At 42.9% G+C, this 144,179-nt stretch overlaps 2 protein-coding genes across 5 annotated transcripts; one reads left to right on the forward strand and one right to left on the reverse strand.

The window, feature by feature from the left end:
* Positions 1–11,185: 11,185 nt before the first annotated feature.
* On the reverse strand, positions 11,186–94,842 carry LOC109889960 (striatin-like). 4 transcript variants are annotated; one of them, XM_020481848.2, is made up of 18 exons: positions 94,465–94,842; positions 52,259–52,362; positions 46,312–46,388; positions 42,689–42,770; positions 29,671–29,841; positions 29,220–29,355; positions 26,630–26,789; positions 23,889–23,999; positions 21,938–22,081; positions 21,516–21,652; positions 18,969–19,144; positions 18,469–18,516; positions 18,099–18,220; positions 17,626–17,793; positions 15,895–16,035; positions 15,326–15,427; positions 15,083–15,169; positions 11,186–14,790 (listed from the first exon to the last, which is right to left on the reverse strand). In XM_020481848.2, exons 1-18 carry the CDS (start codon positions 94,684–94,686, stop codon positions 14,621–14,623), a joined length of 2,358 nt encoding a protein of 785 aa, XP_020337437.1. In that variant the 5' UTR covers positions 94,687–94,842; the 3' UTR covers positions 11,186–14,620. The 4 variants fall into 4 exon arrangements, with proteins under 4 accessions (XP_020337437.1, XP_020337418.1, XP_020337447.1 ...); XM_020481829.2 differs by having other exon boundaries at positions 46,300–46,388; positions 94,465–94,834; XM_020481858.2 differs by lacking the exon at positions 23,889–23,999 and having other exon boundaries at positions 46,300–46,388; positions 94,465–94,835.
* A 767-nt stretch (positions 94,843–95,609) lies between these two features.
* LOC109895888 (microtubule-associated proteins 1A/1B light chain 3C-like) lies at positions 95,610–96,955 on the forward strand. Its single transcript, XM_020490002.2, has 4 exons — positions 95,610–95,743; positions 95,826–95,881; positions 95,971–96,077; positions 96,339–96,955. The coding sequence occupies exons 1-4, from the start codon at positions 95,683–95,685 to the stop codon at positions 96,541–96,543; spliced, it is 429 nt and encodes a 142-aa protein (XP_020345591.1). The 5' UTR covers positions 95,610–95,682; the 3' UTR covers positions 96,544–96,955.
* Positions 96,956–144,179: the final 47,224 nt, after the last annotated feature.

Raw genomic sequence — 144,179 nt, forward strand, 5'->3', positions numbered from 1 at the left:
TTATCTTGGCAAAGGATAAATGCTCAGGAACAGGGATGTAAACAAATTTGTGCTCAACATTTTTGTGCGTATGGAACATTTCTAGGATATTTTAACTCAGCTCATGGAACATGGGACCAACACTTTAAACGTTGTGTTTATATTTTTGCTCAGTGCTTGATACCTTTGGAGGTAGGTTCTGGCAGCCAAAACAGCCAAATACTCCCATCAAAACGTGAATCGATTTTAAATTGCGATACGGTTCTAGAAACATAAAACCATTTACTTTCATACCACATATAAATGCAAAATAAACAGTATCTGTACACTGTTTTAACCTGGCTTTATCACAGTTGCACCCGATAGTATTTTTCAGCGACAACACATTTCTGGCGTTACACACAGGTGTTTGGCGCATGCTAGATAGCTAATTCCGCCTGTCTTCCGTAATCACGCGCTGTAACATGTACAGTATGACCGTGTGGGAACAGTAACTCTAACCCTATAAAGGTGGGTGTCAATGTATCCCTTTTTGTTATTTTTTAAAAATTATTTCTCGCAGGTATGAAAGATAAGGTCCTTCTGTTTCCAAAACCTTATCGCAAGTGATGCGTGTTAACAAAACAGGAGACACCTTCGTCCAGTGACTCTTACGTGTAATGAAATTGAACTGAGAGTCATGATCAACGTCTAGCAGGACAAGTGTGGACTTGAGCAGCCCTGTGAAAGCATAGCCTACTGTCAGTGCTTTCCCTGCTTTCCCTTTTTAAAGGAACACCCACATATAATAAGGCTGCTGTTAGGCCTGTGTTAACTCATTGGATAAAGTAAACATTCCAGTGTGCTTTTGAATCTGGTGAACTCATCATGCTGATTTCCAGCGTGATCTGCTTATGGAAAAGATATAGGTCTACATGACTTGACAGAGAAACATTAACTCTTACGTCTTTACGCTGACAAAGGAATGATGTTCTATACCTATTTTATTTTATTCTTCTTCTTTATTTATTCAGGGAAAACCCATTGAGGCCAGGGTCTTATTCCCAACGGTGCCTTGATTACAACAATACAACGGCCAATACAATGTAAAACAAAACAGCAATCAATACAAAACACAACATTTACGAAAGACTGCTGCTAGGTCCTCAATGAACACCCTAAACTGCCCGAGAGGCACAACATCTAATTGTAATGAGTTCTGCAAAAAACTAAAAGTGGATTTACCTAATTCAGTGGAGACCCAAGAAACCTCAAGAGTTAACCAACCCCTGTGAACGGGTTTGGTAACACGTGTTTTTATACTTCAACAACGAAGTTAGATAAATCAGAAGCTTGTGTAGTAGAGCTATATAGTGTAGGGTAAATCTAGGATCGTATTGGTCTTTAGGACACTTGCAAAGACCTACAGGAACCAGGGCAGCAGATACAGTACATGGCTGTGTGGCTGTGCCTGATGTCACATGGACCGTTCACCTTGCCTCTGCATGAACATGCTGGATCTCATTCACAGTCTCCCTGGCATTCCACAGCAGTAGAACCGTACATAAACATACATCTTTAGCAAAATAGCTCCCTGCTTCCAAGATACTGCTTGTCACTGCCGTGACGTACGTATCTGCCACCTAGAATAACAGCCAGTGTTATCAACAATCTGTGTCCTTATCCTCCATTGGACATGAATATATAGGATGGATGCTAAAGTGTATAGTCCGGCTGTGCTCATACATTTTAACAAACTCCCCCAAACCAGGGTATAAATAAAGTTGTTTTTTTGAGTGCTGAAAAAACGGTGGGCTGAAAGGCCACCAATATATATTATTTTCTAACGCTCACAGGGTGCCCATATTCATATCAATGCTTATGGGTGTGGCCACACAACTGGCCACCTCTGTCATCTGAACCCTGTTGACCCACTAGACTGTTCCTGCTTTCTGTGATTCCTCAGATTGGTAAATAAGAGTGGTCATTACTGCAATTCTTCAAAACTTTCCAATTGTGTACACACACAATGTACATAAACCTGCATAGACTTTATGCCATAATTCAATAGAATGAAAGACTTCAGTCCTCCTCAGGTCTTCAGGGATTCTTTATCCTGATATTGGAGCATGCTGTAGTGTCTGCAACAAACAGTTTACTAGTCTAGACGAAGGTTAAATTAAGATTGTTTCTTTGGGGATATTACATCACTGGCGTCGTGAGTCGTCGTGACATGTTCTTTCTCCAACTGTGCCCACATGTAGATTCAACTGAAGAGGTTCCAAACAGCTTTGGATCAGTTTCAACTCTGCAGTGGTGATGTACAGGACAGTCCTCAGCTCTGTTTGTGTCTGTAGGTGTCCTTCAAGAAATCACATTACCCTTTTAATCTCCACCATCACCATTCATTACAGATTACAGGACCACACACAGAAGCTTTGAACCGAATGCGGCCGGTTGAATTGAATTTAGCCTGATCTGTTGGGGGTTCAGTGGGAGTTGAGGCAGGGGATCAACCTGTTTAACTTCTATTAGAGAGAGGAAAAATAGGGCTTATATTGAAGGATTGTACAGTAACCAGCTGTTACTTTGCATTTTAGGTGAAGCGCCTCTGCCACCTTGGCTATAAATCAACATATTTCACACACAGCATATGATTATAATGGAATTTGCCTTAAAACTCAGTGACAACAGCAGTAATGTGTACATTGGATTTATTTCCAACACATGTAAATAGTCATTGTACATGTTCATTATGGCGCTAAAACCTCCACGTGCATAACTCAAGTTTACTCACAAATATTCCATTGACATTGGTAGATTAAACTGAAATTGCATCCAACTCTCTATGGCTTGTTTTAAAAAATTGCAATATTTTGGTAATTATTTCATTTTCAAAGAACTGAAAGTGAGAGGTTGTAATCTGAATAAAGGGAAAAAGACATTCTTGAACATAGGGTGAGACATTCTTACTAATCTGCTAGACAACAAGTTTGGATTTAAGTCTAACATTTGCATGACTGACACCTTTAGTGCGAGGTATAATGCTTTAATATTTAAGAATTTCAGCCCTCCAAATTCACATTCATTATTTTAATTGGCCCGTTTAATTTTGTCTGGCTTGCCGTTCCAAATAAAATGACATATTTTTTGCTCATATAATTTAAAAAGCAGGTCGCTACGTGTAGGCCATTAGACCATTAGCAAATAGGTCAACTGGTTCTTCATGGTGATATTTCCACAAATAGACAGGCATTTTCCTTTCCATGGTAGCAAGATCTTATCTATTTTTGCTGACTTTATATTAAAATGTATTGTAGTGAGATCATTGCTTTCTTTCAGGATATGTATACTGAGTATCAGAGGTGGGACCAATTCATTGTTTTACAAGTAAGTCTTAGCACTCAAGTCCCAAGTCAAGACAGGTAAGTCCGAGTCAAGTCTCAAGTCAAGAGCGTCAAGTGCCAAGTCAAGTCTCAAATCCTAAACTTTGAGTTTCGAGTCCTAAACAAGTCATAATGTGCTCTTTACCAAATGTAATATAATTTTATATTTTTAACAATAGTAATAGTTAGTATATTACATTTACACAAATCATGAATACTTTCAAAAATATCTATATATTTAATCCTTTCAAATTAACTTTATATTTCCATGGAAATACATGGGTAGCCATGAGAAAGACAACCCCCCCCCCCCCTCGTCTATCGAGGATCGCCATGGGGCACAATCGGGCGATGTAGTCTTGTACACACACACACACATACTCTCTCTCTCTCTCTGTCTGTGGTTGCAGTAGGCTAACATATGTCAATGGTTTAAGGAACAGCAGGCAGGATTTAGGCTACCAACTACCTAGCCAGTTGTAGCTCAATCTTGGGTGCAATGATCACGTTCCCGCACTGACTGACTGTGTGGAGGCTCATTGATTTAACGTTACGTTAGCCTACATGATACACTAGTAAAGTAATAAAATATATAGCTGTCAGCTATATTAGCCACAACTTACTTTTTGCAGCTTCAAATGTCGAACAAAGTTGGAAATTGTTGTGCATCTATCTGTAATTTCCTTCCAGCATGTTTTGCGAATTGCAATCTGTTTTTTGTTGATACAGCATAGTATTTATATCCGAAAGTAATAATTTGGGGTATCATCTTTCCAAGGGCTCCATCTGAATTCACCCGCCGAAGTTCCTCTGCACTGCCACGCACAACTTTTCCTCAGCTGGCACAATTTGATTGGCTGCTGTCCGATTCAAACTGTAATCCGTTAAATGAAGAGTTGATGCGCTGCACACTTTTTTTAATAGCATCATTTTTTATATTTGGGCTTGGGGAGGGTATCAAGTCAGGTCGGAGTCATAAGGCTCAAGCCCAAGTTAAGTGACGAGTCATTGGTGGGCGGCAGGGTAGCCTAGTGGTTAGAGCGTTGGACTAAGGTTGCAAAGTTCAAACCCCCGAGCTGACAAGGTACAAATCTGTCGTTCTGCCCCTGAACAGGCAGTTAACCCACTGTTCCTAGGCCGTCATTGAAAATAAGAATTTGTTCTTAACTGACTTGCCTAGTTAAATAAAAATAAATAAATTGGTGTTAAAGTCAAAGTCGAGTTGCAAGTCATCATATTTGTGACTCGAGTCCAAGTCATGTAACTCGTGTCCACACTTCTACAGAGTATGTCCACATCACTGTCATACCATTTTATTGGTAACCTACTCGGTAATGTTAAAGTTGTATTTACCATAATTTGGATGTAATCCAGAGAGGTTAGAAAAAGTATCTAGCTATTCTATAAATCTGTGGAGGGATCCAAATTGTGGATTTAAAAGAAAACAAGAATCATCAGCATACAATGACACCTTTGTTTTTAAGCCCTGGGTTTCTAACCCATTGACATTATTGTTGAATCTAGATATGCCGATAGTGGACAACCTTGTTCTACTCCTCTTGACAGTTTAACACTTTTTGAGAAGTAGACATTTTTTTTGTATTTTACTACCTAGGGTTACTGTACATAACTTTAACATATTTTATAAAAGATTTTCCAATATACAGTATTGGAATAGAGTACATTACCAGTCAAAAGTTTTAGAACAGCTACTCATTCAAGGGTTTTTCTTTATTTTACTATTTTCTACACTGTAGAATAACAGTGAAGACATCAAATCTATGAAATAACACATATGGAATCATGTAGTAACCAAAAAAGTGGAAAACAAAGGAAAATATATTTGAGATTCTTCAAATAGCAACCCTTTGCCTTGATGACAGCTTTGCACTCTTGGCATTCTCTCAACCAGCTTCATGAGGTAGTCACCTGGAATACATTTCAATTAACAGATTGTTAAAAGTTAATTTGTGGAATTGATTTATTTCTTAATGTGTTAGAGCCAATCAGTTGTGTTGTGACAAGATAGGAGGGTATACAGAAGATGGTCTTTTACCAAATAGGGCTAAGTCCAAATTATGACAAGAACAGCTCAAATAAGCAAAGAGAAATGACAGTCCATCGTCACTTTAAGAGATGAAGGTCAGTCAATATGGAAAATTTAAGGAACTTTGAAAGTTTCTTCAAGTGCAGTCGTAAAAACAATCAAGCGCTATGATGAAACTGGCACTCATGAGGACCTCCACAGGAATGGCAGACTCAGAATTACCTCTGCTGCAGAGGATAAGTTCATTAGAGGTACCAGCCTCAGAAATTGCAGCAAAAATAAATGCTTCACAGAGTTCAAGTAACAGACTCGTCTCAACATCAACTGTTCAGAGGAGACCATGTGAATCAGGCCTTCAAATTTGTCTTTTGGTCTGGAGTCCAAATTTGAGATTTTTGGTTCCAACCGCCGTGTCTTTGTGAGACGCGGTGTGGGTGAACGGATGATCTCCGCATGTATATTTCCCACCATAAAGCATGGAGGTGGTGGTGTTAGGGTGTGGGGGTGCTTTGCTGGTGACACTGTCTGTGATTTATTTAGTATTCAAGGCACACTTAACCAGCATGATTATCACAGCATGCTGCAACGATACGCCATCCCATCTGGTTTGGGCTTAGTGGGACTATCATTTGTTTTTCAACAGGACAATCAATCGTACTTAATCAAACGCCTTTTCAAAGTCAGCTGTGAGTACCAGCCCTGGTTTCCCAGATCTTTCATTGTGTTCAGTACTTGTCTTATATTATCTCCACTGTATTGTCCATGTAAAAAACCTTTCTGATTAGGATGAATAATATCCAACAATATATTTTAAATTCTTTGCGCTTTGCATTTAAAAAATAAATAAAATTGCATCACAACACTGCAGTATAAGGGGCCTCCAGTTTTTGAAATGGACTTGATCTTTATATTTACCACTTGGATCCTGTTTCAGTAATAAGGAAATCAGACCTGGTTGAGTATCTGATAATCTACCATTTTAATAGGAGTGGTTAAAACATACCAATAACGGTCCTCTGAGTATATCAAAAAGGTTTAGTATACCTCCACCGGTATGCCATCCAGCCCTGGAGTTTTCCCAGACTTAAATGCTTTAAATGCATCAAGAAGTTCCTCCTCTGTAATGTAGCCTTCACATGAGTCTTTCTGTACAGCTGGTCATTTTACATTCTTCTTCTTATTTTTTTTATCCATACAATTAACTTCAGTTAGTGGAGATAGAGGAGACAAACAAAAACATATGCTTAAAGTACTTTGCCTCTTCTTTCAAAACATTGTTTGGTGAATCATGGATGACTCCATCAGTTCCATCAAATTTCAGTAAATTATTTTTGGTTGCATTTCTATGTTGAAGAAAAACATATATATTTGACGCATTTTTCCCCATTTCCATCCAGTTCGTATTATTGTTTATAATAGATTACACTTGATCTTTCTTGAATAGGTCCCTCAATTTCTTTTTTTCTTCTTCATCTAAATCATTCTGTGTAGGGTCGTTTTTATTGCTTTCTGTTTGTCCTTCCATTTCCTTTGTTAATATGGACTCTTTTGACCGAAATTGCTTTGTTTTAGAGATGAGTACCTGAAATACCCAGCTTCGCACAACTGAACTCGATTACAGTGCTGCAATCACCATAATTACTACAGTATTAGGCTGCAGGTATAAGTCATAGTGGCATCTATAGAGGAAAATAGAGAGAGAAATGTTAAGTATCTCAAAAAATTATTTGTTCCCCCACCCACTGTGCTGATTACAAACAGTATTTTGGACTTTAAATGGATATATATATATATATATATATAACTAGCCACTGTTATAAATACAGTTTTAACATATTACCTTTATGAGGTATAAGAAAGAGAAGCGGAGTCTGATGGGCGAAAGGTAAACAAAATACTGGGATAGAGGACAGAACGGGCGGTTACTATACTGGTTGGAGAAAGGAGGACAGGAAAAGAACAGAATAAGATGGGGCAGAAGAAAGATTGAAAGAGGTAGTGCTAGTTGGCAGATGGGCACCCTATTCCTTACATAACCTTAGTGCACTGCTTTTGACCATGTGCACCAAATGTGCACCATGTAGTGAATAGGGTGCCTTTTGGGAAGCACACCAGGCCACTCATCCATCTCCTAGGCTTTGATTGGGTGTCAACATGTCAAAGCTAACTGAAAATGGACTAAGGTGAGGTGCTGCCATGTAGTCAACAAACCACTCGTCATCTGTACAGCACTACTCTCCTTAGGGCTGTCAAACAGACTTAAAACAGAGCCCTATGGGTCCTGGTCAATAATAGAGCACTACATAGGGATTAGTGTGCCATTTGGAACACACACCAGGCCCCCTCCTTCACCATCATGCTTAATGAGCATCCTAAGAGAGACATTTTTGACAGATGGGAGTGATGGATATTGATGGAGAGAGAGAGGGGAGAGGGGGAGAGATAATACATGATGTTGTCAGACTTAACTGCGCTGCCTCCCTTTTCCCCCCTCAACTAGAAGAGGACAAGAGAAATGTCAGAACAAGATATTTGATATGGTCATTAGGACATGCGTTCATGCAAACAAAGCAACTCACAGAACTTTGGTCCCATGTAGCTCAGTTGGTAGAGCATGGTGCTTGCAATGCCAGGGTTGTGGGTTTGATTCCCACGGGGGACCAGTATGAAAAATGTATGTACTCACTACTGTAAGTCGCTCAGGATAAGGGGGTGTGCTAAGTTAATTAAATGTATCTATTAACACTGACAGTGACCCATTACTTCAATAACACCCTGGTGTTGCCAGCACCATGGTCTAACACACTCAGCCATCTTGCAATGTAAGAGATATTTGAATTGATTCATTACAATAGCTAGGCATTATTAACTCGGTTCAAATACAGTACAGGTGTGTTCTTGTGTTTTTCCCAGTGATAGTTTGGACTGAAGGTCCATCTCAACCCCAGGGATCTTAAAATCAGGCTCCCGAGTGGTTTACTTTTGCCAGGCACTGCATTTCAGTGCTTGAGGTGTCACTACGGACACCCTGGTTCGAATCCAGGATGCATCACAACCGGACGTGATTTGGAGTCCCATAGGGCGGCGCACAATTGGCCCAGCGCCGTCCGGGTTTGGCCAGTGTAGGCCGTCAATGTAAATAAGAATTTGTTCTAAACAGACTTGCCTAGTTAAATAAAGAAATATAAATATAAGGACCTGTGTAGAGCATATCATCCAAAAAAGGGGGTCATTCCAATGTGGGTGAGTTGCCACACACAGGATTTTAAATGACTTATTTGACAATTAAAAACGTATATAAAGCTACTCCAGCCAGAGGAACAATACACACATAAAAATATAAACTTGATAAAGCCTTAAGGCTTATTTCCATTGTGTGCAACAGGATGGCAGGCAGGCAGGCAAGGTTGACACTCATTGCAACTTAGAAAAACAACATGAATAGTATGGTTTGGGTGGGATGGGTTTCCAGGGATTAGACACAATACGTCTCTTGCAAGAATGATTTAAGATTTGTGTAATCCTACAGACTTTGTTTACTTTGTGAAACAAAGATGATTGACTTCCCCGAGAAACCTTTGATTAAATAGCAGGCTTAATCTAAACAAAGAGGCTTCCATCGTCTGCATCTATTTAAAAAAACACATGATTATCTCCATCGAAATTGCTTGAAAAATGACAAAAGAAAATGTACATAAAATTGTATTGTAGATCTACTTAAAATTCATATAGTACACATATACTCATTAAAATCCATGAGTGACACCAAGCCGGGAGCCGGGGGAGTTAAATAGTCTTCAAGCTCATTCCACCAGGGAGCCGGGGGAGTTGAATTGTCTTCAAGCTCATCCCTTCACAGTACTGTGTTTACATTTCTTTGTTGCCTCTCCAACACTCCCTGCTGTTTTAGTTAATGACTGAAATAAGATTCCCTCCAGGATATGCAGCCGCATTAAACAGAGAAAAGTGAGGAAAAAGACTTGGCTCTCTGGTGGTGCTTGCCGTGCGGTAGCAGAGAGAACAGTCTATGACTAAGGTGACTGGAGTCTTTGACAAATGTTAGGGCCTTCCTCTGACATGCCTAGTATATAGGTCCCGGATGGCAGGAAGCTTGGCCCAGAGACGTACTGGGCTGTACGTACTACCCTCTGTAGCGCCTTACGGTCAGATGCCGAGCAGTTGCCATACCAGGCCGTGATGCAACCGGTCATGATGCTCTCAATGGTGCAGCTGTAGAAAATTGAGGACCTGGGGACCCATGAGGTTGTTGTCTCTGACCTCGTCTCTATAGGCTGGTCTCATCGTTATCGGTGATCAGGCCGACCACTGTTGTGTCGTCATTGTGTATTGGTCAATTTTCCAATCTTTTTGATGAGGAATCTTTCAGAAACACACTTTAACTGACAACCTCAGTCTTCTCCCTTCCTCAGGTGGTGTCGGGCCGGCGTCTTCTTCTCCCTGCCCTTTGCCAGTTGGTTCTCCTTACTCTCCCCCGTACGGCCCCTGATGGAACACGTGTTCCATGCCCCGCCTGGTGTGTAGCCGCACCTGCCACAAATGCCCATGACCTCATCTTCCTAATGGATGGCTCCTGCAGTATGGACACCGCCCACTTCGCCACCCTACTCAAGTTTGTCGGCAATGTTACGTCGACGTTCGACATCTCCACCATGGACACACGTGGCGCTAGTGCAGTACACAAATGAGCAGAGGTTGGAGATATGCCTTGGGGAATATGGTGGAAAGAAGGAGCTGTTGGATGCCATTTTGGGGATAAGCTACTGGAGCGGGGGGACCAGCACAGGGGTGGCCATTGCGTTCACCACCCGGGAAGTTTCCAGCCAACCTAACAGGAGTAAGCAGGTCATAGTAGTTATCACTGACGGCGTTCATATGAAAATACACCTCTCCTTCATTTTTTACGTACCATTTGGGTGACTTGAGTGAATGAAAGCAAGGTTTCACTTTCCACATTATTGCTTTCATCCATTTAATCACCAGAGACAACCTTGATGGAGAAAGGGTTCATTTGAATTGAAATATTTGAATAGAGCAAGGAACTGATATATGGTATGTGTATTGTGTGTCTGTGTAAACAGGTATAAGTGCCTACTCCATTGGTATTGCTTGGACTTCCCAGGAGCAGCTAGAAGACATAGCCAGTGAGCCAGTCAAGGAGCACTCGTACTTCATGGAGGACTTTGATGACCTCCATAAGCTGGTGCCCACTATCGTACACAACATCTGTCAAGAGTTCAACTCACAGGCCCAAAACTGAACCCTTAAGTAGAACACACCAAAACGACGGTCAGCTGAGCGTACAACAGAGTGCCTCTGACCAGAATATCAGGTCGCATTATCTGGTCATTTTCCAACGATCCTACATGTTAAATTGGCAAAGAAAACAGGTACTGCTCAATATGACCCCACGGCGGAAGTAATTGATGTAACGGCCTACTACTTCGCTTGGCTGACCACCGTTCTGGTGTGTGTGGTCTCTTACACACTGGGAGAAGTACTACATTGTCAACAAATGGTACTTACGTACAGCTCTATATGTATTTAAATAATATACAACATAAAACATGTTTTGAAAAGTATTATTGTTTGGACTTTTGAATGGTATAAACATTGCTATTGGATTACAATTAATATGGGGTTACTTAAAGTATTAAATCAAATACAAATATATTTTCCTATAGGTAGGTATACACTTGAAATGGAAAATGTGTGAATGTTGAAGCAATGAAAGGCATTATTCTAAAGGTGGGAAACAAATACTACATTACCAGTATGATATACAACATATTCCTTTATTGTTGTTATTGATAAATCTGTCACTCTCCCATCTGAGAAAAAATACAATACATCATGAAAAAAAGAATAAACTATAATGACAATAATTATATGTACTGTATGTACAGTCCAATTAGCATATTTATCAAATTCACATCTTAAAAGAATTCTCTATACAACTGGAGGTTAAAAGGGGAATTACTTTTGATTTACAACAGGCAAACTTGGCTTCGCCCAATGCTTTGTGTTTTGTTTTCCCATTGGTTATTAATAGGTTCTTTATTTTGTGTGATCTCTTTTCATACACTTTGTAGTGCTTGTAAGCAACACCCCCTGCTGCTCAGAATGGACAAGTGAATTTTAGACGCATATCTATGAGTCACCATTTAGACTAGAGCACTCTGCTTTTACACTGCCTATAACAACACGATAATTCTTTGTTCAAATCCTAGTTCTTGTCTGACTCCTGGTTCTGGAGGACCACTGTTTGCTTGGTTATTATTATTCCAATTGAGGACCGTATGCAGTCTTGATGGACAAACAGCGAACTAACAGGTCTCAAAAACGACAGCTCAATCAAACTAGTATCTAAAGTGGTTCTCCATGACCAAAAACACACACAAAAAGAAACACTAGCTTATGGTCAAACCCTCACTATTCTGTCATTCAAATGGACATAAAGCCCATTAAAAGACATGAAATGTGAGCCAGCCTGGTGAAATATGCTTCTTCCACATTGTGAGCAGCAGGGGACCATATACTAACTCCTCTTTTGTTCAACTACAGTGTTGTGATGAGACTACTGTACGTTTACCACGACAAGCGCACCCATACATACTGACTCCATTTCACATCACCATGTTTAGCCACTCAATATACTGTGTTAATAAATATCTTTTTTTTTATATATACTTTAAAACTGTACATGTTTTCTGTTCGCTCCCTTACATTGTCTAAAATTACCTGACACCAAAGAAAAATAAAAAGGAAAAAAATATCTTTGTACAACACAAGCACACCGAATTCCCCATTGATCCATCCTCGTCATTCAACAGTCCTTATTTTAGAGACCAAAGCATTTGGTAGATAGCGAAATTCTAATCTCTCACATGTTCAACTGCAGATGAGACAATTTTGAGAATAAATGACAAAAATCTTTCTTGTTTTGTAGTGCTCACAACCAAAGGCATACAACTTGTGATAAGACCGGCAAATCTCAAACCATTCCACTACAAAAGAAACAAAGTACACAAATCCCAAGGAATAACTCCTAAATGTTCAAGTAAAACAGAAAATATTCTTTAAAAAAATATTTACCTGTATTTAACAAGGATTGACCTTTTTCACCAACCATGTAGAGTAAATAAAAAACTAGTAATTGCTCAAAATAATTTGACAAAATTATATTTTCAAACAGTTATTACCTAAAGCATTTACCCTGCTTTCTGACCAGAGCTGGTCATATCGCCTAAACACAGGAGCGTAGCTTGTGTGCAGTTGAGTACTGAGAGACCTCAGTTCTGCTGTCAAAAATGGGAGCCAAGGGGCTAACTCAGCACAGGGGCAAGCAGGATATCTATGAAGAAACTATCTTAGCAATCATAGCCAACTTAGCATTAGCAAAATATCTAACTTAGCATTCTAAGATGAAAGAGCCAACTTAACGGTCGCAGCAAACTTTACATGTGCAGGCTCTCTTTGAAGCATCTTGTCGTTGTAAGACAATACTTGGTTGATTCTTTTGGCTTAAATGACACGGAGGCATAAATAAATACACAGCTCAAAAAAACAAAACAAAAAAAATCTAATGAAAAAATTGTTTCACTGCAAGCCATTTTTCAGTGCAGTTTGTCAGGTTGCTCAACTATAAATACACGATAAAGCAGCATGTATTCAAATGAGGTCAAACCACAACATTGATCAATCAATTCCATTAAATTGTGAAACAAAGTTTGAGTAATTAATCTACCGCTAGCAAAGTGTCAAAGGACAGATCTTGTTAAGAGTTAACGCTTCTACTTATGTTGGTACAGTATATTACAATGTTGTTGTCCTATTTATGTAAAGAATGGAACATCCAAACAACAAAAGAGGCACTCCTTGTACCTAGGCGAGCTGAAGCTGGAGCATAAAAGCATTTACAATTGAATTGGAAACTAAATGAAGTTGAAGGATGTGGCCTGGTTAAGTCAGTGTTTTGGCTGTGTACAGGTAATTTGGATTTGAACACTGATTCAACACCGAAGCAAAGCAAGCTGGAATACAAGGATGGCTTACTCACTTAGGTGACAGATTCATATGGGCTAATATGTAGGAATTCTGTTAGCAAAGTTTCATCAAACAACTCAATTATTTTCATGGGGTTGGCTTTTCAAGAGGGTGCAAAGCAAGAGTATGGACAATAGGCACTACTTAAAAAGCTACATTTTTACTTGTTTTAGAGATGAATTAATGGAGTCATTTCCAATTCGTTGTGATTACATACAAAACCACATGGACATATACAAAAGGCTATAATAAATCACACACCAAGGAAATGCAGGCTCATGGCCTTTACTTCAACTTCAAACTGACTTTCAGGTTTCTTTAAACTTATTTACCATTTTTCTTATTCAGGGGGACTCGAGTTCTGCACGCTACTGTATATTTCAGTGGATTGGAGGGCATTGTGGATCTCAACTCACTCGTTCAATAATTTAAACAGTACTGTGACTATTGACCACTAGCCATATATATGCTGTGTACATCTGATGCAAATATAATTATTTTTAAACTCAGTTTTATGGATCAAATTGAATAGACAATCTCCAGTACTATGTTGGACAATAAATTATAACTTGTTGTTGAACACCCTGCCCACTCCTACTTTGCACACAAACTGTAAAATAACGTTGTCTGCAAGACTGACGAAAAAGGCACATTTTCATGAAATCTTTGAAAACGATGACATTGAAGACACAGGCAGTCTTAGGGGTGCCTGGGGAGGGAGGGGGGGGGGGGGCAGAATACGAGTATTGTGTTTCTGTTAGTTAGGAAACGAACGCAATGTTTCTAAACGAGAGTACAGGTCTTGAGAATTTCCTGGATATCCGCTTGGTCTTTGTGATGTTTGACCACATCTCCTTCTGGTTTGGCTGTAGCACCCAGGCCCGCCCGGGTGGAAGGATAGTAGAGTAGCCCTCTTTCTCTCAAAACTCTCACGTTCACCCCTTTCAGCCTTCAAACCATCAGGTGTCTAACCATCCCTCTCGACTGCCACTGGTCAAGACTCAGACACCAGTGGCTAGTTACCCATCCACCTCACTACATTTCCTTCCACACTGCCTTTGAGTTGGGCTCCAACTCCCATCTCTCCCTTCAGTTACAACACAACTCCGCCCCTTTTTGATGGTCCTTCGAGCCGGACGCAGCTGTTAGCCATTGGGATTTGCGGTCATACGAAGACCTTGGCGAGCGCGTCGGCCCCGGCGCTGCCGATGTAGCACTTGGTGGGGTGGAACGCCACGTCGTGGATGGCCTCGTCCGACTTCTTGCGGTGCGCTGTGAATTCCTGGATGCACGTCTTGCTCTCCATGTTCCACAGGCGGATGGAGCAGTCGTGGCCTAACAGGGCGGAGGATGGAGAACAAAAATATAAAGAAACAGGAACAAAAATATAAAGAAATAGGGAGGTAGAGTGAGAGAGGACAAAAGAGAGCTAGAGGGAAACGTTACAATTCTAAAACTGCCTTTTAGTGAAAGTTACCACAAGAAAGATCGAAGGGGGCTTCCGTTTCTGTGCTCAGATATTTGCCACACGTATCTCCAGTTATGCAAGGAACAATATTGCTGTAATTACATAAAACGCTAACGAACATAAACACTAGTACTTCCCCGTTTCCAGATAAATACTTACTGCCAGACATCAGGTACAAGCCGTTGGGATCCACAGCTAAACTGGTGACTGCGTCCAGGTGGGCTACCATGGAGTGAATACATTTCCCTGTAATAGGAACCCGGGATGAGTACAAAAATCACTGTCCTCAATGTTGTATTTATACCAACTGTTATAAGTACACTTTATATTGTGACAAAATGTGTTTGTCTTACTATGTATACATTTGGAATGCCGGTTCAAAATGACAGCCTTCTAGCTCACCCGTGTTGTTGTCGAAGAACTGGATGTGTCGGTCCTCCTGGGCCGTGATGGTGATGGGCAGAGTGGGGTGACTCAGCACCTTGTTGATCTTGCACGGGGCTTCTGTGTGACAAGACATGGAACTCAATTGAACATTGCCCGATTAACCTTTCTCATTTACATTTAGTCATTTGTCAGAACAACAGGGTAAATGGGAGTTATAACTCGAGACAAACTGATTCTAAAGTAGGGTGTAGAAAGGAAAAGCCACAGAGCTATAACATACTTGGTGGGCACTAGGGTTATATTGCCTGTATTGACGTATATTGACTGTACTGATATACCAGCTGCTATAGCCTATTGCTAATAAAACAAATAAATAGCTAGGGAAGCTTTCTGAAGAGAGCACACCAACAAAATAAAAGTATGACTTTTAATGCACAAACAAACATTTATGTTGTGACAAGAGGGGTAAAGGGCGTTGACAGGGAGAGCGCAAGAATAGGCAGTGAGCGCATAGTGCACTCAATTAGTCTCTTTTGAGTTACAAATCTATACAGTCACTGTGTAGAAATGGCAGCGGAGCTTACCGGGTTCTCCGGTCTGGTCCAGCTTGAGGATCAGCTGCCGCGTCTCCATGTTGAAGAGTCCGATCTCCCCCGTGCTGAACGACGTCACCATGTGGGCCGGCTCACTGCACACCAGGTCTACTGACGTGGGGACGCCCAGTTCTGAAACCGACAGAGTTGGAAAGGTTATGAGCTAATCTTAGAGCAGGAGTTATGTTGAAGGGGGCAGGATTTGAGTGTGGTGATCATAGAAATAGAATGCCATTCTATACATCTATTTCCATGGTGGTGACCTGGTCCTAGGTCAGACCTTTTTATGGGGCTGATAGTGTCCTGAATTGAGCTAATTCTAGATCAGTTTCGCTCTGAATCAGACAGAGGTAGAGAGGTTAGGGTTTGGCTGTGGGGACCTGGCTGGTCCTAGGTCAGACCTCTTTTTGGGGCACGTAGAGTTCTGAATTGACTCAGAGGTTCCCAAACTGTTTTGACCCGCAACCCCACCATGTAAAAAAAGTTATGTAATCAACATTGGGACTATGACAGTCTATTACAAAATCAGTCATATAATTTAAAAATATATATATATATTATTATTATTTTGAATTTGACCCCTTTTTCTCTCCAATTTCGTGGTATCCAATTGTTTTAGTAGCTACTATCTTGTCTCCTCGCTACAACTCCCGTACGGGCTCAGGAGAGACGAAGGTTGAAAGTCATGCGTCCTCTGATACATAACCCAACCAAGCCGCACTGCTTCTTAACACAGCGCGCATCCAACCCGGAAGCCAGCCGCACCAATGTGTCGGAGGAAACACGGTGCACCTGGCAACCTTGGTTTTAGCGCGTACTGTGCCCGGCCCGCCACAGGAGTTGCTGGTGTGCGATGAGACAAGGATATCCCTACCGGCCAAGCCCTTCCTAACCCGGACGACACTAGGCCAATTGTGCGTCGCCCCACTGACCTGCCGGTCGCGGCCGGTTATGACAGAGCCTGGGCGCGAACCCAGGGTCTCTGGTGGCACAGCTGGCGCTGCAGTACAGCGCCCTTAACCACTGTGCCACCCAGGAGGCCCAGTCATATTATTATTGACAGTTTTTCAATCTGAAGACAGTATGATTTGAAGTGACTGAAATGCATCAGAAAGGCATTGGGAAGTTCAGACGATCAGCAGGCGATAATATTGTATGACTTTCTGTGTAGAAAAGAACATAATTGATGATGTTATATCCCCCCCCCAGTCTGATTTAGTGCCTGGTCTTGTCAATTCTGTTCTAATGCCTTGTGGGCATAGTAGCATAAACCATTCAAAAAAAGGACACATTTGTAGGAAGAAAACAGAAACCACTCTGATTCTTACAACCGCATCTATCGGCTACCTTCTATGAACCAAGCGTCAATTTTCTCTCGCAAACCCATTTAGTTTTTTCATCGGGCATGGTGTCGCGACCCCTAGTTTGGGAAACCCCGGAGTAACTCTTTATGGAGCGGATTCAAGGTCATTGTATAGTGTACAATTGCAAATATATTTTATAAGCTGATCCCAGAGCAGTGGTTATGTGGGACAGTCTGTGTAAGAGGGTCAATTAGGTGCTTTGTAAGCTGATTCTAGAGCAGGCACTGTGGAACATTAGGTGAAAATGTGTAAGGCATCTGTTTTATGAATTGATCCTAGGGCAGTGTTTGTATGGGGCAGCCAAAGTAAGTCTATTGGGGGATCATTTCGTCGATCTGATCTGCGTTCAGCTATTCACCTCCTTTCTCGTTGAAGACGGCAAGTGCGGGGGAGGTGTTGGCAGCGTTCCACAGGCGCACAGTGCCGTCCCCGGAGCAGGAGAGCAGGCGCTGGTGGGCCGAGCTGTAAACCACTCCCCACACTGAGTCAGTGTGACCAAGCAGTGCCCCCCGCAGCACCGAGGGCTCTATGGCAGGAAAGAGAGGGAGAGTTAGGAGGGAGAGGGAAAGAGATGAGGGAGAGATGCAGATTTAAGAGATGGGGAGAGTTAAGAGGGAGGGGAAAAGGAGAGAGGGAAATTATAGAGAACGAAAGATCATGTGGAGACAGGGGAAAAAAAAAAAAGAGTTGGATAAAGAGAGAAGAGTGAAAGAGGATGAAAGGAGTGTCAGGTGGAAAGAGTCAAGCGATCAGTGAAGAGATGAAGAGAATATGAAACAAGAGAAATGTGCTAATAATCAGAGGTGTATCTAAGGCATCTTGGGGGTGTACCATATGAGTCATAGGGGTCGATATTGGGGTTGGGGGTGTTCCAGCTCTGAATGGTTCCATCCACCCCCCCACTGAAGCACTGCTCCCCTGTAGAGCTCATGGTCACACACAACACCGCACCCCTACAGAACACAGGAAAACTCATCTCATTATTAACTACAACTTGTTTTGGCGAAGACAAAACACAACATCTCACTCCTACAGGAGAAAGTGGCAATACCTGTCATTATAAAATTCAACCATTTTTCTTTCACTTATGCAAAGATAAAAGTTAATTTGCTTGAACAAATGATTCATGTATACAAGAGTATCGGTCCAGCTGTCCATTTATAAAAAGGTTGGGTTATAGTGGATAAGGAAGGTTACTCACCGATGGGCCCGGAATGTATAGATGGGCTCCACATCTAAGGCAGCACACCTAGGAAGACAGACAGGGGATATAACTACCTTTGATGTACATATTCAACAAACATACGCTAAGTAGAACAAAATGGCCCATTACAGCCATCAGAAATGCATAAGCAGAAAAAGGCATGCTTTAGCTATCGATTGTCTTTTCGCAATAGTGCTCTTAACAATTCCAAATGACTCTTACCCCATTGAAAGTGACCAAGTTACCCACGTTCACTACTTAGGTACCTGCTTAAAAGCATCATTGTCTTTGACTGGCAGCTGGGTCGTATTCATTAGTGCACACCGAGAGTTTCTACTGTGTATCGCTCTTATCTTGGTAAGGTCGTCATTGTAAAGAGAATGTGTTCTCAATTACTTACCTGGTTAAATAAAGGCAAACATTTGAATAGTTTTGGGTCTAGTAAATACAACCCAGGTGTTTGACTGACAACAGTGTAGGCCTATGTGAGCTCTTACTTCTTTGCGGGGGCGGTCTTCTGGAGGTTCCACAGTTTGAGGGTGTGGTCCTCGGAGGCAGTGACCAAGACGGGCTCCACGGGGTGGAAGGCCAGGCCCCGGATGGAGTCAAAGTGGCTCCGCAGCGTGAACTTGGGGCTCCATGTCTTCCGCAGCGCATCCTGGCTGTTGGTCACCTGAGTTAAAATGACAAAGAGTTTCAATATCAAATGGAGATATGCAACAAAATGCAAGTTATGCCCACAGATGTCCCCCTTCTGACCACCCTTCTGACCACCTCCTCCCTTTGCTCAAGCCATGTGGTTCCCTCTTGATTGTCTCTCCATCTGTTTGAGGCAACAACTCCGGCTGAAAATCACAGTCCAGACCTACCGTCTGACAGCTGTTATTTGCTTGTTTTTTGTTTAGCTTTTTCAAGCAAGCACTTATTATTAGGATTCAATCCTAAGTGCTGTATAATAATGTTTCAGAAGGTATAGCAAGCTAGGGAGTCACTATTTTTTACTTATTTATTTCAATTTACAAAAAGTAACTTACGTGGTCACGCCAGACAAAAAAAAAAGAAGGGTTGTTCCTGTTTGCAATGCAAGTTCAGTGGCGCTATGCTCTTCACCGAGTCTGCTAAATATGTCTGCAATGTGCCTCTTGTGCTTGACCCCAGTCACTGCTTATCCTTTTAATTTCCTGCTTGTTAGAGCTGCAACATCTTAGTATGAAAGTTACCATACAAACGTTAATGTTATCTAACGCACACAAATCCATTCCTATTTTGAGATGAGTGTGTCCATCATATAAATATAATTCTAACACTAAGGTCTCCTCCCACACTGGGTCCAACTGAGCAATATGACACTCAGTCTCTTCGACCACAACCTCAATCTGTATGCTAGCTCTCCACAGCAATACAACCGCAGTTCACTTCACATTCAATTGATCTGGAGTGTGTATGTGCACGTATGTGCCTGTGTCTCTGTGTGCCTGAGTGTGAGTGTGTGTGTGTCAATAAAAGTCAAAGTCAAAGCCCATGCTAATCAGACTAGCCTGTTTAAATATTGACTTTCTACTTAGTGTTCTAGTTTAGAAGCTCAAAGTCTCTAAATCTAGCCAATCAATTTATATTTTTCTACATGGAAATGTGAAGCAGTAGATATTGGGACCTAAGTGCTGAAAGAGTTGTCCATGGGGCTCCACAGGCTTTAGGTCATGTAGATAAATAGTTAATTTACCTGGGTGCGAACACGCCATATTTATATATACAGCAGAAAATGTCATTTGTGAATGCTGCTGCCCGCTGTTTGGTGGTGGTGCCCTTTGATCTGATTAGCTGAATGTTGTACTGTCTGTCAAAAGATTGCCAAGTCCGTGCCACCTGTTTTCCTTCATTTTGTTATGATTGCGGTGGTCATCACAACCTCTCCCTCAAAGTGATCAAGATAAAGGAGATGATTGTGGTCTACAGGAAAAGGAGGACCGAGCACGCCACCATTCTCATCTACGGGGCTGTAGTGGAACAGATTGAGAGCTTCAAGTTCCTTGGTGTCGACATCACCAACAAACAAGCAAACATGGTCCAGACACACCAAGACAGTCGTGAAGAGGGAATGACAAAACCTATTCTCCGACAAGAGACTGAAAATATTTGGCATGGGTTCTCAGATGCTCAAAAGGTTCAACAGCTGCACAATCGAAAGCATCTGACTGGTTGCATCACTGCTTGGTATGGCAACTGCTCGGCCTCCGACCGCAAGGCACTACAAAGGGTGGTGCGTACGGCCCAGTATGTCACCAAGCTTCCTGCCATCCAGGACCTCTATACCAGGCGGTGTCAGAAGAAGGCCCTAAAATTGTCAAAGACTCCAGCCACGCTAGTAATAGACTGTTCTCTCTGCTACTGCAGGGCAAGCGGTACACAAGCACCAAGTCTAGGTCCAAGAGGCTTCTAAACAGCTTCTACCCCCAAGCCATAAGACTCCTGAACATCAAATCAAATGGCTACCCAGACTATTTGCATTGCCCCCCCCACCCCCACTTTTACTCTGCTGCTACTCTGTTTATTATCTATGCATAGTCACTTTAATAACTCTACCTACATGTACATTTTACCTGAATTACCTCGACTAACCAGTGCCCCTGCACATGGACTTTGTACCGGTAACCCCCTGTATATAACCTCGCTATTGTTATTTTACTGCTGTTCTTTAATTATTTGTTACTTTAATTTCAGATTTTTTTTAAAGGTATTTTCTAAAAACTGCATTGTTGTAAGTATTTGGCGCATGTGACAAATAAAATTTGATATGTAAATAAAATTCCCTTTGGGACAATAAAGTGTTGTTTATGTCATAATAAAGGTTTTCATTACTTTTTTCATTCACTGCTAGCTGCCTTGCCATTGCATCTGGCAGTGGTTGGTGCCCAGTGTAAGGAAGGACTAACGCAACTCAAATTGTAGACCAGGCTGTCGGCTTTCTTGGCCACGCCCCCCTTACTCCCCCTCACCCTCTCATCCTTCCTTATCCTCCCTTCCCTGCAGATGTAGGTACTCACGTCGTAGGCCAGGCTGTCTGCCTCATTGGCCACAGTGAGGCCCGCCAGCTCGCCCAGGCCCAGCTCGCTCTCCGCCGCCTCGTCCGGCCCCATAATGAACGACTTCCCTGACGTGGGCGGAAACGTCATGGCCTCCACTGGGATGGATGGACGGACAGTGAGATAGATGGACAGACCAGACAAAATAGGCAGATGGACAGAGCCAGACAAACAAATTAGACAGATACCAGAAAAGTAGGGAAAAATTAACAGACGGACAAACAGAAGTCAAAAACACTAAACGACTGCTACTGGTATTTGGGCCTATTAGATATTGTTGTGTAAAATTGTCAATAATTTTTTTTACAGTCAATTGTGTATATTTGGAAATTGTGCACTCTGTAAATTCAAACCCTTTGGGGACAATTAAGCTCTCGTCTTACCTTCCTCGGGGTGGCCCACTTCGTGCTCGTTGAGCCTGGGGACGCTGGGCCGGGACGGCGGTGTCACGGGGGGCTGCATGGAGGGGAGGTCCTCGGCGTCTCGCAGGTTGGCCAGCATATCCTGCAGTTTGGACCGGTTAGGCCCTGGGAGGAGGAGGAAGATGAGAAGAGGATCATGGAGAAGGAGTAGAGACAGAGAAGGAAAGGAGAGGGAGGAAGGAAGGAGGAGGAAGAGGAGAAGTAGCAGTATACAGAGAGGATCAGGAAGGAAAAGAGTCAAAGAAAGAAAGGAGAGGGATAAGGAAGACGAGAAGAGGAGAATGGAAGGTCATCTTCTTAGAGTAGAAGGGCACACAATCCTCATCTTAAACATCTTTGGGCAGGGGTCACTGGCTCTTTGGAGTTACTGGGTGCACAGGGTTTTGTACCAGCCCAGCACTACTAATCAGTTTAAAATAATACACATTTTTCAGTCTGAACCATAATTAGTTGAATCAGGTGCATTAGTGCTGGTCTGGAACAAAAGACTGCACTCCAAGTAGCTCGGAGTTGGAGACCCATGCTGGAATGCTGATTGAAAAAAAATCAAAAATCAAAAAGTGATGCAGAGAATGGACAAGATAACAGGGCCCGTATTCATAAAGCATCACAAAGTAGCATTGCTGATTAAGGATCAGTTTAGCTTTTTAGATAATCATTTATATGATTTTATGGACAGGGGGAACCTGATCCTAGCTCAGCGCTGCTACTCAGGGGCGGCAGATAGCCTCGTGGCTAGAATGTTGGGCCAGTAACTGAAATGTTGCTAGATCGAATCCCCGAGCTGACAAGGTAAAAATCTGTTGTTCTGCCCCTGAACAAGGCAGTTACTCCACTGTTCCTAGCCCGCCATTGAAAATAAGAATTAGTGCTTAACTGACTTGCCTAGTTAAATAAAATATACTTAAAAAAATATATTTGTATTTATTTAAATACTCAGAAACTTTATAAGATTGAAGCCACAAATAAGCAGATTGAAGAGCAGATCCATGGCTTATGCTTGGCGAAAGACGACTTCGTAGCTTGAACATAGAAATAACTCAAAGAACAACAAAAGCTGGGAGGAAAGGAGAGCGTTAAGTCACTGACACAGGCATACTTTCAGAGAAAATAAGAAGTTGGAATGTTTGAAAAATACAGAGACAGAAAAAAGGAACCAGCACACATACAAAGACACAGGTGTAGCTGATAACCTATGGCATAATAAAGACAGGTACAAACACGACGAAGCGGGATGGAATGTCTCAAGTGTAGGATGGTGCAACCATAGACATAGAATTACTAGAAGGGGCACACCCATTCAAGACAATGAGGCCATAATGGGTAAGCCATTTCACTCATACTGAGTGTACCCGCGAGGGTGCAGTCAAATTGCTGTGGTCTGATGGGCTATGCCCTTTTTAGTAATTATATTTCTATGGACGCAACTTAAAACAGCAATGAGTAAGGTCGATACAGCGAGAGGGTTAAGAATGCAGCACGGTGCACTTTTCTTTTAGTGAATGTGGTTATAGTGATTGATCACTTGCAAGAGTGATCAAATTGTCCTGCGCGGTTCTGAGCACTGTGAGGAGAGGCAGTGACTGCAATCCCATTAAAATGTTAACATACAAACATGTACGCGCGGAACCACACACAGAGGCACAGACACAAACATGGAGAAGGTGGTACTAGATGGCCGAAATAGAGCGCCAAAACGAAGCGATGGGAGGAATAGTGTATCTAACGTGCTTAACGTGTCTGTTAAATATAATGTTTGCATGTTATAGTTGACCTCAGAGAGAGAGAGAGAGAGAGAGAGAGAGAGAGAGAGAGAGAGAGAGAGAGAGAGAGAGAGAGAGAAGCTCTTATCACCAGGACAAGGAGAAAGAAAGCAATGGCGAGAAAGAAAGGGGAGGCCTGACAGACTTACTCTTCACCCCCTTTTTGCCCTTGCGCTCCTTCCTGTACTGCTCCTTGAGTTGGGCTATGAGGCCCTGGTCCACGTCCCAGGCCTCGGGCATGGGGCACTGCTCTTCCTTCTCTACACCCGAAGGAAGGGGTAGGGGGAAGGGGGGGGGCAGAAACCGAGAAGCCGGTCAGTGTCCAGAACTTTCTATTGAACCAGACCAAACGAAACTCAAATCCAAAGTGTTATGAAATTAAAAGGTGGTTCAAGTGAAGATGGCCTCTTTAATCCTAATATATGTATATATAGCCTGTAAAATGTATTGCAGAGACACTTGCCTACAACCCCCCCCCCCCAAGTGTATTAACCCTATTGGAGCAGTGGTTAGCGAGTTTGCCTACGGGCAGGGAGATCTGTGTTTGAGACCGGCAATGTATTATTGCATTATTGCCATTTGCTGCAGTATGTAAAAAAGTGTGTGAGGGAAATTCTTCCTGTAATACTCCCCCACCCCACCCCACCACCGAGAGCCCCAAGTTTATGTTTTCTACAGGCCTTCGGGCCTCTCTCAAATCACATATAGGGGGTGGTGATGTCAACACATAGGGATCAGTCAGAAAGAGAATCGGTAAAATTCTCCTCATATGACAACAGACAGGGATGGAACAGGAGAGTAGAGTCATGCCTGAGGGTTACCATCGCTGCGCCACTCAATATGGAAACACAAATGCACAAAACTGCCATTAAACAAAGGATTCGGGGGGGGGGGTTGTAGTAAAGAGCCAGATTGGCTTCCGACAAAAAAAAATACAGCTGACATCAAATGCTGAATTTGATAGCCGGCAGCAATCCTGATTTTTTTTGCGTTAATGTATTCAAACATTTTCATGTCAAAGAAAGCTGTGTCCAGCCAAATAAGGTGACAACAAAGCATATGGTGAACAGCCGTCATGCCTCACTCAGTCTCTGCAAGGCTTTGTCCTTTGTGCCGCACCGTCAACAACAGCATTACATGCTAATGTTAAGACAATGCAAATAACATTCAATGCACCCCCCCCCCCCCCCCCAAAATGCAACGCCATTCAACAATACTCCATCATGTTTTGAAATGTTCTATATATCAAAAGCAGCAACCATGTAGGTTTTATAATGTGAGCTGGCTAAAGAACTAAAAACACAACATATAATGTATTTCAACCAAAAATGTCAAATTATGTGGGGGATTTCAGATGCAGGCATGATCATACATGGTCCATAGGGCTCAGATCAAAAATAGTGCACCATATAGAGAATAGGGTGCCATTAGGACATACCCTCTTCTTCTTTTGCACCCCAGTATCTCTACTTGCAAATCATCATCTGCATAACTATCACTCCAGTATTAATGCTAATTTGTAATTATTTTCCCCTCTATGGCCTATTTATTGCCTACCTCCCTACTCCTCTACATTTGCACACACTGTAATAGATCTTTCTCATTTTCTTTTCTGTTGTGTTATTGACTGTACGTTTGTTTCTGTGTAACTCGGTGTTGTTGTTTGTCGCACTGCTTTGCTTTTTGGCTAGGTCGCAGTTGTAAATGAGAACTTGTTCTCAACTGGCCTACCTGGTTAAATAAAGGTGAAAAATATATATATATATCTGTAGTGGCAGTGTGTGGGATCAAGCGGAGGAGATGAACACTTGAGAGCACAGAGCTGCTGATGACAACTCTGTTTCATAACTGATCAGCGAAGCGCCTCGCTGCCGCTTGACCTTTTAATTACCATCCATCCATCTAGCCGTCCTTTGCTGTGTGTTCAGCTTATCGCTTCAATTATGGTTAACAGAGGAAAAATGCAAACAACTCAGTTTCGCATGCAAGCTGACCTAATTATCCCAATAACAAAAGAATAGTCTTTCAAAAAAAGATTTTGTCACCATTATTTACATGAACTACTATTGAATTATAGTATTTATAAAAATAACTGGATTGTCAACATCTAGTCAGTGGGTCAATGCATCACAGACAATTGGTCATTTGTTGTGGCTGTGTTCTAATGTCTACACTAGCATATTACTTAGTAATTACTATGAACATAGTATGCATATTGGAAGATCGCCTATGCCTTCAACTGGATCCCTCTGGCTTCCTCTGTCACACAACCAGCGACGCCACATCATCTGTTCCTCTTTGGCTGTGCAACTCAACTGACTGCTCCCTGACCTGTGACAAGCGGACTCACTGATTGTGTGGGAATGCCATTGGTCATTGAGTGGAGATAAACACAAGGCATTGCTAGGTGATGGGAGTGAAGGGGCTCCCTGTTAGCTAAAGGGGATAATGGAGCCACAGTAGCCAGGTGGCCAGCTGTGTCTTTGTGTGAAGACTAGGACAGAGAATACAGGGTTCTGTGTGAGTGGGCGATTGAGGGATGGGTAGGTCCCCTCAGTGGGGACTGTTCTGTGGAGCTAGAGCAGGAAACCGAGTTACACTCAATGTTCTCTTGACCCAACTGTCCCTGCTATGGCCCACTCGTCCTCCCTTTGGTCTACTGTCCTCTTTCCATGGCCCTCCTGTCCCTTTTGTGCTCTCGTGTCCTGAGAATAAATGCAGGTCCCCACTTACTTGCACACTATAGTCCTACTATGGCCAACATTTCCCCTTCACTGTTGACTAGGCCTACTAATAGACCCACTGCCCCCAATAAGTTACTTTGGCCCACATGTAAACGTTACCATTCTAGTTTGAGTGTTCATCAAACAACCAACCAAGCCCCCCTCACCCCAGTCTCCTCTGTCTTCGGCACTCCGGACATCGGGCGAGCCGTCCATCTCATCTGGGCTGGCCAGGAAGTCAAAGCCCTTCAGGGCATCCTCCGTGTCCTGGTCGTCACTCATGTCCGAGGATGAGGAGGGGGACGAAGACGTCTTCTTCCTCACCATCTGTGGAAGACAGAGAGGGTTGAAGAGACGGAGAGGGGGTCTGATTGACTGAATGAGTTGAGTGAAAGTGTAGGTCTGAATGAGTAGGGTGTCCAATCAAAAACGAAGGAAATTGCATTGCATAAACTAGGCTGGATTCTGAGCAAGAATTAAGGCTACAGGCTACCTAACAAGCTCACTTTCCCGTTGAACTTGTCATCATATTTCTTCAATCCGCAGGACAAAAAAACAATATATACAGTTGAAGTCGGAAGTTTACATACACCTTAGCCAAATACATGTAAACACTGTTTCACAATTCCTGACATTAAATCCTAGTAAAAATTCCCTGACTTAGGTCAGTTAGGATCACCACTTTATTTTAAGAATGTGAAATGTCAGAATAATAGTAGAGATAATGATTTATTTCAGCTTTTATTTCTTTCATCACATTCCCAGTGAGTCTGAAGTTTACATACACTCAATTAGTATTTGTTAGCATTGCCTTTAAATTGTTTAACTTGGGTCAAATGTTTTGGGTATCCTTCCACAAACTTCCCACAATAAATTGGGTGAATTTTGGCCCATTCCTCCTGACAGAGCTGGTGTAACTGAGTCAGGTTTGTATGCCTCCTTGCTCGCACACGCTTTTTCAGATCTGCCCACACATTTTCTATGGGATTGAGGTCAGGGCTTTGTGATGGCCACTCCAATACCTTGACTTTTTTGTCCTTTTGTTGCCATTTTGCCACAATTTTGGAAGTATGCTTGTCCATTTGGAAGACCCATTTGCGACCAAGCTTTAACTTCCTGACTCATGTCTTAAGATGTTACTTCAATATATCCACATAATTTTCCAGCCTCATGATGCCATCCATTTTGTGAAGTGCACCAGTCCCACCTGCAGCAAAGCACCCCCACAACATGATGCTACCACAACCGTGCTTCACGGTTGGGATGTTGTTCTTCAGCTTGCAAGCATCCCCCTTTTTCTCCAAACATAATGATGGTCATTATGACCAAACAGTTCTATTTTTGTTTCATCAGACCAGAGGACATTTCTACAAAATGTCCCCATGTGCAGTTGCAAACCGTAGTCTGGCTTTTTTATGGCTGTTTTGGAGCAGTGGCTTCTTCCTTGCTGGGCAGCCTTTCAGGTTATGGCGATAGAAGACTTGTTTTACTGTGGATATAGATACTTTTGTACCCGTTTCCACCAGCATCTTCACAAGATCCTTTGCTGTTGTTCTGGGATTGATTTGCACTTTTCGCACCAAAGTATGTTCATCTCCAGGAGACAGAAAGCATCTCCTTCCTGAGCGGTGTGACGGCTGCGTGGTCCCATGGTGTTTATACTTGCATACTATTGTTTGTGCAGATGAACATGGTACCTTCAGGCATTTGGAAATTGCTCGCAAGGATAAACTAGACTTGTGGAGGTCTACAATTTTTTTTCCAGAGGTCTTAGCTGATTTCTTTTGATTTTCCCATGATGTCAAGCAAAGATGCACTGAGTTTGAAGGTAGGCCTTGAAATACATCCACAGGTACCTCCAGTTGACTCAAATTATGTAAATTAGCCTATCAGAAGCATCTAAAGCCATGAAAAATGACTTGTGTCATGCACAAAGTAGATGTTCTAACCGACTTACCAAAATTATAGTTTGTTAACAAGAAATGTGTTGTGTGGTTGAAAATCTAGTGTTAATGACTCCAACCTAAGTGTATTTAAACTGTAGGTAAGATGTATATCGATTTTGAGACATGACATGTAGTATTTTCATATTGTAATATACGCTTTCGTATTCATTTAAAATTCCTGTTCCTGTTTAAAGATTTCTCACAAAAACTAGCTTCTCTGAAATGTCAATGGAGCTTATACCAAGCCTTTTCTTTTAAAAGCCTTTTACATTTAATTCAGCTCCTGTCATGGTAACTTTGCTTTTTGTAACCCACAGAAAGAACTTAGGAAATGACGACCACAAAATGTAAAATCCTCAAAAGTTAAGAGAAACCTGCACCACTATGTCAACACTGATTGGTGCTTATTATCGGATGTATTCGGATACGAATACAAACTTTTTGAATAGAATGTTAATATGTTAGAGGAAGACCCACTGAATGATTCAGAACATTAATCATATTTGTCTTGGTAAAATGTATTTCGCAACATAAGTGAAATTGTATCACTTAATTTCATCACCACTCTAGAATGAAATACAAGGAATGAGCCAACATGGCTTGTGACTGCTACTGGTTCTCCTTGACTGTTATTGCTGCCTGTCGCTAATTCAATAGGGTTCCAGCTGTTACTCGATTGTTGTAGCCATTGCTAATGATATCGCTAATGGCTAATTAGAATTGCCCCACGAAGAAGCCCAAGTCACATCATGAATGTGTGTGTGTGTGTGTGTGTGCATATGTATAAGAGTGTTTGTGTGTCCTTGCTTACAGTGGCCAAGTTCATAATGGTCTTGTCCCTCCCTTCGCTGTCTTCATCGTCCTCCTCGTCGCTAAACTCGGCGGCGGCGCTTTCTATGAACTTGAAGGCCTCAAGGACTGTGGCCGAGTCTGACATGTCAGGTTTACTGATGGAGAGAACAGAGAGAAAGTGAGACAGATGTTAGTGAGAACACAAAAACAATGCAGGACTTCTACACTTGCAGTTTCTTACTGGATTTCCTTGAAGAATGCTAGTTATCCATTAGTGATAGCATTAGCAATGGCTACGTCAATAGCATTAGCTACAACAATAGTATTAGCTACATCAGTAATAGCTACAACAACAGCATTAGCAATAGATATAACAATAGCATTAGCATTAGTGATAGAAATACATTTAGGCCAACTACAACAACAGCATTTAGCAATAACAACAGCAATAGTCATTAGCAGTTGCTCACCTGATCATGCCGCTGTCCTTCAGCAAAGATGGCTCAGTGCCGTTCACCATGGGTTCCGGTTTCCTGTCCGACGGCCTCTCTCCGGAGTCTCCAGCCAGGCCCAGCAGTGCTCTGACCCTCTGGGACTTCACATCCAAGATGGTGTCCGTGTAGCCCACCTCCTGAAGGTACCTGGTGGAGTGGAGAAAGTAAGGCCCGACTGAATGTTACGGGAGAGATTGGCTAATAATTTGGAGATTTTGTGCGTAGAGGGATAACTGTCTTTAAGCACTGATCTAGGACCAGCTCTAAATCCTAAGTGCAACTTCCATCTACTCTAGTTTTCACATAACATTGCAGAAGCGACATGACTATATTATATATTAGTCATATTTTTACAACTGCTTATGATATATGGTGTGTCACGCTAATCACTGTGAATTAGGTTTCAAAACAGACGATGAGAGTCAAGATTAAAGGGATAAAATTACACTTGAAAGTGTTTCTAAAACTATTTTCATTAACATTTAAGTAGAGTTATTTGGAGTTAACTGTATTTAAAGTGGAGTTCCTGGTGTGTTAGTCAGACGGAATAGAGCAGGACCTTGACCATTTCAGGAGCAAGATGTACTGGATTAGACAACAAAGACAAAAGACAAAAAGTTCTGTTAAAGGCAAACAAGCTAGAACTAATCAATATGGCCTACTTTATTGGATACAATTTCTGAAGAAAACAAACATGTTCCTTTATATACCATAGTGTCCAAAGAAAGCAATTGACTGAAAAACTATTCCCCTCTGAGCAGGAAAGAAAAAATCCATTTTCAGTCACTGCACAAAAAGGGAATGAAACAGTATTGGATAATGGAACCAATTAAAACCACACATGAATAGAATCTTAAGCCAACTTACAAACAACAACTTAATAAGATCAAATGCAAAATGTCATTAAAGCTCTCCAAAATCACAACATACCTCACTTGGTAGGTAAAACCAAAATGAAGATGACACCCTTCTACCCTGATTCCTTCAAGACGCGCTTAAGTGTTGATGCTGATGCTCCAAGGTCGGAGGTTTTGATAAAACAGCGTCTTGTGCAAGTTTTAACAGAACGAGGGAAGGGGGGGGGAGAAAAAAAGTTCCTCTCCGTCTCTTGCTGTACCAGCCTCTTCAGTTGCAGGAGCCCTGAATGCCCCGACACAATCCTCCATTCATGGGCTAACACCATCTCTGTCTCAGACACTGTGCTTCGTTACAGACACACACCAGAGACAATACACACACACAACACACACACTTCCTCTCAATGAGACGCTGCATTCACATTCCTTCATCCAAGCACGTCATCCAAGGATAATACAATTTAGTGCCCAGATTTATTGCTTGATCTATTTTGGCAATAAGCACATATTCTTGCTAACATAAGGCCTTAAATGCTGTAGGTATTGGAGCTATGTGCAAAACTGCTCATAACATGCACAGAGGAACGCAAATTAGCCAATACCTCGTATTTAATATTAAAACAAGTTTAAGTTCAATTGTTGAGAAAACGTCAAATATTTTAGTGACAGAAGTCAAGAATACGTGTAACAATAAATGCTGGACTCTGATCAAGTGTCTGAACTTTACTTAATCTATTTTATTATTTTAACTGTCTTTAGACTAGCTGCACTCCATGATTCTCTGCTCTGCCCTCTTCCCATCGCTCTTCTCTATTTCCCCCCCTATTCTTTCTCTCTTCTCTCTGTCAGGTAAGGTTCAGTGAGTTCATGGTTCTGATGGGGGGAGTGAGGGACCCTGTCCCTTGAGTGGTTCAGTGCCTGCCTGTAGCTGTCGCTCATGTCACTGTTTGCAACACACACAAGCAGACAGATACAACATACACACAAAGATATATACACACACACATCCTCTCTCTTATCCCATTTGAGGGCTTGGTTGCCATCCAGGAACAGTTTGGTGACGAACAATGCCTTTTCCAGCATGATGGAGCACCCTGCCATAAGGCAAAAGGGGAACAAAACATCGATATTTTGGGTCCATGGCCAGGAAATTCCCCAGACCTTGAGAACTTGTGGTTAAGCCTCAAGAGGAGGGTGGACAAACAAAACCCCACAAATTCTGACAAACTCTAAGCATTGATTATGCAAGAATGGGCTGCAAACAGTCAGGATGTGGTCCAGACGTTAATTGACAGCATGCCAGAGCAGATTGCAGAGGTCTTGAAAAAGAAGGGTCAATACTGCAAATATTGACTCTTTGCATCAACTTCATGTAATTGTCAATAAAAAAGCATTTGACACTTATGAAATGCTTGTAATTATACTTCAGTATTCCATAGTAACATCTGACAAAAATATCTAGCAGCAAACTTTGTGGAAATTAATATTTGTGTCATTCTCAAAACTTCTGGCCACGACTGTACACGGTTTGTTCTGCAGCCCATGTCAGTGAGACCGGAGTAATATCGACAAGAAGAACCCTGTTACATAGCGTGGGCTGGCGAGATGAGATTAGGGTTGGGGGCTGCGTGGACTATCTGCTGTGCTGTATGTGAGTGTCTGTGTGTAACAGTGCTCCGACATGTGAAATCAATGACCACTCTGTGGAACCGAGATGTGGCCACGCCATGTGTGCTGCTGCTGTTGGTGTGCTCTACGAGTTGTGTGAATCATGAAAAGGCATAGCAGAGAGAGCGAGAGAGAGGATTGTGTGTGTGTTTAGTCAATGTGTTAGGAGTTGCAGTGATAACCCTAGTCTGTACTTCCATAGATTGTACTGTGTGTGGATGGCTGGGATAATACAAGTGGATGATTCTGCAATGGATGAGCAAAGACACACACACTTCTCTCATTGCTCCATCACAGTATTGTCTGTTTAATCCTTTTTCTCTATATGTCTCACTCCTATGCATGCACGCACACACACACACACACACACATGCATCCGCACTGTGACAGAAACATTACATAATTACCTGGTTTGTTTGATATTAATAGTTAGCAATTAATACTTAACAAATGACATTTCTGTTCTGTTTAATTCTGTGTTTCTGTAAAGAGCTGGTTTCCACTCTAGTTCCCTGCAGATAATCTGGGCGTATGGTCACTGGAAATGGCTTGAGCTGACAAATGAGTCAAAGACTGCATTACAGAGACAATGTGTTTTACTAGAGATAGCTTAGAAGTAGAACACTCCCTCATGGTCTCAAAATAATCCTTGCATCTGGGAAACTAAGCCAGATTGGGGATAAGACAACAACCCATGTGGAGATAACAACAGGATGACCCCAGAGTGGCTTCTGATGCTCCAACCCTAACTGAGCATGGTTAGTGTCAGCTATATATAGAACTCTGCATTTGTGTAAAGGTTAGGTTACTCGGTCCAAGACTTAAGAGTGGAGGGTGTCGACCAGCCTCATTATTGCAATAATTAATCGATACTAAATAAAGATGATTGTTTGAAGAAATGACCAAGTTTTATTTTTTTATTTTATTTCACCTTTATTTAACCAGGTAGGCTAGTTGAGAACAAGTTCTCATTTGCAACTGCGACCTGGCCAAGATAAAGCATAGCAGTGTGAGCATACAACAAAGAGTTACACATGGAGTAAACAATTAACAAGTCAATAACACAGTAGAAAACTGTCTCTCTCAGTACTGAATTTCCACACCATTTTTAGCGATGAGGATGGGATCTCTGCAACTTCAACTGCTCCTGAAGATCTGGGTAAACTGTGCACAGGGGATCAGAAATTGGGATCTCAGGGAAAAACCACACTCATTATTGAGCAGCTGTACCCTCCTATTATCTGAAAGGTAGTGGGCATGGGTGGATACCAGAGTTCGGAGAGCGGTAGGCTTGGACAATGTATCAATTGACATTATGAAGAATAAAAAAAAATAAAAGCCCCTGTTGAGGGTACGCTCAGAGCGAGTTCTTCCTTACGAGGGCCACAGCTTAGGTAACTAGCAGGACTGAGTTGCGTTGATAAGAATGTTCTTAAGTGAGGTATCCTTGGGAATGGTTGTTAAATAGCCAGTTGAGGGCAACCAAAAGTCCAGCCCGTAGTACTGAAATTATCACAGTAGGACTGGTGAGGTTTGTGGGAACGAGGGACCAGAGCCTGGTGACACCCTGCGTGGGCACTAGTGCTGGCGGAGTTCTATTAGACGAGGGACCTGCGCCCAGTGACACCTGAAAGGACACTGGCCCTGGCGAAGTCTAATTATAACGTGTTGTGTTTTTTACTATTTTTTAGGTGTTATGGTGCGTGTTTTGATCGTTTTCCTCGTCTGTCTCATTCCCCTCTGCGTTTTTTTGGTTGTGTTTTCTGTGAATGTGATAAGAGTGTGTGTGAGAGAAGTATGTTTTGGGAACAGCACTGTGTGAATGTGAATTAGAGTGTGTGAGGGCAGAAATAAGTGTTAATCTTACATTAAGATAATAAGATATGTAGCGTTATCTTGGGGTCCGTTCGACACTGCCCATCATAGAATATCAGGGGGTGGTATTATTAAGTGCTAGATGTTATTTTAGAAAATAGCTGCAAATCTATAATTTCTGGAAGTCTAGGAACCGTTGAGGATACGTGTGGAGCATTATCCCCATAAGGGTCCGGGAAATTGATAAAACAAGGCTACAACAGCAATGGATCAAAGTTTTGGGTGGTAAGAGGCTATAGTATTGTGCCCACCTTTGTGTTTTTCCTTAAGAATTGGCTGATGTATGTTTACATTTGGACATTACAAGTTAATCTTAAAATAACAGATGTTTAATGAGTGTGAAGCAGAGGTTGGTATTAATTTTGTTTAGTAATATTGATAAGGAGGAAGGAGGAGCTCCCCAAACAGGTCAGCGACAAAGCTGTGGAGAAGGACAGATCAGGGTTGGGTTATAAAAAAATATCTGAAACTTTGAACATCCTATGGAGCACCATTAAATCCATTATTAAAAGATGAAAAGGCACCACAACAAACCTGCCAAGAGAAGGCCACCCACCAAAACTCAAGGATCACGCATTAATCAGAGAGGCAACAAAGAGACCAAAGATAACCCTGAAGGAGCTGCAAAGCTCCACAGCGGAGATTGGAGTATCTATCCATAGGACAACTTTAAGCCGTACACTCCACAGTGCTGGGCTTTACGGAAGAGTGGCCAGAAAAAAGCCTTTGCTTAAAATTTAAAAAAATAAGCAAACACATTTGGTGTTCACCAAAAGGCATGTGGGAGACTCCCCAAACATATGGAAGAAGGTACTCTGGTCAGATGAGACTAAAATTGAGCTATTTGGCCATCAAGGAAAATACTATGTCTGGCACAAACCCAACACCTCTCATCACCCCGAGAATACTATCCATGTTTTTCATCAACAGAATTGAATCAGAATTGAAGGAATGATTGGATGGCACCAAATACAGGGAAATTCTTGAAGGAAACCTGTTTCAGTCTTCCAGAGATTTGAGACTGGGGCAGAGGTTCACCTTCCACCAGGACAATGACCCCAAGCATACTGCTAAAAAGCAACACTCAAGTGGTTTATGGGGAAACATTTAAATGTCTTGGAATAGTCAAAGAACAGACCTTAATCAAATTGAGAATCTGTGGTATGAATTAAATTATTGTTGTACACCAGCGGAACCCATCCAACTTGAAGGAGCTGAAGCAGTTTTGCCTTGAAGAAATCCCAGTGGCTAGATGTGCCAAGATTAGAGAGACATACCCCAAGAGACTTCCAGCTGTAATTGCTGCAAAATGTGGCTCTACAAAGTATTGACTTTGGGTGGGGTGAATAGTTATGCACACACAAGTTCAGTTTTTATGTCTTATTTCTTGTTTGTTTCACAATAAAATATATTTTGCATCTTCAAAGTGGTAGGCATGTTGTGTAAATCAAATCATACAACCCCCCCAAATATCCATTTTAATTCCAGGTTGTTAGGCAACAAAATAAGAAAAAATGCCAAGGGGGTTGGAGGGTGAATACTTTCGCAAGCCACTGTAGGTTATTAGTGGGTTTTTTATAGCACTCTAATGAGGCGAAATGTAGTAATAAAAAGGTACAAGGTTAAATGAGGAGTAGAGGGATTGAGTCTTGAGATCATAAAACAAATTAGCTGTGGTTGAAAGTGAGCAGGCAGTGGCACATTTGAAGTAGAGGTATGAGTAACATTCTTTGACCATTTCTGATTATTGTTTCTTGGTTTTGTAGTTTTGGTGACACCAGTGAATTCGAGCAGGAAGTTAATGTATTCTATAATGATCATCTGTTTCCATTACATGGAAAGTAATTAAAGTAGATTGAAATAAGTATTGAATATTAAGCTGATAAGACAGCACCAACTTTTTGAAGGTTCTACATTTGTTAAACAGTTTTTTATTATACTAAATTAATGCAACAGGTTAAATTGATAGGATTACCGGAAAGGGGCTCTGGGATTGTTTATTTTAGACTGGTCGATTCCACTTAATGGAACACGGTATTATCGGATGTGTCTTGAATTGGATTCTTGCTTCCAGGACAGATGGAAGTCCAATACAGTATGTATGTTAATTAAGGGAGACGTGGGGACCACGTCTCAGACAACTTTTTATTAGATGCCTGTGATCAAATATGATTGATTCCTTACTCTGAGATATTGACTACAATGGTGGAAAAAATGCAAGATTATGTTATAATACTTTTATTGCATGAAATGGTTGTTTTATGCAACAGAATAGAGTATTCTATATATTGTGTGTGTTCTACTGAGGATGGCCCTCTGGGAGATAATACTGACAGGAGATTTAAGATGTCTTTTGGGTGATAAAACCTAAAGAGCATTCCAGAGCGTGAGTTAATGTTTCTGTTCTATACTGTATCAGGGAGAGATGGTTCCAGTTTGGAGTCGGAGGGCCAGACACTGGTCTCTACACAATGAAAACTGTTGACACAGCAGATACTGTCTGCTATGTATTATAGGTATCTTTCATACAGATCTTAACCTTGTGACACATTCTATATATCGGTTGTTCGTCTTGTAGGTTGAAAGGGGTGTATCTTGGCTATAAAAGACCTTTGTACTTTTGTCTCGGGGCTCTCAACGAATCATCTGAGCGTGAATCGTCGACCAGCCATGACCAGCCATCATTATCGTAGAGCACTCAAACGATTCACTTTATGTGTGTGCGTTGTATTGACCTGCTCCCTTATTAATTGTGATTAAATATTTAGTTTAAATATTAAGTATAACTCTGACTTGTGTGATAAGTTTGTCTCCTCATTTGATAGTAAAGAAATGAACCACCACACTACATTTGCAACAGAAATAATTATTATATTTAGAGTGGTAACAGGAACAATCTATGGCGAAACAGCTGTTACATATGTTGTTGGACATTGGTCTAGTAACGACACCAGGATAAGCTTACATGGTTATGAATGGAGAGACCAGTCAAATAATACGATATGGGAGTGAATTGTCAGACTCGGTGGCGAGATACATTGCATGCTAAATTAAGCGCACATAAACATTGGGGTACATTAACCTCTCTAGGGTAGGGGGCAGCATTCGGAATTTTGGATGAAAAGCATGCCCAAATTAAACAGCCTGCTACTCGGGCCCAGAAGATAAGATATGCATATAACTGGTAGATTTGGATAGAAAACACTCTAAAGTTGTCCAAAACTGTTAAAATAGTGTCTGTGAGCATAACAGAACTGTTTTGGCAGGCGAAAACCTGAGAATAATCCATTCAGGAAGTATTTTTTTTTGTGTGTGTAGTTTTCTATTCAATGCTATTACAGTATCCATTGACTTAGGACTGCAGTTCCTATGCCTTCCACTAGATGTCAACAGTCTTTAGAAATTGTTTCAGGCTTGTATTCTTATAAATGAGGGAGTAAGACCAGTCTGAATGAGTGGACCCTGACGTGTCACAGAGCTTTTTCATGCGCAATCCCAAGAGAGTGCATTTCTTGTTTAGCTTTTATATTGACGACGTTATTGTCCAGTTGAAATATTATAGATCATTTAGGCTAAAAAACAACCTGAGGATTGAATATAAACATCGTTTGACATGTTTCTATGAACTTTACGGATACAATTAGGATTTTCTTCTGCCTGTTTTGACTGCATTTGAGCCTGTGGATTACTGAAGAAAACACGCAAACAAAACAGAGGTTTTTGGATATAAAGAGACTTTATCGAACAAAAGGAACATTTATTGAGTAAATTAATGTCTGAGTGCCACCATATGAAGACCATCAAGGTAAGGTATTAACTTCTGCTTGGCTGGTTACTGTTTGTAATAATTTGTCAACTGGGCTATGTTCTCAAATAATCGTAAGGTATGCTTTCGCCGTAAAGCATTTTAAAAATCCGACACCGTGGTTGGATTCACAAGAAGTTAATCTTTAATTTCTTCGATATAGGGGGCACTCTTTTAATTTTTGGATAAAAATCGTTCCCGTTTTAAACAAGATATTTTGTCACGAAAAGATGCTCGAATATGCATATAATTGACAGCTTTGGAAAGAAAACAATCTGACGTTTCCAAAACCGCAAAGATATTATCTGTGAGTGCCACAGAACTCATGCTACAGGCGAAACCAAGATGAAATTTCAAAAGCCAAACGTGATGAACAAAACAGAGCGATTTCTCCTACACAAATAATATTTTTGGAAAAACTGAACATTTGCTATCTAACTGAGAGTCTCCTCATTGAAAACATCCAAAGTTCTTCAAAGGTAAATTATTTTATTTGAATGCTTTTCTTGTTTTTGTGAAAATGTTGCCTGCTGAATGCTAGGCTTAATGCTATGCTAGCTATCAATACTCTTACACAAATGCTTGTGTAGCTATGGTTGAAAAGCATATTTTGAAAATCTGAGATGACAGTGTTGTTAACAAAAGGCTAAGCTTGTGAGCGAATATATTTCTTTCATTTAATTTGCGATTTTCATGAATAGTTAACGTTGCGTTATGGTAATGAGCTTGAGGCTATGATTACGCTCCCGGATACGGGATTGCTCGACGCAAGAAGTTAAACCTATGTAAAATACGTTTTGTTTTCTGAATTTTTATAAATGAATATTTCTATATTTGAATTTGGCACTCTGCAATCTCACTGGATGTTGGCCAGATGAGCATCCCACATACCCTAGAGAGGTTAAAACAAATGATTAATGATTTGAGGGAGTACAATGGACTTATCATTATGTTTCGTTTGTAGTTAAAACATTTGGGTTGCTGATTATGATATTAGTATAGTGAATGCTAAAGAAAGACACTTTCGCTTCCAGGAGAAAGAGGTAAACATTTCTCTCTCACTTTGAAATGTCTTGGGAGAGGGGTGAGTGAAATTCAGCAGTTTTATAGATATAAAGGTATCCACATTCGGTGGTAAAGAGGAGTTAAATTAAATAGGGCCTGGCCTGTTTTTACCATAGGGTTTGCAGGGACCCACACACAACACACTTGCTATGAATATTTGTTTGTCATTTTAAAAACTACTATATTTCTATTTTATTTGGGTATCTTAAAGGGACATGCACATACACAGAATTTTCTAAAGTTGTTATTTTTTTAGTTTTAATTGAACATGTGAATTATTCTGATAATTAAAAAATGTTTTGAAGAAACTTACTGTGAACCTGGAAATAGAAAAGTATGAAATGTTTTGACTGTTTTTACATAATTAATCTAAGACAGAAACACTTCTTTGAAGGGTTTGAATGACCTCTGTCCTGACTTTCTAGTGTGGTTTGATCGCCCTCACTGGAAAGCCGAGAGATGATTGGATGATGATTTAAAGGTCATATTTAATACTGATTTGAATACTGATAATAACGGATAAGTTTTATAACTAATAGGACCACGAGAAGGATAGACCTGTCTCTAGTCTATTTGTACTATAAAGTTATAGGTACAAATGTTTATTTTTTTGTTATTAAGGGGAGTAATTCCAATTTGATTTGCAGTGTTGTTGTTTTTACACAGTCACTATAGTGAGTCATGTGTCAAAATGGGGGAATTACCAGTCATTTTGAGGGTTTTTGGATGAACCCAGAGTGGCTTCTGATGCTCCTTGGTCTGGCATGAGGGGGGTTGAACCAACCATGACTGAGCATTGTTAGTGTCAGTTATATATAGAACTCTGCATTTGTGTAAAGGTTAGGTTACTCAGTCCAACACTGGGGGGGGGGGGGGGGGGGGGGTGGACCAGCCTCCCTATTGCAATAATTCATCGATATTAAATAAAGATGATTGTTTGAAGAAGTGACCAAATTTCTCAGTACTGAATTTCCACGACAACGCCCACGCACACTTGTGCATGCACACAAACTCGCAAGCAAGCAAGCATAGACACAAGCACGCACAGACACACAGAAGTCCGTGCGGAAGCCCACGCGCACACACACAGGCCCGCGCACACACACACACACACACACAGGCCCGCGCACACACAAGCATGCACACTCTCTCTGTATCCCCCTTTCGCTCATTCTACGTCCTGACTACTTTTGACACCCAGAGGGCACCAAAGCACAAACCTTTAACAGCTTTCACACCCCTTTGCAGTCACATGATAGGAGTAACACACAGTATGTGAGTGTGTGTGTGTGTCAGTCTTTGTGTATGTATGTGTGGGTGTGAGCATGTGAGCATGTGTCTAAGTGTGTGCGCATATTTTACTGTGTGTGTGTTACGCTATAGGTCTCTGTGTGTGCATGCGTGTCTAACGATCCACACGTCCCTCCAGTCTCAGTGGGATTACTCCCTTATTCTATTCATACCGAGGCTCTTAATCTCCATTCAGAAGATTTTTCTCCCTTTGATGGCTTTTTGTCTTAAGACAGACACTTGCAGCCGATGGTGGTGCCCTATGACTACAGCCACACACACACACACACACACACACACACACACACACACACACACACACACACACACACACACACACACACACACACACACACACACAGATGGTCAATAGAAACACAAGCACACACAGACAGTCCGGTGGCATACAGTAAACCACTCCCAGAGGCCTTCCCTACTGAGTCAGTGGTTGTTGTGACAACCCAGATGCAGGATACACACATCTCCCAGCTAGAAATTACATGCTGGAGAGTTTCACACAGCTGCACAGACATAAAAACACACTGCTAAATAGACTATAAATGATTGCATTTAAAAAAGGCCCAATGCAACCATTTCTATATCAATATCAAATTGTTTCTGGGTAACAATTATACTGAACAAAAACAAATGCACCATGCAACAACGTGACCACCATTTGCCTCATGCAGTGTGACATCTCCTTCGCATAGAGTTGATCAGGCTGTTGATTGTGGCCTGTGGAATGTTGGCACGACAATAGGACTCAGGATCTCGTCACGGTATCTCTGCGTTCAAATTGCCAATGATAAAATGCAATTGTGTTGGTTGTCCGTAGCTTATACCTGCCCATACATAACCCCACTGCCACCATGGGGCACTCTGTTCACAACATTGACATCAGCAAACCGCTCACCCACACGATGCCATACATGTGGTCTGCAGTTGTGAGGCTGGTTGGATGTACTGCCATATTCTTTAAAACAACGGATAGAAATTAACATTCAATCATCTGGCAACAGCTCTGGTGGACAGTCCTGCAGTCAAGCAGGACAATTGCATGCTCCCTCAAAACTTGAGACATCTGAGGCATTGTGATGTGACAAAACTACACATTTTAAAGTGGCCTTATTGATATGCCACACCGATCAGGTGGATGGATTGTGGGCACAACACAGTTGTGCCGTGGTGGAGATCTTTGTGGGCTATACTCGGCCTTGTCTCAGGATGGTAAGTTGGTGGTTGAAGTTATCCCTCTAGTGGTGTGGGGGCTGTGCTTTGGCAAAGTGGGTGGGGTTATATCCTTCCTGTTTGGCCCTGTCCAGGGGTATCATCGGATGGGGTCACGGTGTCTCCTGACCCCTCCTGTCTCAGCCTCCAGTATTTATGCTGCAGTAGTTTATGTGTCTGGGGGCTAGGGTCAGTTTGTTATATCTGGAGTACTTCTCCTGTCTTATCCGGTGTCCTGTGTGAATTTAAGTATGCTCTCTCTAATTCTCTCTTTCTTTCTCTCGGAGGACCTGAGCCGTAGGACCATGCCTCAGGACTACCTGGCATGATGACTCCTTGCTGTCCCCAGTCCACCTGGCCGTGCTGCTGCTCCAGTTTCAACTGTTCTGCCTGCGGCTATGGAATCCTGACCTGTTCACCGGACGTGCTACCTGTCCCAGACCTATTATTTGACCATGCTGGTCATTTATGAACATTTGAACATCTTGGCCATGTTCTGTAACAATCCCCACCCGGCACATCCAGAAGAGGACTGGCCACCCCTCATAGCCTTGTTCCTCTCTAGGTTTCTTCCTAGGTTTTGGCCTTTCTAGGGAGTTTTTCCTAGCCACCGTGCTTCAACACCCGCATTGCTTGCTGTTTGGGTTTTAGGCTGGGTTTCTGTACAGCACTTTTGAGATATCAGCTGATGTACGAAGGGCTATATAAATACATTTGATTTGATTATCTCGGCAAAGGAGAAATGGTCACTAACAGGGATGTAAATACATTTGTATGCTTTTTCTGTGTATGGAAAAATGTAGGGGATCTTTTATTTCAGCTCATGAAACATGGGACCAAAACCTTACAAGTTGGGTTTATATTTTTGTTCAGTGTAAGTAACTAATGTAGTGGATTTCCATTAAATTTGGCCAAAATAGCTACTCGCCAAAAAACTATTTTTCCAGCAAGAACTTTGCTAGGACTGTCTGGGAGTGGTCTGAGTGGGGAGGGGAAAACTGAAAACGGGCTTTTATTGGCAGAGAGGTTTGGAACGCTCTTTATTATTGGTCTATTAGCCTATATTCCACATGGTGATGTCACCGTGGTTAAGCCGAAACTCCCGACCATGCAAACCTGCTGATCAGAAGGCCACCAGGTCTCAAAGTTAAAAGTGTAAAGCCATAGGGCACAATTAAGACAAAAAAGGTGCGCGTGTTGCACTCACTGTCTGAGTAGCTGCCGTCCCTGTTTCCAACCCAGCTGACTACTGTTGGGGGGGCTCGGGACCTCGTTTTCATTCCCTTCATCTGATGGAGAGAGAGGGGAAACAAGAATGAGACACACAGACAGAGACAGACAGACACAGAGAGACACCGAGAGAGATGCACCGTGTTATTAAGGCTCCACTCACAGTCTTGAAGCATGGACTGACATACAGTATTTGAGCTGCATTCAATTTCATTCCAAAATTCCAATTGAAACATAGTCTAACCTGGATTGCACCATGTGTCCTGACCTATCAGAATGCATAAAGTACATCTGAACAAAACATGTCAGTATTGTGACATTTGACAAGCACAAATGTGACTCGTTTCAGGAAACTAGGCATATGTCGCACATCACTACTTCACAGGAGAGCCATTTGAACATAAACATGGGATTTTTTGGCAGAAAGGTCTTCATGCGCTTTAATAACAAACTTGTATTCGATCCGTAAATACAAATATAGGGCCCTATGTTTTCCGCGATGTGGAAAACGGATGGAATCGCGGAATTTGGTAATAAAAATGGAATCAACTGTATATATGGAATATTGCAGAATTTTCCATAATTTGGCTGAAATTGCTTAAAACAAATCCAAAGTAGGCCTAATTATTGTAGTAACCTATATGATTTCATAATTGTAAAATTACAGACGATTAGGCCTAGGGAAATAATTAGTGAGACCCTTACCTCACAACTTACAACTTGGCTGTCATTTTGAGAAACATGTCAAAGTCGTCCAGAAAACGACGAAGCTGAGCAATACCCAAAGGACTATTATGAGTCAAGCTGTTTTGCAAATTCTGTGAACATACTATTGACTGTTCCTAGGCAGTCATTGAAAATAAGAATTTGTTCTTAACTGACTTGCCTAGTTAAATAAAGGTAAAATAAAATAAAAATTAGACCTGTAAAAATACGTATCATCACCACTTAAGGTCCAAAGCTCATGTGAAGAACAGGGAAAAGCTCCGTGTTAGCCAGAGCATGACTCTTCAAATGGCCATTACTAGTGCAAGCGCATCAGCAGATTCAAGACGAGAATTTATTCAGGACTTTGTGGCCGAGTCCGACATCCCCTTAGAAAAGCTAAGAAAGCTACGGCCATTTCTTGTGAAGAATTGCAAATAAGGGAGGAGCGTTGCCTGAAAATGCGAGCAGCCTCTGTCAAATTGTTTCTGGGTAACAATTATAAATTCACCTGTCCCTGCCGTTCTACAGAAGATCCGTGGGAAGAAGTTTGCGGTGGTTGTTGACGAGACAACAGATGCAAGGGATTGCAGCATTCATCATTGGTGAATTAATTTAACAGCCTATTAATATACCGTTGCAATAGCCTACATTTACATTCTGCAATATGAATTGTCCGCATGCAAATTGTGATATTCCAAATGATGAGCTACCGTGGTGAAATATAACGATGCATAATGTCAATAGCTGTCTGCCTCTCCATCTAGCTAACTATCGCTGTATCTAGATTGTGCAGGCCTTCACTGTTAAGCTAACCTTCATCTCTGAGGGCTGCTCCAAACTGATGACAGCTCTGTCAATCCTGGAAGGAACCTACCGTCCCACAGCAGTGTCTGCATACAATTGGAGGATTGGAGGATCTTGCCGAGTGAATGGAACGGCAAAAACGTGGGTATGGTGCCAAAACAGACGAGCTACTGAGAAAGATGGGGATTGGAGAGAGGAGGGAGGTGCTTGACCAACTCCATGATGCATCCACTTGGCCTTCACAAAGTTCTCAAAGCACTGGGACACACATCCAGCCAGAGAGGTCTACAGGCTGGCTAGGGTGTTCGATCCGAGGTAGGCTCCAGCAATGGAAAAGAAGATTGAAGCCTACACAACTGAAACCCATGGCAAGCCCATCAACAGAGCTCAGTGAATAATGGATTGCCTATCAGCACTGTGTGTCCAGTGAGCCCTCACCTGCTTTGGAGCTTGCAGATTACTGGAGGGGCCTGAGTGAGAGATTCCCAAGAGTTGCAGAAGTGGCTGTGCCCTACATTACTTCCCAGTCAGCTCAGTCGACTGTGAGAGGAGTTTCAGCAAATGCAACACTGTACTCACAAACAAGCGCGAGGCACTCACCGAGCTCAACACAAAGAGGCTGACAATCATGTACTTCAATGGAGAGGTCCGTGATAGATTGAAACCATACAATGGACAGACATAGGAGCTCATAAGGTAGTTCCATAGGTTTTGCCTATTGCTGCATTATTGCATGAATATATACTGTTTTACTATTTATAATGAAACAATTATGTGAAGCACAACATTTTTTTATTTTTACATAAGTATAACTCTAGGTTTTGCCTATTGCTTGTTGCCTAGATTCTGGCATTACTTTCATTCATTTATAATGAAACACTAGAACTCTGTATTGAAGCACTTGCCTTGATAAAAAAACAGTGCAATGTTGTGTTGCATCATTACAAATTTACTGTTATATCTTATTAAATTGTTAACGTTTTATTAATTTCAAATTATTATTATTATTATTATTTCTGATGATAAAATTAGTGTAAATCGTAAAACACAGAATTCAGAAACATTCAAACGGAAAAAAATGAATTTGGGAAAAAATAAAAAACTGATTTCATAGGGCCCTAAACATAAAATTGTTAAAATTACGAGCCTAGTTGGTTTGGCCACGGAAAATGACAGTAACCTTCCCGCTAGCCATGATTGGCTGAGATTATGCATGTGCTGGACATGCCGGGAGATGAGTTTGGATTGGTCTGCCATGTAGCATGCTTCTGTCTATTACATGAACTGCTCAGTATGTGTTGATAATCATTTCTACTGCGCCATTTTTGAAAGATATAACGTTAGCCATTGAGAACTACAAAAGTTTTGATACTTTTCTCAACAACATTGATGCCCTGAATCTAACAGGCGCTATCAACAGATCAGTTGGAAAAAGTGATGGGCTACTTTCTGCACATGCCACGGTCAGTGTGAACCAGAGTGACTCGACAACACTGGCCAAACAAAATGTAGCTACAAACAAAACAGAGTTAAATGGTTCCAGTTTGTCGTGAAGAGTTCATCCATGTATACAGGTAAGAGTCTAACTACATTTTCAGATATTATGTTTCTAATTTTGTCAGAAAGTCATTTTCATTGCAAGTTAGTGTAGTACCGTTAGCTTGCTGGCTAACATGATTAGTGTAGTACATGATTAGTGTAGTAATATTACTCGAATCAGAAATCCATTTGCATTGCTAGTTATAGCCTAATGTTAGCTAGCTAACATTGAACCTAGTCGGTTAGCTCTTTAGCTACCTGCAGATTCATACTACAGCTATGACAATGTTTGTATTGGTAGTAGTAGGAGTTGAGATTATTCCGGTTCATTGTTTAGCTAGCTACCTACATGTCGAAACAAAAAGACTTCACGTCGCCAGCTGATTACATGACCCATCAAGTCAGCCAGGTGTGTCTGGGGGCCGATTACAGCCATCTATTGTATTTCATGAATATGTGTACTTGTCAAGACAACAGTGACCCATCCACTTAGCTAGATGTGGAGTGGTTATAGCATTTCCTTCACATAATCCATACATTTAGATTTACCAGAATCATCGTAGCTGGGAGGTTTCATGTCTCCTTGGTTCAACTCTGTTCCATATTTGAGCTTGTGGTATTTTGACCTGAGGGTGAAAGGAAAAGAGAAAAATAGAGGGATAAAGAGAGAGAGGCGAAAGAGATAAATAAAAATGACAAGGCAGCCACAGTGATTTAACAGCTCATTAACGATCTAACAGAAGATAACCATCTCACTGTTGATTGTATCTGTATATGTAAATTAACTGGCTTCACACATACATTTGAAGAAGTGTCTTGTAAATGGCATATATTATATTAAGAACAGGTGGGAGGGATGCTACGCAAGGGCTGGGGTAAGAAATGCATTTGTTAATTCACTGGGTTGATATTAAATCTAAACTTAATGGTGGATATTAAACCATTTGAGTTTTTTTCCTTCCATGCCCAAATAGCACACAAACTATACACTACATATGTTATAGGTCGGCCAGAGGAGTGTGTGATATCTTGGTCTTTACTCATAAAGCGTCTCAGAGTACGAGTGCTGATCTAGGATCAAGTCCTTGCCCTGTCCATTCTTTATAATCTAAAACACAAAACTGGTCCCATATCAGCACTCCTACTATGATAGGCTTCATGAATTCAGGCCCTGGATGGGTGCCCTCTTGGGAAGGAAGATGCACTTAAATGTAAACTTAAACTTGCTTAGCTAGACTTGACGTCACTCAAACATCTAAATCACTACAAACAAAAGGCCATGAGGAGAGAGGATTAGGTGAGTGGAGTGCTTGTAATTCTATAAGAGGATAAGACACTGAGGGGATGATGGATCACTTCACCACCATCATCATTGTCCTCATCAATATCATCATCGTAATTTAACTCATTTGTTTTTCAAATCGTTTACATAGGGATTTATAATTAAATAATTGACACATTGAATGTAAAACAGTCAAGTGCATCACACCCTAGCTTATGCTCATTTCCAGTGATTCTTATCATCATCACTAATTGTCAGCCCCAAAAACTAAAAGGTCAGTAAAAGTACTACCAGGAGAGGTCATTCAAATCAAGATGCTGATCTTGGGTCACATTTGCACTTCCCCCACTAATGGTTAAGGTAAGGATTGGGGAGGGGAAGATTAGCCTAGATCTTTACCTAGGAGAAACTTCACACCGGAGAGCACCAGATGTCATCCAAAACAAGAGCACTCCCCAACAAGTTGTCAAATACTGTATAGAAATCCCCGATCACACTAGTAGACGATGTCATGGCGAAGTTGGATAGCTAAGCTCAGCCGCAGAAACATGTCACCGGGTCTAACAGTCATCTCGCGCCGAACTGCGCAAGTGCACGCCGTCAAATCAAACGCACTCCTTCCATATAAAGTTGTTTTTGACCAAAATAAAAAAAACTTGTCGGTATGTCACTTTCACAACGTTAGTATAATAACATGTTCAAATAGTTAAGACATTGGCTTAAATCTAGGTTGTGCCTTTAGATAAAAAAATAAAATACAACATTTCACTTCTCTCATTGACTTCCCAAACCCCGACCTGGTCTACCTAGTCTGGTTCGCAAGCCTTCCCGGAGGTCTCGCGATGTTGCATTTCATTTTTTTTATTGATTTTTTTAAGTTATCTTGTGTGACCACAGATTATCCATTATATCAACCAGATACTTAAGTGGCTGCTCTAACAACGAAAATAAATGTATTGAAAAAAATGGAAGGCAGTTAGCCGGTGTACCAGTCTCGAGCTAATCCACTCCCTGTACCCCATGTCAAAGACTGTAATTCCAACCACAAAACGTCTTATACAACAACTTGCCCAGCTAACAGCTAAATGTTTGTTTTCGACTATTTGAGGCTCCACGTGTTGTCATGGAAACATGTGGAATGAACAACAACCAATGAGCTACTCCGTCGTAAATCCAGCACATATTGAACATAGAGATCGCCGAAAGGGCAGTCTCTTTAGCAATGACAAGGAGTGGCATGAAGTGGAATGTTAGCTAAAGAGACTGGTACTCAGACTAAAAGGCAGTCAGGAAGAGGCAAGATCAGGTGGGACCATTCTAGCCAATGACAGGGCAGATACGCGCGTGAACAACAAGCACAACTCCGATCAAGTTTTTTTCTCTCACAGTTATCGACTTATCAGTACACTCATAACAACCTAACAAAAAATATATTCTATGCCTTTGTCCATAGATGCCACATATCAAGTTTCCTACAGATCGGTCATTCGGTGCCAGAAGAGCAGCGATAAGTGTTTTTCACAAAATTCAAAATGGCTGAACATCCGTCATGGCAGACCTTATGGGTCCCTGAGGCAAATTTGTTCCTTGTGAGGTGGGACCAATGTAGTGAATTGCATGACTATAGGTCAAACGGGGTGATGGATCATTACCCGTTTCGTCAAAATCAGGCTAGTGCTGTCTGAGATATCGCATGTGACTAACGGACGGACACACATGCACAGTCCCCTCCCTGATTTCATTGTGGGGGACAACTAAAAATAAACCCTTCTTGCAAACCATGGGGGTGACCTTGCCTGCATCCCAAATGGCACCCTAATCCCTAGTGTACTACTTTTGACCAGGGCCCTTAGGATTCTGGTCAAAAGTAATGCACAATGTAAGGAATAGGGTGCCATTTGGGACGCAGTCCTTGACTTTGCCACAGTCCAGGAGTTATAGCCCAGTCCCAGATCTGTTTGTGCAGTCTTGCCAACTCCCATGATTTGACATGACAGTGACCATAGGAGTTGGCAAGACAGCACAAACAGATCTTGGACCAGGCAACAGGAGTGGATCTTAGTAGTCTAATGTAGTTTCCTCGACTCATCTCCTCTCCTTCATCTGCACTGATTTCTACACGGGTGAACGTAATATTGTGGATGCTTCTCTCAAACTAGTCATTCTTTTTTAAACTCTAGTTCTTTCATTTTAGTGTCGAATGCAGATGAAGGAAATGACACAACTGAAGAAGTATTTCGGCATAAATCAATAAATGCCAACACTACGCACAGTAGGTGCAAACTGATACAGATGCACAATGAAATGTTAGCGTTCCAATATCAACGGACAGACCGTTTGATTTGAAATAGACTGAAGGTTGGATGCTCAAGGTTTCTCCTACATGGAAAGGCAAAAACAGAAACATATAATACCAGTCGGAACGCAGAACGATGCAGAATGACTCATGCTCAATTGAGTGGGAGCGAGCGAGAGAAAAAGAGGGAGAGAGAGTGGGAGCGAGGGAGAGAAAAGGAAAGTGTGCAAAAGGGAAGAGATGGAGAACAGAAAGGCGAGGAAAAGAGGGCAGAGAAAGTGAAACAGACGGGAGACGGGCAAGGTCAGAGGGGAAAGGATGGACAAGGAGAGAGAGAGAGAGAGTGATAAGGACAGAAAGAGAAACAGAATGAGGGAAAGAGAGAATGAGACCGTGAACGTGAGCAAGAAAAGGGTAGCTGAGTGACGTGGAGTTGCCGGGAACATTTTGTTCCGAGGCTATAATCACATGGCGGCGAGTGGCGGAGGTTCTCAGAAAGACCATGTCATTCAGGTTATCTTCATTCCTTCATCCACCCTACCAGACTCTGTAGGTCTAAGACTCAGAGTGAGGCTCTAGCTAGCCTGGACTCCAAACTGGCATATTCTGTTTCACCAGTGATTCCTTCCTAGCCTGGAATTCAAAATGAAACAGAGCATATGAGACTTTGGATTCCAGGCTAGGTTTTAGCCATCCAAACCACATGACCAGTCAGAGTCACCCATGTAGTCAGTCTAGTCTAATCTACAGGTCGCCTCGTAGTGTGTAGCAGAGAAAGATCCTATTAAATTATTCTAAATGTGCTACATGCAATTATATGGTGGAATAGGGGTGTGACGCCATGCTGCATTACCCATGATAAGGTGTGAGCAGCACATGACAGTGGGAATGTTGTTATAGGGGACAGGGTGCCGCCTCGGTGCTGCATTTTCCCACAATGTATGTGTGCGTATTTAACATGGGACATAATCCTGTGTAGGGGACAAGGGGTCACGATATGGCACCACAGGGCGTGAGTGTGTGTTTAAGTGTGTGTGTGTGTACATGTTTAAGTGTGCATGAGCAGCAGGTTATCCTGTTTGTATGGTACAGTGCCTTCATAAAGTATTCATATCCTTTGACATAATTTGTTGAGTTAGTTACAGCCTGAATTCAAAATGGATTAAATATAATTTCTCACCCCCATCTACAACACAATAGCCCAAAATGATAAATGAAAAGATGCTTTTAGAAATGTATTGAAAATAAAATATAGAAATATCTCATTTAAATAAGTATTCACACCAGAGTCAATAATTTGTAGAAACACCTTTGGCAGCAACTTTGAGTCGTCTTGAGTCTGTATGTGCAAAGCTGATCTGGATTTGAGGATTTTCTCCTATTCTTCCTTACAGATTTTGTAAAGATCTGTTAGATTAGATGGGGAGCAGTGGTGAACAGCAATCTTCAAGTCTTTCCTAAGATTTTCAAATGGGATTCAAGTCAGGGCAATGGCTGGAACACTCAAGGACTTTCACATTCTTGGTTCTGAAGCCATCCAGCGTTGCTTTGGCTGTATGTTTGGGGTCATTGTCGGGTTGGAAAGTAAATCTTCACCCCAGTCTAAGCTCATTTGCACTCTGAAGCAGGTTCTCAATGGTTTCCCTGTATTTGGCTCCATTCATTGTTCCCAGTCTCAATTTAATAAATTTTAACACAACAACATGTTAAAAAAGTCAAGGGGTTTGAATATGTTCTGAAGGCACAGTATGTGATGGGATAACATAGTAATGTCTCAATGCTAATATTTCCACAGTGTGTGTGCGCTACTGGGCAGTGTCTCTATTCTGGTCCTGAGAAACCACCGTGTTGTAATTTCCCTCCAGTAAGACATCAATTTACAGTATAGCAGCCTTTTATTGTGGAGAAAAATATTGAGTGAGAGATGAGTCCCCCTTGAGATTTTTTTGTTGTTGTTGTATTTTACCCCCTTTTCGTGGTATCCAATTGTTAGTAGTTACTATCTTGTCTCATCGCTACAACTCCCGTACGGGCTCGGGAGAGACAAAGGTCGAAAGCCATGCATCCTCCGAAACACAATCATGCCGCGCTGCTTCTTAACATAGCGCGCATCCAATCTGGAAGCCAGCCGCACCAATGTGTCGGAGGAAACACTGCACCTGGCGACCTGGTTAGCGGGCACAGTGCCCGGCACGCCACAGGAGTCGCTGGTGCGCGATAAGACAAGGATATCCCTACCGGCCAAACCCTCCCTAACCCGGATGACGCTAGGCCAATTGTGCGTCGCCCCACGGACCTCCCGGTCGCGGCCGGCTGCGACAGAGCCTGGGCGCAAACCCAGAGTCTCTGGAGGCACAGTGCCCTAGACCACTGCGCCACCCGGGAGGCCACCCCTTGAGATTTTAGGTCTATAAAAATATATTGGATCATAGCTAGCGTACCGCTGCTACATGCTTAAAAAATTACAACGCACCTACAACGCACTTTTGTTTGGCATGCAGTTTGTGACGTATAGCTATGTTGACATATTCGTGACAGCATGTAGCAGGGATGGGTGACTCCAGTTTTGGAGGCATTCTGAGTGTCTGCTGGTTTTCATCTAATTTCGACCTGGGAAACTCCCTTCACACTACTGAGCTGAATTGAGCCAAGTTGACCTGTACTGCGCTGGCCTGGTTACGTATCCACCGCAGTTCTGGAACAGTACTGCACAGGACAATGTGTAAGGGAAATACTCAAGCCAGCACAGTACGGTTCAGCATGATAGTGTGAAAAGGGTACAAGTGTGGGCAAAAGACAATAATCAACCAGCAGACACTGACTCAGACCCCCTAGAACCAAAGCCCCGCCCCGCGAGTTGCCCATCCCTAGCGTAAAGAATGAAGGTGTGGTGTAGTTTAGTGTAATGTGGTCCTCACCTCTCCTGTTTGAGGGCGTACTCCAGCATCTTGATCCTCCTGACCAGGTCCTTCTTCAGGTTCTCCTGGCCCTTTCTCTCGCCCTGCAGGAAGGCTATCTGGGCCTGGAGGAAAGAAGAGCGAAAAGGTCAATTTCCCGAAGAAAAATATGTGTGTTTGCATCTTTTTATGGCAGTGTAAGTAGTAGTGATTGCAATGGTAATGTTAGTAGTACAGTAGTAGAGGAGTAGTACAGTAGCAGTAGAGTAGTAGTTGTAATACAGTAGTACCAGTAGTAGTGCAGTAGCAGTAGCAGCACTAGTAGTTGCAGTGACTGTAGGTGTTTAACTCAAGGTGAACATTAGACCAGGAGAGACAAAAGGTACGTAAAGCCATCAGTACAAACAAAGTGGACACACATCAAACAAAAGTCCACAGGAGCAGGGTGAAACAAAGACCAGCAAAAGAAGAGCAAAAGAAGGAGACATACCTGCACATTATTTAGCTAGGTGCTCATTTAGTTGTGCTGATTGTGGCTTTAAAGCTGACAACATCCACAATCTCAACAGTCTGACACAAATGGCACCCTATTCCTTATAGTGTACTACTTTTGACCAAGACCCGTAGGGCTTAAGTGCACTATATACAGAATAGGGTGCCATTTGGGACGAACACAAGTCATAGGCTACTCAACTGTGATACATTTCCTGTTTGTTTTGATCTGGATTATTTTAACTGCTTCCAGGCATCGTAGCCGGTCAGCTGATGACTGTGACATATGGTTGACTGATGGACTCACTGAATGGGTGTTTGTGAAAGTTGCATTTAAATAGGACAGATCCGAACCAGTCTTGTTTATCCCCTCGTAATAGTTAAGGTTAGGATAGGCAGAACTGATCCGTCACTGGGGTGAACGGGCTAATTGTGCCAGGCCACACAGGGACAGAACTCTAAATTGCAACTAATACGATTAAGGATAAACACAAAAAGAAATCGTTTTCTCCCCAATAACACACACACTGTCTTCTAGGACTAGCATCGGGCCGTATCGCGATACTGAGCAAAATAAGATACCTCCACCCACGCTCGCACCCCCCCCCCAAAACAGCCTATTTTCTTCTCTGTATATTGTACAACAAAATTAAAGTTGCTTTAAATATACTTAATGTTATTAATTAGTAATAACTTTGAATTAGTAGAAAATGTGTCTAATTAGAATAATAGGCCTATTTAACACTTCAGTTGAAGTGAGACTGTATATAATGGGCTACAAAACACACAGTATACTGCACACACACACACACAGTATACTACACACACAGTATACTACAAACACACACACACACACACTATAATACACACACACACAGTATAATACACACACACAGTATACTACACACACTGATCAAACCCGGTCTCTGGCACAATTAGCCCGATCACCACATTCTTTTGGAGAGATTGGAAACCCAAATTGGTCTACACGGACATGTTCTGGCCTGGTTTAGATCTTATCTGTCGGAAAGATATCAGTTTGTCTCTGTGAATGGTTTGTCCTCTGACAAATCAACTGTAAATTTCGGTGTTCCTCAAGGTTCCGTTTTAGGACCACTATTGTTTTCACTATATATTTTACCTCTTGGGGATGTTATTCGAAAACATAATGTAAACTTTCACTGCTATGCGGATGACACACAGCTGTACATTTCAATGAAACATGGTGAAGCCCCAAAATTGCCCTCGCTAGAAGCATGTGTTTCAGACATAAGGAAGTGGATGGCTGCAAACTTTCTACTATTAAACTCGGACAAAACAGAGATGCTTGTTCTAGGTCCCAAGAAACAAAGAGATCTTCTGTTGAATCTGACAATTAATCTTAATGGTTGTACAGTCGTCTCAAATAAAACTGTGAAGGACCTCGGCGTTACTCTGGACCCTGATCTCTCTTTTGAAGAACATATCAAGACCATTTCGAGGACAGCTTTTTTCCATCTACGTAACATTGCAAAAATCAGAAACTTTCTGTCCAAAAATGATGCAGAAAAATTAATCCATGCTTTTGTCACTTCTAGGTTAGACTACTGCAATGCTCTATTTTCCGGCTACCCGGATAAAGCACTAAATAAACTTCAGTTAGTGCTAAATACGGCTGCTAGAATCCTGACTAGAACCAAAAAATTTGATCATATTACTCCAGTGCTAGCCTCTCTACACTGGCTTCCTGTCAAAGCAAGGGCTGATTTCAAGGTTTTACTGCTAACCTACAAAGCATTACATGGGCTTGCTCCTACCCATCTCTCTGATTTGGTCCTGCCGTACATACCTATACGTACGCTACGGTCACAAGACGCAGGCCTCCTAATTGTCCCTCGAATTTCTAAGCAAACAGCTGGAGGCAGGGCTTTCTCCTATAGAGCTCCATTTTTATGGAACGGTCTGCCTACCCATGTCAGAGACGCAAACTCGGTCTCAACCTTTAAGTCTTTACTGAAGACTCATCTCTTCAGTGGGTCATATGATTGAGTGTAGTCTAGCCCAGGAGTGGGAAGGTGAACGGAAAGGCTCTGGAGCAACGAACCGCCCTAGCTGTCTCTGCCTGGCCGGTTCCCCTCTTTCCACTGGGATTCTCTGCCTCTAACCCTATTACAGGGGCTGAGTCACTGGCTTGCTGGGGCTCTCTCATGCCGTCCCTGGAGGGGGTGCGTCACCTGAGTGGGTTGATTCACTGTTGTGGTCATCCTGTCTGGGTTGGCGCCCCCCCCCCCCCCCCCTTGGGTTGTGCCGTGGCGGAGATCTTTGTGGGCTATACTCAGCCTTGTCTCAGGATGGTAAGTTGGTGGTTGAAGATATCCCTCTAGTGGTGTGGGGGCTGTGCTTTGGCAAAGTGGGTGGGGTTATATCCTTCCTGTTTGGCCCTGTCCGGGGGTGTCCTCGGATGGGGCCACAGTGTCTCCTGACCCCTCCTGTCTCAGCCTCCAGTATTTATGCTGCAGTAGTTTATGTGTCGGGGGGCTGGGGTCAGTTTGTTATATCTGGAGTACTTCTCCTGTCCTATTCGGTGTCCTGTGTGAATCTAAGTGTGCGTTCTCTAATTCTCTCCTTCTCTCTTTCTTTCTCTCTCTCGGAGGACCTGAGCCCTAGGACCATGCCCCAGGACTACCTGACATGATGACTCCTTGCTGTCCCCAGTCCACCTGGCCATGCTGCTGTTCCAGTTTCAACTGACCTGAGCCCTAGGACCATGCCCCAGGACTACCTGACATGATGACTCCTTGCTGTCCCCAGTCTACCTGGCCATGCTGCTGCTCCAGTTTCAACTTCCACCTGACTGTTTCAACTGTTCTGCCTTATTATTATTCGACCATGCTGGTCATTTATGAACATTGAACATCTTGACCATGTTCTGTTATAATCTCCACCCGGCACAGCCAGAAGAGGACTGGCCACCCCACATAGCCTGGTTCCTCTCTAGGTTTCTTCCTAGGTATTGGCCTTTCTAGGGAGTTTTTCCTAGCCACCGTGCTTCTACACTTGCATTGCTTGCTGTTTGGGGTTTTAGGCTGGGTTTCTGTACAGCACTTTGAGATATCAGCTGATGTACGAAGGGCTATATAAATAAATTTGATTTGATTTGTCTCGTAAAAATCTCACTCCAAACCAAAATCAGAATGACCTTTACACTCCCCAACATCTACAGTGAACTCCAGTTACCCAGTCGCTGATGGCAAGGGTTGACCATGGTATCTGTGCTATTCATCTCCAAAATGGCCATCTACTTGTCTCTCCACACATTCCTGTTGGTTTGTAGAGAACCGCAGGGTGTAACCCCCACGTAACCCATGAACACCGGAATGCCATGACATACCAAGCACTTCGGCCAAAACCAGCAACCTTTGGTCCAAAAACTCAAACCAGGTCAAGACTATGCGTCCTTCTAAGCCATTTAGACTTTGTAGAGCTCATAATTGATGTATTTTGAGTAACAGCAAAAACATTTAAACTGAACTTTAAATTAGGCCTTTGTGGGGTTGAATGGTCTTGAGTTTTGCAACTTTATTCTCAGGCTGGACTATTAGAGCAAATTCTCTGAACACTAGCTACAAACGTTAACTAGTGAAGTCTAAATATTAGCCTATCAATGGCCCGATTTGATTTAAACTTACTCAACATGAGTTAACATGCTACGAATCTGTACCAAGAATCACATTCAGCTAATAGAACACATTTAGCGAACTTGTGTACTAAAACATATGCTCAGATCAATGAACTAGCCTGATTTTAGCTTAACTAATATGAGTTAGCCTAACTCAAATATTTTACGCTGTACATTCAAATCAGACATTTATTGGTCAAAAACACAGATTTGCAGATGTTTGTTTGTTTATATTCCCATCTGACATTGCTTGTTCTGATATATTTCTTTATTTTTAGGGATTGGGTATTGTCAGTTTTGTTTATGTACAGTACCAGTCAAAAGTTTGGACACTTGTTTTACTCCTCTTGACAGTTTGACACTTTCCGAAGTTGCCATTTTTTTACTATTTTACCTAGGGTTACTATACATAACTTTAACCTATTTTATAAGAGATTTTCCAAAACATACACTACTGGTCAAAAGTTTTAGAACAGCTACTCATTCAAGGGTTTTTCTTTATTTTACACACTGTAGAATAATAGTGAAGACATCAATTGATATCAAATAACACATAGAATCATGTAGAAACCAAAAAAGTGTTAAACATATAATATATATAACAAAATATATTTGAGATTTTTCAAAGTAGCCACCCTTTGCTTTGATGACAGCTTTGCACACTTTTGGCATTCTCTCAACCAGCTTCACCTGGAATGCTTTTCCAACAGCCTTGAAGGAGTTCCCACATATGTTGAGCACTTGTTGGCTGCTACACTCTGCAGTGCAACTCATCCCAATTGGGTTGAGGTCAGCTGATTGTGGAGGCCAGGTAATCTGATGCAGCACTCCAACACTCCCATTCTTGGTCAAATAGCCCTTACACAGGTGTGTTGAGTCATTGTCCTGATGAAAAATAAATCATAGTCCAGCTAAACACAACCCAGATGGGATGGCGTATCTCTGCAGAATGCTGTGGTAGCCATGCTAGTTAGGTGTGCCTTGAATTCCAAACAAATCACTGAGTATCACCAGCAAAGCACACCATCACACCTCCTCCATTCTTCATGGTGGGAACCACACATGCGGAGATCATTCGTTCCCCACCTCTGCGTTTCAAAGACACGGAGGTTGGAACCAAAAATCTGGACTCAACAGACTGGTCTAATGTCCATTGCTCGTGTTTCATGGCCCAAGCAAGTATCTTCTTCTTATTGGTACCCTTTAGTAGTAGTTTCTTTGCAGCAATTCAACCATGAATGCCTGATTCACGTAGTCTCCTCTGAAGAGTTGATGTTGAGATGTGTCTGTCACTTGAACTCTGTGAAGCACTTATTTGGGCTGCAATTTCTGTTAACACTGATGAACCTATCCTCTGCAGCAGAGTTAACTCTGGGTCTTGTGGTGGTCCTCATGAGAGCCAGTTTTATCATAGCGCTAGATGGTTTTTGCGACTGAACTGGGAGAAACTTTAAAAGTTCTTGAAATATTTCCGGATTGACTGACATTCATGTCTTAACTTCTTTGGGACTGGGGGGCAGTATTGAGTAGCTTGGATAAAAAGGTGCCCAGAGTAAACTGCCTGCTACTCAGGCCTAAAAGCTAGAATATGCATATAATTAGTAGAATTGGATAGAAAACACTGAAGTTTCTAAAACTGTTTGAATGATGTCTGAGTATAACAGAACTCATATGGCAGGCAAAAACCTGAGAAAAAAATCCAACCAGGAAGTGAGAAATCTGAGGTTTGTGTGAAAGTGCAGGGCGCCAAATTCAAAACAACAGAAATCTCATAATAAAAATTCCTCAAACATACATGTATCTTATACCGTTTTAAAAAGGTAATCTTGTTGTTAATCCTACCACAGTGTCTGATTTTAAATTGGCTTTACAGCGAAAGCACCACAAACGATTATGTTAGGTCACCACCAACTCACAGAAAAAAACAGCCATTTTTCCAGCCAAAGAGAGGAGTCACAAAAAGCACAAATGGGCACCTTTCATCCAAGCTACTCAATACTGCCCCTGCAGCCATAAGAAGTTAAGGGTGGCTACTTTGAAGAATCTCAAATATAAAATGTATTTTGATTTGTTTAACACTTCTTTTGGTTACTATATGATTCCATATGTGTTATTTCATAGTTTGTGTCCACTATTATTCTACAATGTAGAAAATAGTAAAAAGCAAAGAAAAACCGTGGAATGACTAGGTGTGTGACTGGTACTGTATATGCTGTACATGTAATGGTATGTAAGGACATGAATAGAAAAGGGTGTGACCAGCAGCAGTTATACAGGATGAGTCATGACTAGAATACGGTATATATATATATATATATATATATATATATATATATATATATATATATATATATATATATATATAGTGCATTCGGAAAGTTTCAACTTTAAAAAAAAGTTACACCCTTATTCTAAAAATGTATTAAATTGTTTTTTCCCCTTCAATCTAAACCGTTGAAATATTTGCAAATTTAATACAAATAAAAACACTGAACACTGACTATTTTCAGGTCTCTCCAGAAATATTAGATCGGGTGCAAGTCCGGGCTCTGGCTGGGCCACTCGAGGACATTCAGAGACTTGGCCCAAAGCAACTCCTGCATTATCTTTGCTGTGTGCTTAGGGTTGTTGTCCTGTTGGAAAGTGAACCTTCACCCCAGTCTGAGGTCCTGAGCACTGTGCAGGTTTTCATCAAGGATCTCTGCACTTTGCTTCATTCGTCTTTCCCTCGATCCTGACAAGTATCCTAGTCCCTGAAAAACATCCCCACACCATGGATGCTGCCACCCCCATGTTACACCGTAGGGATGGTGCCAGGTTTCCTCCAGACTTGACGCTTGGCATTCAGGCCAAAGAGTTCAATCTTAGTTTCATCAGACCAGAGAATCTTGTTTCTCACAGTCTGAGAGTCTTTAGGTGCCTTTAGGCAAACTCCAAGCAGGCGGTCATGTGCCTTTTATTGAGGAGTTGCTTCCGTCTGGCGACTCTACCATAAAGGCCTGATTGGTGGAGTGCTGCAGAGATGGTTGTCCTTCTGGAAGGTTCTCCCATCTCCACAGAGGAACTCTGGAGCTCTGTCAGAGTGACCATTGGGTGATTGGTAACCTCCTTGACCAAGGCCCTTCTCCCCCGATTTCTCAGTTTGGCCGGGAAGCCAGCTCTAGGAAGTCTTGGTGGTTCCAAACGTATTCCATTTAAGAATGATGGAGGCCACTGTGTTCTTGGAAACCTTCAATGCTGAACCTTCAAACCCGTCCCCAGCTCTGTGCCTCGACACAATCCTGTCTCGGAGCTCTACGAACAATTCCTTCAACCTCATTGCATGTTTTTTTTCTCTGACAAATCAAATCATGTCCAATCAATTGAATTTACCACAGGTGGACTCCAAGTTGTAGAAACATCAAGGATGATCAATAGACACAGGATGCACCGGAGCTCAATTTCGAGTCTAATAGCAAAGGGTCTGAATACTTATGTAAAGGTATGTTTATTTGTAAAAAATTAGCAAAAATGTCTAAAAACGTATTTTTGCTTCGTCATTACCAGGTATTGTGTGTAGATTGATGAGGATATATATTTTTTAATACATTTTAGAATACGGCAGTGGAAAAAATCCAGGGGTCTGAAAACTTCCAAATGCAATGTGGGTAAAACAGTGTGTAAACATTATGCAAGTGACCAGTCTTCAATGACTATGTACATAGGGCAGCCGTCTCTAAGGTGCAGGGTAGAGTAACCGGGCGGTAGCCGGCAAGAAACAATGACTAATGTTCAGGGCAGAGTACTGGGCGGAGGTCGGCTAGTGGTGACTGTTTAACAGTCTGATGGCCTGGAGATAGAAGCCGTTTCCCAGTCTCTCGGTCCCAGCTTTGATGCACCAGTGCCGTCTCCGCCTTCTAGTTGGTCGTGGCTCGGGTGGCCGGGTACACCTTCAGTTAACAGGGCAAATATAGCCTGTGTGTGGGTGTGCACACAACAAACCGATATTTAGTAATCAAGACCTAAATACCAGTGACTCACTCAATACAGAAGAGGTCAGATGACGCAGATGCTATACTACAGGACTATTTTGCTAGCACAGACTGGAATATGTTCCGGGATTCATCCAATGGCATTGAGGAGTATACTACCTCAGTCAACGGCGTCATCGATAAGTGCATAGCCAACGTCGTCCCAACAGCGACCATACATATAGATCCCAACCAGAAGCTATGGATTACAGGCAACATCCGCACCGAGTTAAAGGCGAATGCTGCCGCTTTCAATGAGCGGGACACTAATTCAGATGTTTATAAGACATTCCACTATGCCCACAGATGAACCATCAAACCGTTAATAGAGGACTAAGATTGAATCCTACTATATTGGCTCTGATGCTTGTCAGATGTGGCAGGGCATGCAAACTATTGTGTACTACTAAGGGAAACCCAGCCGCGAGCTGCACAGTCACACTAGCCTACAAGACGAACTAAATGCAAGTAACACTGAAGCATGCATGAGAGCACCAAATGTTCCGGACGACTGTGTGATCACGCTCTCCGTAGCCAATGTGAGGAAGACCTTTAAACAGGTCAACATTCACAAGGCCGCAGACGGATTACCAGGACTCGTACTCAGAGCATGCATGGACCAAATGGCAAGTGTCTTCACTTTACATTTTTAACCTCTCCAATACCAATTCTAATACCTACATGTTTCAAGCAGACCACCATTGTCCCTGTGCCCATGAAAGCCAAGGTAACCTGCATAAATGACTACCGCTCAGTAGCACTCATGTCTGTAGCCATGAAGTGCTTTGAAAGGCTGGCCATGGATTACATCAATATCATCATCCCGGAAACCCTAGACCCACTCCAATTCGCATACCGCCCAAACAGATCCACAGATGACGCAATCTCAATGGCACTCCACATTGCCCTTTCCCACCTGGACAAATGGAACACCTATTTGAGAATGCTGTTCGTTGACTACAGCTCAGCAGTCAACACCATAGTGCCCACAGAGCTCATCACTAAGCAAAGGACCTTGGGACTAAACACCTCAATCTGCAACTGGATCCTGGCCTTCGGGATGGGCTGCCCCCAGGTGGTAAGGGTAGACAACAACACATCTGCCACGCTGATCCTCAATACGGGGGCCCCACTGGGGTGCGTGTTTAGAACTCCACTCCCTGTTCACCCACGACAGCGTGGCCAAGCACGACTCCAACAGCATCATTAAGCCTGGAATGGCAACTGCTCGGTAAGGCGCTACAGAGGGTAATGCAGTTAGCCCAGTACATCACTGGGGCCAAGCTTCCTGCCAGGACCTATATACTAGGCGGTGTCAGAGGAAGGCCCCCAAAAAATTGCCAAAGACTCCAGTCACCCAAGCAATAGACTTTTTTCTGCTACTGCACGGCGGTACTGTAAGCACCAAGTCTAGGACCAAAACGCTCCTTAACAGCTGTGAGAGCAAAATTGCAAGATTGTTATAATACTGTAATTGCATCATATGGTTGTTCCATGCAATAGAATAGGGGGTTCTTAGAACACTAATCTGTGTGTGTTCTGAGAATGGGTCACTGGGGGCTTAACGCTGACAGAAGATTTGCACTGCCTTGGGTGATAAACCTAAGACCACCTCTGTACTGAGGTACCCGGGTGGAGAGGGCTCCAGTATGGATAATTATGAGAGGAACTTTGTTTTGGGGGCCAGATCCTGGTTTCTACCGTCTTTACAGCAGATACGGTCTGAGTCCTAACCTTGTGACCCATTCCATACATATGTTTGTCATGAACATTCAGGAGGATGTACTTTGCTATAAAATGCTGTGGCTCAAATCCACTCATTGAACTCTCAACAAATCACCTAGAGGTTTATTAGAATTTCCACGACACAGCTTCTACCCCCAAGCCATAAGACAGCTGAACAATTCATCAAAAACGGCCACCCGGACTATTTACATTGACACTGCTGCTTCCCGCTGTTTATGATCTATCCATAATCGCTTTATCCCTACCTACAGCTACAAATGACCTCAAATAACCTGTACCCCCGCACATTGACTCGGTACCGGTACCCCTTGTACAGAGCCCCATTATGTCATTTTCTTGTGTTACTTCATTTAAAAAAAAAATTTAATTGAAACTTTAGTTTATTTAAATATTCTCTTAACCAACAATGCAGTTCCAGAAATAGGCTTGTAAGTAAGCATTTCACAGTAAGGTCTACCTGTTGTATTCGGCGCATGTGACAAACACACTTTTATTTTATTTAATCTGACTTCATTTTACCTTGAACTCAATGTTATGATGCAACATGCCATGAATCATATCCTGAGCATAGCCCTGTTCACACTAGCCTGATCCCAGATATTTGTTTGTGCTGTCCGGCCAACTTGGAACAAACTGATTTGGGACCAGGCTATATTTGTGCCAGGGTCATGCCTCTAAAGCACTGAGGCTAGTGTATATTTAGCCTGCGCGGCTGAGTCCCCACATACCCCCGTCTTTGCTGGCATGGTGGTGAGAATGCAGACGAGACTCTTGTTAATTAGGTGATAAATGTCTGCCCTGGTCAGTGTCAAGCCAGACTGAGCCTTCCTCTTTCTCTCTACCACCCTTTCCCAATAGCGCTCTCTCGGTCTCCCAGTGTGTCTCTGGATCCCGCCCTCTCCCACTCGCTTTCCCTCTCTGTCTCACTCTTTAGCCATTCCGTTTCTATCTTTCTCTATCCGCCTGGCTCACTCGGTCTCTCCCCATCTCCGCGTATCTCAAGTCAGCCCTCTCTGTCTCTTTCCCCAACTCTCTCCCTCGATCTCTTTCTCTTGATCTTTTGCAGTCTCTCCATCTCTTGCTTTAAGACTTCTGGCCTAATTCTAGGCATCCCAGATAGCACAAGCCACCTGGGAAAAGGAGGAGGGGAGGGGGGATTCCACATATCTAAAACCCGGGCTGGCTCCACTCGTCAAGGACGTGCGCTGACTGTGCACTCGTGACTCGTTAATGAGAGACAGCTTCAAATTCTCAGTCTGTTCATCCAATTTAACTTCAAAAGTGACATGTCAAAATGGTGTTCACTGACTGATGTGACATACGACACTAGCTTAGCTGTGGGAAGAAAAAAAACAGAATGAATGATCTTAATATAGCGGCTAAAAAGGGACTTAAGCGCCGATGCAATTCTGCGCCAGCGAAAACATTCTAGTAAAATGCCATTTAGCAGATGCTTTCATCCAAAGCAACTAAGTCATGTGTGCATACAATAGACATATTGGTGGCCCCGGGAATCTAACCCATAATCCTGGCATTGCAAGCGCCAAGCTCTACCAACTGAGCCACACAGGACCAGATAGTAAGGAGAGGCTGGATTGGTTGGAGCATATGGGCCAATAACACATTCTAAAAGTGACGGTGTTGCGTCAACATGACATACTGAGGTGTACCGGTGGGTAAAAGTACTGTACCTGCCATAGGCATTGCGATTCAGCTTTTGTAGAAACAACATGCTTTGCTCCCTTTTCCCAATATCTGCTCTAACGCTTCTCTTCTCCAGTATCCTCTACGCTTAAGACTACACTCATCTTCCATTGCCTGAAGCTCCTCTCTCTTGCTGCCAGTTTTTGTTTGCGAGACACCCACAGTTTCCAAATGGAGCGGTACGATGCGGCCAGCTCACTCGCATCCAAACAAACCACAGCGGGGAATGCCACCCCTACCCACCACCCACCCTCCTTAGCCCCATGGACACGGCCCAGAATGCAACAATGCCCTGCTTTTCCTTTCTCCAAGCAGGCACTGTCAATTTCCCTTGTTAAACAACTCCTCAAGACGGAGCTTTAGCCACTCCACGTAACCGCTAATGTAGCTGCATTACCCGCTCTCATTTCAAGTCACCGTTTCAACTAAACTCATTGATTTTCTGTGTGGTGGATGATGGGAGTTTCCCCACCCTCACTATGTAAAGTGCTTTCAGCTCTGGAGAAGCACTATATAAATCCAATCAATTCTAATGAATTATTATGTAGTTAGGAACCCAGTTGAAGTCAGTAGGAGTTACTGTCATCACCTCTTAACGACAGTGCATCATTCTTCCCGGACCATCATTCTTCCCGGACCATCATTCTTCCCGGACCATCATTCTTCCCGGACCATCATTCTTCCCGGACCATCATCGCTCAAGACGGGAGCTTTCACGTTTTGTTCACCCCAGCATGGTTTGATGCTGTACAGCGAGGGCCAACAGCTCAGTGAAAGCCTGCATGGGCCACAGCGGTTAGCGCAGTTAGGTAGGATGCTGACCCCAGCAGAGGCCTCTGGAGTGATGTCACAGTAGGACTTATCCTAAGTCTAATTTTGTCATAATCTTCCCCCACTTTTTCTTATACTTGGCTTCTCAAATTTGTTTGTGTATGGGAAAATGACTTGGCCAACTGACGTGTTTTGACTATGCGAGTGAGAGAAAGCAAGCCTGAGCGTGTGCGTGCATGCATACATGTTTGTGTGTGCTAGTGCAAATGTGTGCGTTTGCTCAGACTTTTTCTTAAATTCTAAGCTCGGCCCTGATTATCCAGCAGTGATTTAACTAGAGGGAATCTGCTGTGCCTTTGAGCACACTGATCCGTTGTCAAAGTGCATTTCCAGGCGATTACGTGCTTCGACTGAAAAATGCTAAGTGAATGATTTTTCGGGGGGCAAACTGTACTAGTCACCCAAAGGCTATCTAGGCATAGAGAATTCCAAATTATGTAGAAAAAGACAGTAATGATTGGCACATTACTTTCAGGAAAAGTGAGCTCTTTCAACATTGTATTGAGCAACTATTGTGAGAAATAAAACAATATCCTATAGCCATTATGCAGTTAGTGAGGCTTGTGATGTTACAGCTTCTTGCCAGTAACCATGGCTGCTCAGAAACATTGCACAGCTAATAATTCTGATCATCCCCCAGTTTATAGAAATGTTCTTATACAATGTTTATTTAGTGTACAAAACATTAGGAACACCTTCCTAATATTGAGTTGCACCCCCTTTTGCCCTCAGAACAGCCTCAATGAGTCAGGGCATGGAGTCTACAAGATGTCAAAAGCGTTCCACAGGGATGCTGACCCATGTTGATGCCAATGCTTCCCACAGTTGTGTCAAGATGGCTGGATTTCCTTTGGGTGGTAGACCATTCTTGATACACACGGGGAAACTGTTGAGTGAAAAACCCATCAGCGTTGCAGTTCTTGACACACTCAAACCGATGCGCCTGGCAGCAACTACCATGCCCCGTTCAAAGGCACATCTTTTGTCTTGCCCATTCACCCTCTGAATGGCACACATACACAGTCCATGTCTCAATTGCCTCAAGGCTTAAAAATCCTTCATTAACCGGTCTCCTTCCCTTCATCTCCACTAATTGAAGTGGATTTAACAAGTGACATCAATAAGGGATCATAGCGTTCACCTGGTCAGTCTGTCATGGAAAGAGCAGGTGTTCCTAACGTTCTCAGTGTATGATGCTTCATCCACTAATAGAAAAAGGACCCAAATTTCAACTTCACCCACATGATGAATGCTAAGCCTGCCTCTCTGGCAGTCTAATGTGCAAGGTTACCAAGGCAACTGACAAGGTTTTCTGGTCGAGGCAGAGGCACAAGGCAGACGGGCAGAGAGCAGGTCTTCCAGTGATGAGCCACCGTCTCTCCATCACCCCTGCACTAGGAACAACTCGATACAGAAACAGATTCAAAAATATCTCATTATGTCATAGTTGAGTCACTGATCTAGTTAGACGACTTTGCTAGAAAACAGTAACCCAGAACATTAAATCCTTGGGCACATGCTTCTGCTCTGTATGGATTCAGGAAGCCCATGTGTTGACACCTTAGTGACTAGAGAAAAAGCAATCCTAAGGCCTTCTTCTTCTTGATTAATACATTAGACTAGAGGTCGACCGATTATGATTTTTCAACGCCGATACTGATACCGATTATTGGAGGACCAAAAAAGCCGATACCGATTAATCAGCCATTTTTTTTATTTGTGATAATGACAATTACAACAATACTGAATTAACACTTATTTGAACTTAATATAAAACATCAATCAAATCAATGTAGCCTCAAATAAATAATGAAACATCAACATTCAAAACATTCAATTTGGTTTAAATAATGCAAAAACAAAGTGTTGGAGAAGAAAGTAATATGTGCCATGTAAAAATGTGTGCCATGTAAAATATGTGCCATGTAAAAAAACTAACGTTTAAGTTCCTTGCTCAGAACATGAGAACATATGAAAGTTGGTGGTTCCTTTTAACATGAGACTTCAATATTCCAATGTAAGAGGTTTTAGGTTGTAGTTAATATAGTATTTATAGGACTATTTCTCTCTATACCATTTGTATTTCATATACCTTTGACTATTGGATGTTCTTATAGGCACTATAGTATTGCCAGTGTTACAGTATAGCTTCCGTCCCTCTCCTCACCCCTACCTGGGCTCGAACCAGGAACACATCGACAACATCCACACTTGAAGCATCGTTTTCCAACACTCCACAAAAGCAGCAACACTTGCAGAGCAAGGGGAATAACTACTCCAAATCTAAAAGCGAGTGACATTTGAAACAGTATTAGCACACACCCAGCTAACTAGCTAGCCATTTCACATTGGTTACACCAGCCATTAGGCTGATAGGCTTGAAGTCATAAACAGCGCTGTGCTTGCGAAGAGCTGCTGGCAAAAGGCACAAAAGTGCTGTTTGAATGAATGATTATGGGCCTGCTGCAGACTGCTCTATCAAATCAGACTCAATTATAACATAATAACACACAGAAATTACAAGCCTTTGTTCATTAATATGATCGAATCTGGAAACTATCATTTAGAAAACAAAATGTTTATTATTTCAGTGAAATACGGAACCGTTCGGTATTTTATCTAACGGGTGGCATCCCTAAGTCTAAATATTCTTGTTACATTGCACAACCTTCAATGTATGTCATAATTACGTAAAATTCTGGCAAATTATTTCGCAATTAGCCAGGCAGCTCAAACTGTTGCATATACCCTGACTCTGCGTGCAATGAACGCAAGAGAAATGACACAATTTCACCTGGTTAATATTGCCTGCTAAACTGGATTAGTAGTTATAACTAGTGATTATGATTGATTGTTTTTTTATAAGATAAGTTTAATGCTAGCTATCAATTTACCTTGGCTTCTACTGGAATTCGTGTAACAGGCAGGCTACTCGTGGAGTGCAATGGTTAGAGCGTTGGACTAGTTAACTGTGCGGTTGCAAGATTGAATCCCCTGAGCTGACAAGGTGAAAATCTGTCGTTCTGCCCCTGAACAAGGCAGTTAACCCACAGTTCCTAGGCAGTCATTGAAAATAAGAATGTGTTATTAACTGACTTGCCTAGTTAAATAAAAAGGTCTAAAACATTTTTTAAATTATATATATATATATAATCACATAAGGATAATCACCTAAACTCTTCAAATTATTGATTTGAACAATTTGATTGTGTGTGTATGTCACGTTTTATGTATATCTCTTAACCAATCATGGAACAAAACTCAGTGTGAGTTTATTTAGTCCGTTTGTATAGCTTTTTTTAACGTATTTATATATATATATATATATTTATATATGTGTGTATATATATAAAAATCAGCGCCCAAAAATACCAATTTTCCGATTGTTATGAAAACTTAAAATCGGCCCTAATTAATCAGCCATTCCAATTAATCGGTCGACCGCTACATTAGACTTAAATTAAGAAACCTAGTTTACTGCTCCTAAAAAGTGTTATATTAAACTTTTGCCTCTGGGGGTGGTCTACCAAGAGGGTCCCCTAAATGGAGAGATATATTGTCCAGAAAGTACCACATCTCCCCACACCCATGAGTAAAAGCATATAGCTATGCTCTTAAAGTAGGAAAATGTATTCCTGAAAAGTCTCTTAGCCCCAGGGGACTTGTACAGGCTATGTCTGGTCCTAAAAAAAAATATTGTATGTTGGCAGTGGGGCCTTCATGTGGAGGTGCCGTCAGCTACATGCAGGAAAACTGGGTAACCCACTTGTTAAAAATTCCCTTTGTCTAGTCTTTAGGAGTTGCTGCTCTACATGAAGGGACGGAAGTAGCAAAAATTTGACTGACAGTCTCTGATTCATATCCTTCCAACAGAGTCTTTGTGCCTTCTGACAACATTACATTTAAATGAAAAGACAGATCGACTGTTCCGACTCCGCAGAGCAGTGTTACAGTTTCTACTTGATGTGTTTCTTTCTGCGTTATTCCTCGTAAGGAAATGAGTGAACATGTGTATGGTGTCTAAAAGCTGACCTACATGCCTTGGAAAATAGCCAAAAGCATAGAAGATCTTGGATTGGGGCTGGATGCATAGTTGATGACGGAGGACACAGAGTAAATGGGCACCGACTAGTGTCCCTCTTATGAATATCACCAGACATGCAGAGTGAATCCCAGGAGAATCATGACATTTCTGCTGTCGTATGGGTTACGAAATACCCCGGGGGTAATTTCCAGCTGAACACCTGTCGTAACCTGTTATAACCAGCATGTCAGCCCCACCTCCTGTGTGTGGAGTGCAAGACGAGCCCCTTCAGGTTGAATCAGGTGCCGAGGCAGTACAAAGCAGCCCAATAATCCAGTTTGCCTAACGCCACATAAGTCATCCAAACCTCAATTATTCTGCAACCAAACTTCAAACTGGTGGCAATGAGTAACCCTTCTGCCACATTTATATCCCAGAAAGTCATGGAATTTCAGGATATAAAGTGAGCAGCAACAGATTCCTTGAGGGGGAATGTCCCCTCGTCAAAATCTGGAGCAGCACAGGGATGATTCATCAAGAGAGTGGGGAAGGAGGGAGGAAAAAAAGAGAACTAGAGGGGAACGAAAGGATGTGCTGAGCAAGAGAGGGAACAGTGCATGACAAACAGTAGCTTACTCAGAGCACCAGCTCTAACTCGGAGGCGAAGCCATCACATTCAGTTTAAGTATTGCAGGAGGTGCAAAAAGCGTATGCCAAAAGGACCATGGCTGAATTCGTACAGTCTGTATACAAAGTCATATCTATAGGCCTACATGTGTTCAGTCCAAACTAGAATTTAAGTTAAACCATTTGGCAGTGAGCTGAGGACCAGTAACCATAGGGACATTCCATGGTAAGGGAAATACGCTTTGACTCAGTTTTTTATCTTTCAAATGTATGACAAACAAAAACCATTGATTTCAAAAGGTTAACCAATCATACAACGCTATACAAAATGACTACTTTTAACAATTTAAAACTGAAGAATTTACAAAAACTAATTTAGTGGAAGAACTGTGCAGATGCAAACTTTGTTAATGGAATTCGGGTCAAATCTCCCTCAGTTTTGTATTCGACCACGTTTTCCAAAAACTTAAATATCTGCTCCGAATACACGGTAACGAAATTACATCATGGGTCCCTGAACTGTACTACACAGAAACGCATTATGTATATGAATGTCATTCTCATGCTTCACAAGTTTGGACATCACAGAGCAGCACAGCAGATTAGCCTAGTGGTGGGGCGGCAGCATAGCCTAGTGGTTAGAGCATTGGACTAGTAACCGGAAGGTTGCAAGTTCAAACCCCCGAGCTGATAAGGTACAAATCTGTCGTTCTGCCCCCGAACAGGCAGTTAACCCACTGTTCCTAGGCAGTCATTGAAAATAAGAATTTGTTCTTAACTGACTTGCCTAGTTAAATAAAAGGTAAATAAATTAGTAGAGTTCAGTATAATAGTAAAAAAAATATGGTTAGTTACATATCTGGATATTATTTGATGATATTGTATCCATTTGACAACATTGCACTTTTTTTTTGCGCTACTTGGATGTATCTGTACAAACACTTTTTCCTTTATTGCTTGTTCCCCATCTTTTTAAATAGGGAGCCAATTTCTTTTCAGCACTTACTTCCATGACTGATTAAAACTGATTCTCATGGCTCCCTCTTGTCCCTCTGCAGCAGACAATGGTAAGCAATATGGTTGAAATGCAATAAAAATCACAGTATCGAATCGCAATACACAAAGAATAGTGAGAATCACAATACAAACAGTTGAAGTCGGAAGTTTACATACACCTTAGCCAAATACATTTAAACTCAGTTTCACAATTCCTGACATTTAATCCTAGTAAAATAAATCCCTGTATTAGGTCAGTTAGGATCAACACATTATTTTAAGAATGTGAAATGTCAGAATAATAGTAAAGAGAATGATTCATTTCAGCTTTTATTTCTTTCATCACATTCCCAGTGGGTCAGAAGTTTACATACACTCAATTATTATTTGGTAGCATTGCCTTTAAATTGTTTAACTTGCACACGCTTTTTCAGTCCTGGCCACAAATCTTCTATAGGATTGAGGTCAGGGCTTTGTGATGGCTCTCCAATACCTCAACTTTGTTGTCCTTAAGCCATTTTGCCACAACTTTGGAAGTATGCTTGGGGTCATTGTACATTTGGAAGACCCATTTGTGACCAAGCTTTAACTTCCTGACTGATGTCTTAAGATGTTGCTTCAATATAGCCACATAATTTTCCATTCCTCATGATGCCATCTATTTTGTGAAGTGCACCAGTCCCTCCTGCAGCAAAGCACCCCCACAACATGATGCTGCCACCCCTGTGCTTCATGGTTGGGCTGGTGTTCTTCGGCTTGCAAGCCTTCCCCTTTTTCCTCCAAACATAACGATGGTCAAACAGTTCCATTTTTGTTTCATCAGACCAGAGGACATTTCTCCAAAAAGTATGATCTATGTCCCCATGTTTATTTTTTTTTATTTTTTTTACCTTTATTTAACCAGGTAGGCTAGTTGAGAACAAGTTCTCATTTGCAACTGCGACCTGGCCAAGATAAAGCATAGCAGTGTGAGCATACAACAAAGAGTTACACATGGAGTAAACAATTAACAAGTCAATAACACAGTAGAAAACAAAGGGGGGGGTCTATATACAATGTGTGCAAAAGGCATGAGGAGGTAGGCAAATAATTACAATTTTGCAGATTAACACTGGAGTGATAAAAGATCAGATGGTCATGTACAGGTAGAGATATTGGTGTGCAGAAGAGCAGAAAAGTAAATAAATAAAAACAGTATGGGGATGAGGTAGGTGAAAAGGGTGGGCTATTTACCAATAGACTATGTACAGCTGCAGCGATCGGTTAGCTGCTCAGATAGCTGATGTTTGAAGTTGGTGAGGGAGAGAGAAGTCTCCAACTTCAGCGATTTTTGCAATTCGTTCCAGTCACAGGCAGCAGAGTACTGGAACGAAAGGCGGCCAAATGAGGTGTTGGCTTTAGGGATGATCAGTGAGATACACCTGCTGGAGCGCGTGCTACGGATGGGTGTTGCCATCGTGACCAGTGAGCTGAGATAAGGCGGAGCTTTACCTAGCATAGACTTGTAGATGACCTGGAGCCAGTGGGTCTGGCGACGAATATGTAGCGAGGGCCAGCCGACTAGAGCATACAAGTCGCAGTGGTGGGTGGTATAAGGTGCTTTAGTGACAAAACGGATGGCACTGTGATAGAATGTGCAGTTGCAAACCGTAGTCTAGCCTTTTATGGTGGTTTTGGAGCAGTGGCTTCTTCCTTGCTGAGCAGCCTTTCAGGTTATGACGATAGAGGACTCGTTTTACTGTGGATACAGATACTTTGTACCGGTTTCCTCCAGCATCTTCACAAGGTCCTTTGCTGTTGTTCTGGGATTGATTTGCACTTCTCGCACCAAAGTACGTTCATCTCCAGGAGACAGAACGTGTCACCTACCTGAGCGGTACAACGGCTGTGTGGTCCCATGGTGTTCATACTTGCATACTACCGTTTGTACAGATGAACGTTGTACCTTCAGGCGTTTGGAAATTGCTTCCAAGGATGAACCAGACTTTTGGAGGTCTACATTTTATTTTCGGAGGTCCTGTCTGATCTCCTTTTGATTTTCCCATGATGTCAAGCAAAGATGCACTGAGTTTGAAAGGACAGTGGGGCAAAAAAGTATTTAGTCAGCCACCAATTGTGCAAGTTCTCCCACTTAAAAAGATGAGAGGCCTGTAATCATAGGTACACTTCAACTATGACAGACAAAATGAGGGAAAATAATCCAGAAAATCACTTTGTAGGACTTTTTATGAATTTATTTGCAAATTATGGTGGAAAATAAGTATTTGGTCAATAACAAAAGTTTCTCAATACTTTGTTATATACCCTTTGTTGGCAATGACAGAGGTCAAACATTTTCTGTAAGTCTTCACAAGGTTTTCACACACTGTTGCTGGTATTTTGGCCCATTCCTCCATGCAGATCTCCTCTAGAGCAGTGATGTTTTTGGGCAACATGGACTTTTAACTCCCTCCAAAGATGTTCTATGGGGTTGAGATCTGGAGACTGGCTAGGCCACTCCAGGTCCTTGAAATGCTTCTTACGAAGCCACTCCTTCGTTTCCCGTGTGGTGTGTTTGGGATCATTGTCATGCTGAAAGACCCAGCCACATTTCATCTTCAATGCCCTTGCTGATGGAAGGAGGTTTTCACTCAAAATCTCACGATACATGGCCCCATTCATTCTTTCCTTTACACGGATCAGTCGTCCTGGTCCCTTTGTAGAAAAACAGCCCCAAAGCATGATGTTTCCACCCCCATGCTTCACAGTAGGTATGGTGTTCTTTGGATGCAACTCAGCATTCTTTGTCCTCCAAACACGACGAGTTGAGTTATTACCAAAAAGTTATATTTTGATTTCATCTGACCATATGACATTCTCCCAATCTTCTTCTGGATCATCCAAATGCTCTCTAGCAAACTTCAGACGGGCCTGGACATGTACTGGCTTAAGCAGGGGGACACGTCTGGCACTGCAGGATTTGAGTCCCTGGCGGCGTAGTGTGTTACTGATGGTAGGCTTTGTTACTTTGGTCACAGCTCTCTGCAGGTCATTCACTAGTTCTTGTGATCATTTTGACCCCACGGGGTGAGATCTTGCGTGGGCCCCAGATCGAGGGAGATTATCAGTGGTCTTGTATGTCTTCCATTTCCTAATAATTGCTCCCATAGTTGATTTCTTCAAACCAAGCTGCTTACCTATTGCAGATTCAGTCTTCCCAGCCTGGTGCAGGTCTACAATTTTGTTTCTGGTGTCCTTTGACAGCTCTTTGGTCTTGGCCATAGTAGAGTTTGGAGTGTGACTGTTTGAGGTTGTGGACAGGTGTCTTTTATACTGATAACAAGTTCAAACAGGTGCCATTAATACAGGTAATGAGGAGGACAGAGGAGCCTCTTAAAAGAAGAAGTTACAGGTCTGTGAGAGCCAGAAATCTTGCTTGTTTGTAGGTGACCAAATACTTATTTTCCACCATAATTTGCAAATAAATAAATTAAAAATCCTACAATGTGATTTTCTGGATTTTCTTCCCTAATTTTGTCTGTCGTAGTTGAAGTGTACCTATGATGAAAATTACAGGCCTCTCTCATCCTTTTAAGTGGGAGAACTTGCACAATTGGTGGCTGACTAAATACTTTTTTGCCCCACTGTAGGCCTTGAAATACACCCACAGGTACACCTCCAATTGACTCAAATTATGGCATTTGGCCTATCTGAAGTTTCTAAAGCCATGACATAATTTTCTGGAATTTTCCAAGCTGTTTAAAAGGCACAGTCAACTTACTGTATGTAAACTTCTGACCCCCTGGAATTGTGATGCAGTGAATTATAAGTGAAAATCTGTCTAAGTAATTGTTGGAAAAATTACTTGTGTCATGCACAAACTAGATGTCCTAACAGAGGTCGACCGATTATGATTTTTCAACGCCGATACCAATACCGATTATTGGAGGATCAAAAAAGCCAATACCGATTAATCGGCCGATTAAAAAAATACATTTAAAAAAATGTATTTGTAATAATGACAATTACAACAATACTGAATTAACACTTATTTTAACTTAATATAATACATCAATAAAATCAATTTAGCCTTAAGTAGATAATGAAACATGTTCAATTTGGTTTAAATAATGCATAAACAACGTGTTGGAGAAGAACGTAAACGTGCAATATGTGCTATGTAATAAAGCTCATGTTTCAGTTCCTTGCTCAGAACATGAGAACATATGAAAGCTGGTGGTTCCTTTTAACATGAGTCTTCAATATTCCCAGGTAAGAAGTTTTAGGTTGTAGTTATTATAGGACTATTTCCCTCTATACAATTTGAATTTCATAAACCTTTGACTATTGGATGTTCTTATAGGCACTTTAGTATTGCCAGTGTAACAGCATAGCTTCCGTCCCTATCCTCGCTCTTCCCTGGGCTCGAACCAGCAACACATCGACAACAGCCACCACATCGAAGCAGCGTTACCCATGCAGAGCAAGGGTAACAACCACCCCAAGGCTCAGAGCGAGTGAAGTTTGAAACGCTATGAGCCGGCGCTAAGTAGCCAGACATTTCACTTCGGTCACACCAGACTCATCTTGGGAGTTGATAGGGTTGAAGTCATAAACAGCGCAATGCTTGACGCACAACAAAGAGCTGCTGGCAAAACGCACTAAAGTGCTGTTTGAATGAATGTTTACGAGCCTGCTTCTGCCTACCACCGCTCAGTTAGATACTTAGATACTTGCATGCTCAGTCAGATTATATGCAACACATGACACGCTAGATAATATCTAGTAATATCATCAACCATGTGTAGTTTACTAGTGATTATGATTGATCGTTTTTTATAAGATAAGTTTAATGCTAGCTAGCAACTTACCTTGGCTTACTGCATTTGCGTAACAGGCAGTATCCTTGTGGAGTGCAACGAGAGAGAGCCAGGTCGTTATTGTGTTGGACTAGTTAACTGTAAGGTTGCAAGATTGGATCCCCCGAGCTGACAAGGTGAAAATCTGTCTTTGTGCCCCTGAACGAGGTAGTTAACCCACCGTTCCTAGGCCATCATTGAAAATAAGAATGTTCTTAACTGACTTGAATGTGGCAAATCGGCACCCAAAAATACCGATTTCCGATTGTTATGAAAACTTGAAATCAGCCCTAATTATTCGGCCGACCTCTAGTCCTAACCGACTTGCCAAAACTATAGTTTGTTAACAAGAAATGTGTGGAGTGGTTGAAAGACGAGTTTTAATGACTCCAACCTAAGTGTATGTAAACTTCCGACTTCAACTGTGTATTGGCACTGAAGTATTGTGATCGTATCGTGAGGTCCCTGGCAATTCCAAGCCCTACAGTACAATATATTGTACTCTACTGACTGTTCTGTACGCTTCTCAGTAGGGCAAGGACCTGTGATTCTCACGGTTCTATATGTATAACGATTCCATAGTGTGATTTTATTGCGTTCCAAACATATTGTTCACCATAAGCCTGCTGCAGAGGGACAAGAGCGAGCGATGAGAAAACAAATAGTCTATGATGGAAAAATACTGGAGTTTTGGTGCAGGTACAGAAAACTAGCACAAAAATAATATTGCGATATTTTCAAAATGATATATCGTCACAATATTCCGATATGTAAATGTATCAATTTTTCCCCCACATCACTAATACTCAGTACTGTACTCTACCCGCTGTACTATCAATACTTGTGAAAAATACGTCTATGATAGCTTCAGATTTGATCCAGTCCAGTCCGTCTGTGGAAGTTAACATCAAGGCCAGGGAAGACTGATCAAATTTCAACATCCATGGACATCCGGTGTCGGTTGGGGCTCAGTGGGTGAGGATGTTTGTTACAGTAAATGGAAAGAGTGGGCTCTTAGGTCGGCGTCAGTGAGAGTCGGGAGTTGTGACAGTAGCTGGAGAGTGAAAAAGAGAAGCAGAGAGAGAGAGAGAGGTGTTGCCAAGACTCAGATTGTTTTTACACTCTTGGTTTCACCACTAGAAAGACAAAGAAAACAGTTATGAGCTGAACATAAAAAGTAAAAAAAAGACTATTATGATTTCCCATTGTCGACAACTCAGGAGAGGTAATTCTGATACAGATTTTTTGTTAATTCTGTTTCCAATTTGGTAATGGAATTACGGGATTTAATCACCGAATAAAAAATTAACAAAATTGATATCAGTAAAATCAATATAATTCATTGGTAGGACTACCATCACTTGTTACTTCTGTGAACTTTCATCATCCTCCCTCCTCATGACAGAGAGAAATGAGAAAATATCTTAAAGATATGTGGGGTTTTGGTCACAGAATGACAAGACACTGGGCAATATTTCTTAAACTTACAGAAGGTAAACAATTCCTCCAAAACAAATTAATAAGTGTTGTTATTAGTTGGCAGAGATCTTCGCATCAACATTGTGTTTTGATGTATTTCTGATACTTTTTCCTGGTAGATGTTTTCTAATACCCCCTTTTCCATCCGTTTACCCAGAAATCAAATCCTTTACTTATGCCTGTTTAAGATACATTTTTATCTATGGCTTTATTTCTGCAAAAAATATTGAGACTCTTAGCTTTCATTTGACACCCAATTCAATATGCGCCTATGACCTTCATGCTTGTACTTATGAGTCCTTTGATAGAAATGCTTAATCTCGGTAACCGTAGAAACCTGAAAACAGCGACACCAAACGCTATCAGCTCTGGTAACTCAAAATGTACAAAGAACACAGCGACTACTTCATTCGTTCATACTAGGGAGGGAATGCACGTCTTCAGTATTTCCTCTACAGGTTTGTTTTGTAATAACAGATGTGTTTTGCGAGATTTGCCTGATTAGATCCATTGTCCTAGATCCTGATCTCTGCTCTAGACAGTGTGGATGGTCTGCATTCCCGTAAACCAGCCGTGGTTACACCGGAGTGATGCAAAGTATCTCTATGCTAAAATGTTGGAGCGTCAGAGGAAACAGAGAGAACCCCCCCCCCCCCCAGGGGGAGAATAAATCTCCTGGCTCTAACAAATAATCTTTCACTCTCTTACTTGCTTGCTTGCTTACTCTCTCACAAACACACACCACATTCAGTTGGATACCCACAGCACTGGCATAGTGATGAACCCAAATTCCCCAGCGCCACAGTAACCGCTACTAATAGATAGGAGGAGGAAGGGAGGAGTGGAGAGTAAATTCAACAAGGCCTTTTGCGTTCAGCTCGGATAGAGGGTAAGAGTGGGCTTCTGGAATGGTAGGAACAACGGCGTGACGCAGCAGCCCTGGGGTGAGCGCTGACATGAGAACACTTCTGAGGGCAACAGCTCTTTAATTAGAACAGCGAAACTCTGGGAGCCCGGGGCAGGGAGAAGAGGGGAGGGGGAGCCCTTGCAGATTGTGTGTGTTTGAGTTCAGAAAGAGTATATAGAGCAAAGACTAGGCTTACATGTAAATATGTACAACTTACAAGCCGCTCACTGAACAACTAAGTAAATCCAGGCAGCTTTTCGTTTGCTGGCGTTCTTTGGCTGTAGAGTTTTATTGAGTGGACTTTCTGAGTTGGGGGCAAGTAGATAAGTGAAAGGAAGGAGTGAACTGACTACACTATGATGCCAGACAGTCTGCGCCCACTGATGTTCTGACCTTTTAAGCTCATGTGTCGCTTGTTCCCTCTGCCTTACACACGAGAGAGGCTTGAGAAAAACCCTGCAATTTAGTCCTGTGATGTGCAGTACAGCATTGCACAGAACAGAAGGACCAACTGACGAGTGGGAACCAATCATCATGACAGTGGAGAAAATGTGTAACCCCATTACATGCAAGTCGGTTGCGTCCCAATCCTCTACACTTCTGCCCAAGTGCGCATTTGCTTACTTCCCTTCATGGATTTAAAAAAGGTAGAATAAATACAGTGGAATGCTTTCAAATGCATGAGGAGAAGTCCACAAGTATACAGTTACTAGAGAATTTAGACAGCAGGGAAGGTCTGTAAATTGTACACAGTCGCTGCTCCACTAAGCTGTGGCTGGAGCATGGAGGCAATGTCAGAGGGGGTGGAGTTGGGCTTGGGGTTTGTGTGTCGCCCGAATCACATATAAGTCAGGGTCTTTCATTGCCGATCCTCTCTGTCCCACTAAGCTGCCGGGGAAAGCGTTTTGAGGCGGGGAGGAATGAAAGGGGGAAGGGTTAGAAATGCCTGAGACATGACGTAAGGTCTGGCTCAGTGGGACCATGATGTTTACGGGACTAAAGCCCCCGCTCCCTGGCCAGTTCGCCCAGCTTTGCGGGCACCGTCATATTAGCATTAAATTGGGCCCGGCCGCACTTGTAAACACATGTACTCAAATACTCCCCTTTGATGTGCGAAAACAGCAAGGCCCTTGGGAAAAGGAGCAGCTATGCTGACATAAGGAACTGAATGCTTGTTAAAACAGTACCTTCTGTTTTTTTCCTTGATGCCCGAGAAGCTCAGTGGAGTGTATGCCTGAAATGCATGAAAACACAAACAAACACACACACTACTACTAGTATAGGTAGCTGATATAGCCTATCCTGTAAGGCTTTTAAAAGCTATGCCTTTGTATCGGTGTCTTTGGCATTTCCAAAATAAGTCAATGTTAAGGACATGCATTACCTACAATACAAGAGAGTGGACAAAGTTCATGAGGAAATATGATTTAGGCTCCTACAAAGAGTGTAAGGTCTTACAACATATGGTGCAGTAGTAGGGAGGAGGAAATCCAACACATTAACTGTCAGGCAATTATTAATCCATTACACTAAACGACAACACCCAAAATTAACTGTTGAAGGACTGCCTTGTATTGAGTGGGACTTCATTTTCATCTATGTTCAGTAACCTCGGCAGCTCCATGGCAGAAGAATCAGAGCAATTAGTATATTCTGCTTCTAACAGACTACATAAAGCATTCATACACTAGGCTATACCTGGCCCAAATTGAGATTATACACTGCTGACCCAGATGGAGTGAGGCACCAAAAACAGTTCTTTCTGCCTGAGAGAGCAGCCAGGACTCCCATATTGAACGCAACATTGCAGTGCTAGCTCGCTATGCTAACACAGGAAGTGGCTGTGGGTGACGGTATGTGGGCGACCTTAACCAGCGTTACATAGTGGCTCACATAGGCACAAAGCGCCCGTTGTACCTTTGATTTGCAGCGGCTGACAAGAGTCAACTCCTAAGGATTACGGGGCATTGAGCTACCCGTTACGAGGTGGTTAAGTGAGTAAGAACGAGAAGATGAAAGTTGTGGTTAGAGCGGTTAGCTGATCACAGCCAGCCAGTCGGGGTTAGCTCTACAGTGAAGTCTTGCACAGGTTGTGTTGAAATAAAACAAAGCGGTCGTGTCTACGGAAGCAGTCTGATTATCCCGCCAAAAACATCAGCCAATCAATGGCGAGGCATTGCAGAGTCCAAAAAGCTTCTCTAGTGTCAGTCACACAGCAGAAGCCAACAAAACTGTTGCGTTTAACTTATTGTGCCACATTTATGCACACGGTCCATAGACAGTCCACGATTCCAGTACACAAGCCACAAAATGTATTTCATCCTTTAAAAGTTTCAGAGCTCCTTAGTTCAAGCAATGCCGCCGCCATTATGTGACTGATATATCATTAGTATAATGTAACACTTGGTTTCATGGTTTAGTAAGAGACTAAACTCATCTGGAAGTAATAAAATACTACATAATGACTATGGAGTTGTCAAGCTATAGCTCAATTCAAAACAATGCTCCATTTCAACGACCTAAAGGTCTTTGTGGAATACTGAATGTGACAATATGACTGACAGGACGCGGGCCTGTGGGAGAATATACATAGAGGGCACGGCCAAATCAGTATTGCCCTCCATGTCAAAATAGAGTAGCGGGGAGCACCGGGGTTAGGGATTAGAAGAGTGTGTGGTGTACACACACACACACACACACAGCTTTGACAGATAAGAGGTGCTGTAAGGCAAATGCAAAGTGGTCACTCACGAGTGGCTGTATTTAGATGACTAACAAACAAAACACAACAGCTTTAAGATACCACGGGCCATATGTATCAAGCACCTCAGCATGAGAGTGCTGATCTAGGATCAGCTGCCCCCATCCATGCAACCTTATTCATTGTGGTCTAATAAGGCAAAACTGATCCTAAATCAGCATGTCTACCTCTGAGACGCTTGATACATACAGGACCTGAACAAGGTTTTACTATTACTGTATTTCACATCCCTGGCACAAGAGAATCCTGAATTCTCCTCTCTGGTCGGTCCTTCAGCACAGCTTAACGAAGCGGACGCTCATTGACAAGCCACAGCGCAAAAGTGTCTCAATTCATTTTGTTTAATAACCTGGATAAGAGCATCCCGCGGGCCATTTCTGTGCCACGCGGCAGCAATTGGAGCCGACAAGGCCAACAGGGAGAGGAGTAACGGCCAAGGATTCTTGCGGAGTTAACAGTGCACTCTCAGGGAGAAGTTCAAGTGCATTTGGCAACTGCAGCCTGACTGAGCTACAAATCACCCGGCATCCTAAATGACGACTCCGTGTGATCTGTAGATCGGTCGGTCTGCAAGACAAAGACTCGATCCCAAACTCCTACTGTATTTAACTCTAGGGCTTGTAGTTACCATCAAAACATCTCCAAAGTGATTACAGGTACATTGGATTTGAATAGTCAGTCTTAATGACAATGCAGTTGTTTTATTTACAAAGGAGTGCCAAGATGAAGAGCTCATCAGCGTTCCTAGTTTATGTATCCCCTGTCCCTTGATGCCTGCTATACCCTTTTCACACCATCGTGACGATCCAAAGCCAACCGTGCCGGATCGGGTATTTTATTTTCACATTGTCCTCTTAAGCACGGTTACAGGAACAACACTGGATACATAACCAGGTCAGCTCTGTGCAGTTTGACTCAGTAGTGTGAACATCCCTCTATAGGTAGCCTGCTAGATAAGGTCTTGAGAGAGCACAGACTTTCCCAATACAAACCAAGAAACATGACAGCTAACAGCAGACTTTGCCAAAGTGGTATTAACGTCGGCACGGTCTCTCTCCAGTGCTGAACCTTAATTCAGATGAATACCGAAACGGCTGGAGCAGTCCCCTGGAACGCTCTGTCTGAACTGAGGACACACACAGAGTGTAAACACCAACGCTGTGTGTGGAGACTGCGGACCACAAGAGTAGGTGGTGTCCCCGAGGCGCACGCACACAGAGTGTAAACACCAACGCTGTGTGTGGAGACTGCGGACCACAAGAGCAGGTGGTGTCCCCGAGGCGCACGCACACAGAGTGTAAACACCAACGCTGTGTGTGGAGACTGCGGACCACAAGAGTAGGTGGTGTCCCCGAGGCGCGCACACACACACACACACACACACACGAGAGAGTAAACACCGACGCTGTGTGTGGAGACTGCGGACCACAAGAGTAGGTGGTGTCCCCGAGGCGCACGCACACACACACACACACACACACGAGAGAGTAAACACCAACGCTGTGTGTGGAGACTGCGGACCACAAGAGTAGGTGGTGTGCCCGAGGCACACACACGTTGTCTGCTCAAATTCCTTTTAATCTGGCAACCGACATTGAAGAGCATCTGGAGGATAGAGCACGCATACGCCTGCGTGATTACTTAACTCAAAAGGAAACGTGTGTTTAATGGTATGGTTAATTCAATACACCCAGATCCATTTTATATTGTTCGACAGTCTCTAGAAATGATGTCAATATTTTCTTTATAAAACCAGTATACACTTTAAAACATCAGAAACAAAAATGTATCAAAACAATTCCTAAGGAGAAGGACCAACCAGGGGCTTTGACAAACTGAGGAGATTTTTTGGGAGACTAGGAAAGCCGCGGGTGTTTTGTTTTTAGTCCTCTTGTTTACATCAAAATGGAAATGACAGGATTCATAATCCCCTTTTGGTTTTCGGTTTCCCCTGAGGGGCACGAAGAAGGGAGTAGGAAGGAAGTACTTTCTGTCTGGAGAACACCACAGGGCCCTCTCTTCCATCTCGCTCTGTTGGTGCGAGCCTGACGACTTCTCACCCTCCTCTCATGTTCTCTCTCTATGCCTCGCTCTCAGCCTGTTGTCATCTGGTCCACACGCTTGAGGACCAGATGACAACTGCCATATGAGTTGTAACCCATGGATAATATCACAAGGGCCAGAAAGAAGTTAACCGTGCCGACTAGTGAGAACTGACGACTCCACGTGAAGTGAAGTCTCTTTTAGTCTCTCTCTTACTTCCACATCCTTTTCTTCTACCACGTCAGTTGTCCTTGCTATGTACTGCAGGGGTGGCAGGGTCTCCCACTCTTCCCAAAGCCCTTTCTTAAAGCAACAGCAAGCCCCCCCAGAAAGATCTAGGACCTGTATGCATTGTGTCCCCAACACGGCTACTGAGCTGGAGCACTTGGCTAAGTGGAGCAACCAGTTAGTTCTCGGAGGGCTATCTAACTGAATCTCGAAATCAGGTCACCAGTCCAATCTCATTCATCACTAATGTGTCATCGCTGCTACCATTGTCACATGATCCAGGTTATAAGAATCAACGGATTATAGTGGTCAAAAACAGTACTATACTTACATGGTAAATCAGTTGGACTGATGACCTGTAATTCATATGTGATTCATATATAAAAAAAACATTTTTTTAAGAGTATAGTAAGATAAATACTGCATCTCTATACATTCATTAGGTATACATCAGGTTTATAATGCACAGGGATGCCAGAACTCACATCTGCTCTTGCACAAACCCAAAGTCAGTCTTACACACTCACGGGCCCGGAACACATTGTAAGATGGACGCCTCAGTGCCACTCTCCAGAGCGTTGTCTGCCAGGCACCTCCTGTTGTTGACGATAATAGTAAAGTGCTTATGGTGCTTAGGCGTGACCCAGGGTGTGGTGCATTTGGCTCCGCTGTTTGCATTACATGGCAAAACAAGCAGGTGTGCATACCATTCCTTACAAGGGAGCCTCTGAATGACATCAAAGGGAAGAAGTATAAACCTGGGCTTTGCTTTGGCCTGTGTTTCAGAATCGAGAGAGTGCTCGTGTGATGCATCATTGCTTAAGAAGCATGTGTTGTCTCAATCCCACGCATACACCCAAGAATACCCCCAACAAGTGGTCCTGTGTGGCTCAGATGGTAGGGCATGGCGCTTGCAACGTCAGGGTTGTGGGTTCGATTCCCACAGGGGACCAGTACGAAAAAGTATGCACTCACTACTTCAAGTCACTCTGCTAAATTACTAAAATATAAGTTACATTATTTAGACAACGCATCATGGGGTATAAACCTGAAAACCCCAGTCAGCAGCATTACTGCCACAGACTGGGTGGTATTGCTAATGGCAATTGTGAAATGATGCGTGGGAGTCTGCTGTGATTTCCACATGACAGGAGCAGTGTGCATTCACAGCGACGTTCGCTCACCTGTCCAGACACGTGAGGAAGCCCGCACTCCCTCCATCTCCAATGTCAGGAGACAAATCTATGGAGAATGTGACACTAACTGCTGGCAGGGCTCTTCCGTGATCACACTGCTGCAGTAATATTATACCGGACATTGTCAGCACTTCAGCTCCACCGCTACAGCGAAGACACCAAGGTGACGTGAGACATTAGGCCACAGATACTCCATTAGAACAGCAAGTGGACCAAGAAAAGCTAAACAAATTCCAAGGCGCTCCTGTACAATTCTGAAAAGCCTTTTTGGTGTTGGCATATCTTCAAAGAATGGGTTAAAAACAATAGCCACCTGCACTCTCCCAGAATAGCAAAAGGGATTTTTTTTTTTACTGGTTTAAATCTCAAAAGCCTCCTGTGCGTGCTAGAAACCTATCCACCAATAAACGTTAGACAATAACCAGGTTTCCATCCAACCATATTAACTTGGATGAATTAGCTGACGCATAACTCAACTCCAGAACAATGCAGCGCACCTGGTTGTCAACCATCCCAAGTCACATGATACTTTTTTGGCCAGTGAAATAGATTATGCTACAATTGCATTGGAAGCGTTTTATGAGTGAATATTGAGATAATAACCATCATGTCGAGGTGAACTTGGAGCCACGAGAGGACAAGTTGTGTTGTCCTCCCACCATGACGTGGAAAAGCATGAATAGTTTATTAGGAAGATCAAATCGTACTTGTTACTGGCACCGAATACAACAGGTGTAGGTAGACCTTACACTGAAATTCTTACTTACCAGCCCTTAACCAACAACGAAGACAAGAAAAATACATGTTAAGAAAGTATTTACTAAAATGAACTGAAGTTTAAAAAATTTAACTAAAAAAAAGAGGAAAATAACAAATAATTAAAGAGCAACATTAAAATAACTGTAGCGAGGCTATATACAGGGGGCATCGATACACAGTCAATGTGCAGGGGCATAGGTTAGTCGAGGTAATATGTACATGTAAAGTTACTACGCACAGTCGAAATAGGAGTCATGATGAACTTCACATGGTGGTTTAGTGCACGGTGATGAAATTAATGCAAATTTCAAATAGATCCAGGTTATTATTTGTAGGCTGAAGACATGATGATCGGTGCTTGGCTGACTATTATAATATAAAATAAATTATCTTATCTTTGTCTCATCATACAACATACCCTGTCCACTTTACCAGCGAACTGTTGTCTAGAGCAGTGGTCCCCAAACTTTTACTGTTCCGGGGACCACCAAATCATTGTTAAAAGCTCGATGACCACCATTTGCAGAGTCACATTTTGAAACAAAATATCTTGCTGGTCGAACTTAGTCAATTATAGCAGTGAATGTAACAACTTAAAGGACTATTATTATTGTTATTATTATAATAATAAACAATTAGCATTGTGAAAAGTAATGTCAAATTGCTTATAATACCATTAATACTCCCAACTGTTATTATTTTTTTTTAAATAAAGACTACATTTGCAGACCACCTGCAGTACAGGTTGGCAACCACTGGTCTAGAGAGCACGCACCAAAAACAGCTTGGGAAAGTTAGCTATTTATCAAATAAGTTTTTGTAACAAAAGCATCAGCAGAGTAAAAAAAAAATAAAGCGTAGAAAAAGCTTTTTATGTGCACTACTTAACTCACAGCCTTCTATCCTCAACAAGTCAGTTTGATGGAAAACCACCTCTGCTGGGAAAATGCAGATCTTAGAATATTCACATGGAAAATCTGTCGCCAATTGAATGGAAACCTAGCTAATTTGGATTATTTCTATTCTGTCATGCTTTGGAGGTGAGGTACCATTCGTACTGTCACACTTTTAGGATACAAATTGCAGGAGAATATATTTCCAAATTTAAAAAAATTGGTTTATGAGATTTATTTATGCCTGCCAAATGTTGTGGCAGGGCCAAGTGTTTCTGGAGTTGCTAGACGAGTTCCAATGGAGTAGACCGTCAGCCTCTGGGGCGCTCGGTCTCAATCAGAGAGACTGCTTATAGACGCACTATCCCCAGTCTGATGGACTCCACGCCTTCTCCCCAGAGTGGGAAAATTGCTGCCTGGGTGTCAATTGATCTCCTGAACATATGGCGAGTATACCGATTTGTGTCATGTCATTAAAACATGTGCAAATTCTGAGCAAATACACATACCTCAGACAGCAGAACGATAATAGTCTGGTCTTATGATAAACTACCTCATTACATGGGATAATGACGGGAAGCCATAAAAACAGCGATCTGGAATTTGACGTATGCGCTGCAATGACAGCAAGGTCCAGATTTTGCCTTGACAAGCAGTCAGTTATGCATAATCCCAGGCATACTGTCTACCCACAGCAACGGCTATTGCACATCGGTTTCTTGACGATGTCATTTAATTAGTGAGATGAAAATAGGTCTAAAAAAAGACTACTTAAAAAGATAAAGGGCATTGGAATTACACACCAAAGCAGTAATACTTTAAATAGTAGCCTGCAGGCCTTATTCCCCCCATAGCCTATCTCCATTTACATAACTTTGCATAATTTAAGTGTCATGATATGATGGCACACACACTGAAAGAATGGTGGTATGCAAATCATTAAAGTATAAAAAGGTGTTATTCAGTAAAACATTTACATTATGCAGAGTTATAATTGAGATTGCAGAGTTGGTTTGATGTCACCTTTTCTAACCATTGTCCCGTGACCTCTTACCGTTTTGAATAAACAGCTCCATCTTACTGAGTATCCACGCACAGAGGGAGGTCTGAAACTTAAGTAAAAAGTGATTCATGTCGTGAAACAAGTCGTGAAGTGCAAATCTCTAAATCATCTCAAGGCTTTGTGGAATAAAATGCAAAGAAATAACACAGTAAAACAAGTATGAATACTGGAGTGTTGTCCACAGTGCCAGACAGTTCCTTCCGGTATAAACACCTGTAAAACACAGTGATGGTGTTCATAGGGCTAGCAGGTGGGCCTCTTGTTAGAATACCAGACATGGTTACTCATAGACTGGAGGTGCCGGGCTACTGTAAACCCAACTGCCTGAGAGAACGCTCTCTGGCTACCTTCCAAATGGCACCCTATTCCCTTTAAAAGGAATAGGGTGCAAAAGCTATCTGGTCAAAAGTAGTGCACTAAATAGGGAATGGAGTGCCATTGGAGACACGCACACGCTCTTCTTCAGAGAGGACTTTCTCACACTCCCACATTCTCAAATGGACATACTGTTCCAGGGCGGTCGAAGGGAGTCATTGGAATAAACACTTGTGGGGAAATGACAAAATGTGATGACCCAGAAAAGGCCTAGGAAGTAGTAGTATATTGAGTATGTGTAACACGTCAACTAGTATACTAGTCAGTGTGGCGGAATATGTACACACAAAAAAAGCCCTCCCACACCTCACCAGCACTGGGTAGGAGCTACCCGAGATTCAGCCTGTAGCTTGCTTCTGTGAAAAACACTGGGCTCCATTTTAACGACGGGGCAGGGAGCTACGACACCCGTGGTGTCAGCTCTGTGGCATGACTCACTTGAAACCAAAATTCATACGGGTTGCTATGGGTCATTGGAGAACACGCGGAAGCCGACAAGCCGTGAGATCCGAAAGATCCCAACGATGCGGGCCGCCTCTGGGCCGCCCTCTCGACGACAAACGTCTCTGAACAAGGAAAAAAATGACTATTATTCAAATGTCGGAGGGAGTTGAATACAAGCAGCTCAGATGGGGGGGGGGGGGCTCCCAAATGCAAGCCAAGGCAAAGAAATAGGCTGAACAGGCCCATGTACCGTTTCCTCAGAGACCCAGCACTTAATGTAAGTGTGGGTTATGCAGAAGAAGAAAAAAAGCACGAGAAAAAAAAACAGATCTCCCAACATGCCGGTGAGCATTGGTCGGTTCTTTCTCCCATTGGTTGTTTCTTCCTGCACCCACTCCCGTCTTCGCCTACTCCACAATGTATTTATAGTGCGGGGAAGGAGGGAAGGAAAAGTGGTGATGATGCCAGACATCCTCTTGGGCAAAGGAGGAGCAGAGGCAGAGAGAGGCTCACAGTGATTCTTTAACACACACACTCAATGTGATGTCATGGATTCCCAGTGTTGTGCAACAGCAGTACTTCTGGGTCAAAATGCTAGGCCAGTGCCTGTCAGTGATCGTCCAACTCCGACAGCAATGGTCACGAAGGCGCCCATTTCGAAAAGTACCCAGCCCAGAGATACTTTTGTATCTCTAATGTATGTGGACACCCCTTCAAATTAGCGGCTTTGGCTATTTCAGCTACACCCGTTGCTGACAGGTGTATAAAATTGAAAACACAGCCATGCAATCGCCATAGACAAACATTGGCAGTAGAATGGCCTTACTGAAGAGCTCAGTGACTTTCAACATGGCACCGTCATAGGATGGCACCTGTCATATTTCTGCCCTGCTAGAGCTGCCCCTGTAAGTGTTGCTATTGTGAAGTGGAAACATCTAGGAACAACAATGGCTCAGCCGCGAAGTGGCAGGCCACACAAGCTCACAGAAACGGACCGCCAATTGCTGAAGCGCGTAAAAATTGTCTGTTTTCGGTTGCAACACTCACTACAGAGTTCCAAATGGCCTCTGGGAGCAACGCCAGCACAATAACTTTTTGTTTCCATGGCCGAGCAGCCACACACAAGCCTGAGAATACCATGCACAATACCAAGCGTTGACTGGAGTGGTGTGAAGCTCGCCGCCATTGGGCTCTGGAGTGATGAATCACGCTTCGCCATCTGGCAGTCTGACGGACGAATCTAGGTTTGGTGGACACCCGGAGAATGCTACCTGCCCCAATGCATAGTGTCAACTGTAAAGTTTGGTGGAGGAGGAATAATGGTCTGGGGCTGTTTTTCATGGTTCGGGCTAGGCCTCTTAGTTCCAGTGAAGGGAAATCTTAGTAATACAGCATACAATGACATTCTAGACGATTCTGTGCTTCCAATTTTGTGGTAACAGTTTAGGGAAAGCATTTTCCTGTTTCAGTATGACAATGTCCGCATGCCCAAAGTGAGGTCCATACAGAAATGGGTTGTCGAGATCGGTCTGGAAGAACTTGACTGGCCTGCACAGAGCCCTGACCTCAACCCCATCGAACAACTTTTGGATGAATTGGAACGCCGACTGCAAGTCAGGCCTAATCGCCTAACATCAGTGCCTGACCTCACGAATGCTCTTTTGGTCATGTAGTGTTTTATACAAAATAGGTGATGGACATCCACAAATTAATACAAACCATACAAAACGTAACATATCATACTAAATATAGTGTCGAGGATTACTTACAGAATAATACGAAATGCTCTGAGACCAGGTTGGTGTGTCACAACACTCCTGCACAAGAATATGGAAACAGGGAGTGGGGTGACCACCGGTGTTCACATACTAGCGACTAACGTACGTTAAAAAACATTTTATAAAAGCTCTGTGCCGTCAATGTTGAGCACTCTGTGGGACCATTCCCCACCAACATGTTGTTTTAACGCAGGCACTTCCAGGTCAGCTTGTTGAGTAGGGCATTAACGAAGGTTCAGAATCTCCATCTGCTCAATTACATTTTTCTCCAGTAGTTTCCAGAAGGGAAAAGCTTTTGTTACAGAGTGAAACCCTACAGTCACACCCCTTGACTTTTCCCACATTTAGCAGTGTTACAAATTGGGACTAATTTCATTGTTTTTTGTTTTTAAACAGTCTGCCAAAAATACAGTAAAGTCAATGTGAAAGAACATTTAAAAAGATTATTTAAAAGATGAAAAATAAAACACAAATATTTTTTATTTTATTTTATTTCACCTTTATTTAACCAGGTAGGCTAGTTGAGAACAAGTTCTCATTTGCAACTGCGACCTGGCCAAGATAAAGCATAGCAGTGTGAGCATACAACAAAGAGTTACACATGGAGTAAACAATTAACAAGTCAATAACACAGTAGAAAACGAAGGGGGGGTCTATATACAATGTGTGCAAAAGGCATGAGGAGGTAGGCAAATAATTACAATTTTGCAGATTAACACTGGAGTGATAAAAGATCAGATGGTCATGTACAGGTAGAGATATTGGTGTGCAGAAGAGCAGAAAAGTAAATAAATAAAAACAGTACGGGGATGAGGTAGGTGAAAAGGGTGGGCTATTTACCAATAGACTATGTACAGCTGCAGCGATCGGTTAGCTGCTCAGATAGCTGATGTTTGAAGTTGGTGAGGGAGATGAAAGTCTCCAACTTCAGCGATTTTTGCAATTCGTTCCAGTCACAGGCAGCAGAGTACTGGAACGAAAGGCGGCCAAATGAGGTGTTGGCTTTAGGGATGATCAGTGAGATACACCTGCTGGAGCGCGTGCTACGGATGGGTGTTGCCATCGTGACCAGTGAGCTGAGATAAGGCGGAGCTTTACCTAGCATAGACTTGTAGATGACCTGGAGCCAGTGGGTCTGGCGACGAATATGTAGCGAGGGCCAGCCGACTAGAGCATACAAGTCGCAGTGGTGGGTAGTATAAGGTGCTTTAGTGACAAAACGGATGGCACTGTGATAGACTGCATCCAGTTTGCTGAGTAGAGTGTTGGAAGCCATTTTGTAGATGACGTCGCCGAAGTCGAGGATCGGTAGGATAGTCAGTTTTACTAGGGTAAGCTTGGCGGCTTGAGTGAAGGAGGCTTTGTTGCGGAATAGAAAGCCGACTCTTGATTTGATTTTCGATTGGAGATGTTTGATATGAGTCTGGAAGGAGAGTTTGCAGTCTAGCCAGACACCTAGGTACTTATAGACGTCCACATATTCTAGGTCGGAACCATCCAAATATATCTTGATTGAAGTATTCTAAGAGCTTTGCACACCAGGATTTAACAATATTTTCCCATTATTATTTTTTAACTCTTACACTGTCAAGTTGGTTGCTGATTATTGGTTGTTGATCAAGTCTTGCCATAGATTTTCAAGCTGATTTAAGTCAAAACTGTATCTAGGCCAGTCAGGAACATTCAGTGTACATTTGTGCAGTAACTACAATGTTGTTGATCCATCCTCAGTCTTCTCCTATCACAACCATTCAACTGTAACTGTTTTAAAATCACCATTGGCCTCATGGTGAAATCCCTAGGCGGTTTCCTTCCTCTCCAGCAACAGAGTTAGGAAGTACACCTGTATCTTTGTAGTGACTGGGTGTATTGATACACTATCCAAAGTGTAATTAATATCTTCCCCTTGCTGAAAGAGATATTTAGTGTCAGCTTTTTTATTTACCCATCTACCAATAGGTGTTGTTCTTTGTGAGGTATTAGAAAAGCTCCCTGGTCTTTGTGGTTGAATCTGTGCTTGAAATTCAGTACTCAATTGAGGGACCTTACATAGAATTGCAAGTGTGGGGTAAAACCAGAGATTGGATAATTATTTGAAAATTGTTAAGAACTACACTGAACAAAAACATGTAAAAGTGCTGGTCCGATGTTTCATGAGCGGAAAAACAAGATTCCAGAAATGTTCCATACAAACTAAAAGCTTATTTCTCTCAAATGTTGTGCACAAATGTGTTTACATTCCTGTTAGTGAGCATTTGGTGCTGAGGAGTCTGTCTGTCTGTAATAAAGCCCTTTTGTGGGGAAAAACAAATTCTGATTGGCTAGGCCTGGTTCCCCAATGGATGGATAATAATTACTTTTTTTCAAATGACTGATTTCCTTATATTAAACTGTAACTCAGCTAAATCTTTGAAATTGCTGCATATTGCGTTTACATTTTGTTCAGTATATTATTGCACAAAGAGTGAGTCCATGCAACTTATTATGGTACTTGTTAAGCACATGTTTTGTCCTGAACATATTTAGGCTTGCCATAATACTTATTGACTCAAGACATTTCAGCTTTTAATTTTGTATTAATTATTTTGAAAACAAAATTCCACTTTGACATTGTGGGGTTGTGTGTGTAGATCAGTGGCACACAATCTCAATTCATTCCATTTTAAATTCAGGCTGTAACAACAACAACATGTGGGAAAGGTCAAGGGGTGTGGATACTTTCTGAAGGCACTGTATATCCTGTCAATTCAATTTTCACATTCGCTCAGCTAAGACTTTAACGGAATGCAGGGTCGCTACTACACTATATAGCGGCACGGCAGCAGAACAAATGCATTAAGATATTAAATTGCTTTCTGTTCATTGCCAGTGGAGCGATTCTGACACTCATTTGTCACTTGCCAATGAGCTCCCTCTACTACTGATAAGCACTAGAAGTAAATGGGGAGGAAAATTTTAAAAACAAAACCTTCTCCGGAATCAGGAGGGTAACTTCGTCATCTAGGCCTATTCGCTCTCCTTCGTCCAGGCATAATAAGAAATGAAAGTCTGCTTTGATTGAGGCAGGACATTTTCTAAGTAAATGATGCACAAATGCCACGTCCAGTTACACATAGTCAATTTAGAACCTGATCAAGCATTGCCCTTTAAAAAATGCCTATTTTGTCTAGCTTTAATTTTAGGGGGAAAATAAGCGTACTTTCTTTATGAAACAATTTTACAACACCATTTTCAGACAATTCTGGATGTTGCACACCCTTGGCTGAACACGGTGTACATCCTAAATTGTCTGAAAATCCAAAATGGTTTGTGGAAAATTGTGTTTCATGAAGAAAGTATGCATATTTGTTATTTTTCTCCACCTTCTCGCCATTGAAGCTAGTTAAGTAGGAAAATTACATCTTTGCGGCCTGAATAGAGGATGCTTCATGTACGAGCCGGTCTACGGGGACACGTTTGTATTAACGGGAATGCACATCAAGCCTTGATGATTGTGCAGATCTAACGTAGCGCCCATGCACTATCGGTTGCCTAGCCTAGCACTTGGCACTGGCCTTGGTTAGCAATGTTCGGAGGCACTCATGTACACTGAACAAAAATATAAAAACGCAACATGTGAAGTGTTGGTCCCCTGTTTCATGAGCTGAAAAACAAGATCCCAGATATGTTCCATATGCACTAAAAGCTTATTTCTATAAAATGTTGTGAACCATTTTTTGTTTTTACATCCCTGTTAGTGAGCATTTCTCCTTTGCTAAGATAAAAAGTGTGGCATATCAAGAAGCTGATTAAACAACGTGATCATTAAACAGGTGCACCTTGTGCTGGGGACAATGTGAAAAAAAAATGTGAAGTTTTGTCACAACACAATGCCACAGATGTCTCAAGTTGAGGGAGCTGTTGCCAGAGAATTTAACATTCATTTCTCTACCCATGTTGTATAAGAGAATTTGGCAGTACGTCCGACAGGTCTCACAACCGCAGACCACAACAGATGCCCCATGGTGGCGGTAGGGTTATGGTATTAGCAGGCATAAACTACAGACAACAAACACAATTGCATTTTATCAATGGTGTGACGAGGCCCATTATTGTGCCATTCATCCGCCGCCAACACCTTGTGTTTTAGCATGATAATGCATGGCCCCATTTCGCAAGGATCTGTGTACAATTCCTTGAATCTGAAAATGTCCCAGTTCTTCCATAACCTGCACACTCACCATGTCACCCATTTTGAGCATGTTTGGGATGCTCTGGATCGACATGTACGACAGCGTGGTTCAGTTCCCGCCAATATTCATAAACTTCGCACAGCCACTGAAGAGGAGTGGGACAACATTCCACTGGCCACAATCAACAGCCTGATCAAATCCATGCAAGTAGACCTATTGCGCTGCAAGTGGCGGTCACACCAGTTACTGACACCCCTACTTTTTTTAAAGGTATGTGTATTCCCGGTCTTGTGAAATCCATAGATTTATTTAAATTGACTGGATTACTTACATTGTGTAGACTGAGTGAGTTGTAGCTCACTCAAGCTACAACTCACTCAAGGCCTACACAATATGCTAATAGCCTTACCTCTGATAGATTTAAGACAAGTTGTAAGGCACAAAAACTAATGTCACTGCCTACTGAGTGCATAAGTCAACTGTGCTGTTCATAAGGATAACTGTCAATTATTCAACAGACTTAAACTGGACATGCCATTGCACTTCACAGGTGAACTCAGCTTTCAATAACATGAAGTGTGTGTGTAGGCCTAATGAGTTGCTTGTTCAATACACTTGTACTTGACATTTCGACAACCAATATTATTGAGAATGGGATGTAGATCTTTGGACTGCATCATGCAATGTTTCTTTGCATTCCAAGACGTAGGTATTCATCGAGGACAGACAGGTCCTTGGGTCTGCCTGACCACATTTGGATAGCCTTCTATCATTTAAAAACAATGGTAGTGAATAATTTGCACACAGAAGGCTACACTTGGAAATTAAAAGTTGTGTACAGTACAATACAGGCAGTGCTCTGCAATAGCAAGGTCCACCGTTTTGTGTTTTGCCCTAGCACTACACAACTGATTACATTTAATCAAAGCTTGATGTGTTGGTTATTTGAATAAGCTGTGTTGTGGTAGAAACCAAAACGTGCACACAGGGGGGGCCCTGGGCCGAGTTTGGGAAACCCTGTGCTATAGTGACTAATGTCATCCGACCAAGACTACTCTAGTAGCTACGTAGCTCGAGCAGTTCACGCCACAAAAGACCGTAGCGCGCGAGTAGGCTTCCTGACACAAATGTCAATCTTCCTAGAGCGGACTCAGCACCGTAAACCCCCACCAAAAATAAGCGGGACATTTTGACGTGGTTTACCTGCAATTCGGCTCGCTCCACCTCCCATTGCGCTCTATCCACCTCGAAGCGGGCCCATTCGTGTTGCAGAAAGTGCAATATCCCCGGAATGTTGTAATGAGCCCTGGCCGCCTCTCCGCCACCGACGTCGCCAGGCTGATGCGGTCCTTTGCCAGCGCCAGGCAAACCAGAGTTGTTGTTGTTGTTGTTAAAGAACACGCCGGGCCCTGCCTGTTCGTCCATGCCCAGGCCAGGTGTGTGGATTCGGTTCGCGCAAACTGGCACGACCGTGCTCAGACGAATGTGTTTTCCTTTAGCCGCCCCTGTGATATGAAAGGAAATAGCTACCTATAGCTCTCTCTACTGGGCAGGCACACTCACGTCTGAGCAGCCAGTTGTCAATTGGTGACGTTCACACTGAGCTCCCACCCACATCCAGAGTTTTCTTTACCCATTGGTCGATTTCAACGATTCACACTGGACTAAGCCAATCGGAAATAAATGCTCGTGGTGTTGACAACTGCCGTATCCTACGCATGATGGAATTTGAAGTTCAAAGAAGATTAGAGCTGCATTTTTCACACTAAAATGCGCCTGTTCTCTTTTGCTGTCTTTTTCTTTAGTTGTTTGTATCTGAAATTGGAAATGTCATAATGTATGCTACAGAAGTGTATCTGTGGTAGCCATATTCCATATATTATAGCACATTCCATTCATTTATCGATGCATTCCATAGAGCCATTCATCCAGTTGTTTACATGGCACACACACACACGCCTATCACCCACGACCCCCTGACTGAAGTTCATGCCCTTTGAAATCCAAGAAAATACATGAAACTAAATGTTGCCTACATGATAGGGCGTACTTTAGTGTGAAAATATTATAAGGCCTCTATGTATAATTTGTGTGTAAGATATTTTAATTACCAAATTACCTCTATATAATGTTTAGTCATTCAAAATGTATTGTTTTTTTCAAACAATTATATTACATAAAACATTACATTCAGGTATTTCATTAGATCTTAAAGCATCTGGATTGGTTTTACACACTTCCCGACTCATTAATGAACGGTCAATTCATTAGCCATATGATGCGTGGGTGACACAACCCCATGGTAATCATGTGATACGTCACTGCAACCACACTATTTAATTTGAGTTCGCTAATCAGCGTGGTCAAATCTTATAGTCTAGATCAGACAGCAGGAATTGAAGAGAGGAGTCACTTACCCACATGATGCCGCCATTTGAGAAACCACAGCACCCCAAGTCCTTCAAGCAGAGAAAAAGCTTTGGTGATTAATTTTATGTAATGATTTGCATGTGTTAGGCTATGCAGTGCTTTATAATCTCAACCACGTTTTCCATCCCAAACAGCCACGAGAAAACAGGAGGTCGCGGGGATCCGAATGAAGTTTCCAACTAAAATCCCGGTAAATTCGCTTATTTCTAAAACGTTATTCTACCCTGAAGTTCCATTGAATTTGCACCTTCTAAAAGTGATCTTTCCAACCATACACAGGTTATAATTGAACGGTATCAACGGGAGAAGTACTTGCCGCCTCTTGATAAAACGAAATTCCTGGTCCCACAAGAACTTTCCATGACTCAGTTTGTTACCGTTATAAGGTGTGTCTCTTGATGTGTTTTGCTGTGAATATTTAACTTGTTAAGCGTGGATTATCATGACTGAAATTGACCTAAATCATCATGTTTTTGTTGGGAGAACTCGTGCGTAATTTCAAGCTTGGTAATCACCTGATCTGAATCAGCCACGAGTGCCGCGCGACTGTCACTTTTCTTAAATGAATCATAATGACTTGCGTTTGTGCATGAGAATTTCTACATTTGATTAGACTTGTCAATACTTGCTGCACGTTCTCGTTTCAGAAATCGTATGTCTCTGATGCAGAGTCAAGCGTTCTACCTGCTCATCAATAATAGTGGTCTGGCCAGCATGTCTCTTACCATGGCGCAAGTCTACAAGGACCACAAAGATGACGATGGATTTCTCTACATGACATACGCTTCTCAAGAAATGTTTGGTAATTGTGTTGAAATCCATGAGTCAGTGCCAATTGCTGGGAATGTTTGAGAAGATCTAAATTGCAGGATTGGATAATGTGAGGCCTCAGCTTTTGGCAGGCCCAATAACTGAACTTCGTGTATAGATATGAAATGCAATTTATATATAAGGATATTTAATATTACTCTGGAAATGTTTTTGTATTGTTTTTAAGGTAATAAATGTTTCAAACTTTATTGAGGATCATGCTCTGATTTACATGACTTTGGCCAGATTAATTTATGCGGAAATGTGTTACTTTTTGTGCGACCAGTCAAATTTGCAAAGAAATAGCTGTAGGTTTGTAATTCTCGTTCAAGGCATGTCTAATGGTAGATCTGTTCTGTGTGCTATAGTTTTTTTTTCTTTCTCCCAACTGTTTGTAAGCCAGCTTCAAACCGCTGAAGTTAAATGTTTGGTTATTAAAAGTGAGTTCACAGCGGGTTAGATGGTACATTGAATTAATTCTCTATTTGGTCACAAACTAAAATTGGGCAAATTTAGCACTCCAGCAAACGACGTGCAGCGATTTCCGCAACAAATATTGTCACTCAAATGCTCTTTATTTAATTTCTCTGAAATGTGTAGACTTGGACATTGCCTTCAATAGGAACTCTGAGGCATCAGTTATAAAGGAAGGACCTGTTGACAGATTGCACAAATCGACCCCTATACTACCTCAAGGTACTTGTACATATCTGATTGGTCGAAAGATCAGAATTGGGTTGCAAGTGTTAACGCAGAACTGTTCATATTCAATCCAGTATGAGTCCCTTCTTGCCATATGGGGCTCAGACCTCTATAGTACTATTTGAAATCTGTGCTTGACTAAACTTGCTTTGCTTAATGAACCAATCGAGGGTTTGGGGGCTATTCTACCTGCCAATCCAGACATTATTTGAACCAAGGTCTGAAGATTGAAGTGTCAGGACTGCATTCAAAGGGGAACTTCCCAACTAGGAACAATCCTCCTGAAATGGCTTATTGTTTCATTATCTTAAATCTGTATGGTTTGACTTGAGATCTTTTAAGGCTGAACTTCTTGTGTTTAATAGGTTGCATAGCGTACTGGTAAAAGACCCATTCCAACTTCTAGAAAACAATTTTGGTAGTGTATCTTAACCTAGCATTTGACTGGACTGATGAACACCAAGTCTTCCTGTTTGAAATACATGTTCATTGTGGCGTGGACCCTGTAGCACCTTCACTGACTTACTGAGGTCCTATTGATCTTAGGGGACCACTTTGTCAGGAACATGAAATGCCTTGATGTCACTTCCTGGAATGTAATCAAGCCAAAGAGCAATTAGACCATGCATCATCCTAATTTAATTTTTGTGCTTTTAGTCTTGGAGCTACAAATAGGATGAATGGGGCCCAATGTAGACTGACTCAGTGACAAGGGGGCTATATGGCAATGAAGTATGAGCAATACTACTGAAGCACAAAGTTTCAAAAGCAATGTGAGGTTAATATGATTCAGAGGTCCTATTGAGATGTGTAGAATGCATAGGATATTAAAATTGTCAATCCACTTTCTATCATGTGGAATAAAATGAGGAATCCCAGATTATGCACAAGTCTGTATGCAGTGCCTAAGGCTGCATTTACTTAGGCATCCAAATTCTGATATTTTGTCCTATTGGCAAAATAACTAATGATTGGTCAAAAGACCAATTTGTGGGAAAAGATCAGAGTTGGGCTGCCTGTGTAATCTCAGCCTAATTGTTGCAACTTGACTGGACATGTTCCTTGACAGGGCAGCGAGCTGGGTTAACCCAGAGATGTGACTCACTTTCTGAATTCCAAATCAACCACTAGCCCCTATTTCTAAGTCACTCCAGATCTAAGAGGATTGAGTTGTGTTTTTTGGGTTAAATAATACATCAATTTGATACCAGGGTATAGGCCTAATCACTTGAAACACATTTCCAAAATGGTCCTCGAGGGGTCATAGTGACATGAACAAGTTCATTTTCCTTGTAGAATAAAGGTGTCCCCCCCCCCCCCCCCCCCAGCTGCGTATTTCAGGTACATTTTTATTACTTTCTGGATATTAGTGAATATTGATTTCAAGCATTGTATGTGAATGGATTCACGTACAAGGCACAAAGCTTAAGTTACAAAGTATTACAAGGCATTATCCTAAACATGGTCAGAGAGAGAGAGAGAGCAAGAAATCAACCTGAAAAACCATGCCCCAAAAGTCCATTGGGTGTCCAGAGAAAGAAAGAGTATCCCACCACAGCAGATCAGGAACAACAAAAAAAAGAGAGAGAGCAATGAATCTAAGACCTTTTTCTAAGCATCTGAGTTGTTTGGATCCAAAAATCTGAGTTGACTAATAGTATTACTCTAAAGTTAACCTCCGATCCGATATCAGACCTACATGATGTAACCTCTGGACAATGGGGGTCGGAGACATCAACACAGAGAATGCTGAATTCCTATGACGACACAGAGGAAATTATTGCATACAGTTGATAAAAAGAGTCACTTCAAGGGCTGCCCTACAATACAGAAACGGATGTGCTTCTTTCTGCATGGAGACATTTAAGTGACTATATCACTGACCACAAGGGGGAGCCAAAGATCCATAGAATATGTTGAGCTGCTGTGACGGTTAAAGAAGTTCAATATCAGTCAGCACTGCAGTGCACCTGATATTTAGTCCTAAAATGCGGAAAGAATGGTTTCTTATTTTTCTAAATGTACAGCCATATTGGATTTCACACGTGAATCAGACTACATTACATGATTGCTTTCATCTTTGAAGACTTTGTAGAGAACACTCCTCCCAGTGCTGCATTGTCGAAGTCCAGGACATTGGATAGGCAGCATAAAGTTTTATGGTCCATTAACCGTAATGCGACTAACCAAGTGTATTACGTCCCAACGATATCGACCATCTCATTCTGACCGGGGAGCAGGACATTTTAATTTCCCTTAGTCATGCCCATGACTGTATTGAATGGCTTTTCTTTGCAACATTAAAACATCTCATTGTGACATTTAGCCATGGATGCTACCAACTGTTGACGGTGGTTAAAAAAAATTGAGACAAAGCTCTGTGGAATATAATCCGAAAGAACTCAGAGGAGCATTCAACAAATACAATAATTGGAGAGACAGAAGAGGTACAATTGTCTTTCCTCGTGTCCTCTCTCTTGGCCTTCCTCTCAAAACGCATTGGAGGAGAGGATCCAAGGTTCGTTCCCTCTGACCTTCTCCTTCAATGCGTGTTGAGAAGGAGGTCGAAGAGAGAGGAAAAGGGGTAAGAAATTTGAGAGGGAGAGAGAGACGGATGTTTGAGAGAGCGAATGAGAGAGAACCCTGGTGGACGGATGTAGAGAAGGAGAGTGGGAGGGGGCCATCGAGAGAGAAAGTGAGAGGACCACTTGATTCTCTGCAATCAGGACCACACTATATTATAGTTGTCATTTTTGATTCAAGTGGTGCTTTTGTGCATTACCAAATTACATTGATTCATTAGGGGACAAAGAACACACTCACGCACACACTGTTCATCACAAACCCCCTTTTTCCAATTCCTTCCTTTTTATCGGTGACTGGGGAATCGAGGACATCCTTTTCCGCTTTAAAGGAGGGGACGAGGGAGACATTCAGACCTATTTGTTTAATGGCATAAAGATCCCGGCTTAATGTGCCACCGCAATCAGCAAGCAAACATACCTTTTGGAGCGCCAATACTGAAAGTTAATGGGGCCTGTTGTTCAACTGAAGAGCTTTAATGTTCCACACTAAACTTTACAAAGTCTCATTTGTCAGATTTGCCAGACCCTTTGTTTTGGCAAATGTTTGAATGTAAGTGTTCCCGGTTATATTGGTCATCATATAAAAAGCAGTGTGCTTCGCTAAGAGCAGTCAAAGGATCGTTACATACATTGCCACCTGCACAAGCGCCCATATGCACGTACACGCACCAAGTCTGACTGTCCTACTGTCTGTCCTCATCATTGAGTTGTTCGGGGGCTATATGTCAGTACAAAATTCTAGTTGTCAAGAAAGATGGTAGGATTTCAGGATATTGGGCTCAGTTACCCCATGTCCTTCAGACTCTTTATACTGCTGTTTGGTTATGACCTAGCACAGCAGACAGGTCATGGAGAGAACTGTGACAGGTGACAGGCATCCTGCTGGTGTGTGTGTGTTTAATTGTCCTAAAATGCTCGGTAGCCCAGGAGGTGTACACACACACACACACACACACACACACACACACACACACACACACACACACACACACACACACACACACACACACACACACACACACACACACACACACACACACACACACACACACACGCACACCCACCACACACACACACACACACACACGCACACACACGCACACACACACACACACAGTGTAATTAGCAAGCTGCCATAGCAGTAATAGCAACCCTTCAGCAGGCCAAAGGGAGCCTGCTGTGTGGGGAGAAAGTAGGCGAAGCAGCATCTGGAGGAGAGAAAAGGGTTGCTTCTCAAGGTCGGAAAAGTCATCCAAACACTTTGCTAACTTTGTGATCAGGGCTTTGCCTCCCCCTCTTTAGGCTGTTGTTGTGAAAACTCTGTTTGTGATGTGTCATGTGACTTACATATGTAGGATCTTCATTTGATCACTCTTTTGTTGCTCAGAATGTTCCTGCATAGCATGAAATGCAAACTTGTAGTGTATTCGTTTGTTATTTCCACTTTAACATTTCAGACTTGATCTGCTGAAAAATAAACAATTCATCAACCTCTACAAAAAATGTCCATTCATTATAATCCACATAATAATTCACATTTTCTGTTGCTGCGGGATTATCTTCCCGCTGTAGCAAACTGGTTCATATTAAGATCATAAATCTATAGATTATAGGGGGTAGCAAAACAGTCACTGTTTTCCTTGTCTCCTTTTCTGTCTGACCACTGATCTAAATAGCCTTGAAACAGTAGGTGTAAGAAATGTGGTTATACCCAGATCCATATACGGAATGCTCTAGTGAAATCTATTCCGTTTTTTCAGTTATTTGTGGTCATGGGGGAGAGGACTCCAGGAACATTTCTTTGTATTTGCCCAATGTCATTTTATAATAAATAAAAATAAGCATCACTCATGTACAGTTCAACTGGCACTTTTTAATAAACCGCAAACACAATATAATCAGAGCTAATTAATATACTACTTTAATTAGCCGTAATGACATGCACGAAAAAGTGTTTCACAAGGTCTCAAAGTGCTTCAATAATTACTACACTGTTACGATCATAATCTGGCTTCACGAAAACCTGACGTGTCATCAAGGTATGATCTTAAGGGACCACTTTTTGGCAGGAACATGAAATGCTTTGACTTCACTTCATGAATGTAATCAAGCCAAAGACCAAATAGAATATGCATCATTGTAATTGAGTTTTCGTGGTTGTTATAGTCAAAGTGGGGTAAGGGGCCTAATCTAGACTGACTCAGTGACTACAGGGTCATATGGCAATGATGAAGTATGAGCACTACTACTAAAACACCAAGTAAAAGTTCCAAAATCAATGTGAGGTTAATATTTATGACCTTTTTTCTAGAAGTGTAAATTACCTGTCCAAACCCCAGAAAAATATATATTAGTTAATACATTTATTTGCCGAGACTAATTCAGATTAAATGTCGCAAAATTAACTTATTAGGACCATTAATGTTCCGCTTTATCTAACTGAACATTTGAACTGAACACAGTGGAATGATTTCTTTTTGTTTGAGAATGTTTTCTGGAAGCGCTTCGTTTTTTTTTTTGCATCAGAAGATTTGCTCTACTTGAATGTCAACAGGTGCAGGTTGTCATTCTCAGTGGTACACAGTGGAATTCCTAACCTGTAGTTGTTGAGATTTATACATTGTGTGTACGTGAGATTGTGGGTCCATCCATAAATGTGCGCACGGGGGGGGGGGGGGGGGGGGGGGTCCTGAAGTGAATGCATTCATCATAAGTGTCTCTCTATAATGTTATGTTGTAAGCTCCTGCCAAAGGCAAGCTATGTAGACATCCAATTTAGTCCAGACATTCCCACAGACAGTCTACGGAGTAGACTGCTAGCCTGCATCCCAAATGGTACTCTGTTCCTTACACAGTGCACTACGTTTGGCCAGAGCCCTAGTCAAAAGTATTGCACTCTACCAGGAAATGGGTGCCATTTGAGATGAAACTCTAGACTCTGCTGCATTCAAGTCATACATTATTACTTCATGTGATGTCAGTCTGGAGTCTAGACTCCTTGCTGGCTCTGATTTTCAGTCCCAAGTATGATCGATCAGAAGGATGACAACATAACCAAGCAAATCTGCCCTCTGGCCAGGAAGCGATGAATTACTACTGCACAATGACATCATACATACAGGTCAGGTCAGTTGGGCTATAAGTGTGTCCCAAATGGCACCCTATCCCCTGTATAGTGCACAACTCTAGACCAGCTCTGGTCAATAGTAGTGCACTATAAAGAGAATAGGGTGCCATTTGGGAAGCAAACTATACAGTATATTGTGCAGTCTGTCCCATATAGCTACATACTGTAGAGTCGATAATCCAGAATATTAAATTTTACGCCTCCATACTTGTAACATGTCTTATTATCTGAGTAAACAAACACAACATACCATAGTAATGTATCAGTTTGTCTTGTGTCTTCTTCTCCAAACTCATTGGAGATATCCAGCTACTCTTAACCATACCTATCTCTTATATCCAAAACATCAGACACTGCATGCAAATGCATCAGTTTGGCTATTCTTTACTAAACTCTCTATCCATATGTGACTTCCATATCAACCAGAGACACTGCCATGTGATCTCAACCTGACCACCTGACCCTTGACTCCTAATGATCCCCAGTGTGTGGGCGGCCATCTTTTAAAAAAGGATGAGGACCCTGAAGGTCTGGAAGCTTACATGGAGGTGAGTTCTGGAGTGATACATTTTTCAACCTCTCTCTCTTTTAAAGACAGCTAGCCGTGACATCACTTCTCCCAGCATGCAATTGGCCCCATCAGAGGTGGCTGTGGCTTCAGGAAATAGGGAGAGAATGAGAAAGGGGAGAGATAGAGAAACGGGAGATGGGAGGAGAGAGCAAGAGAGAAAGGAAAGTAGATATTGTGAATGAGGGAGAGAAAAAGGAGCGAGAGCAATGTAGCAAGGGAAAGTGACAAGGGCAGTGAGAGAGGGAGATCTACATTTTTTTGTTCTATTTTTGTGTGTGAATCTTTCTCAGAGCATGATAAATATTTCATAACTGTCCCTGCGTGCCAAACCACACCCTATTCCCTATATAGTGCACTATTACTTTTGTGTGGGTGCCGTTCTGGGACACAACCCATATATTCCCAGAGAGCCGTAAAAGGAATACATGAAAATGTAATAAGAGCTCAGGTTAAACAAGACGTTATATGTCCATAAATGGTTCATCAACGGATGGCTAAATGTTTGGTGAATAGCAATACGGTAAAGCGAGGCATCACACACACACACACACAGGGATGGGCAAAAATGACAAAATACCAGATCAATGTATCAAAATAAACATACCAAAATGAACTGCAATGCACACTGGGTATTATTATTGGCCTTGTTTCAGGGCAGAGCAGAGTGTACAAAACATTATGGACACCTGCTCTTTCCATGATATAGACTGACCAGGTGAATACTGGTGAAGGCTATGATCCCTTACTGATGTCATTTGTTAAACCCACTTCAATCAGTGTAGATGAAGGGGAGGAAACGGGTTAAAGGATTTGTAAGCCTTGAGACAAGATCACTGCTCACAAATCACTGCACCTGTACATAGCTCAACTGTAAATAGCCCATCCAATCTACCTCATCCCCATACTGTATTTATTTATCTTGCTCCTTTGCACCCCAGTATCTCTACTTGCACATTCATCTTCTGCACATTCTACCATTCTAGTGTTTAATTTCTATATTGTAATTACTTCGCCACCATGACCTATTTATTGCCTTACCTCCCTTATCCTACCTCATTTGCACATGCTGTATATAGACTTTTCTACTGTATTATTGATTGTATGTTTGTTTATTCCATGTGTAACTGTGTTGTTGTATGTGTCGAACTGCTTTGCTTTATCTTGGCCAGGTCGCAGTTGCAAATGAGAACTTGTTCTCAACTAGCCTACCTGTTTAAATAAAATAAAAAATATATACTGTATATGTATTCCAAAACATGCATCCTGTTTGCAACAAGGCACTAAAGTAATACTGCAAAAAAAATGGCCTGAATACAAAGTGTTATGTTTTGGGCAAATCCAATACAACACATTAATGAGTACACTCTCCATATTTTCAAGCGTGGTGGTAACTGCAACATGTTATGGGTATGCTTGTAATCGTTAAAGGCTGGGGAGTTTTTCAGGTAAAAAAATAAACGTAATGGAGCTAAGCACAGGCAAAATACAAGAGGAAAACTTGGTTCAGTCTGCATTCCACCAGACACTGGGAGATTAACTCATCTTTCAGCAGGACAATAACCTAAAACACAAGGCCAAATCTACACTGAGTGGCCGAATTGCAGTCTTGACTTAACCCATAATTCCTTGTACTCCTGTATTTAACTCTTGTATTGTCCATGTTTTGTTTTAATTGCGTTGCTGTGTTTTTGCCCCTTGGCTAGGCCGTTATTGTAAATCAGCACTGGTTCTAGGTTTACTGGCCTGTTTAAGGAATGAAAATGCATAGATTAACCCTAAAAAATCCAATGTGACATACTGTCTATGTAACATTTCATAACATTTTACTAGGAGGGGGAAAACATCTGCTTAAATCTGCTTGCACAATCCAGGCGTGCTAAGCTCTTAGAGACTTACCCAGAAAGACTCACTTATTTAACACTGCCAAAGGTGATTCTAACATGTATTGACTCAGGGGTGTGAATACTTATGTAAATGAGATATTTCTGTATTTCGTTCTCAATAAATCAGCAAAAAAACTTGTAAAAACATGTTTTCAATTTGTCATTATGGGGTATTTATTGTGTGTAGATGGGTGAGAGAAAAAAACTAACTAATTGAATACATTTAGAATTCAGGCTGTAATACAACAAAATGTGGAATAATTCAAGGGGTATGAATACTTTCCGAAGGCACTGTAAATGAAGATACACCTCACGTAGATGGTCCTCGTGTTCCTTTAAGGAGGTCTTCGACTGATAATGTCGTGCCTCAAATGCAAATAGTGCAATTAGCCAGATCTTATGCAAGGTACTCCTGAAATCATGGTAACCGTGACGACTGTCGTGGCAGTGAAGGATTAGTCCAAGGCTGGTCAATATATAACATAATTAGCATCTTACCTGGTAAAATATTTATACTCTAACCTCTAGAAACCATGAAAATTAAGCAGATTTTCTAATAACATGTTATGAAATGTTACATAGACAGTATGTCACATTGGATTTTTTAGGGTTAATCTATGCATTTTCATTCCTTAAACAGGCCAGTAAACCTAGAACCAGTGCTGATTTACAATAACGGCCTAGCCAAGGGGCAAAAACACAGCAACGCAATTAAAACAAAACATGGACAATACAAGAGTTAAATACAGGAGTACAAGGAATTATGGGTTAATAATGACATAAAAACGCATTTACCAACATCCTTCACTCATATTTTCTTTGCACGAATACAGTGTCCATATAAGGTCAGTCTCAGTCTCAACAGTACATGAGTCAGAGGCTGAGGCTGAGGCTGTCTTAGTATGGACACCATAAATTCATGATATGGGTGGAGAATGCCTATGCGTGCTAAACTGTACAGCTGTGCCCTTCATAGGATTCCAATCTTGTCATTTGAGGAGAATATCTGATAGCAGACCTGGGCCAGTCAGAAGAAAACTGACTGAAACAGGGAGGGACTTTCTGGATTGGTCCAATAAGAAATGCTCATTTTTGTTTCTCGTGTTAATTATTTTTGCATTATGTGTCCTAAAAAATACAACCTCGGCTGACGCGCACGCGTGCACACACACACACACACACACACACACACACACACACACACACACACACACACACACACACACACACACACACACACACACCAAATCCACCAATTCTGCATGCATGCTCACACACCGATACACATGCAAACATTTATACAAACATGCTATTGTTCCGAAAGTATACTCCTCTTCAGGTGTAACATCGTATCATTCATTATTTCTGATTTCTGCTTACAAACCTCATTTGAGGCCCTTGCAGGTCAGACGGTAGTACTGTACACCAGCCCCAGGGGGCACTGTTGCTCCAGGCTGAAAAGTGCACTCTGGAATTCAGACGTTTCCACCAGCATTTCACTTCCTCCTTAACAACAGTTAACCTCCACAATATCCGATTTCACTAGACTCTCACAACTGAAGCTGAGGTGGAAAAACAAGTTGCCCCGAAATTATTATTTTTCCTACTAAAAATTGTTGATGTTATTTAAGCAACCCCTGTAGTCTCTACAGCGCCATCAAGTGCATTGTTCAGTCGTGTTGGTGTCCACGTCCATATGTAAACTAGCCTGGTCGGAAATCTGTTTGTGCTGTCTTGCCATGCAACCCATCTGGCTTTCATCCTCCAGACCCATGCTAACGCTACAGACAACCTTGAGGAGGGGAAAGGCAAAGCTAAGGCCTTGTTGCTATGTTAACCGCACTTTACTTCCTCATGTAACCAAACCCCTATTGAGGAAAATTGATAATCGAAACACATTCATTACTATCTCATATCTCAAATCTCTTATTTCATAGCCTTGAGGTGTTGCAGAAAAAGCACAGGACTTGTGTGGTGGGTGAAACTCCTTTCTGATACATTATGTATGCAGTATATAAGAAATATACAGAAGTATCGTGTTAAAAATACACAGAGCTCGTAAAGTAGATATCATGTTCAGAGGCTTTGAAGTCTTTGTTGCATGTTACGGAGGACAGGGATACTTCGTAAGGGGGCCCGAGGCAATGTTTTCTGGGCATGTTCGGAAACGGAAGGTATTGGAAACATTCTGAACCGCACCTACTTTGTCTCTCCCTCCTCCCTTCTCCTCACTTCCCTCTATCCCTCCCTCCCAAGTTCTGAGATGATGAAAGGCACTCGCCTTTCTTTCCCTCCCTCCCTCCCTCCCTCCCTCCCTCCCTCCCTCCCTCCCTCCCTCCCTCCCTCCCTCCCTCCCTCCCTCCCTCCCTCCCTCCCTCCCTCCCTCCCTCCTCCCTCCCTCCCTCCCTCCCTCCCTCCCTCCCTCTCTCTCTCTCTCTCTCCCTCCCTCCCTCCCTCCCTCCCTCCCTCCCTCCCTCCCTCTCAGATTCATCATCAGCCTTTTTTTTGTTTCCTGTTTACATGGCTGGGGGCCGGCAACCTCCGAATGAAAGAGACGAGCCCTCTTATGATGCAATCTGCACTCGCTGCCCTCTTCTCCCTTCCCTCCCTCATTCCCTAGTCTGATGTCGACAGCACCAATAGAGAGAGAGCGAGAGAAGTGAGGGGGGGGGGGGGGATCTGTTTTTCCTTCTTCCTCTTTTCTTCCTCTCCTGTCTTTGATGTGTGACTCGGCTGACTGAGGTCTCGGCATGTGTAGGCACCACCCACTCTCTCTCTCTCTCTCTCTCTCTCTCTCTCTCTCTGACTTGAATGAGCTCAAACATCTGCGGGAGTTCATCTCTACGGAGTTCATCTCTACTGCACCCCCTTCAAACCCACACGCATGCACAAGCACCCACACACACACCTCTATCCCAAAAAGGTTGGAAGATTGAGCAAGAAGGTCCACTTGTGTGTTACAACAATACCCAAATGGGGATTTTAATTGAGTGGTGTAGTGGTGGATTTGGTGTCGATACTATAGGTTGCATTTTTGTTCCAATGCATTGAATTGAAAACATTGTAACAGGACAAAGAAGTGAGGTAGTGAGAAGAGGTCAAAGGTCAATGTTCTTTGAACATTTGGTCAACATTCTTAAAACATTAATTATTCTTGCCTTGTATTCAACCAGTTAGGCTATTTGACTTTGACCAATTTATCTAGATTCAAAGCAATGATTTTGAGAAATACAACTAAAATGGATTGTTGCTAGGCAGTTTCTCCTCTAAAAGACCAAGAGTGAGTCAGTACAACTGCTGCATTTGAACTTTATTCTCCTGAGTGAACATTTGTGGCAACATTATTTTCCTTTTCAAAACAACTTAGCTATATCCCTGTTGCTGTATTTCCACATACTTCTTTGAGAACGCTGACTCCACATTTTGATCCGTGGTATTCAGCCTTACTCGCTTTAGTCAAATGTCAAACGTTCATATTCAGCTAAATGTGACATTCTTTCATTGTTTTCTGTGCTTAGAGTCCCAGTCAGTCTTGGCTATTCTCCCAGAATGGGGTATACGCAGCTGCGTAGCGAACCACAATTAGCGTTAGCCTGAGACTAACCCATATCCTGATCTCCATGGTGAGATTAAGCTAATTTGAGGCCTGGTTCGTTGTGTCACAAACACAGATGGTGTAGCCGATCTAGAGGTAGACCGTATGTGTGTATTTTCATGCCAGTATACGTGCGTGATACTGAGAACCCGAGGAATTGGCATATTTTGATATTGGACTGGTTGAGCATCAACAGTAACACTATACAGTAGTCCTTTGATGGAGTATCTCACAGCTGTGTCTTCTCACTGGCTCCATGTTCCTGGCCGTCTACGACTTGGTATTAGATCCCACAGTCCACTGCTGCTGTTTGTCAAACAGCCCTTTGAAAATGGCTCCAAGCTGCCCATCAAACAAAAAGATGAGCCCAATGTAAAAATAGTCAAATAGTCCACCCTCTTCAGGGTTTCTGTTGCCAATGAGGATGAATGAACTGGAAGAGGGACTGGGGGGACAACTCCCTCACCCCTGACAAGGAAAGGGCAACTGAGTCGATATCCCTTTCCACATGGCCAGGGTTACACGGATCGGAGCATGCCCTGCCGAGCGCTCGCCACGTTGTCATCGGAGAGAGGGCCGCGGAGTGCATGTTACAGGAGAGCAGTGACAGATGCTGTGGCGTGAGTCGGTCGGACTATTACACACGGCAAGCCAACACGACTATACGCTATTATGTCTGACTAACATTTGTGGCTACTTTGACTATTCTATAGGACGAGCCAATGCGACTATTGTGACAATTCTCTATGATTATCCTGTATTGCTATTCTGTGTGACTATCCTGATTATCATTTATTGTGAGCCTCCATGACTACGTGACTATTCATCCCTATTCTGGCTTACAATTCCATGCGACTTCCCTATATTACAATTCCATGCGACTTCCCTATATTACAATTCCATGCGACTTCCCTATATTACAATTCCATGCGACTTCCCTATATTACAATTCCATGCGACTTCCCTATATTACAATTCCATGCGACTTCCCTATATTACAATTCCATGCGACTTCCCTATATTACAATTCCATGCGACTTCCCTATATTACAATTCCATGCGACTTCCCTATATTACAATTCCATGCGACTTCCCTATATTACAATTCCATGCGACTTCCCTATATTACAATTCGGTGTGACTATTTTGAATATTCAATGTGAGTAGTCTGTGTTGTATCAATTAGCATGAGCATCCTATGGAGTTGTTTTTGCACACAAATGAATAGCGTAAGCTAGGTTACCCTGGACTTAAAGCAGTTATGCTATGCTAGCAATGATGGTTCCTAAAATAGGGCTTTTATCGATGGTTATGGATGTCTTTTGGTTACAGGCTGCACCCTCGCTACCTTCTTTGGGGCACGTGGGTTTTACATTTGCATTTGCACACACACACACACACACACACACACACACACACACACACACACACACACACACACACACACACACACACACACACACACACACACACACACACACACACACACACACACACACACACACACACACACCCCTGACTCCCATTACAAATGAGCTGAACTAGATACTGCCCCTTCAGCAAACAAGTGTTGTTTCCCCCCGCACCCCCCATAATCCTATCAGCCCATTGTGAAAGCTTGACTAATCCACCCCCGTCCGTCAAGTTACCCCCCACCCCCTCACCCCATCCCCAAATAAGGAAACAAAAAGCCCCTCACATCCTCTCTTCAGCTGGTGTAGAGAGAGAGTGTGTGTGCCAATGAATAATTGTGACACCGTGGAAACATGTTTATTTTTGCACACAAGCGCAAAGAAGCGGCGCCTCTGTCCGCTGCCTGAAAACCCAATTTACATCTGAAAAGAAAATAACTCTCTTTTGATGCCTTTATCTGAGGCGCGAGAGCTTTGAAGCTTCCGACTGTAACCGTGTTTGTTTTGCCAATGTGATGGTTGGGGGAGAGGCGGGGGAGATTAGAGGGAGGGTAGGGGACGAGGAAAGTGGGGATCAGAAGCGAATCGCGAGTGGGCCAAATATTCAAAGCAAGACACGCTCTTTCCCTCTTTTCCTCCGTGCATCATCCCTCACTCTCTTCCTCATAGCTAATCTGTCTTCGCTAATTCGCAGCCCTCCTGAATTAAATTGACACAAAGCTGATTAACAAATCAATTAATGTGTTGTTTTTCCGATCCCGGGCCTGACGTCGATGTTTGACCCCCCCCCCCCCCGGCCCAGCGTAGTGGGTGATATAACACCCCAGAGAGATGACTAGTGGCAAGAGGTTCACGGAATGACATCAATAATTTAACAACACTTTGGTCTCGGTAATGACTTATTTGAGCCTCCCTTTCTGCCCTCTCTCTCTCTCTCTCTCTCTCTCTCTCTCAGTCTCTCAGTCTCTCTCTCTCTCTCTCTCTCTCTCTCTGTCTCTCTCTCTCAGTCTCTCTCTATCTCAGTCTCTCTCTCAGTCTCTCTCTCTCTCTGTCTCTCTCTCTCTCAGTCTCTCTCTCAGTCTCTCTGCCTCTCTGTCTCTCTCTCTCTCAGTCTCTCTCTCTCAGTCTCTCTCTCTCTCTCTCTCTCTCTCTCTCTCTCTCTCTCGTTTGTCTGTTGCATGGTGAGTTCGTCCCAAGCTGATGTTGCCATGGGGTGGCTACAGCATTGTTACATAGCATACCCCATTGATTTACAAGCTACATAAACAGACAGATAGTTGTGTTTGTGTGGGCTGTTATACAACTGCTGTCCAACACATTCAGTACAAAGATGAAGTGATTACTGCAAAGGGCTCATATTAATTAGGGCAGAAAAAAACGTTTCAAAATGTTGAACAACAGAAAACAAAAATGAACGGACAACTTCAGGTAGTACCTCCCCATTTTGGCCTGTTTTATAACCTAGCTGTCATATATCAGTTGTCAGTGAGTATCTCCCTGTTTGGTACGGGATTGTGTAAACACAAGCTGTGGAAAGAAAGTATGCGCCAGCGAGCTGCTACCTCCTTAGGTTTTTTTTGCCCATGGCGTTATCCCTCAGCGTTATAAGGTTAATCCCCAGTTAAACTCTGTGACTTGACTTTGGATGTGGAGATTGGGTAGGCTCTCACACACTTTAATGTCACTTGGGCATTAAAGACAGACTCATCTTTGGGAAATTTCGTAGAACATCACAACCAATTCCTGAATGAATCGTTGAATAATGATGAGTGAGAAAGTTACAGACACACAAATATGATACCCCCAAGAATGCTCTCACCATTATAATAACAGTGGTTAGCTATTTTTTGGGGGAGGGGGGGGGTGATATTTGTGCATCTGTAACTTTGTCATTATTCCCTATTCATTCAGGCTTACCCATAATCATAGTAGCATCTAGATTCACGTAGAAGTGTTTATAAACATATTCTATTCTTATTTAGAATAAAAGTGATTCCAAAATGACATAGAAATTAATGGTAAATAATGTACTATTGGGCACGAAATCATCTTAAACACAGCCAAAACAAAAAGCAAATGCATCCAACAAATGTGTCACAAGCTTGATGTAGTCATTGCGTGCTATAAATATGGGACCAAATACTTAACTTTTTATTACTGTAATACACATATACAGTGCCTTGGAAAGTATTCAGACTCCTTGACTTTTTCCACATTTTGTTACGTTACAGCCTTATTCTAAAATGTGTGAAATAAATACAAATCCTCAGCAATCTACACACAATACCCCATAACGACAATGCGATTTTTTTTTTTTTTTTTTTACATTTTAAGAAACTTATTTACATAAGTATTCAGACCCTTTGCTATGAGACTCGAAATTGAGCTCAGGTGCATCCTGTGTCCATTGATCATACTTGAAATGTTTATACATCTTGATTTGAGTCCACTTGTGGTAAATTCAATTGATGGGACATGCTTTGAAAAGGCACACAACTGTCTATGTAAAGTCCCACAGTTGACAGTGCATGTCATAGCAAAAACCAAGTCATGAGGTTGAAGGAATTGTCTGTAGAGCCCCGGGACAGGATTGTGTTGAGGCACAGATCTGGGGAAGGGTACCAACGCATTTCTGCAGCATTGAAGGTCCCCAAGAACACAGTGGCCTCCATCATTCCTCAACGGAAGAAGTTTGGAACCGCCAAGACTCTTTGGCTGTCCGGCCAAACTGAGCAATCAGGGGAGAAAGGCCTTGGTTAGGGAGGTGAACAAGAACCCGATTATCTCTCTGACAGAGCACCAGAGTTCCTCTGTGGAGATAGGAGAACCTTCCAGGAGGACAACCACCTCCGCAGCAATCTACCAATCAGGCCTTTATGGTAGAGTGGCCAAACGGAAACCACTCTTCAGTAAAAGGCACATGACAGCTCACTTGGAGTTTGCCAAAAGACACCTGAAGACTCTCAGACCATGAGAAACAATATTCTCTGGTCTGATGAAACCAAGATTGAACTCTTTGGCCTGAATGCCAAGCGTCACGTCTGGAGGAAACCTGGCACCATCCCTACAGTGAAGCATGCTGTTAGGATGTTTTTCAGTGGCAGGGACTGGGAGACTAGTCAGGATCGAAGCAAAAACTAACGGAGAAAAGTTCAGAGAGATCCTTGATGAAAACTTGCTCCAGAGTGCTCAGGACCTCAGAGTGGGGCGAAGGTTCACCTTCCAACAGCACAACAACCCTAAGCACACAGCCAAGTCTCTGAATGTCCAGCCAGAGCCTGGACTTGAACCCGATCTAACATCTCTGGAGAGACCTGAAAATAGCTGTGCAGCAAAGCTCCCCATCCAACATGACATAGCTTGAGAGGATCTGCAGAGAAGAATGGGAGAAACTCCCCAAATACAGATGTGCAAAGCTTGTAGCGTCATACCCAAAAAGACTCAATGCTGTCATCGCTGTCAAAGGTGCTTCAACAAAGTACTGAGTAAAGGGTCTGAATACTTATGTAAATGTGATATTTCAGTTTTTTTATTTTAATACATTTTAGAATAGGGCTATAATGAAATGTGGAAAAAGTCAAGGGTCTGAATACTTTCCGAATGCACTAAGTGAATTTGTCTCAACACTATATACAAAAAGGGCTGTAATTTACGGTTCACCTGACATGGATGAAAATACCATCACATTAAAGCTGACCGTCTGCACTCTACCCTCTTAGTCATTGTTTGATTTCAAATCCAAACTTTTGGAGTATAGCATACTTTGTTTACCTGCACATCCATCACACTATTGTTGGAAGTTAGCGAAGGGATAAACATTGATAGCTTGACCGTGAGAGTGCTAGGTTACCCCCTGATATGGCATGTAGGAAAGAGTTCTGAGGCGTGCCCTGGAAGTAATACCAATACAGAGTCAATGGAGGGTGGTTGCCAGGACAACCGTTAGAGAGCCGCCAACCCTTTGAGAACCTTTGAGCGAGAGGCTCTGTGCGCATATTTTAGTGTAGTGAAATTCTTCCCAGCAGGGATTGAGAAACAAGTGCCTTTCATATAGGTAGAAGTGAAAGGGTAACTAGATGAGACACAAGTTCATGTCTACAGGGAAGCAGGGGTTATTTTTATTCCTCAAAATGTGTAAGACACCAAGAATTCAAAATGTCTTAACAATGAATGTCAGAAATGGACTTGAGACCTAGGAAATATGAGTCATCTGGGGGATTTTCTGGTGTGGCGGTGTGTCGACAACATCCCCATGTGACCCTCATCAGCCTCGAAAGAACATCTAGAGATCAAACTGCAGTTGGAGGTTTGTTTCCCGCCCCTTGACAATAACTGCGAGCAGAAAACACCCCACTTGCACGTGAATTGCATTCTGTTGACATGGCAACGAGGTGTTCCATCCAGGAGCTGGGTTGCCAGGTAACGGCTGGTTTATGTGCGTGGGTGCATGAAGGTCGTTGGGTGGGGAGTAGGGCGTAGGAGGATTCACATGCTAGTACACCAAAAGGACAGGCGGGGGTTTGGAGTGAGTGAAATCGCTCCCAGAGTTACCAGACAACAGGCACTGATCAAACCCTTTTTTTTGTCTCTGTCTTCATTCTTGTGTAGCCTAGCCTACATTTGCTGGTATGAACAGACACTTGTGTCTCCATGCTTAGTGAATCGACGAGAACATATGCTTCTCATATGCTAATGCACTACATCTAGGTAACCTAGATTGAGCTAGCTGAGCTTGAGCAAGCTAAGCTAATGCTGGAGCTAGCTTAGTGACCAACTGTAGCAAAAGTAGCCTTGGCTAACAATCTTTTTTGTGCCTTTCCGAAAGGCTACTATTTTGAGTAGACGCCTTGCTTTGATGAAATGAGAAATGAACTGCTTGTGAAACTATACCTAAAAAATTTAAACAGCTAACATGCTCTAACATGCCCTGAAGCTAATGAGCAAAATGTTAGCGCTGTCAAGTATTACACTTGGCTGTGTTACCATATTAACCAACACAGTTGGTTTGACCTGTAGGTCAAATTCTTTCAGGTAGGCAAATCCATTTGGACATTGAGTTTTTCTTGCTGAGAAAACATTTCGTAATAGGCCATATTTGAATACGTTTAAAAGATATATATTTTACCCCTTTTTCGTGGAATCCAATTGGTAGTTACAGTCTTGTCCCATCGCTGCAACTCCCGTACGGACTCGGGAGAGGCGAAGGTTGAGAGCCATGCGTCCTCTGAAACACAACCCAACCAAGCCACACTGCTTCATGACACAATGCCCGCTTAACCCGGAAGCCAGCCGCACCAATGTGTCAAAGGAAACACCGTACACCTGGCAACCGTGTCAGCGTGCATTGCACCTGGCCCGCCACAGGAGTCACTAGTGCGCGATGGGAGAAGAACATCCCTGCCGGCCAAACCCTCCCCTAACCCGCACGATGCTGGGCCAATTGTGCGCCGCCCCATGGGTCTCCCAGTCGCGGCCGGCTGTGACAGAGCCTGGTAGGTGACATTTAAGATGAGGGAGGACAATAATTGTTTTTATGAGCATGGCCTTATTTCTATTACAGCATATTGGATGACTGTCATTAATATTCCTTTCACCCAGCTCAATATAACATCGATAGGTTTATTCTACTACATGATACTCACATTTTCCCTATACTCATAATGAGGTTGCTAAAACTAGCCTATGAATGAAAGTTTACAACGTAGGTGAACAGGTCGGGAGAAAAATGTAAGTAATCAAGGTGACAGACAGTGACACATTCAATATCGCCTTGCACACTCTTGCCTGCATCTAGCTGATCTAGGGTGTAATCATTAGTCCAACAGTTGCAAACAAGAGTTTCTATTGGACAAATTCAGGTATGTTTATCCCTGTTTCGTTCTGTTTGCTTCCATTTAAGAAATGTTTTTCAACAGAATCGGCGGAATGAATACACCCCTGATTCACTTATATAGCAGCCACATACAAACAGCATGAACATTTTGCTTATTGTATAATTCCTTCTTGAATTTGCTTGCTCTCCTCCTCTCACCTTTTCCCTTCGCTTGTGGACTTGTGGACATCACATCAGTTTTCTGTGACCAGGCAAAAAAAAAACTTTCCAAACTGAACCTTCATATCATAACGGCTAACCACTACACACAGCCTACATTGTTGTCACCAAATTAGCTAACGAAGTTAGCAACGTCATCGTCAACATAGCTACTAGAACAAACATGTTAGTAAACCCACTACAATCATGCAGTACAGTGTACAGTCTGCAAGCAGTTTAGCAGTTACACCGGCAGTTCCCGGTGGCAATAAATTAATAAAACCAAAAGCTTAACTTGACTTGGAAGAGTTCCAGTGTTGGAAAGCCATAGCCAGCTAGCTAACATAGCATCCCTCTCTGTTTGATCTGAGTGTTTGAGTAGGCTAAACCAGCTAGCTCCATCTATCTCTCTCTCTCTCTCTCTCTCTCTCTCTCTCTCTCTCTATCTCTCTCCTCCATTGCAGCGCTAGCTAGCTATAGCTTATGTGTTCAGTACTAGATTAATAATCTGATACTAACTAGGGTGGACAACATGTCAGTTAATGCTGCAAGAGCTCTGATAGGTTGGAGGATGTCATCCGTAAATTGTCATAATTACTGTGTAAGTCTATGTAAGGGGGTGACAACCATGAGCCTCCTAGGTTTTGTATTGAATTCAATGTACCAAGAGGAGGGCGGAAGTTAGCTGTCCTCCGACTACACCATGGTGCTACCATACAGAGTGCTGCTGAGGCTACTGTAGACCTTCATTGCAAAACAGTGTGTTTTAATCAATTTTTGGGTGACGTGAATATGATTAGTAAAGTTTTATCTAAAAAGGAAAACTTTTTTAATGTTTCACAATTTGTATTTTTATGAAATTCACTGAGGAGGATGGTCCTCTCCTTCCTTCTCTGAGGAGGCTCCACTTGTGAATACATGGTTTTCTGTAACTGTGCACGGAATGTTACGTCTGTCTAGAAAAATTATGACAATGACTTTTGACGGAGTAGCCTGCAACTTTTAAAATGCTACAATGTGTCTGTGTTAATATAGGCCCACAGTCTCTGTGACAAGTAGACAGTTGTGTGTACATGGATGTAATTCAAGTGAAACTGCTAGAGACCTGAGGCACTGACTCAATTGCATTTCGCTGTTAGGAAACAAAAGAAGAAGTTACTCAACCTGATGTTGCAATTCCAGAAGGTTCCAGAGAATGCTTTGTCATCGTCCCCTCTACACCATAGTTTAGAAGCAAAGCATGCTTACTGACTTGCCAAAAATGTAACCCTTTCCTACATACAGTGGGGCAAAAAAGTATTTAGTCAGCCACCAATTGTGCAAGTTCTCCCACTTAAAAAGGTGAGAGAGGCCTGTAATTTTCATCATAGGTACACTTCAACTATGACAGACAAAATTAGAAAAAAAATCCAGAAAATCACATTGTAGGATTTTTAATGAATTTATTAGCAAATTATGGTGGAAAATAAGTATTTGGTCAATAACAAAAGTTTATCTCAATACTTTGTTATATACCCTTTGTTGGCAATGACAGAGGTCAAACGTTTTCTGTAAGTCTTCACAAGGTTTTCACACACTGTTGCTGGTATTTTGGCCCATTCCTCCATGCAGATTTCCTCTAGAGCAGTGATGTTTTGGGGCTGTTGCTGGGCAACACGGACTTTCAACTCCCTCCAAAGATTTTCTATGGGGTTGAGATCTGGAGACTGGCTAGGCCACTCCAGGACCTTGAAATGCTTCTTACGAAGCCACTCCTTTGTTGCCCGGGCAGTGTGTTTGGGATCATTGTCATGCTGAAAGACCCAGCCACATTTCGTCTTCAATGCCCTTGCTGATGGAAGGAGGTTTTCACTCAAAATCTCACGATACATGGCACCATTCATTCTTTCCTTTACACGGATCAGTCGTCCTGGTCCCTTTGCAGAAAAACAGCCCCAAAGCATGATGTTTCCACCCCCATGCTTCACAGTAGATATGGTGTTCTTTGGATGCAACTCAGCATTTTTTGTCCTCCAAACACGACGAGTCTGACCATATGAAATTCTCCCAATCGTCTTCTGGATCATCCAAATGCTCTCTAGCAGACTTCAGACGGGCCTGGACATGTACTGGCTTAAGCAGGGGGACACGTCTGGCACTGCAGGATTTGAGTCCCTGGTGGCGTAGTGTGTTACTGATGGTAGGCTTTGTTACTTTGGTCCCAGCTCTCTGCAGGTCATTCACTAGGTCCCCCCGTGTGGTTCTGGAATTTTTGCTCACCGTTCTTGTGATCATTTTGACCCCACGGGGTGAGATCTTGCGTGGAGCCCCAGATCGAGGGAGATTATCAGGGGTCTTGTATGTCTTCCATTTCCTAATAATTGCTCCCACAGTTGATTTCTTCAAACCAAGCTGCTTACCTATTGCAGATTCAGTCTTCCCAGCCTGGTGCAGGTCTACAATTTTGTTTCTGGTGTCCTTTGACAGCTCTTTGGTCTTGGCCATAGTGGAGTTTGGAGTGTGACTGTTTGAGGTTGTGGACAGGTGTCTTTTATAGTGATAACAAGTTCAAACAGGTGCCATTAATACAGGTAACGAGTGGAGGACAGAGGAGCCTCTTAAAGAAGAAGTTACAGGTCTGTGAGAGCCAGAAATCTTGCTTGTTTGTAGGTGACCAAATACTTATTTTCCACCATAATTTGCAAATAAATTCATAAAAAATCCTACAATGTGATTTTCTGGATTTTTTCTCTCATTTTGTCTGTCATATTTGAAGTGTACCTATGATGAAAATTACAGACCTCTCTCATCTTTTTAAGTGGGAGAACTTGCACAATTGGTGGCTGACTAAATACTTTTTTGCCCCACTGTATATGAGAGTCGGGCATGAAGACTTGAAACACATTGATAACATTTGTGGAATTCAGCCTCTGCCATTGGTTTGCTAAACTGAAAGTTTAAATGCATATTAGTCTATTTATAAAGCTTTGGTAAAAAGACAGTGTTTTTTACATTGGTATTTGGTTTACATCACATAAAGTTCAGGAAAGATGAAGGGCAGTGACAACGGAAGGGAGGCAGTGACAACGGAAGGGATACAGTGACAACGGAAGGGAGGCTTGACAGAGGAAGGGAGGCAGTGACAGCGGAAGGGAGGCAGTGACAGCGGAAGGGAGGCAGTGACAGCGGAAGGGAGGCAGTGACAACGGAAGGGAGGCAGTGACAACGGAAGGGAGGCAGTGACAACGGAAGGGAGGCAGTGACAGCGGAAGGGAGGCAGTGACAATGGAAGGGAGGCAGTGACAACGGAAGGGAGGCAGTGACAGCGGAAGGGAGGCAGTGACAATGGAAGGGAGGCAGTGACAACGGAGGGGAGGCAGTGACAGCGGAAGGGAGGCAGTGACAACGGAAGGGAGGCAGTGACAGCGGAAGGGAGGCAGTGACAACGGAAGGGAAGCAGTGACAACGGAAGGGAGGCAGTGACAACGGAAGGGAGGCAGTGACAACGGAAGGGAGGCAGTGACAATGGAAGGGAGGCAGTGACAGCGGAAGGGAGGCAGTGACAACGGAAGGAAGGCAGTGACAACGGAAGGGAGGCAGTGACAATGGAAGGGAGGCAGTGACAGCGGAAGGGAGGCAGTGACAGCGGAAGGGAGGCAGTGACAACGGAAGGGAGACAGTGACAACGGAACGGAGGCAGTGACAACGGAACGGAGGCAGTTACGACGGAAGGGAGGCAGTGACAGCGGAAGGGAGGGAATACCTTTGACCCGGCCTTGGTGTAACTGAACCTTAGTATCCATAATGGATCCATCCTGACCCGGGCTACTAGACACACACAAAATACACAATACACACACATACCACATCACCCGAGTGGGGTTTCCGGAACTTTCCCTGGCCTTTGAGCCCTATGACGCAAACAGAAGCGCTAGGAGGGCCATTGCCCCACATCCAATCAATTAAAACGATGCAGCAAAGCTAACTGACACGGTTGTGCATGGCTTTATCAGCTGACCAACTGTCTCAACACACACACACAACCAGCCTCAGCTACATGACCTTCTCCCTGTAACTCATAACTGGCTCCACCCCCTTTTCTCAGAAATTGTCCTCTGACCAATGAGGTTCTCACATGTTTAATTATCCAAGCTCAGGCCACCAATTATGCTGTCAGCGTTTTTTCTTTGCCCCCGGGGTCTTTCTGTTTTATTTTGTCTGACCTTGTTTTTTTCACTCTTTAGACCATTGCCAGGTTTTGTTGATAAAGTTATGAAACACTGATTGCGATTTTTCCTCCCAACATACTTTTCTTTCTTTGTTGGATCAGATGGTGACCTTTAACTGCACCCTGTGTGTGTGTGTGTGTGTGTGTGTGTGTGTGTGTGTGTGTGTGTGTGTGTGTGTGTGTGTGTGTGTGTGTGTGTGTGTGTGTGTGTGTGTGTGTGTGTGTGTGTGTGTGTGTGTGTGTGCGTGTGTGCGTGCGTGTGTGTGCGCGTGCGTGCGCGTGCGTGCGCGTGCGTGTGTGCGTCTGAACGGCATACTATGTGGGTGTGAGCGCTAGAGGTGTGAGTGAAAAATAATAGTGGATAACATTGGCAGATGGCCATAAAAACAGTGGTACTCCTGGCATCGGGCCAAGCACTGTAGGAGGTAGAAATGTGTTTTGCCCTCAAATGCACACACACACACACACACACATACACATAAGCATTCAGTTTGTATATCTGCTCTCTGGAAACTGACACCTGTCAAATCCGACATACACATCCATATATTTTCTACACCTGTAACATACATTTACACTCCATAACAACTCAACTCTACTAGCCCGCAGGTGCGAAAACACAAACATAAATGTCACCGCTGTGTTGCTTAGTATGCCTTAACAACCAATGCCCTGCCAATGAAATTCAAGGCACATATCACCTCCAGGCCCATAGACGATGAATAGGGGGCCTTGTTGGAGGAGGATGGCTGGAGAGGGAGGGCCCCTTGATGATGGCCTTTGAAATGAGTGACGTTCCGGGCCGTGTGACCCTGCGCTCACCCGTAGTGTGGGCTGCCAATATGCCAAGGACGTGGAGATTAAAATCGGACGGCTGGATAGGACAACTACTTGGCTTGCAAGACCTCGTTCTGATTGGATTGCGAGCGCGTATCTCACGCTACACCTCGTGCATTTAGATAGAAAAGCACAATCCCCCCCTCACCCCCTCAGCTCCCGGGCCCCTGGGAGCTAGCTGTGTCAAAAATATCTCTCCGCTACAAGTTGTTCTCATGCTCTCTGATAATACGTGAGGCCTTGAAAAACGTTTGTCTGAGTATGATGATGTAACGGCTTCTGTTTATATACTCGAGGCTTGTCGACAGCTAGTCAGATCGTCGGTTTTGTTTATCCTTACGTGATTCTGTCTTCTTTCTCTTTTTTTTCAGGGAAGACCTGTTGAGGAGTATGCAGTAACAATGCAAACATTGACGCGCTCGCCCCCAGATAAGGGTTTAAGTTTGTTAGATAGGGCTCAGCAAATTCAACTGAACTTGACAAGTCGCAGCAGTCAAATAAAACGCTTTGTTCAAACAGGGAAACTGTCCCTTGGTGCGAGACATTCTTTGCCCATGATAGGGTGTGGAGAGTGGCCTCCGCTTCTATTCACTCACTCACTTTTTTTGTAGTCATCACACAAGAATGCAGTAACACTTCCAGTCCTGGGTTTAAATACTATTTGAAATCTTTCAAATCATTTGAGCGTTTGCTCTAGCCTGCCTGGAGTGCCAGATGAGAGAGGGTAGCAGTTTTGTGGCTATTCTAGTGGTCCATTATATGCCAGTCAAGCTCAATCAAGCACCAATAAATTATTTGAAAATAGTGTTTGAACCCAGGTCCAAACAATTCATCTGAGCTCTTTTCCTTCCTCCCTTGTCAACTCTGGCACACTAGAAACACTGATCTATCTTTTTCCCAGTGAAAGCGGATGACACGCTAATTCATTGAGTTGTTGAACCCCTCCCAATGTCTCTTTCCTCGCTCTGCTCCTGGGAGTTCTCTGGCCTGGCTTAAATTCTCTCTTCTTCTCTGTTCTTCTCCTCTTCTCATCTCTTCTCTCGTTCCACCCCTCTTACGATGCAAGCGTTGTGAGTTGGGGCCTTGATGTCAAAGGGCCTGGGGTCTATTTGGAGGGAAAGTACTCTCTCTCTCTCTTTCTCTCCCACCTCTTTCTTTTTCTCTTTCTCTCTCTTTGGATATCAAGGGGCTTGGGGACTTTTTGGAGGGAAAAAAACTCTCTCTCTCACTCTCTATCTCTATCTCTATCCTCCCACTCTCTCTCTGTTTCTCTCTCTCAGTCTGTCAGTCTCTAGCTGTTTTCTTTTCTTTTGCAGACATAGTTACGTGCCGTTGTTTCTCGGGAAGACGTCCTCCTGCTTGTCAACAATACTGTCTCCCTTTCTCTCTCTCTCTTTCATCTACTTTCCGCTCATCAACAGTGGCATGTTTGCCGGGAGCAGAGCAGGAGACCCCCTTGTTTTTCTTTCGCTCTCCTCTCCCTCCTTAGCTTTTCCTCCTCTGTCTATTTCTGTTTCTGCCTTTTTTGCGTTCACGGTTTCTCCCTCTGTTTTCCCCATCTGTTTTTGTTGTTTGATGAACTACTATCAATATTCTTGAATTGCGCTAAGTTTTTATCTTTTCATGCTCTTTCTTGCATTTTTGATGGATGATACTGGGTGACGATAATAGATAGTGCTTGTTACCAAGTAAACAAGCAGTAAACAAACTGCACTAAATCAAAGTTGAGGTTTTGAGTGGTAGAAAAAGAATCGATGCACAGTTCTCCAACACATGCCTCAGGTTCCCTTAAAGAAACCTTCTCTCCGGCGTTGCTATTTGGTTTTCCGACAGAGTCAACAGTTCACCAGCGCAGCAATGGGCAGTGAACATATGGACTTTTCATCATTAGCATTCCCCTAGTCCTGGCTGCGCTCCACCCTCCACCCTCCTCCACCCTCCTCCTCCACCCTCTGCCTCCCTCCCTCCATCCCCCCTTCAAAATGCAGACATGATACAGGCCCCCTCTTGTGTCCTTTTTTTCCGTTCAGTCGCTCCGCTCATCAACAATAACGCCCCAGTTTGTCCCAAGCTCTGGTTAAGTAGTGGTTTCCATTACTGCTTGGGGAAGAAAGGAGGGAAAGGGGGAGAGAGGTTGGAAAGAGGGTACATTTGCTGTGAGCTATTTTGAAACGGGTGCTATGCTGCAGGAGTCTCTCTCTCTCTCGCTCTGCCATGCCACCACCCTCCTCCTCCTGCTCCCTCCTCCTTGCCCTCATTACACCCCACATCCCCCCTTGGACCTTAGTGTTTGGGATGGAGTATGGGAGGTGGGTTGGGATGTGGGGTTGGGGGGGTACAATGAATTCCAGTCATCCAGGAATACCCTCACCAGTCCAGCCAAACACTTGAGAGGCCTTGGAGTGGTAGATCCATTAAGGTATTGTTTTCCAAGCGAGGGAGGGGGGGGGGAGAAATGGAGAAAGGGAGAAAGGGGCCGGGCCCTGTTGAGATGATAGGTCACAGCTGTTCCCACAGGATAGTGTGTGTTGTGTGTGTGTGTCTTTGTATGTGCCTATGCATATTTCTCTATTTTTCTGAGTTCAAAGGGTGGGTGGTGGTGGGGTGGTGTATGAAGGACAGTGGGAGTATCAGTAACATCAGAGAAACCACTGAGGGGTGTAGCCTCACGGGCCCCTCTGACGTTTTTCACAAGGCTGGGGTCTAACACACACACACACACGCAGCTAGAACCCAAACACAGAGGTGGAAGGGATTAAACACCGTGGCTCGTTTCTGGTGGGACCGATATAGTGGACACACTAAAAGGGGTGGCTAGTGTACATTGAAAGCTAATCAGCGTCTCGATACCATTGTCAACCTTTTTTGACTGAGTGTGAAAACTGTACATGTATAAATTCTAGTGACAATCTCAGGTTTACTTTCAGTGACTATCAGTGCTCAGCATGTGTTGTATGTCAGAAACAACAACTTTGGTTTAGTTTCATTTAGTGATCACACATGTACCCCCAAAGAAACCCAATAGACAGTATGGTACGGTACATACATTACAACAGTAGTTCTGAACACATCTACATGTTGTTACCATTGGTCCCATCTCAAAATGCTGCAGTCAAATAAATCAGAGGGTTGAGACGGGAAAAACTCTCGACGGACAGCTTGGCCTGAACATCTGTGGAGTCGGGTGGAGGAACTACAACGCATAGGGGGGGGGGACTCATTACGCAACACTACAGATCATGGTGCTCTGGGGGATGACTCTGCCTAGTGGAAGTGTGTGTCTGGACTGGAGAGGGGAAGGGAGACAGGGGGGAGAAAGAGGGGAAAGAGAGAGCGGGAGAAGAGGCATTTCATCACAGGGCTGAGGTATCTAAACATTGGGCTGACAGAAGAAGGGGGGCGAACCGGAAGAGAGAGAGAGAGCGGTGTAGAGGTGAAAACATCAAAACATACTGGAAGAGATAGGATTGGGGAAAGGGAGTGAGACAGGGAAAGAGCCACAGTCCATATGGAGTTCTCCAACCTCAAAATGCATTTTGGGAGAAAGAAAATACAGTAAAGATAGATAGAGTTTAGGAAGTACTATTGGAGAGCGTGCAAGAAAGAGAAAGGACAATGACAGGATATTGTTATAGAGAGAGAGACAGAGAGAGATTAGGGGATAATATTATTAGATCTCACAGAGAGAATGAAAGAGAGGGGGGGGGGCGGGGGGGTTATAAAGAGGATATTACTGTCTCCCAGCACAAACATTTATCGGGCTATCACCTGTCTGTTTTGAATGACTGGTATGCCCTCCTCTGTTATTCATGCTGTAGAAAGGGATTGCCCTTATAACAGCAGATCTAGGATCAGATCATCTGTGGCTGATCCTGAATCAGTGGTTAGGGCCAATTTACCCACTCTGTCTTCATGGTGTGTATCCTGGAGAAATGGGACAGCACACATACACAAACACACACACAGACACAGACACACACACACCTTCACCTGCTGAGTCCAATCTCTGTAATCCTGTCACCTGGTGTCAGCCGTAGAGTGCATTGCAGTGAAGGATTCTGGATAAGATGGGTTGATGTTGGGGATGGAGGGATTTTGGGGGGGTGGGTTTTGTTGCTAAGGGTACTATTGACAACCCAGATGGCCCATCCAAGCTGTAGGGTTGCTGTGTTGACAGGTTTATGTAGCCTCAAGGCCAAATCAAACGAAACACGAACGAGCGTGTACACGCTGGAATTAGAATGCACGGTAGTGAATGACAGGAAACAGACGAGCCGTGAGCGTCAACCGCGTCAAAAGCGCCATGCACATCAAATTACAAAGCAAGTCTACTTTTCTCGCGTTTACGCGAAGCAACGCTCGTTCGCGTTTCGTTTGATTTGGCCTTCACACAAACGCAAGACAGTCACACACACACCCCCACACACACTGCACAGACTGTTTGAATCCGTCTTTGGACCAGTCGACAAGAGCTGGTGCAGTAAAAATATGCATCATGTTCTCTACAGAGAGACTTTACACGGACACTAACTCGTAAGTCTCTGCCCAAAAGAGAAATGTTGATTTTATTTGAAAACGACACTTCCTTTTTATTGTATTTTACACACCAACCCAAACATTCAGTGCACTTAATTCAAAACTCCTCCACTTGCGAATAGGAAAAACTCGAAGGCGACGCAATATACTGTAAAAATGTTTTATACATAGTCGGCCTCTGTAGCTTCTCACATAAACATGCTGGCTCTTGAATATATGGCCTACAGAAGTTATGGCCCCTTGGTATACTAGGCCAAAACCAGGCTATTACAGGAGGGTGGAGCCTCTGGGTGTGTCAACCAATAGACCACAGGTGGTGACTTTGTATGATGGGAAAACATGTGAGAAACCAATAGGGTGTGAGAGTGGCTGATTCCCAAATATAGACTTGGCCATGATTTTAAAAGTCTGATAAATATCAGAGTAGAAAACCAGAGAACCCCAATGGCTGCGTCCCAAATGGCACCCTATTCCCTATATAGTGCACTACTTTCAACCAGGGCCCGTCGGGTTAACCAGGAAAGAGGTTATCTTGGTAAAGAGGGCCTGATGCTGATGCTTTGATTTAAGGGTTTCCATGTTTCAGCTATGGGGGTTGGTGTGTATGTGTGCGCTTGTGTGCGTGCATTCCTGCATGTGTGTGTGGGTGTCTGTGTGGGAGGCTACCAAAGATCTCATAAAATAGGACTATGTCGGGCCATGGTGTGACATGGACGGACACAAGGGCCCGATCAGCAATACTGATCTTCTGTTTTCCCCAATTTAATATTCATGAGGCACATGTAAGTGAATGGGGGGTGGTGTCGAGAGCAAGTAGTCATGCATACTGAAGTTCTCGCCACCACCTCACTGTGTGGATATATATGAGAGAGAGAGAGAGGATGATTTTGCCGTCCATGGACCATAGGAGAGAGGGAGAAGGAGAGTGGGGAGGGAGGATTATTTTGCAGCCCAGTTTGTAACAGGGTGAAGAAGAGGTTAGGAGGACACAGGAAAAAGCACGAGACATCAACAGCAGCTGTCTGGGGGCTGTGTTTATGTGTGTGTGCTTGCGTGCGAGTGTATGACTATTCATCTGTGCATTCAAGTGTAACTGTGCACTCTATCTGTGAGAAACGAATGTGCACGCACTCGAGTGTGTACCATACATGTGTGTGTGAGTAGTGAGTGTGCATTCATGTGTGAGTGTGTGCACTGTCTAATACTATGTGAGTATGTGTGTGTGTACTGTATGCGTGTGCGTTCATATGTGTACTTTACTGTAAACGTGTGTGAGAGAGTGTGTGTGTGTGTGTGTGTGTGAGTGTGTGTATAACAAAGGCACTTTTTGTGTTGAGGTTTGTTGTATTGTGCCTGCCATTGGTTGAGACAACATGCTCTTGAATACAGGGTGGGTGTCATTTCATTCATAGAAGGAGAGACTCATAGAATGGGCCTAACTCGTCAGACTACTTCAGTTTAGCTGGTACACCATTGAAATGTAAATTGAATGGTCATCTCTATTCTATTGACTGTATTTCTATGATTTCAATAGGTTTCCTATGAAGGATTCCCCCAGAACTTATTAAATAGTTAGACCAGGGGTTCCCTAACATTTTCACTTGGGGCCCCCCTTCCAGCATTAGGGAACATTCCATGCCCCACCTGTGCACGCCACATCTATTTCTATGGGCACAACCACTGTTCATGACACAAACTGTTCACACAACTCTTGTTGATAGAGAGAATTTTGTGGGTTTAAAGATTATTTCCTGCATATCTACACATTTTGTCATGGGTGCTAAGAACATTTAGCAAGTTTTAAAGCACATTTTCTTGCAATTCTATTCATTATGCCATGTTTAAGGTGTATTTATGTGATATTTGAGTGACAAAAAAATTACAATAATCTCTATGGACTAAAAAATAAAATAATAATGTTCGCTGACATGGGCTAGTTGATGTGGACATTTCTGAGACGTTGTAAATATTTCTCTAAGGTTTGCAATGACTAACATGACAAGAGGAACTGATGATGCACTACCTCACTTCGAAATTGCACCTTGTGCATTCTACTATTACAACTTTCAAGAGTAAGTTGAAAGCCAGACTGAGTTCTTTGAAAAAACAACTGTGGACTTCTGCACCCTCCCTGCCGATTCCTCACAGAAACACGCACGCACGCACGCACACACACACACACACACACACACACACACACACACACACACACACACACACACACACACACACACACACACACACACACACACACACACACACACACACACACACACAATGGTGTGTGCCAGGCCTTTCTGGTGACCCCATGATGTCAGGCTGCCTCGCTGAGCATGCTCTGTGGGGTAGAATGACACACGCACACACGTACGCACACACACACACTAGCTTGTCGCATGATAACAAGAGAGACCTCATCATGTCAGGCTGCCTTACATAGCATGCTAGGTGGGACAGAAACACACACACATACACCCACTGGCGTGCGGGTGCACCACGCTGGCCCGCCCATCTGCTCCAGCACTGCAGGCCCCTCCGGCACATTTCCATTCAGTCTGCCGAGCAGTCCCATCTCCATATAGTACAGTACACACACGCACGCTCGCACGCACACACACACACACACGCACAAACGCACGCACGCACACACGCACACACACACACACACACACACACACACACACACACACACACACACACACACACACACACACACACACACACACACACACACACACACACACACACACACACACACACCTTTGCAGTACAGTGCACCCTGAGCACATGACCTAACACTGTACAAACACAACACATACAGTACATAAAATATGGACACTCTACACATGAATATGTTATATACTGTAGAACTGTGTGTGGGTAGGGGGGAAGGATTGTGTCTGTGTGTTCATGTGTGTATGTAATTGCACGTGTGAGTATGTGTGTGTGTATGTGTGTGTGTTCTACAGGCTCATATTTTCCTCCATTAGCTGTGTCTGGACTGGAGGAGGAACTGTGACACAGTTCTTGGGCTGACGAGCTGTCTGAGCCGTGGGTGTGAAATTCTGACTTGTTTCCTCACAAAGACTTTGCAGTGTGTGTGTGTGTGTGTGTGTGTGTGTGTGTGTGTGTGTGTGTGTGTGTGTGTGTTTGCGTGCACATGCTTCTGTGTATGAATGTGTGTTTGTGTGTCTGTGTGTGTGAGAAACGAGGAAATATCTGCCTCTATTCAGCCGGTCGAGACACCAAACCACAAGGTTTAAATGAAAAGTAAACACACACACACACACACACACACACACACACACACACACACACACACACACACACACACACACACACACACACACACACACACACACACACACACACACACACACACACTTCCTTGCTTAAGGTAGGTACTGCTTGTGTGTTCGCTGATCAATCAATCAATCAATCAAATGTATTTATAAAGCCCTTCTTACATCAGCTGATGCCCAAACAGCAAGCAATTCAGGTGTAGAAGCACGGTGGCTAGGAAAAACTCCCTAGAAAGGCCAGAACCTAGGAAGAAACCTAGAGAGGAACCAGGCTATGAGGTGTGGCCATTCCTCTCCTGGCTGTGCCGGGTGGAGATTATAACAGAACATGGCCAAGATGTTCAAATGTTCATAGATGACCAGCAGGGTCAAATAATAATAATCACAGTGGTTGTAGAGGGTGCAACAGGTCAGCACCTCAGGAGTAAATGTCAGTTGGCTTTTCATAGTCAATCATTCAGAGTATCTCTAGCTCCTGCTGTCTCTATAGAGTTGAAAACAGCAGGTCTGGGACAGGTAGCACGTCCGGTGAACAGGTCAGGGTTCCATAGCCGCAGGCAGAACAGTTGAAACTGGAGCAGCAGCACAGCCAGGTGATGACTGCGTAATCCGATGCGGGATGCACACCTTCTGCCACGGACAGAGCACACAAAGGCCTGTCCCATTGAGGCCAGTGCAGCATGTTCATGAGTCTTTTTTTGCACTCCTTGATGCAGAGGCCGCACCAGGTGGAACGGTCCGCAGCAACAGTTTCAAAGGAGGATGAGGTCTGTTTGACCCGATTCTGGATATCCTGGTCGATGTTGCAGTCTTCCGAGAGGATATGCTTCCAATACATTTAAAGTGTGGTACAATGGCAAGTGATGATTCTGAGATGGAGAATGCGGCTGTTTCAGTTGACCACCTAACATGGGGCCTCTGTTTTTGGGATGTTAGCAGACATTCTGCTATACGCTCTCACAGCCGCTGTGGGGTTGGCTTGTAAGCGCTTCAGGGCAATCATCGGTGTCCTGGAGCTCAAGTATGAGTTCAGATTTGAGCTTTGTGGCAGCTTGGATCCTCTTCATGTTGAAGAGGTTCCCGTCCAATCGGAAGTCCAGGGTCACTCCACTCTCTGTTTCCATAGCCTTGTTGTGACACACCGACCTGGTCTCAGAGCAATTCTGTAAGTACATCCGAAATACGTTTCGTATGGTTTGTATTCATTTGTGGATGTCCATCACCCATTTTGAATGATACACTACATGAGCAAAAGTATGTGGACATCTTCTCATTGAACATCTTGTTCAAAAATCATGGGCATTAATATAGAGTTGGTCCCCCCTCTTCTGCTATACCAGCCTCCACTCTTCTGGGAAGGCTTTCCACTAGATGTTGGAACATGGCTGCGGGGACTTGCTTCCATTCAGCCCCAAGAGCATTATTGTGGTCGGGCACTGAAGTTGGGGAATTAGGCCTGGTTCGCTCCAATTCATCCCAAAGGTGTTGAGATCAGGGCTCTGTGCAACCCGGTTAAGTTCTTCCACACCGATCTCTACAAACCATTTCTGCATGGACCTTGCTTTGTGCACGGGGGCATTGTCATGCTGACACAGGAGAGGGCTTACCCCAACTGTTGCCACAAAGTTGGAAGCATAGAATCGTCTAGGATGTAATTGTATGCTGTAGCGTTAAGATTTCCCTTCACTGTAACTAAGGGGCCTAGCCCGAAACATGAAAAAAAGACCCAGACCATTATTCCTCCTCCACCAAACTTTACAGTTGGCACTATGCATTCGGGCAGGTAGCGTTCTCCTGGCATCCGCCAAATCCAGATTCGTCCATGTAATTCAGCGTGCTTCCACTGCTCCTGAGTCTTTACACCACTTATGTGTGGCTGCTCGGACATGCAGTTTGGAACTCAGTAGTGAGTGTTGCAAGTCCCTGAGCTCTTCAGTAAGGCCATTCTACAGCCAATGTTTGTCTATGGAGATTGCATGGCTGTGTGCTTGATTTTATACACCTGTCAGCAACGGATGTGCCTGAAATAGCCGAAACCACTCATTTGAAGGGGAGTACACATACCTTTGTCTATATAGTGTATATGGTCTATACACGCTCTGGCTTTTACTAAAGCTATTCTGTTCATCAGCAAGCTGACCGGACAGTTCTAGATAGTGGGAGAGCCTGTTATTTAGAATGTAAGAATACAATTGCTAGTGAGACTTATACCTCTATAGTTCAATAGGATTTTAGGGTCGTTTTTGGAGGATTTGGGGATAGGCTTGCTTATGGTTATGTTCCATACAGATTATCAAAACAAGCCTGGAAGAGTTCAAATAGTATTTGGAACGATTTAAGTTGCTTCAAAACTTCATTAGATAAATCATTAATTCCTGTAGATTTCTTTGGTTTAGCACCCTTGCTGACCTCTTCTAGGGTAAGACTGACATTCAGATACTGGTTAGGGGAGTATGACTTCCGTTGCTTTTCCCCCTCCAACTCATCTTTACGAGAACATGTTTCTTTAAAAAATTATCATCAAACATAGAAGGTCTGTCAATGCCTGAAAATAAAAGTGCAAAATCTCTTTCCCATTTCCCCAAAACAATATCAGTTTAATAGCGAAGTTCTCCATTTTCCAATACCATTTCCACGGGAATTTGCTTGACCTTTTTGGGGCCCAACTTGTTTATCTCACCCCGAAACGATTGTGGGTTGTTGGTCTGTAGCTGCTCCAGTTGTAATGCATTCAATCTACGGTTTGTACACCGTAATCTTTTATCAAATGTATGTTGATATGCTTTAAATTCATTTCTTAGGTCTTCCGTACAACTTTTCTATTTCCTATTTTTAGAAAACTTTTTTTTCGGACAACCTCATCTGTGAACATAACACATCTAGTTCCTTATTCCAGAAGACTTTACCCACTTTTGGCCCTTTATTTTTTCTGGAAGCATTTACAAATTTAGCCTTGACACAGTCATCCAATTCACTATATAGCACATCACAGAATCTGTCATACCAGGAGTCAATACCATCTTGAGTTTTCTGGTGTATTTCAAGTTGATCAATAAGTTCCAGCAGAACATTACAACACATATTGGATAAAAGGAAATTACCAGGTAGGTTTCTGGGTCTTCGCTTGATACGTACATCAGTCTGGCCTTCAGATATATCATTACAAACATTCTAACAAGATTGAACCCCAGCCAGAAATGTGAGACAACATAGAATGGTCAGGTACAGCGATCTCAATTTAAAGTGATACTCCCATACTCCCACAAGATCATATACACCTTGCTTCTGTTCTTTCTGAAGCTACAATGGGACTCTGGTAGCAGGTCAGTCTGCGGAGTATGACCTTCGGCAGGACTTTGCCAGCAACTGGAGGGATATGTTGCCGCAGATGGATTTGTTCCCTTGGTTCTTGTATATAGTGACAATGTTTGCACCCCTCCATTGATGGCGGATGCTCTCTTGTCTCCATATCTCAGAGATGAACAGGTGATCTGCTCTGGTACAGAGATACCCCCCCCCTGTTTGGGTTGGGTGCTCATCCGGGACTGAGAAGTCAACTGGGTTCATCTGGTTTAAGAGGGCTTCAAAGTGTTCACCCCACCTCTGGACTATCTTAGTTCAGTCTTTTATGAGAGTGGATTCATCTGCACTTCTGAGGGGACAGAGAAAGCAACTTCTTGGGCTGTGCGTGGTCTTCAGGGAATCATACAAGTTGTGAATGTCATATCTGTCCGCACAAGACTGGATTTGTTGTGCATTGGTGATCCACCACTCATTTTTTAGATGTCTTAGAGCACTCTGTGCCTCCCCCCGCTGCACTTGCCATTGCTTTTTGAGGGCCTCGGAAGTGGGGTTGTTCAGTGGGGCTTTTTGTGCCTGGTGTATGCTGTCATGTAGGGTGGAGATGTACATGGAGTTTTCATTGAACCAGTCCTAATGTTTCTTTCTTCAGTAGCAGATTGCATGGGCTCCTGACTTATAGAGTGATGTGCTAAGCGAGGACCATTTGTTGTCAATCAGGAGAATCTCAATGCCAGGACAACAACCTCTCCTTCAATGTGAGCAAGACAAAGGAGATGATCGTGGACTACAGGAAAAGGAGGGACGAACATACCCCCATCCACATTGACGGGGCTATAGTGGAGCAAGTCAAGAGCTTCAAGGTCCTCTGTGTCCAGATCACTAAGGATCTATAATGGTCCAAACACACCAATGCCTCTTCCCCTCAGGAGGCTGAAAACATTTGGCATGAGCCCTCAGATCCTCAAAAGGGTCTACAGCTGCACCATTGAGAATATCTTGACTGGCTACATCCCTACTTGTTATGGCAACTGCTCTGCATCTGACCGAAAGGCGCTACAGAGGGTAGTGAGTATAGCCCTGTACATCACTGGGCCCGAACTCCCTGCCATCCAGAACCTGTATTACAGGGGGTATCAGAGAAAAGCCCTGAAAATTGTCAAAGACTCCAGTCACCCAAGTCATAGACGGTCCTCTCTGCTACTGCACAGAAACGGTACCAGAGTGCCGTCAGGGACCAAAAGGCTCCTCCTGTATTCAGTGCATTCGGAAAGTATTCAGACCCCATTACTTTTCCACAATTTGTTACATTACAGCCTTATTCTAAAATAGACGAAATATATTTTTTTTATATAAAATTTACACTCAATACCCCATCATGACAAAGTCGAAAACACGTTTTCAGACATTTTAGCAAATTTATATAACAAATAAAACTTAAATATCTTATTTACATAAGTACTCAGACCTTTTGCTATGAGACTCAAAATTGAGTTCAGGTGCATCCTGTTTCCATCGACCATCCTTGAGATGTTTGTACAGCTTTAGTGGAGTCCACCTGTGGTAAATTCAATTGATCGGACATGATTTGGAAAGGCACAGACCTGTGTATATAAGGTCCCACAGTTGACAGTGCATGTCAGAGGAAAAACCAAGCCATGAGGTCGAAGGAATTGTCCGTAGAGCTCCGAGACAGGATTGTGTCAAGGCATAGATCTGGAGAAGGATACCAACAAATTTCTGCAATATTGAAGTGGCCTCAATCATTCTTAAATGGAAGAAGTTTAGAACCACCAAGACTCTTCCAAGAGCTGGCCGCTCTGCTAAACGGAGCAATCGGGGGAGAAGGGCCTTGGTCAAGGAGGTGACCAAGAACCCAATGGTCACTCTGACAGAGCTCCAGTGTATCTCTGTGGAGATGGGAGAACCTTCCAGAAAGACAACTTCACTGCAGCATTCGACCAATCAGGCCTTTATGGTAGAGTCACCAGACGGAAGTTACTCCTCAGCAAAAGGCACATGACAGCCCAGTTGGAGTTTGCCAAGAGGCACCTAAAGGACTCTGACCATGAGAAAGAAGATTCTCTGGTCTGATGAAGTCAAGATGGAACTCTTTGGCCTGAATGCCAAGAATCACGTATGGGGGAAACCTGGAACCATCCCTAAGGTGAAGCATGGTGTTGGCAGCTTCATGTTGTTGGGATGTTTTTCAGCGGCAGGGACTGGGAGACTAGTCAGGATCGAGGGAAAGATGAACACAGCAAAGTACAGAGAGATCCTTGATGAAAACCTGCTCCAGGTGCTCATGACCTCAGAGTGGGGCAAAGATTCACCTTCCAACAGCACAACAACCCTAAGCACACAGCCAAGACAACGCAGGAGTGGCTTCGGGCCAAGCCTCTGAATGTCCTTGAGTGGCCCAGGCAGAGGCCGGACTTGAACCCGATCGAACATCTCTGAAGAGACCTGAAAATAGCTGTGCAGCGACGCTCCCCATCCAACCTGACAGAGCTTGAGAGGATCTGCAGAGAAGAATGGGAGAAACTCCCCAAATACAGGTATGCCAAGCTTGTAGCGTCATACCCAAGAAGACTCAAGACTGTAATCGCTGCCAAAGGTGCATCAACAAAGTACTGAGTAAAGAGTCTGAATACTTCGGTAAATGTGATATTTCAGTTTTTTATTTTTAAGACATTTGCAAACATTTCTAAAAACCTGTTTTTTCTTTGCCATTATGGTGTATTGTGTGTAGATTTATGAGGGGGAAAACAATTTTATATATTTTATAATAAGGTCTGAATACTTTCCGAATGCACTGTATATAACCAAGCTATCATTGCTCATTGTTTATTTTTTGTTTTACTATTTGTATCCTATTATTATTTGATTTGAATCTCAAGTTTTTCTGCTAGAGAGCGACGTACACTCTTAGAACAAAAAGGTGCTATCTAGAACCTAAAAGGTTTCTTCAGCTGTCCCCATAGGTTCCTTGAAGAACCCTTTTGGTTCCAGGTTTAACCCTTTTGGGTTCCAAGTGAAAAACCCTTTCCACAGGGGACAGCTGAAGATCCCTTTTGGAACACTTTTTTTCCATGAGTGTAGGTTATTATGTGCCTCTGTTTCCTGAAGTTGAGCACAGTGGCTTTTCTTGGTGGACATCTTAAGGCGGATAGCTGGGCGAACCTTTCTGAGCTTGGTTAAGATCATCCGATGATTTGTCCAGCACCGCTCCTCTCAAGACATCCGTAATGAGGACATCCCTGATATCATTCATCAATCAAAAAGGAAATAAAACTACATTTGTCCCCTTATGACTTGCAACATTGAACATAAGGATGTGCACAAATGAAGGACTGCACTCATTGCGGCAGAGATGAAGCGATATAACACCGACATTGCTGCTCTCAGTAAGACCACACTCCTGGGTAAAGGGTTGCTCAGGAAGGAAGGAAAGGGCTACACCTTCTTCTGGAAGTACCCAAAAATGTAAAAATCTTGTTTTTGTGTGACATCAAGAGAGATTGTGAGATATGGAGTGGAGACTTTGTGCTGAACATCAACAACACCATGTTCCATATGAACAACAAATAAAAAAACTTCCTGGATGCACCCACGACCAAAGCACTTGCACCTCAAGGACTACATGATTGTCAGGCGCTCTGATATCTTCTACATCTGCATTGCTTGCTGATTGGGGTTTTAGGCTGGGTTTCTGTATAGCACTTTGGGACATTGGCTGATGTAAAAAGGGCTATATAAGTCCATTTGATTGGTAGATATATGTGTTCCAGAGTAGACACACCCACAGTAGCCACTGTAATTGCGTACTGGCAGTATCTGCTGTGGCAGGGGGGAAGGTGCAAGATACCTGAAAAAGATATAATCTCGCAATGTTCTAATCTCTCAATGTTCATCTCAAAGTGCGCCAAATTCATGCATCCTTCTTTTTTTGCCAGGGGAGGATGCCCTCAGACCCCCCTACTGGCTTTGGACTAAGCACACAATATCTTGAAATCATAGAAACGCCCCTGATCCACAAGCTTTATATTATGGTTCTCTCTGGAACTGGAGATTAAATATGAAGTGGGTGAATATTTTAGATGTTCCTCCTAGTTTGTGTGTAGCACACAGGGTGCTGTGTAGAACATGCCTACTTCCCACCTGCTTGCAAATCTCTCGCTTACAGCTCGCTGGCGCTGGCTAGCCCTTGTGGTGAACCAGGAAGCAGCTACGCGTGTAAGCCTTCCCTTGCCAGTACACAGCCTCTCCTTCACTAAGACTCCTGCCGGGCCTCCTCGTGGCAACACACGGTAACTGGGCGTCCCCCCAGGCTAACTCGGCAGGGGATCTCGGAGCAGCAGTGGTCCCCAGAGGTGCGGTGCGCAGGCCTTGTGGCTAAGTCTGGGAAGACAACGGCTAGGGGAGCACAGCCTGAGAGAAAAGCAATGTGCTGTCGGCAGGAGGTCCTCCAACAGACTGGAGTTCCGACAGTCTCCTGCAGCTGTGGGGAGGTGCTGGTCGTCTTGGATTTTTTTCCAAGTCCATTTTCCAATAGCAAAGAAGTGATGTTGGGACACGCGCATCACCATGTCACTCTAAATCATTTCAGCGCACAGGTATCCACCTACATTTCTTGCACCATTAAAGTCTATTGGTGACGGGGTGCTAGGTAACGGGGGCAGGACTGAATGACCTGGAAGCTCCTAGCTAGGCCCCTGCACAGCAGTGTCACAGGGCTATTGGTCATCAGCAGCTGGGATTTGAGTGGCAGCTGATCCTGGCAGACCACTGTATGTCTGAGCAGCCCTATTTAGGAACGGCACTTCTCACCCCAGCTGGGGAAAGGCCTAGAAACGGTAGCATGAACATTGCACACTCTAACTCGCATGGATTTCGATATCGGTGGCTAGGAAAAACTCCCTAGAAATGCAGGAGACTAGGAAGAAACCTAGAGAACAACCAGGCTCTGAGGGGTGGCCAGTCCTCTTCTGGCTGTGCCGGGTTGAGATTATAACAGTACATGGCCAAGATTTTCAAATGTTCATAGATGACCAGCAGGGTCAGATAATAATAATCACAGTGGTTGTAGAGGGTGCAACAGGTCAGCACCTCAGGAGTAAATGTCAGTTGGCTTTTCATAGCCGAGCATTCAGAGTTAGAGACAGCAGGTGCAGTATATTGCCAAAAACATTCATGCCTCTCAACAGCTTCAAACATAGACTGACTTGTTCAATGAGCCAAACTGATTAAGGATCAATCCTACAGTGCCCAAAGACCCTCTCTCTCTCTCGCACCACACACACACACACACACACACACACACACACACACACACACACTATGCAGTAATTAGAATCCGTAGAGCAGCTTTAAAGGTGAAATATGCAGAAATCACTCCACCATTTCCTGATTGCAAAAATTCTAATAGTTTGCCTAATTTCAAATATCATACCCCCCCCCAAAAAATGCTAACCTCCCTTGTTATTGTAATGGTAAGAGGTTAACATGTCTTGAGGGTGAGACATTTGTGTGTCTGGAACTTTTTCACTCATCATTATTCATGATTTATTCAGGATTATCTGTAATCATGGTAGCATCCAGATTAATGTATAATTGTTTAGAAATACAGTACCAGTCAAAAGTTTGGACACCTATTCATGGAATCATGTAGTAACCAAAAAAGTGTGAAACAAATCAAAATATATTTTATATTTCAGATTCTTCAAAGTAACCATTAACCACCCTTTACCTTGATGACAGTTTTGCATTCTCTCAACCAGCATCATGAGGTAGTCACCTGAAATGCATTTCAATTAACAGGTGTGCCTTGTTAAATGTTCATTTGTGGAATTTCTTTCCTTCTTAATGCATCTGAGCCAATCAGTTGTGTTGTGACGTGGTAGGGGTGGTATACAGAAGATATCCCTATTTGTTAAAAGTCCATATTATGGCAAGAACAGCTCAAATAAGCAAAGAGAACATTTCTTCATGTGCAGTCACATGTCACGTGTGCCGAATACAACAGTGAAATACTTACTTACAGGCTCTAACCAATGGTGCGAAGAAAAAAGGTATGTGTGTGTGTGTGTGTATAGGTAAGTAAGTAAAGAAATAAAACAACTGTAAAAAGATATTTGAAAAAAGTTAGTCAGGCTTATTGAGGTAGTATGTACATGTATGTATCGTTAAAGTGACTATGCATATATGATGAACAGAGAGTAGCAGAAGCGTAAAAAGATGGGTTGGCGGGTGGTGGGACACAATGCAGATAGCCCGGTTAGCCAATGTGCGGGAGCACTGGTTGGTCGGGCCAATTTAGGTAGTATGTACATGAATGTATAGTTAAAGTGACTATGCATATAAGATAAACAGAGAGTAGCAGCAGCATAAAAGAGGTGTTGGGGGGGGCACAAAATCCAAATAGTCCAGGTAACCATTTGGTTACCTGTTCAGGAGTCTTATGGCTTGGGGGTAAAAACTGTTGAGAAGCCTTTTTGTCCTAGACTTGGCACTCCGGTACCGCTTGCAATGCGGTAGTAGAAAGAACAGTCTATGACTGGGGTGGCTGGAGTCTTTGACAATTTTTAGGGCCTTCCTCTGATACCGCCAGGTGGAGAGGTCCTGGATGGCAGGCAGCTTTGCCCCAGTGATGTACTGGGCCGTACGTATGTTTTTCGTTTCCTGAGGGGGAATAGGCTTTGTCGTGCCCTCTTCACGACTGTCTTGGTGTGTTTGGACCAATCTAGTTTGTTGTTGATGTGGACATCAATGAATTTGAAGCTCTCAATCTGCTCCACTACAGCCCTGTCAATGAGAATGGGGACGTGCTCAGTGCTCCTTTTCCTGTAGTCCACAATCATCTCCTTAGTCTTGGTTACGTTGAGGGATAGGTTGTTATTCTGGCACCACCCGGCCAGGTCTCTGATCTCCTCCCTATAGGCTGTCTCGTCGTTGTCGGTGTTCAGGCCTACCACTGTTGTGTCGTAAGCAAACTTAATGATGGTGTTGGAGTTGTGCCTGGCCATGCAGTCGTGGGTGAACAGGGAGTACAGGAGGGGACTGCGCACACACCCCTGGGGAGCTCCAGTGTTGAGGATCAGCGTGGCAGATGTATTGCTACCTACCCTCACCACCTGGGTGGCCTCTCAGGAAGTCCAGAATCCAGTTGCAGAGGGAGGTGTTTAGTCCCAGGATCCTTAGCTTGGTGATGAGCTTTGAGGGTACTATGGTGTTGAACGCTGAGCTGTAGTCAATGAACAGCATTCTCACATAGGTGTTCCTTTTGTCCAGGTGGGAAAGGGCAGTGTGGAGTGCAATAGAGTGCATCATCTGTGGATCTGTTCGGGCGGTATGCAAATTAGAGTGGGTCTAGGGTTTCTGGGATAATGGTGTTGATGTGAGCCATTACCAGCCTTTCAAAGCACTTCATGGCTACAGACGTGAATGCTACAGGTCAGTAGTCATTTAGGCAGGTTGCCTTTGTGTTCTTGGGCTATGGTGGTCTGCTTGAAGCATGTTGGTATTACAGACTCAATCAAGGACATTTTGAAAATGTCAGTGAAGACACCTGCCAGTTGGTCAGCACATGCCCGGAGCACACGTCCTGGTAATCCGTCTGACCCCACAGCCTTGTGTATGTTGACCTGTTTAAAGGTCCTACTTATGTCGGCTAAGGAGAGCGTGATCACACAGTCGTCCGGAACAGCTGATGCGCTCATGCATGCCTCAGTGTTGCTTGCCTCGAATCGAGTATAGAAGTGATTTAGCTCGTCTGGTAGGCTCGTGTCTCTGGGCAGCTCGCGGCTGTGCTTCCTTTTGTAGTCTGTAATAGTTTGCAAGGCCTGCCACATCCAACGTGCGTCGGAGCCGGTGTAGTATGATTCAATCTTAGCCTTGTATTGACGCTTTGCCTGTTTGATGGTTCATCGCAGGGCATAGGGGGATTTCTTGTAAGCTTCCGGGTTAGAGTCCGGCACCTTGAAAGCGGCAGCTCTACCCTTTAGCTCAGTGCGAATGTTGCCTGTAATCCATGGCTTCTGGTTGGGGTATGTACGTACAGTCACTGTGGGGATGACGTCCTCAATGCAGTTATTGATAAAGCCAGTGACTGATGTGGTGTATTCCTCAATGTCATTGGAAGAATCTCAGAATATGTTCCAGTCTGTGATAGCAAAACAGTCCTGTGGTTTAGCATCTGCTTCATCTGACCATTTTTTTATAGACCGAGTCACTGGTGCTTCCTGCTTAAATTTTTGTTTGTAAGCAGGAATCAGGAGGATAGAGTTGTGGTCAGATTTACCAAATGGAGGGCGAGGGAGAGCTTTGTACGCGTCTCTGTGTGTGGAGTACAGGTGATCTAGAATTTTTTCCCTCTGGTTGCACATTTAACATGTTGACAGAGATTTGGTAGAACTAATTTAAGGTTCCCTGCATTTAACGTCTCCGGCCACTAGGAGCGCCGCCTCTGGGTGAGTGGTTTCCTCTTTGCCTTTTTCCTTATACAGCTGACTGAGTACGGTCTTAGTGCCAGCATCTGTCTGTGGTGGTAAATAAACAGCCACGAAAAGTATAGCTGAGAAATCTCTAGGCAAGTAGTGTGGCCTGCAATTTATCACAATATACTCTACTTCAGGCGAGCAAAATCTAGAGACATTTCGTGCACCAGCTGTTGTTTACAAATATGCACAGACAGCACCCCCCTCGTCTTACCGGAGTGTGCTGTTCTATCCTGCCGGTGCAGCTTGTATCCCGCTAGCTGAATATCCATATCATCATTCAGCCACGATTCCGTGAAGCATAGGATATTACAGTTTTTGATGTTCAGTTGGTAGGATGTTCGTGATCGTACCTTGTCTAGTTTATTGTCCAATGATTGCACGTTGGCGAGTAATATTGACGGTAACGGCAGCTTTCCTTGTTGTCTTCTACGGGTCCGGATGAGGCATCCAGCTCTTTGTCCTCTGCGTCGCTTCCTTTTGTGAATAATTGGGATGTCTGACCTGTGGGGTGTTTGGAGAATATTGTGTGTGTCCTGCTTGTTGTTGTTGTTGAAGAAATCTTCGTCTAATCCGAGGTGAGTGATCGCTGTCCTGATATCCAGAAGCTCTTTTCTTCCGTAAGATACGGTTGCAGAAACATTATGTACAAAATCATTTACAAATATCGCAAAAAAAAAACACATAATAGAACAAGTGGTTAGGAGACCGTAAAACGGCAGCCATCTCCTCCAGTGCCATTATCAGAAGAAAAAAACCCATCAAACACTTTGATGAAACTGGCTCACATGACAGCCACAGCCACAGGAAAGGAAGACCCAGAGTTACCTCTGCTGCAGAGTATATGTTAATTCGGGTTAACTGCACCTCATATTGCAGCTCAAAAAAGTGACAGACACATCTCAACATCAACTATTCAGAGGAGACTGTGAATCAGGCCTTCATGATCGAATAGCTGCAAAGAAACCACTACTAAAGGACAACAATAATAAGATGAGACTTGTTGGGCCAAGAAACACAAGCAATGGACATTGGACTGGTGAAATCTGTCCTTTGGTCTGATGTCCAAATGTAAGACTTTTGGTTCCAACCAAAACGGATGCATGTGTGGTTCCCACCATGAATCATGGAGGAGGAGGAGGTGTGATGGTGACACTGTCTGTGATTTATTTAGAATTCAAGGCACACTTAACCAACATGACTACCACAGCATTCTGCAGCAATACGCCATCCCATCTGGTTTGCTTAGTGGGACTATCATTTGTTTTTCAACAGGACAATTACCCAAAACACACCTCCAGGCTGTGTAAGGGCTATTTGACCAAGAAGGAGAGTGGTGGAGTGCTGCATCAGATGACCTGGCCTCCACAATCACCCAACCTGAATTGGACCACAGAGTGAAGGAAAAGCAGCCAACAAGTGTTCAGCATATGTGGGAACTCCTTCAAGACTGTTGGAAAATAATTACTCATTAAGCTGCTTTAGAGAATTCCAAGTGTGCTAAGCTGTCATCAAGGCAAATGGTGGCTACTTTGAAGAATCTAAGATATTTTTTGATTTGTTGAACACTTTTTTGGTTACTACATGATTCCATATGTGATATTTCATAGTTTTGATGTCTTCACTATTATCCTACAATTATCCTACAACCCTTGAATGAGTAGGTGTCCAAACTTTTGACTGGTACTGTATATTCAATTCTTATTTACAATAAAAGTGACTCCAAAGTGACACAATACATTATTTACCATTAATTTCTATTTGGCACAAAATCATCTGAAACACATCCAAAACAAACAGTTTTGCACTTTAACAGTATAATTTCAAATCCAAAGTGCTGGAGTACAGAGCCAAAACAAAACAAAACTAAATGTGTCACTGTCCAAATATTTTTGGAGCATACTGTATATGTGAGGGTGTGTGTAGAGTTTAGTGAGTGTGCATAGTTCCAGTACAAAAAAAATGGGTCAATGCAAATAGTCCGGGTAGCCATTTCATTCAGGAGCTGTTCAGGAGCCTTTTGGTCACAGACATGGCGCTCCGGTGCCATGCTGTAGCATAGCTCTTGCCATGCTGTAGCAGAGAGTCTATGACTTGGGTGGCAAGAGTCTTTGACAATTTTTAGGGTCTTCCTCTGACACCACCTGGTATAGAGGTCCTGGATGGCAGGGAGCTCGACTGCCATCCAAGACAACAATAGCTAAGTGAATAAAATGGGTGATAAAAATTAAAGCTCAATAAAATAATTTAAGAAATTTAATAAAGGGCAGGTTTAATTTTTTTTTTTTTTACAAATAGTTACATAGCCTAGCATGTTTAGCAGGAGAATGGAATAGATTATAAGCCTTTGATGATTCATTTAATTTGGTCACCTCAACATTGCCCATTTTAAACAGGGTTAAATGTCAATTTGTAGTAAAGATCAGCTTCAAGTCCACAGGGGGACACTGTGACACTGTCAGAAGACATGCGCTTCAGTCATAAAAATGTTTTCTCATCTCTTCGGTCTCAGCTAGCAAAGCTAGATACAGAAACGAAACCCATCAACTACACTGGCGGGAAATAAACCCTTTACCTCATGACTTATTTCAACATACTTACCTTGTCCATTCACTAAATATACTGTTAAATAACTGTTAAATAACCCAACATCCAATAGCTTAAGGATGCTGAGTGCTAATGCTAGCTCATTAGCATTAGCTAAACCTTATGCCGAGCGAGACTAGCTAGCTCGTTAGCTACCACCAACCCTGCACAAACCTGTGGCTAACTCTGCTGCTGCTGCTGCACTTTGACTTTATGGCTGTTCTGCCCTCTCCACCTCATTCACTGCTGCCTGCTCGTGCTCAATTTGCTCAAACAGATCGCTTTTTTGCTTATCTTTCTGAAGAAATTCAGAATATTGATATTTGCTCTGTGCTATGCTGTAGACTGACTGAGTTACAGGAGTTTTGCTTAGTGATGAAATTGACATCGAATCGGTGTTGTAGGGGTGGGGAGGGGTTAAGGGACGTGAGCATCCAGTGCATTGTGAAATCTCGACCAATCACAGCAGGAACTGTGTCACTCCAGAGGCACTCTCCGCAGAGTCGACA

This window comes from Oncorhynchus kisutch, linkage group LG1 (genome assembly GCF_002021735.2).
Source record: "Oncorhynchus kisutch isolate 150728-3 linkage group LG1, Okis_V2, whole genome shotgun sequence".
NCBI lineage: Eukaryota > Metazoa > Chordata > Actinopteri > Salmoniformes > Salmonidae > Oncorhynchus > Oncorhynchus kisutch.

Bases quoted from the DNA above. Each gene is read 5' to 3' on its own strand.
- LOC109889960 (XM_020481829.2), bottom strand. From the start codon at position 94,686: ATGGACGAACAGGCAGGGCCCGGCGTGTTCTTTAACAACAACAACAAC. The intron at 42,771-46,299 runs GTATGGATTATG...TCTCTCCATCAG, and splicing joins TGATTCTGGTAAATCTAAAT to ATGAAGGGAATGAAAACGAG. The intron at 19,145-21,515 runs GTGAGTACCTAC...ATTTTAACTCAG, and splicing joins CAGACAGCCTGGCCTACGAC to GTGACCAACAGCCAGGATGC.
- LOC109895888 (XM_020490002.2), top strand. From the start codon at position 95,683: ATGATGCCGCCATTTGAGAAACCACAGCACCCCAAGTCCTTCAAGCAG. The intron at 95,882-95,970 runs GTAAATTCGCTT...AACCATACACAG, and splicing joins AGTTTCCAACTAAAATCCCG to GTTATAATTGAACGGTATCA. The intron at 96,078-96,338 runs GTGTGTCTCTTG...TTCTCGTTTCAG, and splicing joins CAGTTTGTTACCGTTATAAG to AAATCGTATGTCTCTGATGC.